This window comes from Desmodus rotundus, chromosome 5, assembly GCF_022682495.2.
Source record: "Desmodus rotundus isolate HL8 chromosome 5, HLdesRot8A.1, whole genome shotgun sequence".
Classification (NCBI taxonomy): domain Eukaryota; kingdom Metazoa; phylum Chordata; class Mammalia; order Chiroptera; family Phyllostomidae; genus Desmodus; species Desmodus rotundus.
In genome coordinates this window covers 144,091,208-144,235,386 of record NC_071391.1, presented here as the reverse complement: position 1 = coordinate 144,235,386, position 144,179 = coordinate 144,091,208, and the positions used below count along the sequence as shown (strand labels likewise).

The 144,179-nt window shown below is 36.5% G+C and overlaps 1 protein-coding gene across 3 annotated transcripts; it reads left to right on the top strand.

Annotated features, from left to right (window-relative positions):
• The first annotated feature begins 69,144 nt into the window (after nucleotides 1-69,144).
• Nucleotides 69,145-143,812, top strand: ZNF638 (zinc finger protein 638). 3 transcript variants are annotated; one of them, XM_024552687.3, is made up of 28 exons: nucleotides 69,145-69,284; nucleotides 85,570-87,082; nucleotides 91,522-91,583; nucleotides 96,760-96,798; nucleotides 98,083-98,375; nucleotides 99,766-100,034; nucleotides 101,640-101,786; nucleotides 102,698-102,820; nucleotides 109,710-109,768; nucleotides 109,971-110,023; nucleotides 113,645-113,695; nucleotides 115,214-115,285; nucleotides 116,230-116,316; nucleotides 116,583-116,651; nucleotides 117,018-117,058; nucleotides 118,384-118,515; nucleotides 120,550-120,678; nucleotides 121,988-122,029; nucleotides 122,542-122,676; nucleotides 124,059-124,184; nucleotides 127,599-127,636; nucleotides 131,911-133,123; nucleotides 134,010-134,075; nucleotides 135,411-136,362; nucleotides 137,200-137,304; nucleotides 141,214-141,315; nucleotides 142,067-142,185; nucleotides 143,493-143,812. In XM_024552687.3, the coding sequence occupies exons 2-28, from the start codon at nucleotides 85,772-85,774 to the stop codon at nucleotides 143,556-143,558; spliced, it is 5,901 nt and encodes a 1,966-aa protein (XP_024408455.2). In that variant the 5' UTR covers nucleotides 69,145-69,284; nucleotides 85,570-85,771; the 3' UTR covers nucleotides 143,559-143,812. The 3 variants fall into 3 exon arrangements, with proteins under 3 accessions (XP_024408455.2, XP_053779648.1, XP_024408456.2); XM_053923673.2 differs by having other exon boundaries at nucleotides 69,170-69,294; nucleotides 117,021-117,058; XM_024552688.3 differs by having other exon boundaries at nucleotides 69,170-69,294.
• Nucleotides 143,813-144,179: the final 367 nt, after the last annotated feature.

Below are 144,179 nucleotides of genomic sequence, written 5' to 3'. Positions count from 1 at the left end.
CCCTCCTCCCCCTCCTCATCATTATTCTAATACTCATAAATTTTCTTTTTAAAACTTTTTTTATTGCTGCTGAAGTACAGTTGTCTCCATTTCCCCCCTCTACTCCCCCCCCACACCATCCCCACTCCCCACTGTTGATCCTATCCCTCTTTGGTTTTGTCCATGTGTCCTTTACACATGCTCCTGAAAGCCCTTCCTCCTTTCCCCCCATTATCCCCACCCACTTTCCCTCTGGTTACTGTCAGTTTGTTCTTAATTTCAGTGTCTCTGGCTATATTTTGCTTGCTTGTTTGTTTTGTTGATTAGGTTCCACTTATAGATGAGATCATATGGTATTTGTCTTTCACTGTCTAGCTTATTTCACTTAGCATAATGTATTTTCTGATCTTCACAATAATTCTGCAAGGAATGAGTTATCCTATTGTATTATTTATCTGTTGCTATGTAATAAATTCTTCCCCAAACTTTAAACCACATTTACTATCTCATAGTTTCTGTGGGTCAGGAGTCTGGGCTGGCCTAACTGGGTTCCCGCTTCACAGACTGCAATCAAGATATCAGATGGGGCTGTGGTCACTGCAAACCTCACCTGGGAAGGGTTCTGCTTCCAGGCTGACTCACATGGTGCTGGCAAGATTCAGTTCATTACTGGCTGTTGCCTGGAGGCCTCCTTCAGTTCTCTGCCACGTGGGGCTTCGTAACATGGCAGCTGGTGTCATTACAGCACGTAACCTGAGAAGGCAGTAGAGAAAATCCAGTAAGTCAGTCTTTTGAATCCTAATCATTAGTGACATCCCATCACCTTTTTCATATTCTGTTTGTTAGAAGCAAGTCACTAGGTCTAGCCCACATTTAAGGCAAGAGGATTATACAAGGGCATGAATAGAGGATCCTAGAGGGCCATCCTGAAAGATAAGTGGGGCACTCATTCTCCTAGATGGTGAGAGTGAAAGTCAATGAGGTTCAACAATTTGACCAACGACACTCAGTAAATGGCACACCTGGATTTGAACACGGGTCTTTCTGACCCGAAAGCTTACCTCTAGCACTAGTTTCATATATTCTTACATTGTGTTTGTTACTATCTCCTTTCTTCTACTGCAGCCTCATTAAGGATAGTGGGTACTTATGACCCTTATCAAGGCAAAAGTGTTGGTGAACAGATGGATGGACAAATACCTGAATCAATAAAAATAGTCCATATATTGGAGCTGTGAATATAGAAATTTCTAAACCAAGGTTAAAAATGAAGCAGAAGGGCAAAACAGAGAATGAGTCAAACTGAGAAGAGAGGGTGGAAGTGAGCCAAGGGGCAACCCAGATACACTGTTGACCCTATGGAATTTTTCAGGTTTTTTCCCCTCTGTGTGAAACATAGCCTGCCTGTTTTGGGAAGCAGAGACCAATCCCGCGTATTGCCGGAATGTAGACAGCATAATGGCCAAGAATACTCAAAAAGTATTCTGAATAAAGCCGAATCCTCTTCCCACCCCCACTAGCAATATTTATACATTTATAAATGTTTATAAATATGTATTTTTATATATTTATGTATCTTTAACCCAGAAAGTCCTAACCTATGTCCCTGTGCTGCTTAAAGGGAAAAAATGGCAGCTGCCAAAATATATACGCTGACAGTCTGAAGGAGCAAACATTTTATGCAAATTTGGATGTTCGGGTTATTCCTTCACCTCACAATAATTGGGTTATTAATATAGCAAGAAAATAATATTAGAAATATTATTTCTAATAACCCTGATTTCATCGGTGGATACTTTTGATGTACGTTTTGTCCAGGCAGTACCATTGTTCCTTCTTTTTACGTGGCCCCTGTGAGACACCGATATGATGTTATATTACGAAAAGGGCCTGGCTTCCACCACCCCTATGGGTTAGGTGAGAGCTTGCTGAGGGATAATTACTGGATCTATCACTTTCCGCACATTTTAATTTACTGTTTCTTGTCAGAGTCTTGTTCATAACCCCAGAGAAGGCCCATCTGAGGAAGTGAGCAGAAGCAGCACTTGCGCAGTCTCTTTGGTGAAGGGGAGGAAAGCCGCAGCCAAGAAGTGCACAGGCTGTGACTGTTTGCGGTGTTCCCTGTTAGGGCTGGACGAAAGCTAGCCCACTTTACACAGCAATCGTCACAAAGAACCCTTTCTTGAAAGCGGGAATGGGATTAGCAACACTCCTGAAAACATACATTTTTAAAGCCTTCTGTTGACTGGATCAGTGCAAGGTAAGAATCTACCTTAGAGAACGGTCATTTAATGGTGGTGCTAGCTTTTGTTGTTTTCCTAAAAATATGAACGTAGTAGCTCAGCTATAACACAGCAGCTAGCTCAGCAATCACTCCATGGCCTGGGCACTTCAAGACACACATAAGTTTAGTGGCTAAGCCCTGGGGCTCTAACTATCTGACTATCCCATTCTATTTTCTAGTTCTTTAATTCAGTAAGGCAACTTAGAGAGTTATCGCTGAGGGCCCAAGTCTCCAGAAAATCCTACACTTTTGAAATGTTTAGATACTTCTGCAAGATCCTGTAAGCTTGCTGATATTGGAAGTTTAGTTTTTAGAAATGGAGAGTCAAAGATGACGATCTCTGTGGTTTAAGCATTTCAGAAATGGTGGCTGCATGACAATTGTCAAAGAGGATTTTTTTCTGAAACTTTTGCTTAAGTGCCCAGGATATTACTGTTTATAGGATTAGATAGGTCATTTGTTGTTGTCAAGTAGCATTAGCAATGGTTGAGCAAGACTCCTTTAGTCATAAAACTATGCTAATCTCTCCAGGACATTCATTCCTCAACTCTTTGCTGACAGTACACAAGTTATCATATGGCCTGCATGGGAGTGTGAGGTACAGTTCTATTTTCAGCTCACCCTCCGGCTTGTTCTATAACCTTGGGAAGATCACTTCTAGACCTTGTGCCTCAGACCTGCCACCTGTAAAGTAGAGCTGGTTAGTGACCCTCCTCTGGCTAAGTCAGTGGAACTCATGAATTCTGCAGCTGGGGAATTAAGAACTTCAGCATGGTCACTGAGCATCGTTTACACAGTGATTCTTTTGAACTTTTCTCACAGACCAGCTTTCTTGAACATTTCGTTTCATATTTTTTGCTCTAACAACACTTCAACATAGAACAATATCTCTGTGTTTCTTTCTCTTGCTCTTTCTACCTTTCTCTCTCTCTGCCTTTCTTTCTTTCTTTCTCGATTCTTCTCTCCCTCCCTCTCTTTCTCCTCACCCAAGGATATGTTTATTGATGAGAGAGACAGAGGTGGGGGGGTAGAGAGAGAGAGAGAGAGAGAGAGAGAGAGAGAGAGAGAGAGAGGGAGAGGGAGAGAGAGAGAGAGAGAGAGAGAAACATCTATTGGTTGCCTCCCGTGTACTCCCTGACCAGTATTGAACCTGCAGCCTAGGTATGTGCCCTGGCAGGGAATCAAACCTACAATCTTTTGGTGTACAGGACAATGCTCCAGCCAACTGAACCAGCCAGCCAGGGCTAGAACAATTTTTCTTATTTGGACAGCCTATATTCCTTCCAGCCCTACTGCTACGAGAGAATGGATATAAATTTTTCCATCTTACATATTCAATTCCATTTCCCCCAGCCATTATTGAGGGTGTATATATCTGAACACCACTTCCACTGAATTTTGCCATGGCAGGGGCTTAGCCAGGATCCATTCAGTCAGTGGATGGGGAATCAATATTGTTAGAATAAATGAGAATTTTTTAAAAATCATACATTTAAGCCTCATTTACTTCATATTATCTTCTTATCTTTATGTAAGGCAAATGTCAGCTACAGCCTCCCTTGCCTTCGTAATCTAAGTAAGATTGTCCTGAACATCCAATCTGGATGTTTGGAGCCCTTCCCAAGATTACCAGTAATTTCAAGGGGCTCATTGTCTTCTGTCCTCTCTAAGGCCCCTAAGCCTCTGCATTCATGGGTGGTCTTTTCACTGTTTCAATGGCCTCAAATTCAGCCTCTTCCTCAGTTTTTCAAAAACTCATTCACACAAAGTTTTAGTGAGATTTTAAGATTTGAGAAAAAAACCTTAAAACTTATCTATTAGACACTCCTGTTCTTTAAAAAGTCCATTTTTCCAACCTATCACCCAAGACTTCCCACTAGCTCTTCACTCTATGCAACTCCTCTTCTTGACTCCTCTCTCCCATCTGTTCCTGGCTCGGCCCACCTCTTCTCACCTCTCTCTCCGGAGCAGACAGAAATTCCTCCCACGTTTTCATGCAGATCAGCTTTTCTTGTGTTGCTAGAGCTTCTGCTTACACGCAGGTTTTCAGAGTCTCACCCCATACCTGAAACAGCTTGTCAGGGTATTTTCCCAAACAATGACACTTTTTTCTTTTTTCTCTAAGAGAAATCCTGGTACCATTTAATAATAAATTTTCTACTCATTATACTCAACAATGTACATTTATTGATGTGTGCCCATCAGGTTTTACAAACTAATTTGAATTCTACTGTTCTTATTTTGTACGTACTTTCCCATTTATTAATGCAGTCCATGCTTGATACTTTACTTTAATACTCCAAATTATCAGGTATTTGAGTTATCTCCAGATTTGGTTCTGCATTATGAATCTGCATTCTGCTATAAACATTTAATGAAAATTGATTTTTCTCAGCTGGATTATTTTGAGGGAATATATTCCCAAATACAGATGATGGGAGAAACACAAATAATTTCATAGATCTTGTGTTTTGCCTTAATATTTTCAAAAACAGTTGTCCCAACAAATAATTTCATCAACTTATGCGGTTAGCCATTTTTCTTAGCTCTGCCAATATTCTCCTTTGTAATTTTCACTTAGCCTTGCAGTAACTCGAAACATTTCCCCAAGATTTACTTTTCTGAGTTTCTTCACATGTGAAATATTTGGTCATATACTTTGACCTCTTGTCCAGTTAAGTCTGGGTATTAATGTTGTTTTGACACCTTTACTGAGATATAATCCACATACCATACAATACATCCATTGAAAGTGTACAATTCAATACATTTTAGTATATTCACAGAGCTGTGCAACCATCATTACAATACACTTAAGAACATTTCAAAAAAAAAGAGAACATTTTATCACCCCCAAAGAAGCCCTGTACCCCTAGCCTTTATCCCCCCCATCCTTCCATCCCACCCTCACCCCTAGGCAACCACTAATCTTTTATAGTTTATGTGGATTTGCCTATTTTGGACATTTCATACAAATAGCACATATAACGTGGTCCTTAGTGACTGGCTCCTTTCCTTAGCGTAACGTCTTTAATGTTCCGCCCATTGTAGCATGTGTTAGTCCTTCGTACTTCTTTATTGCCAAGTAATCTTCCATTATACAGATACATCACATTTTGTCATCCGCCCATCAGTTGGTAGGCATGTGGGTTGTTTTAATTTGTTGTCTATCATCAATAATATTGCTATAAATATGGATGTATACGTTTTTCTGTGGACATATGCTTGGGGTATATATGTAGGAGTAGAATTGCTGGGGTCATAGGGTTACTCTATGTTTAATTATTTGAGGATCTACCAGATTGTTTTCCAAAGTGGCCAACACCATACATTCTCATCAGCAGTGTCTGAGGGTTTCAAATTCTCCATATTCTTCTTCTTTTTAAAAAGTTTATTTCATTCTCATTTTTTTAAACAGATTTTATTTATTTATTTTAAACAGAGGGGAAGGGAAGAAGAGAGGGAGAGAAACACCAATGTGTGGTTGCTTTTGCTTCTCACATGCCCCCGCCCAACCCCACTGGGGACCTGACCTGGCCCGCAACCCAGGCATGTGCCCTGACTGGGAATCAAATCGGCGACCCTTTGGTTCACCAGCCGGTGCTCAATCCACTGAGCCACACCAGCCAGGGCTTTCATTTTCATTTGAGGGAAAGAGGGGAAGGGGGGAAAGAGAGAGAGAGAAAGAAAGAGAGACAGACAGACAGACAGACATTGATCTGAGAGAGAAACACCAATTGATTGGCTGCCTCCTCAGCACAAGCCCCAACTGGGGATTAAGCCTGCAACCTGGGCAGGTTTCTGACTAGGAGTTGAACCAGCAACCTTTCCATTATCGGACAATGCTCCAATTACAGAGAGAGACACATCAGCCAGCAGCCAGGGCTATTTTCTCCATATTCTTGCTGCATTGGTTTGCTAGGACTGCCAAAACGGACAGGGTGGTTTAAACAACAGAGGTTTATTCTCTCACAGTTGTAGAGGGTGGAAGTCCCAGGTCAAAATGTCACCAGGTTTGGTTTCTTCTGAGGTTACTCTCCTTAGCTTGCAGATGGGCATATTCTCACTGTGTCTTTACATAACCTTTTCTATGTGCGTGCATATCCATGGTGTCTCTTTTTATAAGGACACCAGTTAGATTAGGGTGTCACCCTTATGACCTCATTTCACCTCATTACCTCTCTAAAAGCCCTGTCTCCAAATATAGTCACATTCAGGGCTTCAGTACATGAACTTGGGGAGACACAATTCAGTTCATAACACTTGCCAACTGCTACAGACTAAAATTCATATGTTGAAACCTCACCCACAATGTGATTATATTTGGAGGTGGGACCTCTGGGAAATGATTAGATCATAAAGGCAGAGCCCTCATAAGCGAGATTAGTGCCCTTTAAAAGAGACTGTAGACTTCTGGTCACGATGGTGGCACAGGCAGACATGGCTTGCCTCTTTGCACAACAACATCAAAATTACAACTAAAATATAGAATAATCACTCAGAACCATCAGAAATCAAGTTGAATGGAAGTCTGACAGCTAAGGAATTAAAGAAACCACATCCATCCAGACTGGTAGGAGGAGTACAAAAGCAGAACGGCTGGTCTCTTACCCATATGAGGTGGATAAAAATTTGGGAGGGTTATCTTGGGACCAAGGAGTCCCAGCCCCACACCAGGCCCCCCAGCCAAGGATTCCAGGGCCAAGCAGATAAGTCCCCACAACTTCTGGCTGCAAAAACCAGTTCAGATTCAGTTGGTGGAAGAAACTGCTGGAGCCCCAAGCAGTTCCTCTTAAAGCACACACACATGGACTCACCTACTCAGACTCACTCCCTCTGAACTCCAACACTGTGGTAGCAGCTTGAAAGACACCAGTGGTACATAGGGAAGAACTGCAGTGTCTGGCATCAAGGTGAGCAGAGGCCACAGTCCCTTTTCTAAACCCTCCCCCCACAGAGCCAGCAAGCTGGTGCCATATCTGAGACTCCATCAACCCAGCTAACACTGTTTGACCTGCCTCAGAGATCCCCAGAAACTCTACCCCACCCAAATTACAGGCCAACCAAAGCTACTTTTGCATATGAATGGCTGGTCTTGGCTCATGCTTCACAACTTCCTTAATCCTCTCAGACAAGCAACAGCTAGTCTCAGTAAGCCCTAGGCCTGGCACTAGCAGCAGCCAGCCTAGATTGACAGCACGGTTTCACTTGGGTATTTTCAAGCCTAACACAAGTAGCAGCCATCTCAGCTGGCTTTATAGCTCAGGCAGGGTGGCCACTGGGAAAACATAGGTGGGGACTGAGCTTGGTCTGCATCACCAGGGAAAACCCAGAGCTCAGCACCCAGTGGACAGCTACAGACCACACTGGAGCACCACCACCCTGCGCCTGCACAGCTGACCCTCCTAGAGGGCAGATGTTGGTGGTCAATGGTCACAGCCAGTCCTTTCAGCTGACCATCCTAGGTAAATCCCTCCCATTGACTTGACAATAGCAATCAAGGTTCAAATACAAGAACCTGGGTGTACTCAGCCCACACAAAGGGCACACCTCAAGTGTGGGTGATAGGGGAGGTTGTGCCACTGGACCCTACAGGACACATACTACATTAGACACAGAGTGAAAGCAGCTCTATCTAATACATAGAAACAAACACAGGGAGGCTGTCAAAACGAGGAGACAAAGAAACATGGCCCAAATGAAAGAACAGATCAAAACTCCAGAAAAAGAGCTAAATGAAATGGAGATAAGCAATCTATCAGATGGAGAGTTCAAAACACTGGTTATAAGAATGCTCAAGGAACTTAGTGAGGACCTCAACTGCATAAAAAAAATCCAGAAGTGAAGAATAGACTCATTGAAATAAAGAACAATTTACAGGGAAACAAGAGTAGACTGGATGAAGCCCAGAATCAAATCAATGATTTGGAATATAAGGATGCAAAAACAACCAATCAGAACAAGAAGAAAAAAGAATCCAAAAAAATGAAGATAGTATATGCAGCCTCTGGGACAACTTCAAGAGGTCCAACATTCACATCACAGGGGTGTCAGAAGAAGAGAAAGAGCAAGAAATTGGAAATTTATTTGCAAAAATAATGAAAGAAAACTTTCCTAATTTGCTGAAGGAAATAGACATGCGAGTCCAGGAAGCACAGAGAGTCCCAAACAAGATGGATGTAAAGAGGCCCACCCCAAGACACATCATATTTAAAATCCTAATGGTTAAAGACAGAGAGTCTTAAAAGCAGCAAGAGAAAAGTTAGTTACCTACAGGGAGTTCCCATAAGACTGTCAGCTGATTTCTCAAAAGAAACTTTGCAGGCAAGAAGGGATTGGCAAGAAATATTCAAAGTCATGAACAGTAGGGACCTACAGCAAAGATTGCTCTACGCAGCAAAGCTATTATTTAGAATTGAAGGGCAGATAAAGAGCTTCCCAGACAAGAAAAAACTAAAGGAGTTCATCATCACCAAACCATTATTACATGTAATGTTAAACAGACCTATTTAAGAGAAAGAAGATCAAAATTATAAACAATAAAATGACAATAAATTCATATCCATCAACAATTGAATTAAAAAACAAACTAAGCAAACAAGAGGAACAGAGGGAGAATCATGGATATGGGGAGTGTTTTGATGATTGCCAGGTGGGAAGGCAGTATGGGGGAATGGATGAAGATGTGAAGGGATTAAAAAGGACAAATAGGTAGTTACAGAATAGCCCTGGGGATATACAGTACAGTAAAAGAAATGGAGAAGCCAAAGAACTTATACATATGACCCATGGACATGAGCAATGGTGGGGGAATTACCTGAGGGAGTAGGGGTGCTGGGTGGAGGGGGAAAAAGGGGGGAAATCAGGACAACTGTAACAGCATAATCAATAAAGTATAATAAAAAATAAAAATTAAAAAAGAGAACTCAGAGAACTTCCTCAATCGTTTCACCATATGGGGAAAAGACAGCCATTTTTGAACCAGGAAGCAGATCCTCATCAGGCATTGAATCTGTCCAATGCCTTGACCTTCCCAGCCTCCAGAACTGTAAGAAATAAATGTTTATAGTTAAGCCATCCAGATTTGACATTTTTGCTATAGCAACCTGAAGGGATTAAGACGCCAATACTTGCTATTATCTGTCTTTTTGATTACAGCCATTCTAGTGGACACATCCCAGTACCCAGTGTGGTCTCGATTTTCACGTCCTTGATGGCTGCTGACACTGAACACCTTTTCATGTGCTTATTGGTCATTCGTATACATTTTCTGGAGACCTGTCTCTACAAATCCTTTGCCCTGATTTCTTTCTTTACTATAATATATATTACTTTTATTGTGGATTATGTGCATACAGATTAATCATGTAGATAGTATTAAACACACTAGCAGCAAACATGGGAGGAAGTTGGCAGTAGTGACAGCCTTTCTAAGATTTAAAAAAGAGAATTCTAGAAACAAATAAAAATCAATTAATGTGGCTATATGAAAATAAATAATTCATTGAAAAAAATACAATTAACAAAGCCAAAAGACAATGTGGGTAAAAGATACGTAATTATTCTCAATGGACTAATTTTGTGTATATATATACTCTCAAAAAGGATATGCAAGAAATTAGTTAACAGTGGTAGCCTAAAAGGAAAGAAAACTGGGGCAGTAAATGATGGAGACTTTGTTTTCATTGTATATCATATATTTTTTGATGTTACTGAAAATTTTAACTATGTCACATGTATTATCTTGTCTTTAAGCAAAAAATAAAAAACGAGACTTGCGGTCAAGATGGAGGTGTAGGTAAACACGCTTCACCTCCTCTTGCAACCACAGAAAGAATTACAGCTAGACCTCAAAACAAATAACACCCAGAACCCCATCAGAGAATGGAGCTGTATGGAAGTCTGACAAGCAAGGATTTAAAGAAACCACATTCATGCAGATGGGTTGGAGGGGCAGAGACAGGCGGTGTGGCAATAGAGAGGCAGCAGTGGGGAACAGGCCAGGTAGTCCCGCATTCACATGTGCTGGATAAAAATCAGGAGAGATGCCTTGGGAGTGAGTGATCTAAGCCCCAGGCCAGATCACACAGTCCAGGATTCCAGGGCCAGGAAGATAATTTCCCATAACTTCAGGCTGTAAAAACCAGTCTGGGTTGGAGCAGTGGAAGAAACTGTTGAATTTTCAGGAAGACATATGCAGACCCATCCCCTCTGGGATTTAATACCAGGGCAATAGCTGGAAGGGTGCCGTTGCACAGGGTGAGTGTCACAAAGCAGTAAAGTGGGTTGCTCTGCCCTGGTGAATACCTAAGGCTCCCCCCACACAATTTACAGGTACCTTTTCTACAGTAGCTTATGCTACTAAAACATGGAGTCAAAGCAGCTCTACCTAATACACAGAAACAAACACAGGGAAGCTGCCAATTGAGGAGACAAAGAAATATGGCCCAGATGAAAGAAGAGAATAAAACTCCAGAAAAAGAACTAAATGAAACAGAGATAACTAACCTATGAGATGCAGAGTTCAAAACACTTGTGATCAGGATGTTCAAAGAACTCATTCAGTACAGCAACAAAATAAAAAAGACCCAGGACAAAATGAAGGTTACACTAACTGAAATAAAGAAAAATCTACAGAGAACCAATAGTGGAGGGGATGAAACCGGGATTCAAATTAACGATTTGGAATATAAGGAAGAAATAAGCATTCAACCAGAACAGCAAAAAGAAAAAAGAATTAAAAAAAACAAGGATAGTATAAGGTGTTTCTGGGACCTCTCCAAATGTACCAACTTCTAATTCATAGGGATGCCAGAAGGAGAAGAGAAAGAGCTAGAAATTGAAAACTTATTTGAAAATATAATGAAAGAAAATTTCCCTAATTTGGTGACGGTAACATACAAGTCCAGGAAGCAGGAAGAGTCCCCAACGAGATGGATGCAAAGAGGCCCACACCAAGACAGATCATAATTAAAATGTGAAAGGTTAAAGATAGAGAGAATCTTAAAAGCAACAAGAGAAAAGCAGAGTTACCTGCAAAAAAAATTCCCATAAAACTGTCAGCTGATTTTTCAAAAGAAACTTTGCAGGCAAGAAGAGATTGGCAAGAAGTATTTAAAGTGATGAAAAGCAAGGACCTACAACTGCATTACCATACTCTATCCAGCAAAGCTATTATTTAGAATCAAAGGGCAGATAAAGTGCTTTCCAAACAAGGTAAAACTAAAGGAGTTCATCAGCACCCAGCCATTATTACATAAAATGTTAAAGGGACTTATTTAAGAAAAAGAAGATCAAAACTAGGAACATTAAAATGGCAACAAATTCACAACTATCAAAAACTGAATCTAAAAAAAACAAACTAAGCAAACAAGCAGAACGGGAACAGAACGGTAGATCCGGAGATCATTTGGAGGGTCATCAGCTGTGAGGGGGAAGGAGGACAATGGGGGAAAAGGTGCAGGGATTAAGAAGCATAAATGATAGGTAGAAAATAGACAGGGCAATGTTAAGAATAGTATAGCAAATGGAGAAGCCAAAGAACTTACATGCATGACCCATGGACATGAAATAAGGGGGGGGATTGCTGGAGGGAATGGGGGGTACTAGGCAGAGGAGGGCAAAAGGGGGAAATTGGATCAACTGCAATAGCATAATCAATACAATATATCTATTTTTTAAAATGACGTCTGTGCTGTTCTCTACTGTGAATCATGGTAACCAGAATTCCAGGGTAACAAGCCTTTTAGTTCTCCCCTGGCTGAAATCTACTCCGCCCCTCCATCACCCTCCCGCCCCCGCCCCCCGCAATCCTCCATCCCCGTTGCAAAACGCATAACTTTTGATATTCGAATGTGCCTTATGTGGGCCCCCCTAGTTACTTGTTTTTCATCAGCCACAGAGAAATATTTGCATTAAAAAGAAAAAAGAGAGAGGTCCCGAAAAATCAGAACTGCCCGGAATGTTTTAGACTCTCCCAAGATCTTTACTTGCAAAATGGGATTTCCCGCCCGCCTCCTCGCCCACCTTAAAGAGGTTTTCAAGCTTTTCAAGCCTGGCGACAGGTCAGCCAGGGCTGCTCACCCTGGCGGGCGAGGACTGCGGAGCCTGCAGCGTCGCTGTGCAGCGGTACCCGCTCCCGCCCCGCCTCGCCCCCGGTTTCCCGCGCTCCGCGCCCACTGACCGCCCGCGGGAGTGGGCAGGGCCGGAGGAGCGCAGCCTGGCTCCCTGGGGCGCAATCCGCGACCTACGCGGAGCGCGGGGAGTTGCGCTCTTGCAGTGCGTGCGCCGCCGGCGATGCCCGGGGACCGCGTTCCTGGCGGGGCCACGACCCCGGCGGCAGACGCGGCCGCGGCGCCGAGCTCTGCGTCCGGGACGCCCGCGGTGGCGCCAGCTACTGACCTGCTGAAACGGTGAGCTCTTTCTGCCCCGCCGGTGCTCAGGGACAATTGGCAGTGGGTGGGCAGGCGGGGCGGTCGAGGCCGCAGCGTCCGCGCCCGGTCATCGTCGCATCTTGGCGTTCAAGTCCACATCACTACCCCCGCCGCTCGTGATTACCTCTCCTCCGTCTTTAGCGCTAAGCAAGCTGAGTGTGCCGAAGCGCCGGCTGGTCGGCGAATCGCAGTTTAATGCCTGACAGGCACTTGTTGCTCGGCTTCGCAGTGCTGGCAACACTTCTCGGGTCTGGACAGGCTCCGTGGACGCGGCGCGGTGCGGGCAGATCTTGGGAAACCATGATTGAGTAAACGATCATTTATACTGCAGGGGTATTGGGACGTGGCGTGGGGGTGATGAAGGGTCGTCAAATGGCCTCGTGTTCTCTTTTAAGTCAGTGAAATAGCTCCGACGAACACGAGCTCTTTTTAAAGATTGCTCTTAAAAAAAAAAACATTGTAGAATTGCATAATATGCTGTATCTCATCCAAAAATAATTTTTGATGTCACGGTAGTCATTGTGACTGCAACATTGACACGTTTGTTTCCTAAACAAGTTTTGGGCATTATTATTTTAAGAGTAATAGATTTTTCATCAAAGGAATTTCTCCAAGTACAGAAAAATAAGAGAAAGAAACCATGCATAGTGCCTTGAGTCAACAGTTTTGAGGGATTCCCCGTACTCCCCCCCACACCCCGTTTACTTAGGCTTGTTTTCACAACTGCATACACAGGTTCCGGATTTTGGAATGGTGTAAATAGCGAGTGCGCCCCCGCCTCCGCCCCCATCCCGCTGGACTGCAGAGGGAAAATCGGCCATTCCATGGAGCCCTGCTGGGCCTGCAGACTGAGAAGTGTCCCAAGTTCATTGCAGAGATTTGCGTGTTCCAGGAGTCACCAGGAAACTGAGCCGCATACTTAACACACTGCTCACGTTTCAGCTTGGCTGGCCCTTTGTGGTCGCAATAACTTTCTTTTCACCCCTGTGGCCTGGGTCCTTTCGCTGGAGCAGGTTGAACAGGCATTTGGAGTTTAAGTTAATTGCTCTGACAACCCAGTAGCAGCACTGTACTGTCCTCTCCCAGTGTTTGTGGCTTTTTTTTTTTTTGCGAGTTCATGGGAGAGGAGAGAATGATAGACATTTTGCAAAACAGAACGCTCTAGTGTTGTTATGCTTCTTGGCGCTGGTTTCCAGGTCCAAGTTCTGGAGACGTTGATTCAGCCAGCTTTGCCCTTTCCCAAGTTTCCGTGGGTTAGTTTGAATCAAAAAGCAGTGCTTTTGGTCCTGGCCCTGTAGCTCGATTGGTTAGAGCATCATCCGTGTATGCCAAGGTTGAAAGTTCTATCCCAAGTCAGGGCACATACAAGAAAGAACCAGTGAATGTATAAATAAGAGTGGAACAACAGATCAGATGTTTATTTCTCTCTCCCTTCCTCTTTCTCAAAAGAGTGCCCATTTCTTATTCCAGTGAGGATTAGTAAAAGATTGCTGCCCGGAGAAAAAGGTGCTGGAATTTAGAGTGCCACCTTCTGAGGATCAGAAGATTATGGATTTTTTTTTTTGAGGGCCTATTGGAGACTGTAGAATACTGTAATTGTTCTTATTAGGAGGTTGGAAAATACAAATGCCACTCTTTAATTCAGTAATTAGGAAAAGTGTAAGTACTTTAAATGCACCCTTTAAAATTGCCAATGCTGCTGTGAATTCTCTTGTAAAGCCAAAAAACACCCTTAATTTATCTTTTCTGTAAATATATGTTTGCATAAGCTTACAGAACTTCGGTAGTGTTTTGCTGTCCTTGCTGTCAGGATTCTTAGTGACTTCTTATTCGAACTTCAAGTGTATTTTATGGAGGGGGGTAGGAGAAAAAGCTATAAAATGTAGCAATTCTTTTCCTTTTGCCTCTGGGAACCTTTTGTGGTGGCCAAGAAAACTTATTTAGTACTTATTTATGAGAATAGAATAGTTTAAAGAATTTGGGGGAGGGTTGCTCTTTTTTGTAAAATGTTACATTTTGTTCATTATGATTTTTAGAATTGTATATTGTGCTGTCTCTGAGCCCTAAATAGTTTTTGAACGCAATAAGGACACCTCTGTTTCTTAAATAATACATTGTGAGCTTTCTTATGTTATGGTAATAACTTTTTTATTAAATACATTTTGAAAAATACAGAAAAATTAAAAAAGCATATTGTTTGAATCATCAGTTTTTAAAGATTGTTTTTTCCCCAATACACTTAGGCGTGCTTTTACCCACAACTACATTTTCCAATTTCAAATTTGGACTGGCGTTAGTAGTGTGGAATGTACAGTTTCCGGGAGTGGGAGGCTCATAGGTTGTATTAAATTTTTTAGTTTTCTTCATTGAAAGGTTAGCACCAGCCCAGACTATTATGGCATTTTCTTCTCCAAGAAAGGGATGTGATGATAAAATGCTTTAATAATTTTGACTATTGTAAGTGATACCATTAAATGCTATTATTTTTTAATGACATTAAGTTGGAAGGTTTTGAGAACTTGGGTCTTTCATCTCTCAGTGACACATCACTGCTAAAAGAGCTATTTTTCTTCTTTCTCTGAGACCTCTACATTTGTCTTGAAGTTGTTTTGATATCAAAGTTCATTACCCTCTTTTATGACTTTGACATATTACATGTGCAACACTTTGCATTTTGAGAATCGGGGATTCACTGGGGTATCTGAAGACTCATATTGAATCAGTAAAGCATCCTCTAAGTACTTTCTCCTTATATTTACTTCCTCATTAACAGTTAATTAAGTCTTTGGAGGGCATTTTGTCCATACTCATTAAAATTCTTGAATGGTTAGATACATTTTTACCCAGCAATTCCACTTCTAGGAATTTATTCTAAGGAAATAATAATTGATATGTGCTAGGGTTAGTTACTGGGATGTTTGTTTTAATGTTATTTATGATGATGGAACTTTGAAAACAATGTATCTAAATAGAAAATGGTAAAATTGATAAAACAAATTAAATTCTAGAATATATGCTATAATAATTCATCTTATATATTTATATATTACTCCATTTTGTAATACAGTATAAACTTATGCAGCCTTTACAAATCATGTTGTAGAAGAAAGCTGACAAAAATCAAAAGATGGTCATAATACAATATCAGGGTAAAAAGAATAAGTTCTTTAAAAATATGAATATTTTTCCATTTCGATTGAAAGAAGTATAAAAAGATTCCAAAGTAAAGATTATACTTGATCTAATATTCAGCCTTGACACTTTGAGGGAAATTCTTCTGCATAGTAAAGTTTAAAAACCCTACATGAAAGAAGAAAAAAAGGAAAGGCTATAGTTGCATATCTAGGCGTTGAAACCATTCTGCTTTTGAAATAATCCTCAAATCCTACAGATGAATGGAGGGTTTTCAATGTCCCTGCTTATCTACAAGGCTCACTGCTTTCTAGTTTATTTGAGCCTTTATAATCTTAATATAGGTTAATAGGTTTATTGTCGTGAGGATTACAGACTGCCAGCTAGGCTCTCAAATTGACATGTAAGAGTAGAAGTTCAATATGAGTGATATGATTGCACTGTAGGTATAGCAAAAAGTTAGAAGTAGTTATCTTGCCCTGGCGGTGTGGCTTGGTTGGTTGGAGCGTCAGCCCATAGACTGAAGGGTCGCACGTTTGATTCCCTATCAGGACACAAACTCAGGTTATGGGTTCGATCCCCAGTGAGGACCTGTTTGAGAAGGAAGCCAATGTTTCTCTCTCACATCATTGTTTCTCTTTCTCTCTCTCCCTTCCTCTCTCTCTGAAAGCAATGAAAAAAAATTTCCCTGGGTAAGGATAAAAAAATAAAAATAAATAAAGTAGTTAGTTACCTCTGCAGAGATGAGATTTGGGGTTATTGTTTATTTTCATTATATTTCTCAAAGTTTTAAAAATAATAATATTTTAATTTTGTACTAAAATGAAGAACTATGACTTAAAATTTAAAAAAACTTTTTTGAGTGGGTAATAATTTCACAGTGTTAAAGATCAAGAAGGAAAAAAAGTATACAATGAAAAACTTCCTCTTCACCCTGTTCCTCATCTCCTCAAATTGGTCTAATTTGACAGTCCTGGTTAATCATTATTACTGTTTTATTGCTTATCCTTCTACAGATATTTTACACATATCTGAGCCAAAACGGATTTATATTTTTCCCTTCTTGGCCGTATTTGCAGTTTTCTTCCATTGCTTTTTCCATGTGACAGTGTATTGTAGAGATTTTTTTCATATCCGTACATAGAGAGCATCCTTAGTAGAAGGTTTTTCCCCTAAAAAGTGATTAGCATAGAAAGAGAATATACACAGAAGAGAGAACACTTGATCAAAACACTGAAGAGATGATTAAAAGAAGAGTTTTCTTTGTGGTTGGGGTGTCGAGTACAAAGCTCTCTTGCTGAGTGAAGAGGAAATGACTTGGAGTATTTGAACAATATGTAAAGAGAAGTAAAACCTTCCAGTTTAATTAGCCATTCAATTATCTTCTTAAAATTTCACTTTAAAATCCAAATACTAATATATGCCATTGAAAAACATAAAGCAGTTCTTAAAAATTTACCAAAATTGTGAGACATGTTCATTCCTCTTTAGTTCTGTTTCTCTCCTTGGAAGCAACTACTTTCAACTTTTTTTCCATCTAGTATTTATCTCTTTCTAAAAAGTAAACTTTATGTAACTACTTCTTGACTTTAATGATTTAGATATTATTTATTGACCTATTTTTACAAATTGAGAATTGATAAATTAAGGTCAAGATTCAAGTCTTTTACTTCCTCTCTCTCCTACTTCTTCCATATTGAGACAAAGTTGAGATTTTTGTCTCAATATTTAGTTAAATCAGTAGTTAGGTTTTTTTTTTTTATAACTAGGTATATATGATTATCCTTTGAGCCAAATGGTAAACTAAGATTGTTTCTTTTACTTACCTGATTTTCTATCAGCAAATGGTTCATTTTTTTCAAAGGTCAAATGCTGTTAAACGTTCAAACAAATACATAAATCTATCAAGTTCCTTTTTTTCCTTAAGACTTTGTTCCTGTAGATCTCATTCTTCATACTCTAATCTGTTGTTTCTAGATTTGCACTGATCTAAAGATTAATATCTTTAATGAGATAAAAAAAGATTAAACCCATAAAATAAGAATTGGACACTATGGAAAGAAACAATCAGAAAAAGAAAGTACTCTGTGAAATGAAAGTTCTTTAATTTTGTGCATAGCTATTTTCCTTGGACTTTCAGCTGAGTCTTGGTTTGGATCCTGTTAGCTAGATCCTGGTTTGTAGACCCTGAGAAAGAAGATACCTGTCTAGAAGGGTTCCTGGTGGCTAATTGGACTCAAATTTAAAAGTGGAACTTAGCAGCCATTTTTAAAGGGGGGCCTCTCATGCTAACTGCACTTCAAGTAGAAGTCTGCCTCCCACACTTGTCTGCACTGTTTCCGACATCTAAGTCAGCCCTTATAAAGCAGTTCCTGGAACTGTATTTAAACCAATAGCACTGAGGTTTTCCCCATTCCATTGGAGCTATGCAGCTATATACCAATCAGCATCTTCACCGACCAATCACAATGGCTCCATTAGGACCAATCAGAACAGTGCTTTTTTGGACCAATCAGCCTTTGAGAATTTGGAGTCCTTATTTACATGAGGGCAGACCAGTCAGGGCCTCCTAATAGCAGTGCTGTTCTCACAGTTGTGCTGTATCACAATTGAGGTCTTTGGGTGGAATAAAGTTTTCTTCTTCACCACACTCCAAATTGCGGATTCCTGTTGGCTTTGAATTGGCATGGCCCACTGGTTGACAGTTTATTCAGTCATTTTGGTGAAGCAGTTAGTCCAATTAATTTCTAAGAAAAGATAAAACTTCAAAGTTCTGCATGTCTCAGAAATGTCTTTATTTTACTTTTATACTTGTCTGAGTATAGAAGTCTAGGTTTTTCCTCAGAATTTTTAAAATATAATTTTAGTGTGTCTGTGTCAGTATTTCTGTTAAGAAATGATGTTATTAAGTTTCATATGCCTTTGCTTATGGGATTGTTGTTCCTTTCTGAAAGCATTTAGAATCAGTGGTATTCTGAAATTTTATAATTATATGACTGAATGTGATTCTTTTTTTAATTCACTCTGCTCTATCTGCACGTGGTGAGCCCTTTGGCTTCTTTCAACCTGAGGCCTCTTTTTTTTTCTAGTTTGGTGAAATTTACTTTAATATTTCTTCCTTTCAATTTATTCTGGTCTCTCTTTTTCTTCAGTTGGATTTTGGATATCCTGGATTGATCCTTTAATTTTCTTGTCTCCTGTCTTCTGTTTTTTTATCTCTTTATCTCTTTTTTCCCACAACCCCTCTGGGCAAGTTTTTCAACTCTAACTTCTAGCCCTTCTATTCTGAATTTATTTTGATTATCATATTTTTAATTTTATAGAGCTCTTATTCTCTTATTGCTTCTTTTCATAGCACCCTCTTATTTTATAAATGCAATGTATGTTCTTATATTTTTTAAGATATTAATTTTACTTTTATTTGTCGACTTTCCTTTGACTTTTTTCATTGTTTCTGTCTTTTGCAGTCCTCTTTTCTCTTTGGCTTTTTAATATCTTCAGGGAGAAGCCTCCAGTCCTTTGCAGTGTGGGATGTAATCCTGGGTGTCGACATTCTGGGAGCAGAGCCAATGAAATAGAATATGCTGAGAGTCCGCAAGACTACCCTCAGGTTGAGTGATTTTACTAGGAGGACTCATAGGACTCAGCATATAGTCATACTCACAGCTATGATTTATTGCAGTGAAATGCTACAAAGCAAAGCCTGCAGAAGGAAAATGTACATGGGGCAAAGTCCAAAGGAAACCAGATACAAATTTCCAAGTGTTCTGTGTAGAGTCACACAGGATGCACTAAATTCCTCCAGCTTTGAATTGTGACAATGTGTGTGAAGTCGTGTGCCGAGGAAGGTTATTAGAGATTCAGTGCCCAAGGTTTTTATTGGAAATTGCTCACATAGGCACCCTCTACTTACCATGTACCATACTCCCAGAAGGAAAGCAAGTGTTCAGCACAATCCACATTGTTTGTGCAAACTATGTCAAACCACTCTTGTGAGTTAGGGAGTGATGGGAACTGTCCTGAAGTCAAAGTTAATAGGCAATAGCCAAGAGCTAAACTTGCAAGTGGACCTTTCAAAGGATAGGAGTCTTAGGCCTGCATATGAATTCTTTTCTGCACAGGGACTGAGGGTCTCACCGTTTAATACATAGGCTTTCACTTAACCTCCGTAACTTCTGCCAGTGCCTTATCCTTCCCTTCTATTGGTAACCTGGAGGCCAGAGACTCTCAACCTGCTGTGGAACTGACAGAGTCACCTGTCTGCAACAAGGTGGGAGACTGGCCCAGTGAAGGTGGTATTCAAACATTTTTTATAGTAAACCATTGCTGTTTACTTATCCCATAACTAGAGGAGGGGTTCACAAAGTGTGGTCTTAGGAACCTCCTGAGACCCTTTTCATAATGACACTGATAAAATATTTGCTTTAAAACACTGTCTTGCACTTGAAGAGCATCAAAATAAGTAGGCCTCTGTCCTGTATTCTCTTTGGAGATACAGCTTCATATATAGTGAACCATTGTACACTGTGGTAGGAATAGTGTGATACAGAATCACAAAGGACAAGCAGTGAATTCTGACCAGGGAGTTAACATTTCATCAGGTTTGTTGATGTAAGACTGTCCAAACGTGTAGAAAAATTTTATAAAAATGTATTTGAGGCAAACAGAGGATGTGCCTGGAAACAAGATCTCAACAGACTGAGAAAAATACTTCTCAGAACGGCAGGGAGAAAGAGAGGGAGAAAAGCATCGATGTGAGAGAGAAACATTGCTCAGTTGCCTCTTGTAGGTACTCCGGCTCAGGACCTCACCCACCACCCCGGCACATGTCCTGACGGGGAGTTAAACCAGTGACCTTTCGCTTTGCAAGACGATGCCAAACCAACTGAGCCATACCAGTCAGGTTCATTTTTTTTTTTAAGAAAAAAGATATTTTTGTGTGTGGGAGTATTTTGTGTATGTGTGGAAGTAAAGAATATTTCTATGTTTTTAAAAAAAGATTTTATTTATTTTAGATAGAGGGGAAGGAAGGGAGAAAGAGAGGGAGAGAAGCAACAATATGTGGTTGCCTCTCTTGCGCCCCCTACCGGGAACCCTGCCCCGGGGCATGTGCCCTGACTGGGAATCGAACAAGTGTCCCTTTGTTTCCCAGGCCAGTGCTCAATCCACTGAGCCACAGCCTCTATGTTTTAATGCAAACAAAGTATATCTGTCAAAAAAATGCAAATGAAGATGCCTTCTTAAAACCAACCATTCATAGTAAGTACCATAACTAGTAACAGAAAAGATACAATTGTGTTGTTTTTGAATAGGAATTAAATAAGGGATGCTTCTATGATATGTAGTTATTTATTTGGTAAATAAAATTCCTGGGCATCTATACCTTATATAGTTGGTAAGGTAAATTTCTAAGCAGTGCCTTTTGATTAAAGCAGAAATTATGTACCTCAAACATAAATAATATGTAACTGAATGTTAATATAATTGGAAACCACTAGTTCATAGCATATTGAAGATATGCCTAAGAATTTAAAAGATGGGTCATATTACAAATTTAAGTTATTTATGGCATTTTTGATTTTAGTTCATGAAAACACATATATAGAATATCACCCAGTCAGCAATATTTGTGGTACCCGAAAATTTTAGTGAGTTGAAAACCTTTTGGATTTATTGCCCATGAAAGGGCCAGTATCAAACAACTGATTTATGTGTGTTAGAAAAACCTGTCAAGAACTTCCAGTCAAGATGGAGGTGTAGGTAAACATAGTTTGCCTCCTCACACAACCACATAAAAATTATGACTAAACTACAGAACAACCGTCACTCAGAACCATCAGGAATTGAGTTGAATGGAAGTCCGACCACTGCAGAGTTAAAGACACCATATCCATCCAGACTGGTAGGAGAGGCGGAGATGCAGAGACACAGAACAGGCTGGTCCCACACCCACGTTTGATGGGTAAAAATTCGGGAGGGATATCTCCACAGCAAGGGGTCCCAGTCCCACATCAGGGCCCAGGCCAGGGTTCCAGTGCCAGGAAGATAAATCCCCATAATTTCTGGCTGCAAAAATCAGTGGGGATGGAGTTGGTGGAAGAAGCTTCTGGATTCCCAAGCAGTTTCCCTTAAAGAACCCACATTCGGACTTATTCAGGCTCACCCCCTGTGAGCTCTAAAACCAGGGTGGCAGCTTGAAAGGCACCACTGGCATACAGGGAGGAGCTGAAGGGCCTGGTAACAAGGCAAGGGCTGGGGGACAGCTTTCTCAGAGAGAAATATGGGCAGAGGCCATTGTTCCTCTTCTGAATTGTCCTACAACAGAGCCACAGAGCAGCAGACAGGGGCCATATCTGAGACTCCATCCACCTGGCTAAAACTGTTTGCCCCTTCTTGGTGATTCTCTGAGGCTCCACCCCACACAACTTATGGGCCCACCCAAGCTGTTAATGGTGGCTTTTCCATATGAAAAGCTGGTCTTGGCTCCTGCTTCACAACTTCCTAAATCCTTTCAAACAGACAACAGCGAGCCACCAGCCCCATTACCTCTTGCTAAGCAGCAGCCAGCCTAGGTTTACAGGTTGGCTTCACCTGGGAATTTCCAAGCCCAACACAAGTAGCAGCCATCTGCAGATTGCTTTGTAGCTTATGCAGGGTGGCCCCAGGCAGAACACAGGTTGGGGCTGACCTTAGTCTGCACCACCCAGGAAACCCCAGAGCCTGCACACCCAGTGGACAGCTGCAGACCATGCCAGAGCACCACCACCCTGCCCCTGCACCGCTGATCCTCCATGGAAGGTGGAGGCTGGTGGTCAGTGATCATAGCCAGTCCTTGCAGCTGACTGTTCTAAGTAAATCCCTCTCATTGACCTGCCAACAGCAATCAAGGCTCAAGTACAAGTGGACTTAGTGTACTAAGCCCACACAAAGGGCACACCTCGAGTACCCAGTTTGGCTGATGGGCAGGCTGTGTCACTGGACCCTATAGGACATCAACTATATTAGGCCATGCTGCAAGACAGTGAATCATAAAGCTCTCCCTAACACATAGAAACAAACACAGGGGGTCTGCCAAAATAAAGAGACAAAGAAACATGGCCCAAATGAAAGAACAGATCAAAACTCCAAAAAAAGGAAGAAACAAAATGAAGATAGCAATCTATCAGGTGCAGAGTTCAAAACACTGGTTATGAGGATGCTCAAGGAAATTAGAGAGAACCTCAACAGCGTAAAAAAAGATCCAGCCAGAAATGAAGGATACACTAATTGAAATAACAATTTATAAGGAAACAAGTAGAGAGGATGAAGCCCAGAATCAAATCAATGATTTGGAACATCATCACCTAATTATTATTATATGAAATGTTAAAGGTACTTATTTAAGAGAAAGATCAAAACTATGAGCAATAAAATGGAAAAAAAAACCCAAACAAACTTATCTATCAATAATTAAATCTAAAAAACAAACTAAGCAAACAAGAACAGAGACAGAATCATGGATATGGAGAGCGTTTTGATAGTTGTCAGATGGAAGGAGGGTGTGGGGAAATGGGTGAAGAGGTGAAGGAATTAAGAAGTACGAAATGGTAGTTACAGAATAGCCATGGGGATGTAAAGTACAGGAAATGGAGCAGCCAAAGAACCTACACTCATGACCCATGAACGTGAACAATAGTGGGGGGATTGCCTGAGGGAGTGGGGGATGCTGGGTGGAGGGGAGCAAAGGAGGGAAAATTGGGACAACTGTAATAGCATAATCAATAAAATATAATTTAAAAAAAGAAAAAGAAAAATGTGTCCAAATTTAATGAAAACGGGTAAAAATATATCAGCTTGATTATAGGTAGTGCTCCTGAAATAGTGAAAAGTTAACATTGGATATTGATAACATGTTGAAAAGATAAGACATGGATTTAATAATTTGTTATAGATTTTACTAGGAATAATTTTAGGTCAAAAACTTTAAAATAGTCATTATCACCATAAACTGGATACTGATTCTTGAACTTCAGCTGACTGTCTCAGGATTTTCAGGATTCATGGTATACACAAGCCTAGTCTTCTATATGTAGTTTAGGCTGAAAATGCTTTTTAACTGTTAAGAGGAATCAGTCAGTACTTGTCATTCAAGGAGAAATCTTTGTCTCAGTTTACCAGCAAAGAATGTCAAAGATTTGACTCTTTTGGTTGACCTTATAGCTCATCTAAATACTGCAAACATTTCTTTCCAGGGACATTCACAGGACTGCCACATTTGTATGACTCAGTTCTCCCATTGGCAGTAAAGACATCTTTTTGACACACTTTTTTTTGGTAAGGAACAATGTGGATCGCTTCCATTAGGAATGATCTGGATGGCTCTCATATGCCGAAGCTGGTTTCTAGCAATGAAAATTACGGCCTTGTCCCTGGCTGGTGTGGCTCGATTGAGTGCTGGCCTGTGAACCAAAGGGTCACTGGTTCGATTCCCAGTCAGGGCACATGTCTGAGTTGCAGGAAGGGCTCCCGGGTGGGGGCATGTGAGAGGCAATCACACATTGATGTTTCTCTTCCTTCTGTCCCTCCCTCCTCCTCTCTCTAAAAACAAATAAATAAAATCTTTTAAAAAAAGAAAAGAAAATTACTGCCTTAACTTCATTCCCCAAATTATGGAGTTTAAGACTGAATTCCAAAGTATGTTCTTTGATTGTATACTTTATTAAAGTGTACTAACATTTTCAGTTAAGAACAATAATGGGAAATGGATAGCTACAAGTGAAAGTATTAAAAACTAAGTATAACATCAGAGCACTAGGATTTTGCAAATACCTTTGAATTACCGTAAGTTCGAAACTCATTACACAAAAACTTCATCTTTGTTTGCAAGTGTCTGTGTTTAAAAGGAGTTGGTATTGCTTATGAAACTCAATTAAAAAAAAATTACTGCTCTTAATCCAAGGATTCAGGTCTGAATTTTCTATCTCGTTTTGCATGCAACTGTTTGACATCTTGGTGCAGGGAAAAGAGTGACAAGTTCTTGGCTATGGACCAAAGGAGTTATGAGCTACAAGAAATATTTAATAAATATTACTGTTTATTTAAATAAATTTTAAATTTACTGTTTATTTAATAAATATTTAATATTTAAGTGTCCCTTTTTTAATTTGTATTTTTTCAGTTTCAAATTTATAATCTTTAACATCATAAATGCTTGTTTGTTACATGTCTAAATCATAGTTCATTAAATATAATGTTTGATTTTATTTCTCATATTTGAATTTTCTTTTATCTTGAGATCACTTCAATTATTTATGTTATCAGCTTCTCCCCTATAGGTATTTGGGTTTGTGACTCCTGTCATAAGTGAAAGGCAAAATCTTAGTTATATCCTTAGGGAACCTGCTTATGAACATATCATGTTCACATCTTTCTAATTGATTTTATGCTGTTGCCATTTTTTATTAACTTAATAAGCACTAAACATATTTTAATGTTGGCTTGTTTCATGATAGCAGTTTTAGGAAATGAAAAATAAAGATTCTTGCTTATTTATTCCAACATTGTGGGTACATATTAGATAGCCACACATCATGTAATAAGACTTATAAGACTTTTTTCCCCTTCACCCTTCTGTCACCTTCTGTAGAATCTTTACTGAGAATTCCCTGTGAAAGCTTCAGGGCAAACCATTAAAAAATAATACCCATTAGATTTAATAGGATCAGAGGGCCCACACAGACTCTATTTAGGCAGGTAATTCTGTTCAGGTGAGAGGAATCAGAAGCTGTGCTGTAGTAAGTGCTGAGTTTCTCTTGTTGCCTCATTGAGATTCTTTGGTTTGGGAGCAGCTGCCTGCCGGCTGTGAGAAGCTGCCTGGTACTCCCCGCTCCCTGGCAGCGCTATCCTCACCCTGGCTCGGATGCAGCCATGGCTCTGCCTTCTCAATCGCTTGCTGTGTATTGCATTTTCATAGCATTGTAGGCCTTAAACAGTCTGTAGTAAAGCTTTAGACCACAGAAGAAAAGGTATTTTAATTTCCCAAACTCTAGCCTAAGGAAAACAGAGAAAAACAGGACGATGACAAACATTTTTTAAAACATATGTTTTTCTAAATCTTAAATAATTTGTAAGCACTGAATTGTCCAGGGTAATATATACCAAAGTTCAGTTGGCATATGGGTAAACATTTGGGTCGTTTCCACCTTTTGGCTGCTGCGAGTAATGCTGCAACAAACATTGGTATACAAATATCTGTTCAAGTCCCTGCTTTCAGTTCTTTTGAGTATAAATCTAGAAGTGGAATTGCTAGGCCATGTAGTAATTCTACATTTTGTTTTTTGAGGAACAGCCGTATTGTTTTCCGCAATGACTGTATCATTTTATATTCCTACCAGCAAGGAATTGCACAAAGATTCCTTATCCTCACCAACACTTGTTATTTTTTGTTTTTCTTTTATAATGGCAATCTTAATGTGTGTGAAGTGGTGTCTTGTTGTTTTGGTTCGCATTTTCCTAATGATTGGTGATGGTGAGCATCTATTTATGCACTTGCTTATTGGTTATCTGCATATCATCTTTGGACAAATGTTTATTCAAGTCCTTTGCCCATGATTTTAATTGGGTTGCTTACAGTATTTTTGTTTTTGAGTTGTAGTAGTTCTTTATATATTATGGATATTAATGCCTTATCAGTGATACAATTTGCAAAGGTTTTCCTTCATTCTGTGGGTTACCTTTTTACTTTGCTGATACTGATGCAGGAGATAGCATAGGAAGTACTCTGAGACTGTGCTGGTGGTGCTGGCCAGTGTCTAGCGTCCTGGTAGCCAGGCAACACATTTTAGCACTTAGGTAGAAAAGAGGGTAAACCAAGGCAGGGAGGAGGTCAACATGTCTCACCTATTGACTCAGCAGTCCTGAGTCCGGTTTGATAAGATTGCCAGGCATTCCGAACAACACAAGCAAAACTGTGATAGCTCAGGATGGGGAGAGCCCTTGAAAGTCTATGTATTTCATCTCTGCTAACTGGGAAAAGGAAAACCTTGAGACTGTGTGTTCATCCCAAGGCCTGGAAGAGGGGAGGGGAGAGGAACCACAGTGCCCAAAGAAAAAGTCCATAAAACAACTTTGCTTAATTGCCTGCCTCCTGTCACATATACAAAATGAACAAATGGAGTCTGGAGCAAGATAAGGATTCAGGCTAACAGATCTCCACACATACCTATGTTTGAGTAGTCACACCTCCCCTGGGGAAAGCGGACACCACCTTTACCTGCCAATCAATATGTAAACTCCTTCATCCCCATCCAGCCAGCTATATAAGTCCGCAGAACAAAGGACTCACTTTCTTATCTCTCTTGCCACACAAGGGGCCCCTGGCCAGCCCACCTCTGACCACCCAGGTGCTGGCCACCCTTGCTCTTGTCACTCTTGCTTTTGCTCTCCCATTAGAACTTAGCACTAATAAACTTTGCCTGCATGCTAATAGGCTTGCTGATCTGTAATCATTCACTGTGTTGGCAAGAAGAACCAGGTTTCTCCTGTTAACAATACTATTCTTTTTTTAAAAGATATTTATTTATTTAGTTTTAGAGAGAGATGAAGGGAGGGAAAAAGAGAGGGAGAGAAACATCAATGTGTGGTTGCTCTCACACGCCCCCTACTGGGATCCTGGCTGGCAACCCAGGTGTGTGCCGGAACTGGGAGTCGAGCCAGTGACCCTTTGGTTCTCAGGCTGGCACTCAATCTGGTGAGCCACACCAGCCAGGGCAACAATACTATTCTTTTATGCATAAAAGTTTTTAATTTTGATGAAGTCCAATTTTTATGTTTTTTTTCTTTTGTTGCCTATGGGTTGATTGTGTAGATCACTCTGGGAATTACTGACATTTTAATAATTTTAAACTTTTCAGCCCGTTTATTTGTGAGTGTTTTCATTATGAAAGGGTGTTAAATTTTGTCAAGTACATTTTCTGTGTCAATTAAGATAATCATGTGTGTTTCTCTTTTAATTCATTTTATGAAGCAGTATTACCCTGATACCAAAACTAGACGAAGAGTACCAAAAAGATAAGTACCTACTGACAACCCTCATGAATATATATGCAAAATTCTGTTTTTAAGATTTTTATTTATTTATTTATTTATTTTGAGAGAGGAGAAGGGAGGGAGAAAGAGAGGGAGAGAAACATCAATGTGTGGCTGCCTCTCGTGTGCCCCCTACAGGGGACCCAGCCCAAAATCCAGGCATGTGCCCTGACCGGGAATTGAACCAGTGACTCCTTGGTTTGCAGGCCAGCACTCAATCTACTGAGCCACACCAGCTGGGGCTATATGCAAATTCTTAACAAAATATTAGCAAATAGAATTCAGATAGATATAAAAAGAATTATACACAAGACAAAGTAGGATTTATTCTGGGTACACTAGGCTGGTTTAATATCTCAAAATTAACATAATCACCATATTGGGTAAAGAAGAAAAATCACATGGTTATATTAATTGATGTAGAAAAAGCATTTGATAAAATTTAACATTTCATTCCTAATAAAAAAAAAAACTCTCAAAAATAAGAAGAGAAGAGAGCTTTCTCAACTTGATAAAGAGCATCTACAAAAAACCTATAGCTAAAACCATAATGGTGGAAGACTGAATGATTTCTCTTTAAGGTTGGGAACAAGAACAGTGCTGGAAGTTGTAACAGAGAATAAAAGGCATTCAGGTCAGAGAGGAAGAAATAAAACCATCCCTATTTGCAGATAACATAATTGTCTTCATAAAAAATCCTGAGGAACCAACAGAAAAACGCCTGACACTAATTTATGAGTGCAGCAAGGTTGCAGGATACAAGAAAAATATATAAAACTCAATTGTATTTTTAAGTGCTAGTAATGAACATACAAATGCCATCATTAAAAATACAATACTCTAAAAAGTAAATATTTAGATGTAAATCTAACAAAAACGTATAGGACTTATACGCTGAAAACTATGCAATACAGATGAAAGAAATCAAAGATGATCTAAGTGCTTTTTTAAAAGAAAAATACTGTAGATTGGAAGACTGCATAGTGAAGATATTGATCCTCTCAAAAATGTTACATAAGTTTAATGTAATTCCTATTAAAATCTCAACACTAACTTTTGTAGATATAGACAAGGTTAGTCTAAAGTTTATATGGAAAAGCAAAGTAATAAGAATAGCTACAAAAATTTTGAAAAAGAAGACTAATATGGAAGAATTCAGGCTACCTGACTTCATGACTTACTGTAAATAGCTGCAGTAATCGAGACTGTTGGTATTAGGGAAAAAGTAGACAGAAAGATTAATGGGGCAGAATAGAGAACCCAGATAGACCTACGCAAATATGCCGAACTGATTCTTTTTCTTTTTTCTAATCCTCACCCGACTATATTTTTTCTCACTGATTTTTAGAGAGAAAGGAAGGGAGAGAGAGAGAAACATCAATTGGTTGCATTCAGTATATACTGACCCAGGATGGAACCTGCAACCTTTAAAGGTACAGGTCGATGTTCCAGCAAACTGAGCCACCAGACAGGGCTGCCCAGCTGACTCTTAACAAAGATGCAAAGCAATTCAATGAAGGAAAGACACTTCTTTCAACAAATGGTCCTAGAGCAATTGGATACCCACTGGCAAAAAAAATAAACTTGGGCTCAAATAAATCTCACATTTTATACAAAACTTAACTCAAAATGGATCACAGATTTAAATGTAAAATGTAAAACTATTAAACTTTTAATACTTGTTATCCTCACCCGAAGACATTTTTCATTGCTTTTAGTGAGAGAGGAAGGGAGAGAGAGAAACATCGATGTGAAAGAGAAGCATCAGTTGATTGCCTCCCATATGTACCTGGACCAGGAATTGAACCCACAACCTAGGTATGCGCCCTGAATGGGAATTGAACACACAACCTTTCAGTAGGAGATGATGCTCGAACCAACTGAGCCATGCCACACAAGGCCTATTAAACTTTTAGAAAAAATAGGAGGAAATGTTTAGGATTTAGGGCTAGACTAAAAGTTCTTAGAATTAATACCAAAAGCACAATTCATAAAAGGAAACATTGATTAATTAGAGTTCATCAAAGTTAAAGATTTCTGGTCTGCAAAAGACCTTGTTAAGAGGAAGAAAAGACATGCTACAGAGTGGGAGAAAACATTTGCAAAGCACATGTCTGACAAAGGTCTATATAAAGAATTCCAAAGGTAGAAAATGGGCAAAAGACATAAGGAAACATTTCAACCAAAAGGATATACAGATGGCAAGTAATCACATGAAAAAGATGTTGGACATCATTAACCATTAGGGTAGCCCAAATTAAAACCCCAATGAGATATCATTATACAATTATTAGTATGGCTAAAATAGAAAATAGCTACAAATACCAATACTGGAAAGGATGCCAAGAAACTGGATCACTTATATTTTGCTGGTGGGAATGTAGAATGGTACAGTCACTCCGGAAAACAATTTGGAAGTTTCTTTTCTTTTTTTAAGATTTTATTTATTTTTAGAGAGAGGGGAAGAGAGTGAGAAAGAGAGGGAGAGAAACATTGATTGGTTGTCCCTCATATGTGCCCTAACCAGGAACTGAACCCGCAGCCTAGATATGTGCCCTGAACGGAAATGGAACCTGTGACCTTTTGCTTTGCAGGACAATGCCCAACCAACTGAGCCACATAGGTTAGGGCAATTTTGGCAGTTTTTTAAAAAATCAACCATGCAATTACTGTACAACCCAGCAATAATATTTGGGCATTTATTTATCCTAGAGAAATTAAAACTTGGTTTATGCAAAAATCTATATACCATGTTCCTAGCACCTGTATTCATAATAGCCAAAGACCCAAAACAGCCTAGATGTTCTTCCACAGTTATTTAAACTGTAGTACACCCATATGGTAGAACACTATTCAGCAATGAAAAGAACTGAATTATTGACACATGCAACAACCTAGGTGGATCTCTAGACTATTGTGCTAAATGAAAAAAGCCAATTCCAAAAGGTTGCATAACAGATGATTCCACTAATATAACATTCTTGAACTGACAAAATATAGACTTGGTGAACAAATTAATGCCCCAAGTTATGGAAGGAGATAAGTACAAGAGGGAAGTAAAAGGGCAACACAAGGGATCCTTTGGGTAAAGGGAATGCTCTGTATCTGGACTGTATCAATATCAGTATCTTGGTTGTGATATTTTACTATAGCTCTGAAAGATGTTACAAAGAGGGAAAAGTAGATAAAGGATACAAGGAGTCTCTCAGTATTTTTTCTTACAACTACATGACTCTACAATTATGAAAAGTTTAATTTAAAAAATTTCTGCAAATGAATTCAGCAAAGTATCAGGATACAAAGTCAACACACAAAGATCAGTTGCATTTCTATACACAATGCACATCTGAAAAGGAAATTACAAAAGCAATTCCATTTACAATAGCATCCAAAAGAAAAAAATACTTCGTAATTAAGTGAAAATTTGTATAATGAAAACTACAAAACATTACTGAAAGGAATTAAAGAAGACATAAAAAATGAATACATATTCATGTTCATGGCTTGCAAGACTTACCATTGTTAAAATGTCAATACTGCTCAAAGGGTCTGTATATTCAATACAGTCTCTCTTAAAATGTCAATGATGTTCTTTGTAGATATAGAAAAACATATCTTAAAATTCATGTGGAATCTCAAGGGATCCTGAATAGCCAAAAAAATGTTGAAAATAAAGAACAAAACTTGAGGATTCATACTTTCTAATTTCAAATTTTATTACAAAGCTACAGCAATTAAAACAGTGTGGTTTTGGCATAAAAACAAGGGTTTCATCTCCAAAATATATAAAGAACTCACATGACTCCATACCAGGAAGGCAAGCAATCCAATTAAAAAATTGGCAAAGGACCTGAACTTCTCCAAGGAGGACATACAGAGGGCCCAAATCACATGAAAAAATGCTCAACATCACTAGCCATTAGAGATATGCAAATTAAAACCACAATGAGATACCACTTCACACTGGCCACAATGGCCATCATTAATAAATCAATAAACAACAAGTGGTGGCGAGGTTGTGGAGAGAAGGGAACCCTAGTACACTGTTGGTGGTAATGCAGACTGGTGCAGCCACTGTGGAAGACAGTATGGAATTTCCTCAAAAACTAAAGATGGAACTGCCTTTCCATCCAGCGATTCCATTGCTGGTACTATACCCTAAGAAATCTGTAACACCAATTCAAAAGAACCTATGCGCACTAATGTTCATAGCAGCATTATTTACAATAACCAAGTGCTGGAAACAGCCTAAGTGCCCATCAGTAACTGAGTGGACCAAAAAACAGTGGTACATTTACACAATGGAATACTACAGAGCGGAAAGAAAGAAGGAACTCCTACTCTTCACAACAGCATGGATGGAACTGGAGATTATTATGCTAAGTGAAATAAGCCAGGCGGTGAAAGACAAATACCATATGATCTCACCTTAAGTGGAACCTAATCAACAAAACAAACAAATGGGCAAAACAGAACAAGAGACTTGGAAATAAAGAACGAGCTGACAGTGACCAGCGGGGAGGTGGGTAACGGGAAGAAAAGGGAAGGGGCAAGAAAAGGAACACAAATAGAGGACTCATGGGCACGGACAATGGGGGAGGGATTGGGTGTGGAAGTGTGGGGGAGACAGGGTAGGGGTAAGCAATGGGGAAAAGGTGGGACAACTGTAGCTGAACAAAAATTTAAAAATGTATTTAAAAAAACATGGCAGAAAAAAAGACAAACATAAAAACATTCTGTATACCAATAGAATAGAATGCAGAACCCGGAAACAAACATTTGCATATATAGTCAAATGATTTTTAAATAATCCCCACCCAAGGAAATGGTTTTTTTTGGTTTTAGAAAGAGGAATGGACAGAGAGAGAAGGGTGTGGGGGGAGAGAGAGAGAGAGAAACATCAATGAGAGAGAGATGTTGATGAGAGATAAACATTGATCCGTCACCTCCTGTATTTGCCCCAGCCGGGGATTGAACCCATAACCTTTTTGGTCTACAGGAACATGCTCCAACCAACTGAGCCACCCAGCCAGGGCTATGGTCAAATGATTTTTGACAATGGTGCCTTCTCAAAAGGGAAAGGACAATCTTTTCAACAAATGGTGCAGGGGAAACTGGATATTCATGATGCAAAAGAATGAAGTTGGACCTCTACCTCACAATATTTACAACATTTAACTCATAATATATCAAGGACGTAAATGTAAGACCTAAACATACAGGCCCTGGCTGTAGCTCAGTTGGTTAGAGCGTTGTTCCAAAACACCAATGTTGTGGGTTCGATCCCTGGTAAAGGCACATACGTTTTTCTCTCCTCTGCAAAAATCATCAATAAAATAAAATTTTTTTTACAAAGAAAGCATTGTTTCAGGCAAGGGCACCTTTCTTTGGGAGAAGGGTGACTGGGGTCTTATCAGGCAGATTACATCATTAGTGTTGACCAGGAAATTCAAAACTGATTGGTTAAAGTACATTCCTGAGCAGTACTGAAACTGTAAGTCTTAATTTCTTGTCCTGGGGCAAACAAATCCACGTTGGGCCTAGTGTTTCTTTCTTTTCTTTTTTTAAAGGCTATAAAAATGAACTTTATATTGACAAAATTGACCCTAAAGAGAAGAGGGGAAAGAACTAATTTTGTCAGCAAATGGTGCTGAAACAATTAGGTATTATTATTTTAAAAAAGAAAGATAAACAATTTTTTAAAAACCAAAACTTGGCCCAAACTCACACTATAACATAAAATTAATTTCTGATTGATTGTAGTTTTGAATGTGAAGCAAAAGGATAAAGTTCTTGGGTGATAGATAATATAGGAGATATATTTATAACCTTTGTATTGTAAAAGACTTTTAAAAATAAGATCCAAATGATACTAACTATAAAGAGAAAGATAGATAAATTGGACTACATTAAAATCAAAATATTCTGTTCATCAAAATGCACCATTAAGCCAGTATAAAAAGACAAGGCATAGCGAGGGAGGTATTAATATTTGGAAGACTCAAATGAATAATACTGTTAGTATATAGGATACAGAAAGAATGCCTGCAAGTCTAAGAAAAAGGTAAACAACCCAAAAGAAAAATAGGCAACAGTCTTAAACAGGGCTCCACAAAAGAAGCTATCCAAATAGGTAGTAAGTAGGGACATGAAAATTAAAACCTCAGTGAGATATCAATATACATTCACCAGAGTGGCTAAAATAAAAGACTTAGAACTCCAAGTGTTGGTAAGAATGTGGAGAAACAGAACTATCTTAAGCTACTGGTGGAGGGCGGAGGGGAAGGAAATAATTTTCCCTCTACCCTCCTAGGTTCTTGACTGAGTCCCCCAGTAACAAAAGGCAGAATTAAAATAGAAAAACAATGTTAATTATGTTTATACATAGTTACTATCAGGAGGCCCACAAAAATATGAGTCTCAAAGAAGAGATCAGAGCAGGAAGCTTCATACTTTTTAGACAAAGAAACATAAATTTGTGAAGAATTAACAAGGCAGACGTGTTTGGACTAAGGGTACTAAATGGTGAAGAAATAACAAGGTTTGTTTATGCAGCCTTCTGGCCCTTATATTCTCTGACTCTGGTGATAATGCCTCCCTTTCTTCTGGTACAGGGAGGTCACCTTTCACGTGGGAAATTTATCTCTTGCTTTGAGGGAACAAAGGATGGGGCAGGGGTAGGTCAGAGTGACTTCAAACTCCTTCACTTAAGAGCCATATTTCGAGGGTAGCATATTCTGAACACCATCATCTGTAAAAGTGTAGAAAGCACTTTGGAAAAATGACTTGGCATTATCTGCACAAGTTAAAGATATTCATACTCTGTGACCCAGCATTTTTTACTCCTTTGGTTTATATTAGGAAATCAACCATCAGTTTTCTCAGGACCTTCTTTCTTTCTTTCTTTTTTTCTTTTTTACATTTGACATACAGTATTTTATTAGTTTCAGGTGTTCAACCCAGTGATTCACACAACTTACAAAGTGATCACTTCAGTAAATCTAGTACTCATCTAGCACTACAATGTTATTGACTGTATTTCCTATGTTATGTTTTATATCCTGTGACTATTTTGTAGCTACCAATTTGTGCTCCTTAATTCCTTCACCATTTTCACCCATCCCCTCAATCCCCTTGCACCACTGGAAACCATCAAAATGTATTTTGTTCTTTAGATTCTGCATATAATTGCAGTTATATGTTTGTCTCTGGCTGACTTATTTCACTCAGCACAGTACCCTCTAGGTCCACCCATGTTGTTGCAAATGGCAAGATTTCATTCTTTTTATGGCCAAATCATATTCCATTGTATATATGTACCAACTCTTCTTTATCCATTTATCTATTGATGGGGACTTAGGTTGATTCTATATCTTGGCCATTGTGAATAATATTGCAATGAACATATCGATTCATATGTCTTTTTGAATTATTGTTTTGAGTTTCTTCAGATAAATACTCAGAAGTAGAATTGCTAGATCCTTTGTCTCTTGTTATACCCTTTGTTTTAAAGTCCATTTTGTCTGGTGTAAGTTTTGCTACCTCAGCTCTTTTGTTTATTCTCATTTTCATGAAATATTTTTTTCACCTCTTTACTTTTGGTCTGTATGTGTCTTTCAATCTGAAGTGAGTCTCTTGTAGACAGCATATGTAATGGTCTTATTTTCTTATCCATTGTGCCACCCGTGTCTTTTGATTGGAGCATTCATTTCATTTGCATTTAAAGTAATTGTTGATAGATATGTATTTATTGCCATTTTATTGTTCATATTTTTTATGTTCTTTCTTCTTTTCCTTACAGAAGACCCTTTAACATTTCTTTAAACACTGGTTAGGGGTTGTGAATTCCATCAGCTTTTTTTTTTTTTTTTTTTGGTCTGGGAAGCTCTTTATCTTTCAATTCTAAATGATAGCTTTGCTGGGTAGGGTAATTTTGGTTGTAGGCCTTTGCTTTTCATCACTTTGAATATTTTGTGCCAATCTTTGCTGGTCTGCAAAGTTTCTGTTGAGAAATCAGCAAAGAGTCTTATGGGACTTCCCTTATGAGTAACTAACTGCTTTTCTCTTGCTGCTTTTATGATTCTTTAATTGTCTTTAACCTTTGGCATTTTAATTATGATGTGTCTTGGTGTGGCTCTCTTTCAGTTCATCTTGTTTGGAACTCTCTGCGCTTCTTGGACTTGTGTGTCTATTTTCTTTGCCAAGTTAGGGAAGTTTTCTGTCATTATTTTTTCAAATAGGTTTCCAATTTCTTCTGTCTTCTCCTTCCAGTACTCCCATAATGTGAAAGTTGGTACACTTGAAGTTGTCCCAGAGTCCTCTTATATGATCCTCATTTTTATTCTATTTTTTTCTTTTTGCTGTTCCGATTTAGTGTTTTCTGCTATCTTACTTTCCAAATTGCTGATTTGATCCTCTGCTTTATTTAATGTACTGTTGATTCCTTCTCATGTGTTCTTCATTTCAGTTATTGTATTATTTATTTCTAACTGGTTCTTTTTAATGCTTTCTATTTCTATTTTATGTTTCCCATCTCTTTGTTGAAATTCTCACCAAGTTGATCTACTTTTTCCCTTAAGTTCCTTGAGCACCCTAATATCCACTGTTATGAACTCTGCATCTGATAGATTGCTTATCTCCATTTTCTTTAGTTGTTTTTCCTGGAGGTTTGTTCTGTGCTTTTGTTTGGGCCATATTTCTTTGTCTCCTCATTTTGGCAGCCTCCCTGTGTTTGTTTCTATGTATTAGGTAGAGCTACTTTAACTCGCTGTCTTAGTAGCAAGGCCTAAAATAGAAAAGCCACTGTTAACTGCTTGGGTGGGCCCATACGTTGGATGGGTTGGAGACTTAGGTAATTACCAGGGTAGGGCAACTTGTGTGAACCAGGTTGACCGGAGTCTCAGACATGGTGCCACCACACTGTGTGTCTCTGTGTTGGGGAGAGTTCAGAAAAGGACCTATGGCTGCTGCCTGGCCTGTGGAGTTTTGTCTGGGAGGAAGCTGTCCCCCAGCATGTACCCTGATGCCAGACACTTCAGTTTCTCCCTCATGCCACTGGTGCCCTTCAAACTGCTGCCTCATTGCTGGAGCCCAGAGGGAGTGAGCCTAAGTAAGTCCTAAGTCTGTTGTGGGCCCTTTAAGAGGAGAATCCCACCTAAGAATCCCACAGTTCCTTCTGCCACTCCAACCCCACTGGTTTTTACAGCCAGAAATTATGGAGACTTATCTTCCTGTCTCTGGAACCCTGGGCTATGTGGTCTGGTATGGGGCTGGCATCCCTCACTCCCAAGATATCCCTCTCAATTTTTATCCATCACACATGAGTACAGGGTTGGACCATTCCTCCTCTTCACTTCTCCACATCCACATCTCTTTGTCACTGCATCTCCATGTCTCTGCCCCTCCTGCCCATCTGAATGAATGTGACTTCCTTAATTCCTTGGTTGTTGGACTTCCATATGGCCTGATTTTCTGACAGTTTTGAGTAAAAATTGTTTTGTAGTTTAGTTGCCATTTTTGGTGTGGTTGTGTGAGTAGGTGAGCCTTGTTTACCTAAGCTTTCATCTTGACTGGAAGTCCTGATTAACCCTTTCCAAACCCCTTACCTACCCTTTTCTTCTCATTATAAAAAGGTTGGCTTAAGATGAGATGTCAAGATGGTTTTGGGGGTACATAACCCACCATCTTCTCAGATCGTCTGCCTCTGAATAAGGCTCCCATAAAGATTCAATCCTTGTCTCTGCTTATTGATTCTGGTAGTGATAGGCAGCGTGAATGCCGACTTTTCCAGTCTCAGCCCTTTAAGAGGAATGCCTGGGACTCCAGAAGCCCTCCATTTCATTTAGCCACAATATCCCCTCGTTTTAACATCCAGAAGTTATTGGAACTTCTCGGCACTGGAACCCCTTGCTAAGGAGCCTGGTATGGGGCTGAAACTCCTTGTTCCTCAAGTGGGACCTCTGCAACTGAGATATCCATCCCTCTTGATTTTTAACTTCCACATGTGGGTGTGGTATCTGCTCATTCATCATCTCCACTCTTTCTATCAGTCTTGACATAGCTTTTTCTGTTTATCCTTAGTTATGGGACTTCTGTTCAGCTAGACTTTAGGCAGTTCTCAGTGATGGTTCTGTAGTTTAGTTGTAATTTTGATGTGGTCATGGGAGGTTGCGAGTACTGCTTTTACCAACTCTGCCATCCTGACAGGAAGCTGTGGCCATGGGATTTTAAATGCTAAAATTGGGAGAGTTTTAGGCCACCTGGGACATTTGGTCTCCTAGTGTGTACTCAACAGAAACATGTACATGTGTACCAGGAAGTGTGCATGAGAATGTTCATAGTATAATTATTTATAATAGTTCCAAACTGGAAACAACCTAAATGTCCTCCAACAATAGAGCAGATAAATTATAGTATGTTCAAACAATGGAATATTATACACCAACAAAAATGAACAATGAAAATATAACCATATAGGTGAATTTCACAAACATAATATTGAATGAAAGAAGCTATATACAAGAAAATACAAGCTATAGGATTCTATTTATATAAAGTTCAAGGAGAGAGAAACTATGCCCTGGCTGGTGTCACTCAGTGGATTGAGTGCCTGCCTTCGAACCAAAGGGTCGCTGGTTCAATTCTCACTCAGGGCACATGCCTGTGTTGTGGGCCAGGTCCCCAGTAGGGGGCATGCGAGAGGCAACCACACATTGATGTTTCTCTCCCTCTCTTTATCTATCCCTTCCCCTCTCTCTAATAATAAATAAATAAAATCCTAAAAAAAAGAATGAGGTAGAGTTCTTTGTACGAATATAGAATAATCTCAAAGAATTATTATTACTAGTACTAAACAAGTACTAGTAATAAACAAGTTTTATTGAGTCAAAACAGCATTTTTAAAATGGGTAGAGGAAAAAATAAAGAAAAAAAACCCAACCAAAACAGAGAGAGGAAAAAAAAGAAAAAATAGGTAGAGGAGGTAGAGGGTTGGGAAGATGAGTGAAAAAAGGTAAAAAAGATTAAGACAGAACTTGCCAATTTTAAAAATAATCACAGGCAGGTAAAGTACAGCATAGGGAATATAGTCAATAATGCTGTAATAACTGTGTGTGGTGCCAGGTGGGTGCTACACTTACTGGCTTATTGGGGTGATCCCTTTTAAGGTATAAAATGTCTCATCACTGTGTTGAAACTAATATTGTGTCAACTGTAATTGAAAAATGAATTTTTAAAAATGGGTAGAGGAATCGATACAGTGGAATTTCATCAATATTCATTTAAGTTAGTAAAAATCAACTAATTAATGTAGGTAAAAAGAAGAGAAATATATGTTATTAAACAGGAGCAGGGCCTGGCACTGTCCTTTTCCCCACTTTGTGGGTCTATAATCCATCCTATAAGAGTCTGTGGATATCATGTACGAATAATTTCTAGGGTTTTACTGACCATTTATAAAGAAGAGTTATGTGTAATTCAGGAGGCCAGACAAGTGACCAGAAGTGGTTTTCTTACCAACTGTGCAGGACTATTTGTTTTAAGAGAGTGTCTCACACGCTGCAGGATGTTTTAGTATATTGGCTCTCAACCACTAAATGCCAGTAGTTCCTGAATTATTGGGCCAACCATAGACTCACCCCTACAGATCTTCAAACATTGGTAGGTGGAGCAGTGGTTAGGAGAAACTGTCTCGGGTTGAGAACATTGAGGAAAAAAAGAAGAAATAATAAAAGGTCACAGAGAATGCTGAGTAAAGAATTAGAGAAACTGGCAACTTGGTCTTTTGGACTGGTTGAACAGAACTGTGCATGCTGTATTTGAATAAAGATTTTAACGACTTTACAAAGATTATTTTGAGCATAAGCAAGGCATAAAGCCAGGCAAAGTGGTTGCACTTAAGTTCTATCTGGTATTTAAGTTGGTCTTGCAGTTCCCAACACCAGGGAGTGGACTTGCGAGGAAGTGGACTTGGCTTAAGGGACTCACCTGTCTTCCCCTCTGACTCTCACCCTGAAGTGTTTCCCGGGGACCTGCACTTATGTCTCCAGTGCCAGCATTTTCTTCCTCCCTCCCAGAGGACGGGAAGGAGAAATACCTTTGAGAGGGGAGACCAACTCTGAGCTGAGGGTGTGGGTGAGCTGAGGTGAGGAAATTGGATAGTGACTAAGGAATTCTGATTTGGTGTGACGTGTGACTGTGTTAGACTAAGGAAACCCAGAATGAATTCAGCATAAAGCACTGTATTCAGAGTGTTCCAGCTGTGAAAAGGCACACAGACTTCCCCTGAACAGGGCTTGGGGGAATAGCTTGCCTTGGAAAGGTTTTAGGTATGGCCAGCCTTGCCCTAGTGCTTCAGTAATAGACTGGATTGTGCCCAATGTTAGTCATCACGATCTAAAAAAGGATGTAGATCAATTCAGCAACCCATAGAGGGGCTATCAAATGATTTAAAAGCAGGCGAAATATCAGCCCTAAAACTGGCATTGAAATTTATTTTGGAGCCCAGGCCAGAGGCATTTCAAGTTTTCAGCAGCAATACTACACACCACCACAAGATGGCAAAAGAACTCTAAAATACCTTTTATTTCTATTTTAAATCTTGATTTGGGAGAGATCAGATGTTTCCTGATAAAACAAGGAAAAGAAAGTTTAAGAATGTCTATATTTCAAAACTTATGGAATGATTAAAATACTTGCTTTGGCAAATTTTTGCAGTCCTTGCTTATTGTTTAGGCAAAGGATTTCATGCATGTTAAAGAGCAATATTGTGGTATCACTTATATATGGATAAAAAAAACCTCCTCAAACCCATAGAAACAGAGTAGAAAAGTGGTTGTCAGGGCTGAGAGTTTGAGGAATCAGGGAAAAGTTGGTAAAAAAGGTCCACACTTTCTGCTCTCGGATAGATAAGGTGGGGGGAGAGAATGTAAAAAATGGTGATAGAGAGGATAGCCCAGTATTATAGAATTGAAGTTTTCTAAATTTAACCATAATACTTCAAGTGTCCAAAAGATATTGGATATGTTTGTATATTTGTATGATAAAATCATAAGTATGAAATTAATGCCATGCACTTACCACTCAAAGTAAGAAAACGTTAATAATACTTTTGAAGCCCCTTGTACTCCACTTATCCCATGCCACTCCCAGAACTTCCCATTCTGACTTTTTGATTTCTTAATCTCTAACATTAAAAAATATTTTCCCCTTTATGGACATATTTGTACACAGTGTATCGCTTAGATTTGCATGTTTGAAAACTTTACATTAACAGAATCATAACATAGATATTCTTCAGCAGCTTGATTTTTTTAAGTCAACATATTTCTACGTTCATCCATGTAGATATATTTAGTTGGAGTTCACTTATTGTAATCACTCTATAGTAGTCTACTGTGTAATATGCCATTTATTTTGCCTTTCTCCTGTCAATGAAAAATGGTATTAAAATCAAGGAGATTTTAATGTTGCTATTAAAAAGTCAGTGCTGCTGTGAACATTTTCATAGTCCTGGTGCACAGGCCCAAGAATAAAGCTTTTAGCCTACATACGTAGGAGAGGGAGTCCTGGAAGCTACGAGTTTTCCAAGGTGATTGTTCATGGGCGTGGAATTATTATCCATGTGCCTTCCCATCAGGAGTATACAAGAGGTAATGTTACTCCGCATCCCCACCAACATTTAGCTTGTTAGGTTTTGCCTGCTCTGTACAAAATGGTCCCTCCTGCAGTTACTCTGGCCTCCTTAGTGTTACTCAGGACCTTCACACTTATTCTTTCCTCTGGAATGTTCTCTCCCTTGATATTCCCATGGTTTGCTCTGTTACCTCCTTCAGGCCTTTACTCCACTGTCAGGTTCTCTCTGAGCCATTCCCAGTCCATCCCTTTTAAAATTTGACATGCCTCTTCTACTCACTATCTGCCCTCACTGCATCATTTGTCTCCAGAGCTCTAAATACACTGCCTTTTCCCCCTGGGACAAACCTACACTCCACAAGAGCAGGGGTTTTCTGTGTCTTGTTCACTGTTGCATCCCTAGAGCTTAGAGCAGTACCTTGCACACACTATACTTTATTATATATATATTTGTCGACTGAAAGGAATGAGTCTCATAGAGGTTTCAATTGCGTTTTTGAAACAATTAGATTGAGCAGATTTCTATGGGTTATTTGTACTTCCCTATCTGTGAATTGCCTTGTCAAATCTTTTCCTAATTTTCCTATCAGCTTGTTTAATACTTTATTGATTTTTCAGGAGTTCTTTATAAATTCAGGCATAAATCTTTCTTAATTACTTATGTGACAAATATTATTCCACTTTGTGATTTAATTTTTTTAAGATTTTATTATTTATTTTCTTAGAAAGAGAGGAAGGAAGAGAGAAAGAGGGAAAGAAACATCAATGTGTGGTTGCCTCTCAAATGCCCCCTACCGGGGACCTGGCCCACAACCCAGGCATGTGCGAGGACTGGGAATCCAACCCTCAACCCTTTGGTTCACAGGCTGGCACGTAATCCACTGAGTCACACCAGCCAGTGCTGTGATTTAATTTTTTACCTTATTTAATGTTGGTCTTTTGATAAAAATTTTTATTGAATTTATTGGATTTATGTTAGTTAATAAAATTATATAGGTTTAAGGTGTACAATTATATAATATGTGGTCTGTATATTGTGTGTTCACCACCCCAAGTCATGTCTCTTTCTATCACCATTTATCCCCCCTTTACCCTCTCCTACCTTTACCCACATTTCCCTAATTTCTTCACCTTTTTCACCCAGGCTCCCCACCTCCTCAACTCCAACAGTTATGCGTCTGTTTTTATATTGTTTGTTAGATTATTTTGTTCATTTGACTCCATATTTAAGTGAAATCATACAGTATTTGTCTTTGTCTGACTGGCTTATTTCACTTAGTAATATACCCTTCAGGTCATCCATGCTGTCATAAAAGGTAAGATTTCCTTCTTTTATGCTGAGTAGTATTCCCTTGTGTAAATATTCCACAGCTTTTTAACTCACCCATCTACTGATGGGCACTTGGGCTGCTTCCAAATCTTGGCTATTGTAAATAACATTGCAATGAACATAAGGGTGAATGTATATTTGTATTCTTTTGAATTAGTGTTTCAGGTTTCTTTGGATAAATTCCCAGAACTGGAATCACTGGGTCATAAGCAATTCCACTTTTGATTTTTTGAGGTAGCTCCATACTGCTTTCCATAGAGGCTGCACCAATATGCATTCCCACAAAATAGTGCACTAGGATTCCCTTTTCTCCACAACCTCGCCAGTACTTGTTTGTTGATTTATTAATGGTAGTCATTCTGACAGGTATGAGGTGATATCTCGCTGTGGTTTTAATTTGGATTTCTCTGACGATTAGTGATGTTGAGAATCTTTTCATATGTCTGTTGGCCATCTGTATGTCCTCTTTGGAGAAGTGTCTATTTAGGTCCTTTGCCTATTTTTTAATTTGATTATTTGGTTTCTGGTGTTTGGGTTTTGTTTCTTTATTTTCATTGTTGACACTATTACAGATGTCTCCGTCACCCCCAACCCCTTTGCTTACCTCCTCCCAGCCCTCACCCCCTACCCTATTCCCTCTGTCCATCACCACCATGTTGTCTGTGTCTTGTGAGTTATGCATGTATGGTCTTTGGCTAATTCCTTCATCTTCTTTTATCCAGCCCCCCAGCCCCCTTCTCTCTGACAGCTGTCATTTTGTTCCATGCTTAAGATTTATAAGTTCTTTATAAATTTTAGATATTAATACCTTATCAGATGAATCAGTGAATATAATCTTTCATTCAGTGGATTGCCTTTTTATTTTGTTGATGGTTTCCTTTGCTGTGCAAAACTTTTTAATTTGATGTAGTCCTATTTGTTTATTTTTCCTTTTATTTCCTTTGCTTGAGGAGATATGTCAGAAATAATATTGCTATAAGAAATATCTGAGATTTTACTGCCTGTAATTTCTTCTAGAATTTTTATGGCTTCAAGTGTAACATTTAAATCTTTAATCCATTTTGAGTTTAATCTTGCATATGGTGTAAGATGATGTAGTTTTATTTTACTTATTTTTTGCACATATCTGTCCAATTCTTTCAACATCATTTATTGAATAGACTGTCTTTACTACACTGTATGTTCTTTGTCAAATACTAATTGACCATAAAGGTGTGAGTTTATTTCTGGACTCTCTATTTTGTTCCATTGGTCTATATGTCCCTTTGTATGCCAGTACCATGCTGTTTTGATGACTATAGCCCTGTAGTATATTTTTATATCAGGTGATGTGATTTCTCCAACTTTGTTTTTCTTTCCCAAGATTGCTGTGGCTATTTGGGATCTTTTGTGATTTCATGTAAATTTTTGAAATATTTGTTCTAGTTCTGTGAAATGTGCCATTGGTATCTTGATAGGAATTACATTGACTCTACATCTTACTTTGGGCAGTATGAACATTTTAATGATATTAATTCTTCCAATCCATGAAAGTGGTATATACTTCCACTTATTTGTATCTTCTTCAATTTCTTTCTTCAGTATTTATATAGTCTTTTCTATTTATATAATCTTATCATTTTTCGAGAAATATAATTGGCCACCCTTTGGTTCGCAGGCTGGCACTCAATCCACTGAGCCACACCAGCCAGGGCAATCAATGGATATTAATTTTACATCCTGCTACTTACTGAATTTATTTGTCAATTCTAGTAGTTTTTTGGTGGAATCATTAGGGTCCTCTGTATATAGTATAATGTCATCTGTAAATAATGACAGTTTTACTTCTTCCTTTTCAGTTTAGATGTCTTTTATTTCTCCTTCTTGTCTGATTGCTGTGGCGAGGACTTCCAGTACTACGTTGAATAAGAGTGGTAAAAGCAGATATTCCTATCTTGTTTCTGACCTTAAGGGAAATGCTTTTAGTCTTTGCCTATTGAGTATGATATTGGCTGTGGGTTTGTCATATAGGGCCTTTATTATGTTGAGGTATGTCCCCTCTATTCCCACTTTTAAATCATAAATAGGTGCTGAATTTTATCAAATGCTTTTCCTGCATCTATTGATGTCATCATGTGATTTTTATTCTTCATTTTGTTTATGTGGTGTATCATGTTCTTTGGTTTGCAGATATTGTACTGACCTTACATGCCTGGAATAAATCCCACCTTATTGTGGTGTATGATTTTTTTAATGTACATGGATCTGACTTGCTAATATTTTCTTGAGGATTTTAGCATCTACGTTCAACGGGGATATTGGCCTATACATTTCTTTCTTTGTAGAGTCTTTATCTGGTTTTGGAATTAGGATAATGCTGGCCTCATAAAATGAGTTTTAGAGTCTTTCTGCATCTTGAATTTTTGGGGGAATAGTTCGAGAAGCATAGGTGTTAGTCCTTTTTTGTATGTTTGGTAAAATTCGCTTGTGAAGCCATCCAGTACAGGACTTCCGTTTGTTGGGAGTTTTTGATTACTGCTTCAATTATACTAGTTGTAATCTGTTTATTCAGATTCTCTGATTCTTCCTGATTCAGTTTTGCAAGATTGTGTGTTTCTAGAAATTTATCCATCTCATTCGAATTGCCCAATTTGTTGGCATATAGTTGTTTGTAATATTTTCTTACAATTCTTTGTATTTCTGTGGCATCTGTTGTTACTTCTCTTTCATTTCTGATTTTATTTATTTTGGTCCTCTCTCTTTTTTTCTTTATGAGTCTGGTTAGAGGTTTGTAAATCTTATCTTTTCAAAGAACCAGGTCTTGATTTCATCAGTCTTCTGTATTGTTTTTTTTTAGACTCTATTTCATTTATTTCTGCTCAGATTCTTTGTTGTTTTTATTTTTTAATTAAATCTTTATTGTATTTTTTCCATTACCATTTAGTCCCTTTATTATTTCCTTCCTTTTACTCACTTTGAGCTGTGTTTGTTGTTCTTTTTAAATTTTTTTAAGTGTAAATTTAGATTGTTTATTTGAGATTTTTCTTGTTTCTTGAGACAGGCTTGTAATGCTATAAATTTCCCTCTCTAGGACTGCTTTTGGAATGTCTTATAGATTTTAGGTTGTTATGTTCTCATTTTCATTTGTTTCAAGGTATTTTTTGATTTCTTCCTTAATCTCATTGTTAATGCATTCATTGCTTAGTAACATGTTATTTAGCCTCCATGTCTTTGTGTGTTATTCAGTAATTTTGTTTCTCGCGATTGATTTTTAGTTTTATACCATTATGGTCACGGAATATACTTGATATGATTTTAATATTCTTAAATTTATCTAGACTTGTTTTGTGCCTTAACATGTGGTTTGCCATAGAAAATATTCCATGTGCACTTGAAAAGAATGTATATTCTGCTGCTTTGGGATGAAATGCTTTGAAGAAATTAATTAAATCCATCTGATCTAGTGTGTTGTTTAAGGTCACCATTTCCTTGCTGATTTTCTGCCTGGAAGATCTATTCATTGATATCAATGGGGTATTAAAATCCCCCACTATGACTGTATTACTGTCAGTCTCTCTCTTTATGTCCATCAAGATCACCTTATATATTTAGGTGCTCCTATGTTGTGTGCATAAATGTTTACAAGGGTTATATCCACTTGTTTGAATGTTCCCTTTATCATTATGTGGTATCCTTTTTTGTCTTTTATTATAGCCTTTGTTTTAAAGTCTATTTTTTCAGATGTAAGTATTGCAACCCCAGCTTTTTTTTTTTTAATTTCCACTTGCATGAATATCTTTTTCATCCCTTTACTTTTTGTCTGTTTGCATCTTTCCTTCTGAGGTGGGTCTCTTGTAGACAGCATATATATGGGTCTTATTTTCTTATCCATTTAAGTACCCTATGCCTTTGATTGGAGCATTTATTGACGCAGATCCCAGCCCACGGGATCCTGTGTTGTGGCGGCGAGATACAAATACACATGGACTACAGAAATCCTGTGGAGGAAAAGGGATGGCATGGCCACTCTCTCAAGAGGAGAGCGCCTTTGAGTGCCTTGGCCACTCCCTCAAGAGGAGAGCACCCTGACCCTTGCCTTGACAGGCTTTTATTGTTTTTCTAGGCCCTTCCATCAAAGATGGTCCTCATTTACTATGCATAGGTTTGTTTTAGGTGGTTATCTTTTACAGACAACAAAGGAGAGGATGTCACTAAATACATCAAAGAAGGATATTGTAAATATCCTTCTTTGTACATTGCATATTGTACATGCAATGTAAAGGGAGAAATGGTCAAACCGGTTATGCTCCATACCTGGAAGGTCTAGCTCAGATTTTGGGAAGATAAAGATACTCAGTAAACATTTGCTGCCTCAGGGTGAGGGAGTTTTAGCAACAGCAAGTCTCATAGCAGTCTAGGTACAATGCAGGCCTGACTTCCCACGGGAGAACCTATCCATGGACGTGGGTCCTGCCCGCCAACCTCGTTCCCCACTGGCTTTTCTGAGTGGGGGCTGAGCCACATTTCCCACGCTTGGAATGGTTCCCTATAATTTATGCCATTTATATTTAAAGTGATTATTGATAGGTACATGTTTTTTGCTATTTTATTTTTTATAACTATTGTTGTTGTTGTTCTTCTCCTCCTCCTCCTCCTCCTTCTCCTTCTTCCTCTCCTCCTTATCCTTTTTCTTCTTTTTCAAGAAGACCGTTTGACATTTATAATAATACTGGTTTGGTGGTAATAAACTCCTTTAACTTTTTGTTGTCTGGGAAGCTCTTTATTTCTCCTTCAAATTTAAATGATAGCCTTGCTGGGTAAAGTAGTGTTGGCTATAGGTCCTTGCTTTTCATCACTTTGAATATTTCATGCCAATCCCTTCTGGCCTGAAATGTTTCTTTTGAGAAGTTAGCTAACAGTCTAATGTCTAATGGTAGTTCTCTTGTAGGTAATTGACTGCCTTTCTCTTGCTGGTTTTAATGTTTAATTCTCTTTTATCTTTGGAATTTTAACTATGATGTGTCTGGGAGTGGACCTCTTTGGGTTCATCTTGTTTGGTACTTTCTGTTCTTCTTTGACTTGTGTGTCTATTTCTTTCACCAAGTTAGGGAAGTTTTCAGTCATTACTTCAGAGTCTCAAAGACTCTTGGTCCCTTGTTCTCTCTCTTCTTGTTCTGGTACCCCTATGATACAGATGTTTTTATGCTTCATGTTGTCCCAAAGGTCCCTTAAACTATCTTTATTTTTTTAATTCTTTTTTCTCTGTGCTCTTCTGATTGGGTGTTTTCTTCTATGTTGATTCAATCCTCTGCTTTACCAAGCCTACTGTTTATTCCTTCTAATGTATTCTTTATTTCAGATATCGTATTCTTCATTTCTGACTGGTTCTTTTTTATGGTTTCTGTGTCCTTTTTTTTTTAATCCTCACCTGAGGGTATATTTTTATTGATTTTAGAGAAAGAGGAAGTGAGAGAGAGAGAGAGAGAGAGAGAAACATCAGTCAGTTGCCTCTTCTACACGCCCCAACCAGGGACTGAACCTGCAACCTAGGTTTGTACCTTGACCAGGTATTGAACCTGAAACACTTTTGGTGTACAGGATGACACTCCAACCAACTGAACCCCCAGGGCTCTACATCCTTTTATATATTTATTATCTCTTTGGTTAAGTTCTCATTGATTTCATCCATTACTTCCCCTATGTTCCTTAAGCATTTTTATAATCATTGTTTGGAACTCTATATCTGTTAAATTACTTACCTCTATTTTAGTTAGTTCACTTTCTGGAGAATTCTCTTGTTCTTTCATTTGTGCCATGTTTCTTTGTCTCTCCATGTTGGCTGCCACTTTGTGTTTGTTTCTATGTACTGGGTAGATCTGCTATGTCTCCCAGCCTTGGTAGGGGGACCTTATATAGTAGGTGTTGTGTGGGCTCCTGTGGCATAGTCTCCTTGATCACCAGCACTGCGCGCTCCAGGAATGTCCCTTGTATGGGTTATGTTGTAATTTAGTTTTGATTGCTATTGGCCTATTTGTGTGTGGGATCAACCCTCAGGCTGGCTAACTGTGAGAATCAACCCCAACAACAGTGTACAAGGTACTGTGCAGGTACAGAATTTGCCTCCACAGGTTCTGGTGTCTGCTGAGATTTCTCTTTGGATATGTCACTTCTGAAGCTGGTTAGATCCTGCTCTGATGTTGTTTCAAGCTGGCCACTGGGTTCACTAGGTTTGGGGTCACTTGGGAGTGACTCTGGTGCAGGTCTATGTCATATGGTGCCTGTGACTGGCCTTAGGAAACTTATTTGGATCTACAAAGCAATCCACAGTTTGTGGCTGCCTCTTCTGGGCCTGGGTATGTCTGGGAAGGATCAACTGTGCACATAGGTTTGTTTTTTTGCCAGCACTGGACCGGGGTCATGTCAGCAAATGTCCCTGGGAACCTTGAGGTTAGCTTCTTCCTGCCTCTTCCTGCTGGCTGACTGTTAGGCTTAGTCACTGAAAGAGCCTCTGGCGGTACTTGGGTTGCATACATAGGTTCTCAGTGAGTCACCAGGTAGGGGCAAGAGGTGTTCTCCAGATCTATACAGGTTCAAGTCTTGGAGCCAGCGCTGGGTTTGAGGCCACTCAGCTCATGCCCCAGGGTATACTAAGTCTAGCTGCCATACATTGAGTGCTTGCACACATTTGTGGTGCAGCAGGGGTCTAGGGAGTCATCGGGGTAAGGCAAAAGAGTTTGTCAGACCTAAAGAGACTGAGATTAAGCTGTATGAAGCGAGGGCATGGGCTTGCAAGAGAAAAATTTCCTCTGTTTCCTCTGTCGCAACTCTGTCTCTCCTAGGTTCTTCCAGGAGCCAGATCTCAGTAGAAAGGGTCCACTGTGAGTTGAGAGAGGGGGAGGGGCTGTTCAGGCTCGGGGGAAGGTGGAGGGTATGGCCTCATCCCAGAGCTGCACAACTCAGATTGTCCCAGACTCTGTCCAGAACTTGGATGGGTAGAGCCACCAAGAGTTAAGTAGGTGGGGCTGCCCACCAGGAGCTTGGAGAGTGGTGCTATCTCATCTACTGGGAGGGAGAGGAGTCAGTCAGGATCACAGGAAAGTGGGAGGAATGGCCCCTGTCCTACACAGCTTAGTCACTGACACCCCTTGAGTGTGCCCAGACCTCTATACCTTGGGCCAGCCACTGACTCCTTAACAGGGCAGAAGATCCACAGGTTAGGTCGACAGGGAGACGGGAGGGTGGGGCAATTGTTTTGCCACAGGCTGATGTCACATGGGGGGGCATGCTCTACCCAAGAAAGATGGCGTCTGTGGTAGAGTGACTCAGCACAAGCGCAGGGGTTCCTAGTGGCTGTGCCCTGAGCTCTCTTCTCAGATCCACAAACCCCAGTCTCTCCTCGCACTCTAGTCTGTTCCACCCTCCCTTTGCCAGAACCCAGGGTGAGTGGCTGCAGAAGAGTTTTTGTGCATTGACCCTTTAAGAGTATGCCTGAGTTTCTAGTGGACTCCTGTCTCTCTCTGGCAAACAGAAACCCTACTGCTTTTTACAGCCAGATGTTATGTGGCACCTCTTCCAGGCTCTGGTGGTCTGGGCTGGGGAGCCTGGCTTGGGCTTGAGATCCCATGCTTTTCAGGGTGAACCCACGCCCAACGCACAGAGTTGAGGTAGCCCTCCAGAACCTCAGCTGCCACCTGTGGGAGCTGGAGCTAGCTCTTTTTGGGTCTCTGCACGTCCTAACTCTCTCGATGTGGCTTCTTTTGTAAATCCTTGGTTATAAGATTTCGCTTCAGCTAGTTGGTTATTCAGGTTGATTGCTCTATATTTTAGTCCTGGGAGAAAGTGGGTGTGGCTGTCACCTACTCCACCATCACCTTGGATCCCCCCGATAAAAGATTTTTAATTCTTTCTTTTTTAGAGGAAAAGGATGCATAAACATTTCTAATTCTAAGTTAAGTTCTTTAATATTCACCTTCAGAGTTTGTGTCGTTTGAGTGTTGTGTAAGGAATTTATTCCTATCCTGAGGTCATAAAGATACTTATCTATATCTTTTCATAAAAGTTTTAAAGTTTTGCCTTTCATTTTCAAGGATCTTCTGGAATGGATTTGGGAGTATGCTATGAGATTTCTTAGGTCTTTCTCTGAGCTCTCTTTTTTGTTCCACTAGTGCTTATTTATTTCTGCATAATGCCATACTTTCTTAGATATTATAATTTTCAATGCCTTTTGATATCTGGCAGGGCAATTCTCTTCTTATATCTTTTCCATAGGAAAGGCTCGCTATTCTTGGCCCATTATTCTTCCATAGCTTTTAGAATTAGCTTATCAAATTCTAAAAAATTTGCAGTTAAGTTTCTGATTGAAGTTCAAGTGAGTTTATACATGTATTTGGGGGATACGTGCTATATATGTGCATATGTTATTTTAACTGTTACTTCCTGTAAACATGGTACATAGCTCACATTTACTTAGATATTCTTTAATATCTTTCAAAAAAGTTTTATAATTTTCTCCACACAGAATCTTCCATATCATTTCAAAGATTCACTCTTGGTGGGCCCTGGCTGGGTAGCTCAGTTGGTTAGAGCATCATCCTGGTACACCAAGGTTATGGGTTCGATCTCTGATCAGGGCACAAACAACCCATAAATGCATGAATAAGTAGAACAACAAATCGGTCTCTTTCTCAAATCAATCAATAAAAAAATTTAAAGATTCATCTCTGGTACCTTAATTTTATCATTACCATAAATAGTTATTATTAAATTACGCTTTCTGACTTTTTTTATTGATGTATAGGCATGTGGTTGATTTTGTAATTTGATCCTCTATTGTTACTTTGTTAAATATCTTATTAATTCTAGTTATTTTTTAAAATTCTATTTACTTATTTGTTGATTCTTTGGAGTTTTCTATATATACAATCGTATCTTCAAAGAGTGATAATTCTATTTCTTTTTAATACTTATAGCATTTTTTCTTGTCTTTCCTAATTAACTAGACCCTCTAATATAATGCCAAAAGAAAGCAGGGATAATGGGTATAGTGTGTTAAATAGTGTCCCTCAAAATTTACACCTTCCTGGAACCTTAGAATGTGATAGAATGTGACCTTAGGTGGAAATTGGATCATTGCATTTGAAAGTCAGAATTAAGATGAGATCAAACAGGATTAGGGTGGGCCCCAAATCCAATGACAGCGTCCTTAGAAGAAGCAGAAAAGGATACCACAGACACAAAGAGAAGAAGGTGGTGTGAAGATGGAGTTATAAATTGTGGTGATTTATCTACAAGCCAAGGAATGCCAAGGACTGTCAGCAACCACTGGTAGTTCGGAGAGAGGCATGTCACAGTTTCTCTGTTAGAGCTTTCAGAAGGAACCAGCTCTACTAACACCCTGCTTTAGGACTTTTGGCCACCAGAAATGTGAGAATAAATTTCTGTTGTTTTAAGCCACCTAGTTTTTGTGGTTTGTTGTTACATGCCTAGGAAACTAATGCAATGGACATCTTTATCTTTTTTGACATTATTGCCTTATTTATTTAATCTCCCTCCCTTAGCTTTAAATATGAAAGAATCTTATTTTTATAATATTCTTGTTAAAAGTTATTTTGAGTAGGCAACATATTCACATGATTCAAATTTAAAAGGTATAAAAGTCAACTGAGTAAATTTGAAGATCTAATTGGCTTATTAAGCTATTCATGAATTGGACAGCATCCTATCTAGCAACAGAAGTATTGTAGAAAATGGAAGGTTATCATTAGCAAAAGAAAAGAAAGGATTATTTTTAGTCCAGGTCATCTTTTAAGGCAAAGGGAATAGCAAAAGTTTTACTTTGCAGATTGCCTCTTCTTCCTTAGAAGGGGGAGGAGTGGATGAGAGCCCACATGCTAGATCACCTTAGTGGTGCTTGAGCAGAAATTTCCAGGTGGGTTGGTTAGCATTACGTTTTTGGTGGAGATCAAAGCTGTAATTAGTTGAGGTATTAAGTCTAGGTTTGATATCATGGGCTTTTAGCACAGGTAATGCCATTTTGGTTCTGTAATTCTCTCTTTAACAAAAGATATACTCCAGCCACCTACTGTACACGGTGTTCTGCCTTTTATTTTCACTAAATATAGTTCACTGACCATTCCTGATCATTATACAAATACATTCCTTGCTCATTTCTATAACTTTATAGTATATTATTGGATGAATGTACCATAGTTTAACTGATTTTTTTATTAGTGAACATTTAGGATGTTTTCAATGTTTTGCAATAACAAATAGTGCTCAATGAATAGTCTTGGATGTTAGTACAATTATGAGTATATCTGCTGGATAAATTCCTGGTAGTGGAAATGTTGTTTCAAAGAACATGTGCTTTTGAAATTCTGATAGATATTGCCAAATTGCCTTTCATAGAGATCACAACAATTTATACTCCAAATAGAAATCCATGGGCGTGCTGATTACTCACACTCTAACCAACATAGTCATGTTTTTAAATCTTTGCTAATATGGTAAGGGAGGTATCTTCATGTAATTTCAACTTACATTTTCTTATAAGTGAAGTTGAGCATCTTTTCATGTGCTTTTTTTCTTTCTTCGTCATATCCTTTGCCCATTTTACTATTGCGTTGTTTTTTTTCTTACTGATTTATAGGTGTTATATAGGGGAACTAGTCTTTTGTAATAGGTGTTTCAAATACTTCCCTAGATACATTTCCTCTTTAATAATGTTTTCACACTTTCTGACTATGTGAATTTTTTGGCAAGTTATTTCTTTCCATGGTATTAGTATGTAGTTGTGATAGATTCCCAACCAGAGAGGAAATACAAATTTAATATGCCTGAGAGATTGTATTTTAAGAGTCCTTATGTGACTTTGGCAATCTTTAGTCAAAATTTGGGGTCTCTTATTTTATATATTGGGTTCGCCAAAAGGCCTGTTCGGTTTTTTCCATAAAATAAAAGACATGTTTTTCATTTTCACCAATAACTTTATTGATTTAGCTATTTTGAGTATGTCAGCTATCTCCCACTATTGGCTTCTAGTGGGTAGAGGCCAGGGGTGCTGCTAACCACATCTTCCAATGCATGACAGCCCCACGGCAAGGAATTTGACCAAAATGTCAATAGTACCAAGAAACTTCACAAACCACTTTTGACATGTTCAATCAGTCATAGAAAATTCACCACACACTGCCCAAATCTTTTTTTTGCATTTCAGTTGTGTTTTTACCTTTCTTGAAATAATAAAGCATAATATGCTGAAAATATTGCATATTCTTCTTCTATCTTCAGTATTAAAATGGCTGCACAAAAATTCACTAATTTTGATGTTTTTTTAAATGCATGCTGATAGGACAGCTGTCACAATATACAATCCAACAAAATTGTTTTGAATGAAGTTAAAAGCAACTAAGCGCTACTAGAGCCATTGCACAGAAAAAATGTAACGGGCTTTTTGGCCAACCCATTATGTTCTGTGTTTCAGGTAAAATTTTAAGCCTGAGAACTGTATCCTGAAATACACATAAATTTTTAAAAGTTTTCTTTGGCACAAGGAAAAAACTGTGGTCATTGTAAAAAAAATTAAAAAATAGACATACAAATGAAAATAAGCAGGAAGAACACCCCTCAATCTCTCTCACTGTTAACATCAAGCTTTTTATGACACGCAAGTATACTTTTGGATATATGATTACATATATTATTTTCCAATGGATACTTTAAACTTTTTCAGTTAATCTTAAAATTCAAAAAATTTATTTGTTGAATAATATTCTATTATACAGATATAAAACAATTGTGTGGTCTGTCCTCAGTTATTTCTGTGAGCTCATTCTTTTATTTTATTTTTATTTTTAAAAACCAGAACATTTATTGTGGGGCCAATCATAGAAATCCTTAAGAGGAACTGGATGCTGCAACAGCTGTCCTCTTGGGTTTAGGTGTTGTTCCTTCACGAATCCATGCCTGAATGTGCGGTATGCAATTTTTAGGTGCCTCATGCAACCAGTCCCTGTGGTGTTTCCTCGTTTAGCCTTGGCGCTCCAGTTGTGATGCGGACACCGGTCCGCAGTGTCTGTGGCGTTATGGATGAGATGAGACAGATTCACACGAATTACAGAAATCCTGTGGAGAAAAAGGGGTGACACAGCAGCTCTCTTTATGAAAGAGAGGGCTGGCCCCATCCCTTGCCTGGACAGGCTTTTATTGCTTTTCTGGGCACATTACATTGAGGATGGTCCTCATTTACTATGCACAGGTTTGCTTTAGGTGGTTACCTTTTACAGAAAACAAAGGAGAGGATGTTTCTAATTACATCAAAAAAGAAGGATATTTGCAAATGCAAAGGGAAAAGTGGTTGAACTGGTTACATTCATCCTTGGGAGGTTTAGCATGGTTTTTAGGAAGTTACTTTAAAGATATGCAGTGAACATTTGCTGTCTTGATTCAGGGTGAGGGAGTTTTAGCAAAAAGCATGTCTCAAAGCAGCCTAGGTACAATGCAGGCCTGATTCTCCACAGGAGAGCCTCTGTGTGGGTCCTGTGTGCCAGACCTAGCTCCCCACTGGCCTTTCCGAGTGGGGGCTGGACTACATTTCCCATATCACATGGATGGGTTCCCTATGCAGTTGTACTTCCTTTTCTGCTTGATGGTAGTTACGCTTGCTGCAGGTGGACTTCCTTTTTTTTTTTAAATAGTTTACTTATTTATTTTTATAGAGAGGGCAAGGGAGGGAGAAGGAGAGAGAGGGAAACATCCTTGTGTGAGAGAAACATCTATTGGTTACCTCCCCCACATCCCCAACTTTGGACTTGGTGCGCAACACAGGCATAATCAAACTGGTGACCTGCAGGCTGGTGCTCAACCCACTGAGCCACACCAACCAGGGTGCTGCAGGTGGATTTCTGAAGGAGGTAGGCCTTGGAGCCACAGCCACGGCACAGTGTGCACGTCTTACTACGCTGCATTATCTTGCTTCTGCAGCCAAGACCAAAGAGCTCATTCTTTTAATATACTTATTAAATATCTATCCTCAACACTTGGCCTTGCCCATCTTTTCTCACTCAGTATTATCACCCAGGTAATCTCATTGATGGCTCACAGCATCAATTGTTAGGTACATGCCAGTGACTTCCAAATTTACAACTTAACTTACAAGCCTCTTCTGAGTCCCAGCCTAGGCATCTAACTAGTTATTTAGCATTTCTACTTGTGTCAAAGACACCTCAAACTCCACATGTCCATCCTAGACAGAACTAATTAAAACCCCTCCCCCTAACCTGGCAATCTTTCAGTGTTTCATATCTAAGAGAATGGAAAGATCACCTTGTTCCACTGATGGAACAAGGAATAAACCATAAACTTAGGAATCACCACTGATGCATTCTTCACTTCTCCCCATATCTACTGTATTACCAAATAATACAATTTTTATTCTCCTAAGTATCTCAAGTCCTTTAATTTCTTAGTGTCTTCAAAGCCAACATCTTAGTCCATGCCACAGGTGGTAAACACAAGGCCCGTGGGCCGAATCTGGCCCTCCACCTTGTTTTATCTGACAGCACATTGTTTCTACCTGGCCGCAGCGCCAAGCTCTTGCTTAACTGTTAAGGAGTAGTTACATTTATACAGTCCTAAAATTACATTTGGCCCTTTGAAGACAACCAAGAGGCTGATGTGGCCCCCAGTGAAAATGAGTTTGACACCCTATGCTATGATCTTTGGCTAGATCAACTGGTTTCTTGCACCTAGTCAGGCCCCCATCTTATACATTTTCTACATCATTGCTTCACAAAGTATCTGTGGTGAAGGACCAGCTTTAAAAAACTTCCAGTCTGTCACAAAGCATTATCTTTGTAAAATACAATAAAAATAAATTACTGGTAAAATGAAATTAAAAACAAAGATGTACAAAATAAAAGCTTTGTATTCTTATTGGATTTAACAAACATAAAATTGCTGTCAAATTGGTATAAAAGTTTCTGAACACTCAATTTTTGCATTTAACTTGATGTGTACTGTTGCATCTCCAGTGCTTAGCGTAACGCCTAGCATATAGAAGACACACATGAAATGAAAGATATAAATTTGGTAATTTGGGGCCACTCAGGTTGTTTCCAATGATTGGCCACTATAAATACCACATGAACATATATCTATAGTTATGTTTTCATCTGTTTAGGATCAGTTCCTAAATACAGAATTTCTATATGCAGGGTAGAGATATATCATTTAAAAGGTTTTTATTAAGCTAAATTGCCTTCCAGAAAAACTACATCCTGTCCACATCAACACTGAATGGGAATGGGAATGGGAATGAGCCTCTTTCTCTGTTAAGCTGCTTCACTCAATTTAACTACTTGTCTTGGCCTCTGTATTGGGGCATCTTTGAGGTGGGGGAGCACAGCTTATCTTCCCCTTATCTCCAGTCCGCATTCCAGAGAAGGGTTCCTTATCCTTGTGATACTAACCTTTGTCCCAACTAGACTAGTTTGAGTGGTGGGTGGAGGAGGCAAAAGGGACCTTGGTTCTTCTGGCTGCCCAGGTTCTTTGGTCTTCCCTGACCCTGATCAGATCTCCCATTGTGTTTCATTTAGCTTGGCAGAAATTTTGACTAAGCTGTTGTAGAAAGCCACTTTGGGATTGCTAACTGTAGGCAATAAAGATATCTCTTGGCAAGGCTCGATGGTTTCCAATTTGCTTTCCAACCGACCGATTTGACTGAAGCTTGTTCTTTCTTGCAAGAATGAGATGCCAGAGATAGCCAATTACATGACTTTGGATATTTTTTGACTTTGAGATACAGAAAACATGGATTCAAGCAAATAGATTTATTGTCTTACATAACTAGAGTCCAGAAGTAGGATGGGCTTCCAATTGGTAAAGATCATCAGTGACTCCTTTATGTCATTATGGACCCAGGTTTATTCCTCTCTTCCTTTGTGATTCTCAGTGGAGGCTTTATCCTAACACTGGCTTCCTGTGGTGGCGAGGGAGCTTCCAGTAACTATAGAGGACAGAGACTTCCTTAGTGATGTCTTAGAGTAGAGGCAGGTAAGGGCTCTCCACGAAAATGGAAAATCTTTTCTCTCAGTCTGATTGGACCAATGTAGATCACATCTAAAATGTTTCTAAGAGCCTTTTTAAGCTTTAGATTTGATAGGCACAAAGTCATTCTTTCAAGTTACAGCAGTTTACCAGGTCCTTTGAAACCACAGAATGAGGATTGTGACTTCCCAGGGATCCTCATGACATTACTTATTTTGAAGTCTATCATTGCCGCCTCACCCCTTTTCTGTTATCAATTTACATAGTATCCGGGACTCTGGTTTTCAAGTGATAAATACCCAACTCAAACTGGCTTAAGGAAAATGGGAATTTATTGATACATGGAAGTGAAAAGGCTGTGGAATAGTCTGGCTTTGGGCAGGGCTAGATATAAGGGCTCAAGTGATGTCTTCTATATCCTCCTTTTCTCTCTAACAGATTTTCTCCATTTCGTAGTCGTGAGGGACACTGGAAACCCAAGACTCACATCTTATCAAGCTTAGCCATTTCGGTAGACGAAACATCATCGCTGATAACTCTGGAAGAAAAATTCCAGGGAAGATTCTATTTGGTCACATTCTATTCCTGAATCCATTACTGTGGCCATGGGAATGGAATACTTTGATCGGTCAGGTCTGGATCATGTGTCTACTATGATCAGGAAAACAGATCGGCCACACCTAAACTACTTACAAGTGGTTCCTCTCTGGACAAGGGTTTAGTTACTATAAGGAGGGAAGATGAATGCTGGAAAGACAAAAATAACAGCGGCTCACTATAATAGAATTTTAGTAATTCAAAGGAGGCAGTTTTACTAGAGCAGTAAAACACAACTTGTGGTCTCCAGCCTTACTGAATCAGACACTTTGGGGGTGGGGCCAGCAATGTGTCTTAATAAACCCATCAGGTGATTATGATGCAGAATAAAGCTCGAGAACCACTAAAAAATGGTTTCCTTCAGGGGCTGTGGAAGTGCAATGGAACTGACAATTAATTCTGGGTATGGCGGGGCAGGGCAACGTTTCTCAGGTGAGATGGAATCGAATTTGGGCCCTAAAGGAGGAGGCAGACCTCACCATGTGAAGTTTTCATTTCTTGCTCTCCAACTTCCTACTCTTCTTTTTCATTGAAGCCTGTCTGATGCCCATTTATCATATTGTCTGTTGAGCCATATTCTGTCTCAGCTCTTCCTTGTCCTAGAGAATCTTTTTCTTTTTTTCTTCACTGATGAAAACCTTAGACATCCTTGAAAATTCATCTCAAACTTTCCTCTCTTCCAGGAAACCAACCTTGCTCGGTAAGCTCAACTTTCACTAATATGTATCTACTCTGTATGCCTTGTACTTTCATCCCTTTAGTACACTTATTGATTGCTTATATACCAGGTACTATGTACTGGAATTGCGTAAGTGAATTATACTATCTGGTTTAAAGGATCTGCATATTCTTTAAGAAGAGATCAGAAAGCCCTCTAAAAAAAAAAGGCTCTACCTACTCACCAGCATATGAGACTGCATAGTCCTGCGCATCCTCACCACTAATAATACTGTCAGTCTTTCTCATTTTTGCCAGTCTGGTAAGCGAACAATATCTGATGCTGTTGTAATTCACAATCCTTTGATTACTAATAAATTTGAACATCTTTTCTTTATGGGCTATTTGCATTTATACTTCTACAACCTGCTTGTTAATATCTATCTTTGTTCAGCTGATGTAACAGAATATCATGCTTTGGGTGGCTTATAAAAAAACGAAAATTTATTTTTCACAGTTCTGGAGGATGGAATTGTAAGATTAGGGTGCCAGCATGGTCAGATTCTGGTGAGCACCCTCTTCCAGGTTGGAGAGCGACACCATCTTGTATCCGTACACGGCAGAAGGAAGGCTGCAGAGCTCTCTGGGGTCTCTCTTGTAAAGACACTCATTCCACTCGTGAGGGTTACACCCTCATGACTTACCCTGTATTTTGCCATATATAATGCACACTTTTTTGCTCAAATTTTTGAGAGAAAAATGGGGATGCACATTATACATGGCTATAATGGTTACATGCCATGGCTATAATAATCCTGTGTATAATGTGCACAGAAACCATGGACGCGCATTATACAGGGTCAAATACGGTACCTCCCAAAGGCCCCACCTGCTAATACCATTGCATTAGGCATTAGGATTCGAATTTATGGATTTTTTAAGGAGCGTGGGACACAAACATTTAGTCCATAACAATATTCTAGGCTTTTTAGTTTTTATTTTTTAGATTATCATACAGAAAAATAGATTTTTTCTTTTGGTGTGCAGTTCTTTGCATTTTAATGCATGTGTAGGTTTGTGTAATCACCATTATAATCAGGGTAAAGTACAGTTTCATCACTCAGAAATTCTCCGTTGTGCTAACCCTTTGTAGTCACACTCTCCCTCCATCCACAAACCCTGGCAGCTACTGATGTACACTTAATTATTAGTTTTGTGTTTTCAAGAATCTAATATAAATGGAATCATGTACTATGTAACCTCATGAGATTGGACTCTTTCACTGAGCATGCCTTAGATTCATCCAGATTATTGCATATATCAGTAATTTGTTCCTTTTCATTGCTGAGTAGTGTTCGATTGTATGGATGTACCAAAGTTTGATTATCCATTCACCCATTGCAGGACATTTGGGTGGTTGCCAATTTGGGGCTATTACATATAAACCTGATACAGATATTTGTGTATAGGTATTTGTGTAAATATAACTTATATTTCTCTAGGGGAGATACGCAGGAGTGGAATAGTAGTCCTCCTCCCCTTACTCCCAGGGGATACTTTCAAAGACTGCCTAGTGGATGCCTGAAACCATGGATAGTACCAAACCCCTATACAAGGGGGGACCCCCAAAATGGCATTGTCTTCTGGAGGGTGGGCCCCTTGTAGTACAGGCTTCCCCTGCTAGGTGAGTGTTTTAGAAAACCGTCTGTATCAGTGTACCAACTGGCGTTGTTGTAAGAGGTTGCGTTCAGCTTCAGTCAGTTTTTTTGAAGACTCTTTCAATGAGTTTGTGCATTTCACGATGGTTGATTTACAAGTCCACCTTCCCACACCACACTGAGTTTTCACCCGTTCTTGACCAAAAATGGCATGACCCACCCCTCCCCTATGTCCCACCCTCCCTATTCACCTGATCTCACTCTGAGCAACTTAATTTTTTTGTTTCCTGGGATGAAAAATGTCCTCAAAGGGAAATGTTTTGCTGATGTGGAAGAGGTGAAACAAAACATGACAGAGGCACGAAAAGGCACCAAAATCAATGAGTTCAAACACTGTTTTGAACAGTGGGGGAAAAAATCTTAATAGGTGTACTGCATCAAATGTAGAGTACTTTGAAGGTGACTGAAGTTTAAACATGTAAAAATAAACACATAATTTTTTATAAATAAATTGCAGGGGTTTGGGGTCCTCCTTCGCATATACTATGTCTTTTCCTACATGTACCTACCTATGATAAAGTTTATTTATATATAAGGCACAGTAAGAAATTAACAATAACTAATAAAATGAAACAATTATAACAATATACTGTATTAAAAGTAATATGAATTTTGTCAATGTCTTTCTCAAAGTATCTTATTGAACTGTACTCACCTTTTCACTTACAGAAATCATATAATGGCTTCTCTTTGGCATATTCAAATTGCCAGCATCACTATTCCTGCACTCTGGGGCCATTATTAAGTAAAATAACAGTAAATGGGACACAAGCACTATGATACCATGACAATCAGTCAAATAACCAATGGCTACTAAGTGACCAAGTGGCCAGCAGCATGTACAGATGGAGACGCTAGACAAAAGGATGTTTCACATCTCAGGCAGAATGGCCCAGGATGGCATTTCATCACGCTACTCAGAACGGCATGCAATGTAACACTTATGAATTGTTTATTTCCGGAATTTTTTTTATTTAATATTTTTGGACCAGGGTTGACTGTGGGTAAGTGAAACCACAGAAAGTTAAACTACATATGAGGGAAGACTAATGTACAATAAATGTCTGTTTAACTTCCTAAGGAAATGCCAAACCATTTTCTAGAGTGTCTTCTATTTTGCATTCCCACCAGCAATATCGGAGAGTGCCGTGTGCTCCGTTTCCTATAAGCATGTGATATTGTCAAGTTTTAGCCATTCCAATGTGTGTAATAGTATCTCGCTGTGGTTTTAATTTGCATTCTCTAATCGCTAATGATGTTGAACATTTTTTCATGTCCTTGTTAGTGAAATGTCTGTTCAAGTCCTTTGTCCGTTTTTTAATTGGATTGTTTTCTTATTCTTTAGTTTTAAGAGTTCTTTTTCTATTCTCAGTACAAGTCCTTGTCAAATATGTGACTTACACATATTTTCTCCTGGTTGGTAGCTTGTCTTTTTATATTTTTAAGGGTCTTTTAAAGAACAAAACTTTATTTTGGCGAAATTCAATTAATCAAATTTTTTCTCTTTTTAGATTACGGTTTTGGTGTCATGTCTACCATGTCATGAATTCTTACTCATCTATCCTCAGGTCATGAAGATTTTCCACTATATTTTCTTCTAAAAAATTTATGGCTTTATGCTGTACATTTAAATTTATGGTTCATTTGAGGGTATTCCTTCATCTTCTATTTTCTAGAAGAGATTGGGTAGAATTAGTGTTATTTTTTTCTTTTTAATGATGAGTAGAATTTACCTCTATAACCGTCTGGGCCTGGAGATTTTTTTTTCTTAGAATGTTTTTAACTACAAATTCAATTTATTTGACAGTTACAAGATTATTTTGTCACCCATTCCATATTGGGTTAGTTTTGGTAGTTCAAAGAATTAAACTACCTGTCATGAAAAGAATTGGTCCCTATCATGAAAATTGTAGAATATTGACATAAAATTGTTTGTAATATTCCTTTATTTGTTCCTTTCAATATTTATCTCATGTCACCTCTCTCACATCTGATATTGATCATTTCCTTCTTTTTTTTTTACTGGCCAATCTCACTAGAGATTTATGAATTATACTGATCTTCCCAAAGAACCACTGATTTTCACTGATTGCTCTATTGTTTTCTCATTTTCTATTCCATTGATTTCTGCTCTTATTTTTATCATTTCCTTCCTTCCACTATCAGGGGTGTCCAACCTGCAGCCCACGGGCCACATGTGTCCCAGAATGGCTATGAAAGCGGCCTGACACAAAATTGTAAATTTACTTAAAACATTATGAGATATTTTTTTGTGATTATGTGTTGCAATTTTTTTTAAAGATTTTTTAATTACTTTTAGAGAGAGGAGAAGGGAGGGAGAAAGAGAGGAGAGAAACATCAATGTGCGAGAGATACATTGATCAATTGTATCTCATACACCGCCGACTGGGGACCTGGCCCAGAACCCAGGCTTGTGCCCTGACTGGGAATCGAACCAGCAACCTTTTGGTTTGCAGGCTGGTGCTCAATCCACTGAGCCACACCAGCCAGGGCAACATGTCATAAAGATTTAATGTGTGGCCCAAGACAACTTCTTCCAGTGTGGTCCAGAGATGCCAAAAGGTTGGACACCCCTGTTTGTTTTGGATTTATTTTGCTTTTCTTTTGTTTTAGTTTCTTAAGGAGGAAGATTATTAGATTATTGATTTGATACCTATCTTCTTCTAATATAAGCTCTTAATGCTAAAAATTTCCCTCTGAATTTTGGTAGGATGTATTTTTATTTTCATTCTGTTCAAAATATATTTCTTTTGAGACATTTTCTTAGACTTGTGGATTACTTAGAAGTATATGCTTTAATTTCCCAGTATTTGGAGATTTTGTTACCTCTCTGTTATTGATTTCTAGTTTAACTGCACTGTAATCTGAGAACATTCTTAGTGCAATTTTAATTGTTTTACCTTTGTTAATTTGTTTTATGACTGAGGACATGGCCTATCTTGTGAATGTCCCTCATGCACCTGAAAAGCATCTGCATTCTTGTGTTGTTGTATGTCATGTTCTATAAGTGACAGTTAGATCCAGTTGGTTAATAATGTTATTCAGTTCTTTATTTTTGCTGTTTTTCTGCCTGCTAATTTTTTTTAATAAGGCAATAGGCTGTGTTCCTTTTCTTTAAAAGATTTTATTTATTTCCAGAGAGAGGAGGAGGGAGGAAGAAAGAGAGGAAGAGAAACATCAATGTGTGGCTGCCTCTTGTGCTTCTCCAACTGGGGACCTGGCCTGCAACCCAGGCCCTGACTGGGAACCAAACCAACAACTCTTTGGTTCGCAGGCTGGCACTCAATCCACTGAGCCACACCAGCCAGGGCAACTGTCCACTAATTTTATCTGCACTGAGAAAGGAGTTTTGAAGTCTTCAGCTGTAAGGCTTCATGTATTGTTTTTTAAAAAATTTTTATTGTTATTCAATTACAGTTGTATGCCTTTTCTCCCCATCCCTGCACCCCACCCCAGCTGAACCCACCTCCCTCCCCCACCTCCACCCTCCCCCTTGATTTTGTCCGTGTGTCCTTTATAGTAGTTCCTGTGCTTCATGTATTTTTAAGCTCTCTTAGGTGCATACATATATAGAGTTTTTATGTCTTCTTGATGACTAGACCCTTTTTATAATATGAAATGTCCTTCTTTTTTTTTGCATTCTAATTTTCTTTGGCTTGATGATTACTTTGTCCAGTATTAGTACAGCCACTTTGGTTTTTTTTAAGTGTCATTTATGTGGTATATATTTGTGTTCTTTTATTCTTAACTTACCCATGTCATTATATTTGAAGTAAATCCTTTGTAGACAACATATACCTGCTGTTTTGCTTTCCACAGTTTCAGTTAGCTGCAGTCAACCATGATCCAAAACTATTAAATGGAAAATTCCAGAACTAAACAAGAAATAAGTTTTAAATTGAGCAGAGTTCTGAGCAGTGTGATGAAGTCTTATGCCATCCCTCTCTGTCCCTCGTGGGGCATGAAACATTCCTCTGTCTAGTAGACCCATGCTATCCCCAGTTGCTTAGTAGCTATCTCTGAAACCAAATCAACTGTGGTGGAATCACAGTGCTTGTGTTCAGTAACCCTCACAGGGCTTGTGTTTTCACCTCGCTTTACCTCTTCACGTAGACATTAATCGTGTCATGTCATCGTAAGAAGGAAGCACAGTACAATCAGATATTTTGAGAGAAAGACCATCCTCACATTTTTACTATGGTACATTGCTATAATTGTTCTATTTTATTGTGTTACTGTTGTTAATCTCTTATTGGTCTAATTTATAAGTTACACTTTATCATAGGTATGTATGTAGAGGAAAAAACAGTGTATAAAGGTTTCAGTACTGTCTGTGGTTTCAGGCATCCACTGGGATCTTGGAACGTATTCCTTGCGGATAAGCGCCGGCAGGGAGAGCTGTGTTTTATCCGCTTTGATAATCTGTGCCTTTAGTTGGTTTGATTAGACCATTTATATTTAATGTAATTATTAATATGTTTGGATTTAGGAATATTATTTTTATTGTCCCCTCTATTTTTGACTCCTTTTTCACTTTTTTTACCTTTTGAAATATTTGAACATTTTTAGTATTTTGTTCTAATTTTTTAGTGTGATTTTTGAGTGCATCAGTTTGTATAGAGTCTATTTCTCTTTTTATAATGTTTTTCTTCTAGGAATTAAAAAGTACATACTAAGCTGTTCAGAGTCTACTTATAATCAGTATTTTATCCCGTTACCTGGAATGTAGCAACATTCCACATCACATGTAGGTCTATTTTTCTTTCCTCTATGTGCTATAGTTGACTTATATACATCTAAGTATGTCAGAACTCCCAGAAGGCAATAATTTTTGCATTCAGACATCAGATATATTTAAGGAACTACAGTGGAGAAGAATAGGACATTACGTTTACCCTGATGTTTGCTTTTGGGGGGTTCCTCTCTTATTCTTGATTTTTGTGTATATTATTGACACTGAGTTGATACAAAATCAGTTTTGTCTAATATTGGTATAGCTACTTCAAATTTATTTTTTAAATAGTTTATTTACTTCAGGTCTTTTGAAAGAGTCAAGATGTGTGTTGGAAGTGTAAGCAGGGTAGAAGATGGCTGTTGCTTGTAGAAGTGTAGTTTAGAAAGAGTTAGAAGAGAAGAGGAGAGGAATTTTCTGGCCCAGGCTATTGCCTAATGGTTTAAAAGAGATCATCTCCCAAGAAAAAATATGTAAGGCCCAAGAAAGACCAAGGTCTTCTCTACAGAGGTATGAATTTAACTCTTTTTACAGAAAGGAATTTATAACAAAGAGTAGTATAAAATACGTCATTCAGCTTTTTATTATTGGTGTTTGCTTGATATATGTTTCCATTCTTCTTCTATCAACCTATTTGTATCTCAAAGTCTAAAGCATGTGTCTTACAGACACATATAGTTGGATGTATGTTTTTATGTTTTTATTGAACCTGACAATCTCTGCCTTTTGATTAAATACTTTAACGCGTTTTCATTTAGTGTTATTGATCGGTTTGCCATTTTACTTTTCATTTTATGTTCACCCCATGACTTTACCCCTCAGTTCATCCTGTATTGTTTTCTTTTGCTTTGTGAATACTTTTGTAGTGTATCATCTTAATTCTTTTAATGATTTTCCCCATATGTTGATATTTTTAAAATTATTTTCTTAGTTATTGCTCTAGGGTTAAGCATATACCTCTTAACTTCAGAATCCATTCAGAAAATAAAGTTAGATCTCTATTTTAGATAACAAAAATGTTAAGTTTTAGATTAATTAAACATCTAACTATAAAAAGAAAATTATGAAGTTGCAAACAAGAATTTAAAAAGCGTAGGAGAATTTTTGTATAATTTGTGGGTGTGTATGCTTCTGGGGATGGGGCAAGGCTTCTTAGCCAAAAAGAATACTCAGAGGTCATAAAAAGATTGATTACATTTGATTACATTTAAATTTTATAATAACAAAAGACAGAGACAAAATATTATTGGAAGAAATCAATTGCAACATATTTGACAAAAAGTTAATATTCCTATATCCTAAGAATTATCTCCTGATTTAAAAAAAGAGACAGTCCTCCTTGGAAATATGAGCAAGGAATATTAAAAGGTTTTTTTAAGGAGGAAATGCACATGGCTAGTAGATCTGAAAGGATGCTCAGAAAAAAAGAGTTAAAGGATGCTCAACGACACACACACATGCACAAAATGCACAAAATTTTTTACCCATCAGGCTCATTCATTCATTCTTAAATAAACGCTGAATTTTTACTGTGTGCCAAGTATCCTTCTAGGTATTGGAAATAAAGCAGTGAAGAAAACAGAGAAATACTAGAGCTCATGTTCTAGTGGAGAGAGCGAAATAAGAAACAATATGAAATAAACTATATGGCATGTTAGAAGGTGATAAGTGCCATATAGAAATAAAGAAAACTTTGTAAGGGGGCAACATAAATGAAAGGAATTTAAGAGGTTACTGTACCTAACTCTAGGGAAGTAAGTTTGAAAACCTAGATGACGTGGATGCTTTTTAGGAAGAATATAAATTACAAAAGTGATTGTGGAGGACAAAGAGAAGTTCTAATCAAATTAGATATCATAAAATATCTAGACAAAGTTGTTCAAGAGCAGCCCCTAGAAAAAGCACCCGAAGAGAGATTTCAGAGGTGAATTCTACCAAACTAAAGAACCGACAAGTCCAATGATATTTAAGTTTTTTCAGAGTTCAGGGGGAAAAGTGAGGTTGTGGAGAAATGGTCATTTTCCTATGTATGTAATGGAAGTGGGAATTCATACAGTGTAAACTCTTTTGAAAGTATTCTAACAAATCTATTAAAATTATATACATATATAAGTCTTCTAGCAAAGTCTCACTACTGAGATTCTAGCCTTAAGAAATAAAAATACTAGTTCATAAGGCTGTTTGTTTATAGCAATATTTGCAGTATAAAAAAGACTCAAAACAACTTCAGTGTTTAATAACAAGTTGAATAATTCATGATGGAGCCATACTATGAATATTATGCCACAATTTAAAAAGAGAGAGGATTATATAAGTTTATGTGGGAAAATGCCTGGCTGATATGTAAATTTTTGGAAAGAAGAATAAAGAATAGTTCCCAATACATGCAGATAACATATTTGTGTATATATGCATGACTGCAATGTATGGACAAAAACACATTAAAATTTAACATTGGTTATTTGGAGTTTGGGGAGAGCTTTTTGGTCATTTCTTTGTTGTCATTTGGCTTGTTGCCTTAGGCCGGATTTTTAGTTTGAAAGGAAAATCTGATAAGATATATTTTGTAAGAGATTTTTCTTCCTGACTTTTCTAATGGGCATAAAACAAATACATCAACTTGGGTGCTGGGTAAAACTGGTGCATGCGACTCAGGGCAGGTGATATGGTTTCTTTGGTATCAGTAAGGCAGGACGTGTGAGCTTTCCCAGATTTTTCCCAGTGATTGAGTTTTTATGTTGTTGTAGTAAGTAGAGTAACCTTGAGAAGTTACTCAAGTTCCCTCAAAACAAGGTTTTTCATTGGTAAAATAAGGGTTAAAAATACCACACGTTTTCATTATGAAATGGTATATGAAAGGATTTTGAGTGTTAAGGTTTTAACTCGTTATTTTTTAAAATTTATTGATTTGAGAGAGAGAGAGATTTTGTTGTTCCACTTACTCATGCATTCATTGGTTGACTCTTATGTGTGCCCTGACCAGCATCAAACTGCAACCTTGGCAAAATGGAACAATGCTCTAACCCAGCTGAGTATCCCGCCAGGACCAATTCAACATTTTAATTGAATTCTCACTTCCTGACATTTTGAGTCGCTATGAGATATACCATATACCATATCTCATATATTACATATGTCATAGACATGCATATATGTCTTATATCATATATGATAGATCTCATATATATATATATCCCTACATGATTGCTGTAGGGATTGGAAAAAATGCAAGGCGAGAGGGTAAAGGTAGGTAAAATCTTAACCATGCAAAGCATTATGATATCAAGTGCCAGATGAATATTACCTAACTTAATGTATTAGTGAAGGCAAAAACGATCGGGGAAGACTTCACGGAGGAGGTGAGACAATACAGGTTAGCGATGAGCTTGATTTGGATAAGACAGGTATTGATACTGCCTGGCGCTTGGGTTTTCCAAGACGCCCTTGCAGGTGCGAGAGCGACCCCTTCCGGAACCAAGCTTCCCCGGCCCCTTTTTCCGTGCCTCCGGGCGAGCCCGGCGCGGGTGGTACGCAGGCGCCGGGAGCTGAGGAGAAATCGCGAAAGCTTGATATGCGCGCATGCGTGCAGCTCTCTGGAGGCGGTGGCTTCTTCGGTGTCGAGACTGGAGGCTGAGCGCTAAACTGTGTGGGGCGCAAATGGGATCCGGCTGTTAGTCGGGTAGGCATAGGTAGGACCGCGGCTTCGTGGGGAGCAGGGAGCTGGAAGGCGGGAGCCCATAGCGTTGGGGTCCTGAGCCTTTCGTGTGAGATCCGGGCCGACTATTGTATTTGTGTCGCAGCGGCTGCGTACAAAATGGCGGCGGGCAGACGGCGGGGGCGGGAGGGGGTTGGGGGACCCCCGGGATGGGAAGGGAAGCTTAGCTTCTCTGCTCCCTCGTCGGCTCACCTCACTGCCCGGGAGGCCCGGGTCGGGCACCGGTGCTAGGACCGTGCTTCCGAAAGAGTCGCCTGACGCCGTTGCACTGGGCCAAGGAACAAACATCCCTTTGGCAAAGGCAGCGGCGGCCCCTTCCCCTTAGGCGCCGGGCCTGCCTGTACCGCGCCAGGCCTGACAGCCGGAGCCGGCGGTGGGGAGGAAGCCCGGCGGAGGGGGTAACCATTCCCACTGGGCCTTGGAGAGAGGCGGTGGAGCTGGAGCTCGCCCTGCGGCTAGCGACGCCGTGCAGGAAACGGGGAGAGAAGAGCGTGTTTGGGCCCGGGGCACTCGGGATGCAGGGGGAGTGCTACGACTCGCGGCTTCTGCTGATCGTGTTTCTTCCGCCTGCCTGGTGCGAGTATGCGAAAGATTGTCACCTCGGTGAGGGACGTGGAGGGCTCACAAACGGCCCTGATGGGTGTTTCCCGGTCTCTCCGAGGGGTCTTGGGTGCGGATCACTTGTGATGTGTCTCTGTCTGAGTCCTAGCCCCGGGCCCCGTTCTGTTAAAGGTGGGGGGAGGATGTGGCCGCCAGCGGGAATGCTGGAGGGCGTTTGACTCACAGCTCCTGGCGTCGGAGGTAAATGCGAATGGAGGAGACGTATTCCTGCAAGATCTTCAGTGGCACTAGATAATGAAGGGTGCCTCGAGCTAATTTTTGTTAATCTTAAATTTTACTTTTAGGCGAAATTTGGGGGGAAATCTGTTTTAATCTGAAGGAGTTCTGAAGAAAAACGTGTTACCAGGATCCGACGACTTATTTGCATTCGAATTCTTTTTGCTAATGAGCTTCGGAATTATGCACAAAAATTTGTCTTTGTTTTTTTCTTTATTTTATGTAAAGAGTTATTTTTCAGGGATGTTTGCTGGTCCGTATTTGCAGTTAAAATTGATAGCCTGGAAAAAGATTTACAGAGAAGATGAATTTAATGAAGTTTATACACAAAAATAAACGCATAATTTTTATTATTTCAACATAACTTTAAATTCTGTTGATATTTAGGTATTCTAGACTTAGTGGGGTTACGTAGCATTTTTAAAAAATTTGACAGCGTTTCATTACACTTTATTTTGTATTAGCACACACTGTAATAGGCATTTTTAAATTCTTATGTGGACTCTATATTGATACCATAAACTATGCTGGGCCATTCCCTCCTTGGTTGTGTTGAAGCAAATAAGGGTAGAGATCAAACAGTTGGAAGAAATCACAAAATCTCATTTCATTTTATTTTTATTTTATTAGAATCTCATTCATTTTATTAGCTAATTCATATCACAACATATTACCTTGAATGTTGGTTATATTTTAGTTTTGTAATCTCTTGCATGTAATCTTTTGTTATGGAGGGTGTATATAGCAGATGCTTTTGGTTTAAAAAAATGCTTCTTTGGTTAGTGATTATTTCATGGCTGTCTTAAAGATTTTTCTCTTGGGTGCTTTTAAGAAGGTGATTTCTGGAAATTTTGTTTTTATGTAGTGAAAGAAAATGAGGGAAATAGTTTAATGGAAAGAGAATAGGCTTTGGAATCCGAAGATCTGGACTTGAATCCTTGTTTTTCCCTCTTGCTGTATGTGTGAGGTTTGGGGTAAGTTATTTTAGTCTTTCTGAACTTGTACTTTCTTATCTGTAAAATGGTGATAATACCTGCTTGGGGATGTTGTGAGGATTGAGTGAGACAGTATGTGAACACACTAGGTGCTTAATAGATATCAGCTGTTACTTTTATTACAACCTGTGGATACTCTCTTGTAATGAAAAAGACAGGCCTTAAAAGAATTTAGGTTAAATTGATAAAATTTTGGAGCTGAAAGATTACCTAATATTTCATTAAAATACTTTGTGCATCTGTAAGCGTTATAGATACCTGTCTTGTAGCATTTATCAAAACATAGTGCAACCATTTATTTATATGATTAGGTTCACTTTCGTATCTGTCACAGTGCCTGGTAAGTGTTAGTTAGATGCTCACAATTAGAGTGAATGAACTCAGCTGGTAATTGTCAGAGCCAGGATAAGAGCACAGAACAGACCCTTGGAGTCCAGATTTTACTATAGCTAAATATTTACTGGTCAAGGTTTGGATAAATCTTTCCAAAATCTTAATAAAATACTACATACTAAGAAACAGTATTTCCAGTATAGGTTCCCAGTAATATAATTTGGGCTGTTTTGTGTAGAAACAGGATTTGTTGAGTGTTGGAATGTGGTTAAGAGATCCTCCAAAACTGAAACGAATTATATTTGTGGAATGCTAGTAAGCCCCCTTTGTATCCATCTTTACCGATTATTTCATTGCTTTAACTTTATTGACTGTAGTCTATTTGTGTAGTCTATTTCAAAGTCTATTTGAAATTAAAATGAAAGGAAATAGATAAATGGAAGATAAAAAGCGTAACAAAAAGGAAGAGGGTGAGGAAAAGGTGAGGTATAGAAATAAAACATAGCTCTAATGATCAGTGAAGTTCTTGTCCTGGCCGGGTGGCTCCGTTGGTTGGAACGTCCTTCTGTACCCAAAAGGTTGTGGGTTCGATCCCTCATCAAGGCACGTACCTAGGTTGTGATTTTGATCCCCCATTGGGGCATGTTCCAGAGGCAGCCAGTTAATATTTCTCACGTTGATGTTTCTCATTCTCTCTTCTTTCTCTCCACTGCCCCCACCCGCCTCTACCTTTTTTGTTTTCCTTTCTCCCTCTCTCCCTTCCTTGGGTGAGCATTTTACTTTAAAAAAAAAAAAAAAGTAAGAAAGGTTTTGCTTTGAAATAAAAAGTTTTAAGGTACACATTTTGATGTTTTCTTATTGGGTACTTATATTTTAGGTTGTTTTTCAACTTTGAATCCCTTAAACACCAAAATGTTTCTATTGTTCCAGTCTTTTTAAGGTTTTTATACTTTTTTCCTGCCGTCCTTTGCTTCACAGCCCACGCTCAATCCACTGAGCTACACCAGCCAGGGCTGCAGTCCTAATTTTATCAAATTTTAAACTAATTTCTTTATTGTCCCTGCTAATGAGCGAATATTGCCAACTGTTGTTTTAAATTTCTTCTTTAAAAAACATTTTAGTTTTAAACATGTACAAAAGCAGAGAATATAATACAATGATTCACTACCCATGTACCTATCATCAGCTTTAACAATTACAAGCTAATGGTCAATCTTGTCTCTACCCTCCACCCTTTTTTTTTTTTAAAGCAAATCCCATATCATTCATCAGTTTATAGTTCAAAAGTTTCCTTCTAAATATTTAGAGGAAAACATGCTTGACACACCTAAAATAATAATTCCTTAATGTTATATATTTAGTTGGTGGTCAAATTTGCCCAGTGTATTTCATATACTACACACATGTATACATGTGTTAATTTCTGTTTCTACTACCATATTGAAAATTTCAGAAATTATCCAAGTTAATCAAAGGAGCAAATACCTTACCTGCTTCTTAAATACCGTATTGTTTACTGTCTACCATTTTTTGAGCACTTATGGCATGTCAGGAGGTGTAATTTAATTATTTTCATATAACATTGTTAAGTGGGTATTGTTTTTCCATTTTTTCACATGATCAAACTGAGTCTGGGGCTAACTAGCTTGAGTGGGGTGACATTTTTAGCAAGCAGCAGGGCCAGAATTAAAACACTGAATCTAGGGTCAAGTTCTTAAAAAACACTATGCTACATTAGTGTTAAATATTTATGGGAGTTAACCAATTTTGCATGAAGTCATTTAGTGGCAACCCTCCTACAGGGTGGGTGTCTTCAGATCAGTGGAAATTTCCCCAAAGATTAGATTATGATGCATTGCATAATGGGCTGACTAGCAGCCAGTAGTTAGGGAGCGAGCATGATGCAGAAAAAGAGGGGCCAAATTCGGGCATTTGCTTAGTGCTGATGTTTTTTACCATGTTGCAGGTTTTCTGCCTGTTGCCATACTTGCTTATAGTCCAGTCCTTTTTTGACTTAATATATAATATGTAATAAGTTAGATATTCCAGCATTGGACATACTTTGAGTCATTAACTGGTTTTGAGTGAGTGAAGCCCTTGCTGACAGGAATTCCCTATCTCTCCTCTCTTCTCTGTCTTCCTACACCCCCTCACACAACTATCCCCCCCCTAAACTATTTGAGCATAAGTTGCCTACATTGCATGCTCCTTTACCCTAGTTTATTTTATAAGAATAGATATTTTCTTTCATAGTCACAGTATAGTTACCAACTCAGTACATTTAACATTGATAAAAATCTTTGATTACCATTTTTTGATTCTGTTGATTGACCCAATAATGTTCTGATCCTGTCCCTCTTCCTCAGGACAGGATCAGTCTAGGATTAGATAATGGCAGTTAGTTGTCCCGTCTCTTCGGTCTTCTTTACTCTGGAACATTTCCATAACCTTCTTTAGCTTTGTGAAATTGACATTTTTGAAGAATACAATCTACTTAAAAAAAATAGAACATTTCTCATTTTGGATTTTTGATATTTCCTCTTAATTAGATTCACACTATGCATCCTTGGCCAGAAAAATCATCTAAGTGATGCTATGTCCCCACCATATCACATCTGGAGGTGCATGGTGTCCATCTGCCCTTCATATTTGATGTGTTTGGTCACATATTTGGTCAAAATGTTTGATCTCCCCACACCACCCCTTGAACTAACTGGCCTGTAGAGAGACATTTGAGGATTTAACATGCACAGATGATTCTTGCCTGAGCCAGTCTTTCCTACAATGATTACAAAAATGATGATTTTCCAGCTAAGCAATCCCTCTACATTTACATAGTTCTATTGGTATGTAGTTATGGACTCCTGGTTTTTTCTGTGGTTTATAATTTGTTACTATCCAGTTCTTTTTTACTTCCATTTTGTATTTATATGTTTTGTCTTCCACAGTGAGAACCCTGGCTTCCAGCACTATCAAAACACTTATTTGCTCTTAACTTTACCCATACTGCTACAAAAAACAGCAAACCCCCCAAAAGAAAGTACTAAAAAGAATAAGAATTTATTTGTAGTTCTCCTTTTTTTCCTAGCTACCCCAAAACTGAGGGTATATAAATCAAACAGTGGGCTCATAACTAACTTGCATTTGCCCTTCAGTGGGTTATAGTATACATTTGAAAAATTATTGAGTCAGTTTACTTTTAATTTTATATTTTTCCCTCCTTCCCATCCTTGTTTTATTTTTTTTTTAATGTAGATTGTTAACATGCCTTTAAAAGTCAAAACTATGTAATATGATGAACTTCATGAAATATCATTTCCATTTCCTTTTAAGACTTACTTCTTGCAGGGTTGTCCAACCCCCTGGCCGTGTATGGCCCAGGATGGCTGTGAATGCAGCCCAACACAAAATTATAAATTTACTTAAAACATTATGAGATTTTTTTTGTTTTCATTAGTGTTTGTGTATTTAATGTGTGGCCCAAGACAACTTTTCTTCTTCCACTGTCACCCAGAGATGCCAAAAGGTTGGACACCCTTGCAGGTAACCAGCTTCATTGTTTTCTGTGTTACCCTACCTATGTTTCTTTTTATAGCCATAAACAGATATTTGTTTCTTATTTTCATTTTTTACACATAAAAGTAAGATACTATATATATTCTTTGTACCTTGTAAAGACTTTAAGGCATTTGGCATTTTAGGCATTTGGTAAGATAGTTTAGGTATACTTAAATTGAAGATTTTGGAAACCTATTTTAGGCAGATGGGAACATTTTTTTTGCTCACATGCTTCATGAAAGAAGGGAACAACCAAATGGAGGGGAGGGCAAGAATGCAGGCAGGTGTCAGGCACAGTTGAAACTAAGTAGTGAATGTCTTCAGCACTGTATTTACGTACCTTTTGGTCCTGCTTACCTCTGTTATATACTGGCTGTTTTGTTTTAGTGTTTGTGCTTTCTCACTGAAGTAATAATAATGCTGTCAACAACATTTGAGTTTTATCAGCATCCATCACTTTTCTCATTCCTGGTTTAAAAAAAAGAAAAAAACCCAGGAAAGATTTCTTTATTCCACATTGGATCAGGTGGTTTCTCTTGGACTATGCATTATATTTGTTGAGGGTAGCAAAGTAAGCAGGACCACCAGTGCACATCTCCGGGGCAGCACTTACTATGAGTACAATATTATGTTACTATGAATACCATTGTGTATGCAGTGGACATGATCGTAAAATATTAAAAGCACCTCTAATTATACTCACATACCCTGTTTTATCATAAAGCTGTTTTCCCAGAAATAATAACTTAAATCATTGCTGTGGGATTATTACTGTGTGGTTCTCATGGTGATTTGTTCCTGTCGTCAGCAAGTTGATCTTCCATTTTTTTCCTAATCTGAAGTCATGTTTATCAATCCTTCCAGGTAGCAGTGCAGTTTGTGATTTCCTTGATGTTACCAGATAATGTTTCTAATTGCTTATTGTGTCTTTCACAATTTCCTTGAGGTACCACACTTTGGCATTTTAACATACAGCATGATACTCTCTATCCACCCTTATGGCACCTTTAGAATTAATGACTTGTATACCTTTTGTGAGATCGGAGGTTACAAAACTAATGGTGGAAAAGAGTTGGCTGGGTGGATCTACCCATATTCCAGAAGAAAGTAGTATATGGAGTGCCAGTTAAACTAAGGAAAGCACAAATGATACATATTTACTCTTGTATTATTAATTCAATGTAATACCTGCATTCTTAGGTGTGAACGTGGATTTCTATATCCTGAGGTAAACAGTCACTAACAAAGCAGTACCAAAGGAGGTATGTGGGTATCTACCTAGAAAAGTAATGTGAAAGGTTTCTCTTTGTGGTAAGATTATACAGAAACGGTTTTTATTCTTTTCTGTTTGTCATGTGGGTGGTTTTTCTTTCTTTTGGGGTGGTCATGCACATGTTACTTTTTTACAATTAGAAAAACAAAGCTATAAAATAAGTTTAAATTTTACATATCTAGAATACAACATGGAAAGAACACCGAGAGTTAAGGTTCTAGCTGTGATCTTAGCACTTGGTTCCAAGGCCTTACTTAATTTGTAAACTGCAATTCTCTTGCTCCAGGCTTGGGAGACTCAGATGAGATAATGAATATTAAAGTGCTTTGTAAACCGTGAAGTGCTATAAAGTTCAAGAATGGGACGTGATACACATCTTTTTGCAAATCTGATAGAGCCATTATGACTGGGCTGATGACACTTTTAGATTTTTAGATTTCAGATTTCTTTTTCTTTTTTAAGATTTTATTTTATTTTGATAATGTGTGGTCACCACTTGCGTGCCCCCAGCTGGGGACGCAGTCCTAACCCAGGCCTGTGCCCTGACTGGGTATCGAACTGGCGACCCTTTGCTTCCCAGTCTGGTGCTCAGTCCACTGAGCCACGTCAGCCAGGGCAGATTTCAGACTTCTTTACCAACGCTTGAAGAAAATTAAGGTTTCCTGAAAGACTGCATCAAAATAACAGGCAGTTTGAGATTGTGTCTCAGAAATACTTTATAGCACCTGGTGATATCTTTTTAGTCCATCAAGCCTTCTATTTCATGTCTGCCTCAGCAACTCAGTTTCTATTAGGTGCTTTGGAAAGAACTTTTATGGTTGACATTTTATTGGAATATTTCTTATTTCAGAGTGGTATGTTCTTAAAAGGATATATAAAAGAGTTTTTAACTGTTACTCGTCAAAATTTTTTTCAGGGGTCCACAATGTTTTGTGACTATTAAGTGTCCTCTTTTGAAAAATATTAAATACAGGAAAATAGAATGTTGATTGAAAATAGCAAATAGTATAGTTCTAATTTCATACAACAAAGTTTGGTGTACCCTCCTTCCCTTACCATGTGCACATGCGTGCATGTACACAAAACTAGAAGAAATGCCAAAATATTTGTTCACTGTACGTGATGGTTTTATTGGTAAGGATTTCAGTTGCTACTTTTTATTGTTTTCTGTAGTAAACATACGTTACTTACCAGGAGTAAAAATTTATTTTAAAGGGATAATACTATTGCATTCAAAGGAGTTGTTAATTAAGAACTCAGATATCAACCCAGATTTTTCCAAGTTAGTTTAATGATTTCATAAGTTGACCATCCATAAGTTTCTCTATCTACATAAACCTCTTTATGGCCAGAGCTTCTGGAGTTAAATGAAAAAAGCTTTATAGTGAATGGCTCTTTATTTGTCCATTTGTTTTCCAGATGTTAATGCCAAGTTTACCTTTGTCTTACTGGTTCCTGTTTTTTAATCACATTGTTTTTAGGTTATATCAGGATGATTTTCAAAAGACACAGGTTTATTTTCTTGGGTGTGGCAAACCTAATTCTTAATCAGATATCAAGAACCCTTTGCTTGTTGCTTAATTTTATGTTCTTCATTTCACAAATTAGTTTTGTTCACCAAAAAGGTATAGATAAAACAAAAAGGGTAGAATATGAAAGTGTTTAATAACTGATAAGTCAGTTAAGTCAGGTGGGAAAGACCAGTGTATGGAATAATGCACTAAAATGACATTTTTGACTTAAATCTGCATTTGTTTTTTCATACATTGCTTGTTAATCATAACAAGTCAGATGATTTTGGCTTTTTTTAGACCTTGTGATAATGTTAGATTGAGAAGTATGAATTGTGTTGATTTTATACTCCTGTTTTTTTTTTGTTGTTGTTATCTGGTAATAATGTCATACTGATTATTTAAGCACTTCAACTTCTTATTTTGGAAATGCTCAAACATTAAAAAAAGTAGAGAGGAAAGGTAATAAATCCTTATGAAATTGTCATTCAGCTTCCACAGCAAATGCTTGCCAATCCTGCTTCATCAAACTTTCTCACCCACCACCTATCCCTATCCCCCACTCAGACACATACCCCTTTTTTTCCTAGATTATTTTAAAGAAAATCACAAATCGTCATTTTACTTAAGTACTTGAGTCTGTAACACTTGATTTTTATGCCAGTTTATTAGCAAATCTACGTGGATAACTAGATTTTCAGTTCATAATAGCCAAGGAAAATGGGTAACTTTAGACTGGAGCATACTATGGTGCACTTTTGGAGGAGCTTGCTTTTTTCTGGTGTCTTTGCATTTTGAGCCTTTTTTTCTCTGAAAAGTTACATTATTAGGAATTACTGCTTCAAAACACTTTTATAAAGAGCAGCTGACTTTTTGGATTGCTTAAAGAGATTCTTCTGGGGTGATATTTAGAAAAAATCTTGAATGGTTTTGATTCTGAAAAGTAGCAGTATTCTAGGTAGTGGAATATGAATGGAAGTATGGAAGCAAGAATGTGTTGGAAGTGGTCAGGAGATAGCGAATAGACCAATTTAGCTGTAGCAGAAGGTCTTACGTGTCATTAGCTCGGAGAGGTATAAAAGGTAGACTAGGATCAGGTTATAATACTGAATGCCAGATTGAGTTTGGATACTATCTTACAGGCAGCGGTGAATGGTGAAGATTTTCATGTAGAGGAGTGGTACTAAAGGAAGTATTTGTAGGATATTAATCAGTTAGTGACTGAATTGGGATGCAGGCTAGCTGCAGTGTAGAGTGATGATGAGGGCTTGTAATAAGGTGGTTATGGTAGTGAAAGGAAAAAAAACCTAGAGGTATTGGTAGGAATATATACAATTTTATGATTAGTTAGAAATGGAGAATAAAATTAGAACCTTGTCAACTGAGGGAATTGGTGTAGAGAGCAGAGGGTTGAAATTTGATAGTTTTTAGAGAAAATTAAAAAGTCAATATAAACCGGCTAATAATTGGCATAAGAGGTAGGTTCCTATCAAATACTTTTTTCTGTGTTCATAGATGATTTTATCAAATAGTCCCTGAGGTTACCAAAGATTTGAATGTTTTAACTGAAGCTATATTTTTTTTGTCTTGGAACAGAATTTGTAGCCTTGTCAGAAATATGCAGTTAATAAGCTTGCTTATTTATAATTTTTAAAATCATTCCCACACAGCTGTCTCATTAGAGTATTTAATGAAGAAGCTTTAACCCATGCTATTATAAATTTTCTAAAAGTTGATATATACATGTTTAGTTAGACTTTGTTATCTGAAGTCTCATTTCCAGTTTCCTCAGAACTTTTAAGTTAACTCATCCCGCAAAACTCAACTAAAACATTCATTATCTCTTCCAGAAATAAATTCTTTTCTGATACTTAAGCCTTGTACTAATACTGACATACTGTACTGCAGTTGGTTTACTTTGTTTTTCTTGTTAGGTTGCTTGCACTTTGGCTTTAGGAATCATGTTTTATTTGGCTTTAAAACTCCAGAGACTAACATGACCATCATTATTAAACTCTCAAAAAATGTTTAATAAATTTAATGAATGATTCTGAATTTATCCCTTTCCATTAAAATCAAAAAAAAGGGGAAAGAGATCTGTGGTGGTAAAGAAACAGCCTCTGAGAACTTACTGACCACAGCAAGTGAATATATATCCTCCTCACCCTATCCCCCAATAGCATGCAGTATATGGACATTTCCAAAGAAATTTTCAGAGTTTTCTAAACTACTGAGTTGCCTCTTGAATGCTCCCCTCTGCTGAAAAATCAAAACAACAACAAAAAACAAAGATGAGATGTACACAAGTGGTAATAGCAACAAAAATCGATAGATATGTGGCAGTGTAGGAGAGCCTGTGGATATGGGGAGAGAAGTGCATAGGGAGTTGTCACAGCCACCTAAATTTAGGCCTTGAAGTCCTAGATTCTGCAACCCCTAAGTAGGACTTGTTAACCGTTTTGGGTTATAGGCCTTTAAAAAAATTGAATGATAGATTCTCTCATTTAGAATTTATTGCTTGCCTCCCAACAAAACAACATTTTTCTAGAGTATTGTTCCCCTCCTAGTTTCAACATTTACAACTTGTCTTATGTCTCCAAATTCTGACGCTCCTTTCTAACATAAAAAGAGGTTTCCTGTTTTCTGTGTGGTTCCCAACCCTAGCCATTAAAAGCCTTTCAAGCCCGGGCTGGCATGGCTCAGTGGATTGAGTGCCAGCCTATGAACCGAAGGGTCACTGGTTTGACTCCCAGTCAGGGCACATGCCTGGGTTGTGCCATTTTGAAATGATGTCTTGAATGATCTGATAGTTGATTTTAGAATTTTATTCCCATGGATTGATTGAGAAAGCCTGTGTTTTCTATCACAGCCTAAGTTCCTGTGTTTCTATCAGGTGTTCTTATTTGCTTAGTTTTGCTCTTGGACATCATTGATAGGGCTGAAGTTTTTAAGCATGAGAAAGGGGAGAGAAAAGTGACAACAGGATGCTGATGGTGTGGGGCTTACCCATCCTTAAATTGGATTTGAAGAAATAAGGCTACAGAATTAGATAATTGAAAAGTGAAGTTTATAATGCCTTATAAATAAAGCTTGAAATATAAATACAAACTTCTGCTTAATTAAAACATTTTATTTGGAGTGAATGTGAATGATAACACTAAGAGAAGATTAAACAGTAATTTACCTAGGGTGGGGTGGAGGGATGGGGAAAAAATGCAGACAACTGTAATTGAATAACAATAAAAAAATTAATTAAAAAATACCAAAATAAAAGTAACTTACCTAAATGATTAAAAAATGTGCTTATACTTTAAAAATTATGCAATTGAAATATGAATATACTTAAACTTCATTCACAGAGAAATACAAGATTTTTAAAAATGTTTAACCATTGAAGTCACGTTATTTGGAATACAGATTGTAGGCAAAGTTTTTATTATAGTTTCAAAAATGAATTTGTCACTTCTTGCCAACACCCAACATTGTGTTTCATGCATCTGATTTAAAATTCACATCATTGTAGTGAGAATAGAAATGTAGACAACTAAACACATGTATAGTAAAGCAATTTATCATAATTTCTCTTTTATCGATGCTTTCGTGCACTAACTACATTGTCAAACTTTTCCTACCAGGATTAGAATCTACAGGATTAGAAAGAATATGGGCCCTGGCTGGTGTGGCTCAGTGGATTGAGTGCTGGCCTGCAAATGAACCAAAGGGTTGCTGGTTCTATTCCCAGTCAGGGTACATGCCTGCATTGCAGGCCAGGTCCCCATTTGGGGGTGCACAAGAGGCAACCACACATTGTTGTTTCTCTCCCTCTCTTTCTTCCTCCCTTTCTCTAAAAATAAAAAAATTAAAATTAAAAAAAATAGAAAGGGTATGGTAGTGTGAAGTGTTTGGTGATTCTATATTAGTGGACTATTTCTGAAAATGTTATTAAATACAAACTAAAAGGAAATAAAATATGCTAGACTTAAAAGTGAAATTAGGAAGGAGTCTTGGGATAAAGGTTAGAAGACGTGTTGGCTTAAAGCACAGAAGGAATAAAGAAACTTATTCTCAGAAAGGAAGTTGGCAGAGAAGACCATTGAAAGTGACAATTGCTTGTAATGATGGATAGTCAAGGATATGCATGCCAGGAGAGAAATGACCTTATCTCTAGCTAGCAGGTTCTGGAATCAGAATGCTTAATAAAAAGCTATGGCTGAACAGGCCTTTAACTTGTCTTACTGAGAGAGGGGGGAAAGATCTCTTTGGGAGAGCTAGAGCTATTGATTTTGTCCTCATTATATTAGATTTCACAGTGGACTAATGATAATATAGGAAATCTAGTGTAATTTTTAAGGCTCCCACAAAATGCAAACAAGCCAAAACTCTGTTTATTGGTAGTTGAAATTCTTTAGTTAGGAAAAGGCCTTTTAATTCTTCTCTTCATGTATATTTTAGACTGTTGGCATGAAACACTGGTGTCTTTTTCAGGAGTGCTATTCAATGCTATAGATATGTTAGGTGTTAAAATTTTGAAATAATTTTGCCCTGTTGCCCTGAAGGTGGGCTTCTACTTCCCTCACTCTTAACTTCCATCCTGAGGACTGCCTTGCCATCAATCTGTGCACAGCAGCTAAAAATGGAAGTGGAGGAAGAAGGGGATAAGGACCCTCCTTACACACTGTCAAGCACAAGTTACTGTTGATTGATCATTGTTTGTGCTTTACCAATCACTAAATACTTCAAATATTATTCCTGGGTTATACATGAAGGAAAAGTCAAGGTTGGGAAGTGCAAAATGAAAAGGTTTTTAATAAACTACAAGGCACTTCAGAGCCTTTAATATACAATGATTACTGTGCCCCTCTCAGAAGGGTAGCATGAGCCCTGGCTGTTGTGGCTTGGTTGGGTATCGTCCCACAGAGGAAAAGGTCGTAGTTTGATTCCCAATCAGGACACATGCCTAGGTTGTGGGTTTGGTCCCTGGTAAGGGCGTGTATGAAGGATAGCCAATCAATGTTTCTCTCCCTTTCTCCCCTCACCTTTCTCTAAAATTAATAAGCATGTCTTGGGGTGAGGACCAAAAAAATGAGGGTAGCACACAAATGCATTTCAAACTTTCTTGCCCAGAGAACTTTGTAGAACACCTACAATCTTACAGGCTACTAGTTTCTGCAGGATAGGGTATGTTGAAGGGCTGCTTTCTTGCAACCTATAAATGTATAATTGTATCAGTGTGAGGTAGTGCTAGGCTCACTAGGAAGTAGGTTTTTGCCTCTAAAGAACTTAAAATGTAGGTACTTTCATGATACTTGTTCACAATTCCATGTGATTATTAGATGACTGATTGAAATCTGTTCCTTTTTGGTTTATTATGGGGGAGAAATAATACTTGGAAGAGATTGTACTTTTGAAGTTGTGAGAGGAGTCTTCACCAATTAAGGAAAATAGTGCAGAAAGAGTGTAGATGACAGACTGCTTGCACAAGCAGTGATTGTTTTTAAGGGGTGGATAAAGACAGTGTTGTTCTTGGAAGTATTTTTATTTTGTAGAAAGTACGTACAATTTCATTTGATTCATGATTGTTTAAAAGACCTGGAGTTTGTTATAAAAGAACATTATTTGCAGAGAATTTGGGTATCATTCAGTAAGCTTGTGTCTGCTGCTTGTATCTGGTGAATTAGATGCCTGTGTAATTTTTATTGTATTTTTGTATTTCTAATTTGAAAATTAATAATCTCTGTCAATTATGAAGATTTTGAATGTTGTCATTCAAATAGTTTAACAAATATTTGAGGGTATTTTGAGTAGTAGAGTTACATACTTGGTAGATACAACAACAATGAATATGCCTTCAATTGACACTAGGTGGTTGAAAGAGATTGCACATATGAACACAAAAATAAGGTAGTAAAAGGTACAAGTTCCAAAATGGTGTAAGCAATAAATATGAAAGTTTGTTGGAAGACTCACTCTGGGCCTTGGTGGTCAAGGAAGTTTTAACAGATTGACCTTGAAGGATGAGTAAAATCAAATCAGTTGAGGGCAAGGTTGTTTTGTTCATGTGTTTTGATTGGAAGAGATGAAGGGAGGTAGAAAGGAATAGGAGCAAAGGCCTAGCTGGAATAAGTGGTAAAATTAGAAGGGTAGAGATTGGCTAGATTGGTTGTACCTTAAACATAAAACTATAGTAAGTAAAGGGAATGAGATTCTCTTTGAGTTTTGAACAGGGAATGATCTGATAATAATGTCCTTTTGTATAGATTAAATGTGGTGACACATTGCAAGATGGTTGGGAGAGTGTTGTCAGATAAAGCCCATTTCCCAGGAAAATCACCATTTCACTAATACTATGTATAAAGAAGAAAGTGTATAGTAGAGTTGTAGATGAAATTGTAGTTTGAACCAGAAAGTTATCGTCATCAAATAGGATTAATAGTGTGGGTTTTCATAGTGAGCATAAATGACAGAAGATATCGTGTTTCTCACCCTGCACTTCCATTGGGTATAAAAGTGGGAACTTCATAGAAAGCATAGGCATGGTCTGTGTCTTTTTTTTTAAAATTGAGAGGGAAGACAAATTCTGTGACTGCTGACCATGGTCCTGAATGATAGCCAAAGTACTGTTTCTCTGAGAAGTGGGTTGGAATGAGTTGTGCTGTATTCCAACAGGCTGGGCAACAGCCAGTTTTAACTAATACAATGTAGGGGAACTAGAAGACATTATCTCTCACATCTATTGGTAGATAAGAGCATGGATTATATGGGGTGAAATTAACTGAAGTGCAGATCTCAGCCTGGTCACTTACTATGTATGTAAGTTACTTAACTTGTGTGTACCTTAGTATCCTCCTCATAAAACTGTACATATCTCAAGGGTCTGTAAGAAATGAATCAGTCCAAGTAAAGTACATGTACAGTACGCTATAAAGTTAATGATTGTTATCCATGCACACAGAGGTGGGCAAAAGTAGGTTTACAGTTGTGAGTACATGAAGGTTTGTTCTTTTATAATTATTAATTATTGTAGTATTTATTCATACTACAACTTTTCCCCACCCCTATATTTGTCTATACTTTTACTTTGGAGGGAATTCAAGAGAATAGTAACTGGTTTTGCTACATATTTTTTGTATGTTATAATTAATTCTGTGCTACTGTACACTCTTGTCAGACTCTGTAGTCAAGTTATTGTTGACAAGTATTCATCCTAAAAGAAACAGCTGTCTAACAGCAGAACCTTAAGCATAGTCTAATTGCTATATGGAATTTATTAGATGTAATTCCAAGGAAGCTGTGGCTTAGAGAAATGGGTCTTGTAAAATTTTTGGCTTATATTCCTACTTTCATTGTTTGTACATCTGATGATATAAATATTAAGTGTATGCGCATTTCGAAGTATTTTTAATGCCTTCGTCTTTTTTTCCAGTATTAAAGTGTGCAGTCCTCAGTTTTTCAAGATTATTTAGAAGTTGTAAATGTCTCTCAGCACCTAGGACAGCACCCAGTGCCACACAGTATACATGAACTCTGGCTTAAGGTTTCGGGTTTGTGTTCTGGATTCGGGAAAGAAAAGAAGAGAAAGTTTTTGAAAAAGTTTAAAATCCTTGTATGCACTTATTCTAAAAGTGTATGAAATGCAGAATGTTTTCATGGCTTTGTTTCAAAATGTTTTACACAGGCTATAGAACCCACTTCATGAAGTAGTTTGAGTTAAAATGATCTAATATTTGTGTTTTAACTTTCAGCTTTGTGTTATTCTTGGAAAATTTCGCACCACTTGTGAATTCCTTGAACCTGGGCATTGCAAACCCACTTCTGTTGGGCCCATCTCCTTTGCACTTTGCTCAGATTAAGACTCAGTTGGCGCTTCAGCAGCTGAATGCCGTTGCCTCACATAGTTCAACACCACCTTATACTCTATTAAATCAGGCTGTCTTGAAAATAGCCATGTCGAGACCCAGGTTTAATCCTCGAGGGAACTTTCCACTTCAGAGGCCACGAGCACCTAACCCTTCAGGGATGAGGCCTCCAGGACCATTTATGAGGCCTGGACCTATGGGTCTTCCAAGATTTTACCCAGCAGGGAGAGCCCGTGGAATTCCACACAGATTTGCTGGCCATGAAACTTATCAAAACATGGGACCACAGAGAATGAATGTTCAGGTGACTCAACACCGAACTGATCCAAGATTGACCAAAGAAAAATTGGATTTTCATGAAGCACAACAAAAGAAGGGGAAGCCTCATGGTAGCCGGTGGGATGATGAGCCTCAGATACCTGCATCAGTGGGAGTGAAACAGAGCTCTGTAACACAGGTTACAGAGCAGAGTCCTAAAGTGCAGAGCCGCTATACAAAAGAGAGTGCCTCAAGCATCTTAGCAAGTTTTGGATTATCTAATGAAGATTTAGAAGAACTCAGTCGTTACCCTGATGAACAGCTAACTCCTGAAAATATGCCATTAATTTTGAGGGATATAAGAATGCGAAAAATGGGGCGCCGATTACCTAATTTACCTTCTCAGAGCAGAAATAAGGAAACGCTTGTTAGCGAGGCAGTTTCAAGTAATGTGATTGATTATGGGCATGCAAGCAAATATGGCTACACAGAAGATCCACTTGAAGTACGTATTTATGATCCTGAAATTCCTACTGATGAGGTCAAGAATGAATTTCGGTCACAGAGCATTTCTGCATCTGTTCCCGCACCAAATGTTATATGTAATTCTATGTTTCCTGTTGAAGATGTGTTTCGACAGATGGACTTCCCGAGTGAGTCCTCCAATAATCAGTCCTTTTTCCCAGTTGAGAGTGGAACCAAGATGTCAGGCTTACACATTTCAGGAAGACAGTCAGTCTTTGAACCTATAAAATCTGTCAGCCAGTCCATTAGTCAACCAGTTAACCAGACAATGAGTAGGTCTCTGATTCCTCCATCTATGAACCAGCAACCTTTTTCATCAGAACTAGTTTCAGCTGTAAGCCATCAAGAGCGGATCCCCCGTGAGCCTGTGATTAATTCATCTAATGTACATGGATCAGGAGGAAGTAAAAAGAATTACCAGCCAGAGGCTGACATTCCCATTCAGTCTCCCTTTGGGATTGTGAAAGCATCCTGGCTACCGAAGTTTTCACATACTGATGCCCAGAAGATGAAGAGACTTCCAACTCCTTCTATGATGAATGATTATTATGCAGCATCTCCAAGAATATTTCCACATTTCTGTTCTCTGTGTAACGTAGAATGTAGTCATTTGAAGGTGAGTGTTTTTAAACGTCACTGTATAATGATACTCAGCGCCCAAGTTTCCTCTGAATTCTCATGTATGCTGGTGTTAACTAGGCGTTAAGAAAATGGCAGAAGTTAATTTCGATTGCAGCATCAACACTTAGTTGTAATCTTAGATTACATCCTAAGTACTGAATTGAGTGTTAGGCTTTCTGAATTCCTGTGACTGGGCATACCACATGGTTCTTCCATGTATTTTAAACTTTTGATTAGTTATCTCAAATTCATGCAACAAAAAATATACATAATATAAACTGTATACTTATAAGACAATGTCAAATGAGTCAGTTTAAATAAGAGAATAAAAAGAAAAAGTTGGAATAAAACAATTGTATTACACACTTTGTAGAGATAATAGTATATTGTAGCCCCGTCTGTATCTATGTGTCTTGGGCTAAAGACAGTTAATGTCAATTTAAATATTTTTCTCACTTTGTCTAGACTACGATTTTTAGTGTTTCACAGGAAGGAGTTTCCTAAAATAACTTAATCATAGCAAAACTGAATCAAAATCAGTTATTTGGATACTACCTGTGGGCTCAGCAAATAGAGTATAAAAATAATATAAGTTTAGAGAAAAATCTTTTAAAAATAAAGAAGCTTTAGGTATCTATCTTCGTGGTTAGAACAACTAAAAGGGTATCTTTTCAGAGGTGCTAAGGAGTAATGTAAAATATATTTTGATAGTAGACATTGGTGGATTTGAGTGGGAATTTCCAAGTAGTGTTTTATTTATTTATATATGTTTGAAAACCCTTGTTTCTTCCATTTAGTGATGTGATTTGTAGATTTATATCGTAAATGGTCAGGAAGAAATGTCCTTCTCCTGAGAACAAGCTTTGATTCAAGGCCATAGCATTGGTTGTATACTTTGAATAGTCTTAAAAACCTGCAGGTATTAATTCTCTTGTTTTTTCTCCTTCCAGTGTTGCCCTTTTGCCTTTCTATTACACACTCATCAGGTTTCAGCCAACAAGAATCTGATACCTAGTGCTGATGCTTTTGTGTTAAGATTAACAACAGCAAAGGAAAGCAGCATTTTACCTTATTTTAGCCAGATTTGCTGAGTTCTGATAAAAGTAATGGTTGCCTTACCATGTCAAAGGGGATAGCAAAGTCTTGAAAAATCTCAGAGTAATTTATAGTACTTAGTTATAATCTGTAAGTAGCCCTGGCCTAAGTTCTGAATTTAGTGTTAAGCTTTCTGTGTTTCATTTATTTTGAACTTTCAGTTAGTCATAATGAATCAAAGAAAAATGCCTTAAAATTTAGAACTTAAACATTTTAATCTTCATTCTGTAGAATAGAAAAGGTATTTATTCACTTTGTATTTACTGATTAGTAGTTTTATACATAACTGTCTTAAGTGCCTAGGGCAGAAATGAAGAACATATAAAATTTAGATGTTCCTAAACAGTTTAGAGCATCTTATTGTCTCCTAATTATGCACCTAAGGAATTAAAAAAGATAGAGAACAACAAATGGTTTGATGATTGTCTTTAACTTGTCTAGGTGTGCTGCAGGAGAGAGAGATTTCATATTTAACCTTGATTTCAGGTTTATATCAGTTCAGGCCAGCATTATCAATTTACCAACACCTATTAGTGCATTTAGCAGTATGTAATTAAAAAGAAGTATAAATATACTCAGACATCAAGAAACTTGTCTAGTTAGATAAGACTAATTGAGGGATGGTGACTAACTGCACTAAGTCTTTCTAGACTTAAATGATTTGGGAGTGAAGTCTTAATGGAGTAGGTTGAAAGTGGGTATTGAATGTAGGCTTCACTATGCCTACAGTAGGAGGAATTACATTTCAGATGTGAGCAGCAAATATAAATATGAAGGGCCTTTAAGTTAGCCTAAGAAGTTTAAACTTGAGGCAAGGGGCATTAAGAAGCTCATTAAAATTCTTGATATGTGACATAACATGTAAAAAGTATTTTTAGGGAGATAGATGTGGTTGACATGCACGGGGTGAATAGGAATGAGAAGTGATCATTATAGAGTTCACAGAGATTGATTGCCATTTAAAACAAACACCTTTTAACAGAACAACATAATAGAGCTAACCAATGAATGCTTTGCTATCAGATTGCTAAATGATAGGGATTTTTGAACATGGGCTTTCATGATACAAACTACCTCTCTTGTCTGTGATACATTTTTTTTGCCTTCTAAGTGTGTATATATATATAATATTATAAATATGTGGCAAATAAATGTAAATTACCAATTGCAAATTTTTTTCTTGCTAAATGATGTCTGACAATATAGACTCCCCACCTCTGGAGTCTAAAAATATAGCCTGAAAAAGGTACTATAGAATTGAAATGTATTTTTATTTCTAAATTGGGATTTAGATGTTAGATGAGGAGCTATCCTGAATTTAGAAGTTATGTCTTTTATGCCCTTGGTTCAGAAGGCTGTGCTTGGTTTAAGAGCTGTCTTTCTGGCTGAAATAATTCAGTTTGAGAAAGTACTGACTGACAAAAATTTTTGAGGTAGTTGGAGGGGATAAAGAATGAACTCTGTGATAGGGTTGGTATTTTTACAGTTTTATTCTGGGCCCTGTCAACTCTGTAGTCCTTGCAGCATCTTCTGCTTGGTTAGGTAATTATCATTTTTTTCTCTGGAGAGGCAATACTGCTTTGGTATCTTTTTAAAATTTTCATACTGTTTTTAGAGAGTCTTGAAACTGGGGTGGCACAGATATATTTACTGAGCTTAAAGTAAGTGAAGTAGACCTATTAAAAGACAGTGGGTTTGTGTGTGCGTGTGTGTGAATAGAACTGGAGAGGGATATGCCTTAAATAAGGCAGTTATCAGCATCAGCTGATAGTTTCTATATGGAATACATGTCCAGAATTTTGTCTTTATATTTTTTCAAGAAAAACTGAAAATCTGAATTTGGGGGTAAATATCCCTGGATTTTTAAATGTTGGCAACTTACTCAAGTAAAACTCTTTATGGTCCAAATAAATCATGCCCAATCCACTACCTGTCACTGTGTCTGTTTCATGTAAACAGTGTCCAGTTACTGTCAAAGACATGGGTTTAGCAGTACTAGAGACTCGGTAATTGCCAGTGTCTACTAGCTTTCTGATTGTATCGCTGAGCAGGATGTGCAAACATTTCTTTTTTGCGATCCACAATTGTTTCCATGGCTTAATGAAATACTTCAGCCGTCAGGGATGTCCACCTATGTGCCGTGGGCCACATGCAGCACATGATGGCCATGAATGCAGCCCAACAGAAGATATTAAATTTATTTAAAACTTTTTTTTTGCTCATCAGTTTTCATTAGTGATGGTGTATTTAATGTGTGGCCCAGGACAACTCTTCTTCCAGTGTGGCCCAGAGACGCCAAAAGGTTGGACACCCCTGGTTAGGGTTTTTCATAACTCGTTGCTGAGTATTGCAAGTATCTTTCACTTATTTTCAGGTAGTTCTTGAAAAAGCAGGTTCCATAATGTCACCTATGGTTTTAAGTGGAAACTTCTAGTTCGTCTTTAGCAATAACAAAATTAACCATTTTGAAATGGAAATGAGTAATATTTTTCTCAAGGAAAGTTTTAAAATACAGAACTGTTTAGTAAGTTTTCTGCCTATCCAAATGCTGGGGAAACAATGAAACACTGACTACATGTTGCTTTCAAATGTTTCACTTGGGGGACTATCTGTGAAAACTGTATGGCGCTTTTTTTTTTTTATCAGATATATCTTCTAGGAGCTATTTATGGGTACAGAGTGTAATTTTAGCACAGATTTGTAAATAAAGTAATGTATAAGAAAGCATTTTGTTTATTGTAAAGCTCTACATGAAGGGATGTTGTGTCTTTGAAATGGTGTTACTTTCCCTTAAATCTTAAAAATAAATTAGATTTTGTCAACAGCTTTTCATATTTTACTAATCTTATGCTTTGCCAATATAGTTTGGAATGGCACTGGCCTGTGAGGTAGGATCTTTTTATTGTTAATGTTATTAGCTTGAATTTTAGAGGTAAAAGTCATTGAAATCTTAAATGTTGAAGATGCCATTTGAGATACCATTTTATTTATAGAGTTTTTGGTGTTCTTTGGTGTGTTATTTTTATATGAGATGAATTATTTCTCATCCATGGTTTTATTTTCTCCAAGTTTAAATGTATATTTGATTTCAAAATGAGTATACAAAGGTATGATTTTCTTAATTGCTTTCTACACTAAAATGATTTAAAGTGGCATCAGTGAGGTACGGCATTAATAAGTGCCTTTGTTTATAAAAGATTTTATTGAGTAGCCAAATGCTATCTGTAACTAGGTTTGTTTAATTTGGGGGGAATGTCAACTTAAAAAGCCTAATTTCATAATTCAGCAGTTCAACATGAGAACTATTCTAATTTCATCACTTTTCTCCTTTTACAATAGGATTGGATTCAGCATCAAAATACATCTACTCATATTGAAAGCTGCCGACAGTTACGTCAACAGTAAGAACAATTTTTTCTTTTTATAGGTAGCAAATTTATAAAATAGTTAATACTTAGGTATGAGTGTGTAATATCTCAATGTGGTACTTTGGAGAAAAATATTTCTAGAAAGCTATTGCCTATTCGAAGTATTCATTTTATAGACATACATTTAATTTCTTTTCCAAAAGGAAAGAAGTGTGATAATTTCTTCTGACTTCTTCCTAATTTAATCTCAGGTAGATTTTTTTTTAAGTCATTGGTTTATTCCTTGCTGGCTTGTGTTCCTTGGGATGGTTTATCTGTTTTAGAGTAGAGAGTCTTCCCTTCTATCTCTCACCCTCCCCCCCCCCCCCCCCCCCCGGCCAAAAAAAAACCATGATACATAACTAAAAACTACCCAATCCAAACACCAGTGTTTAATTTCAAGTCTAAAGCACTCCTCTGGCTTACAACCTGTTTTCAGAATAAACCTTATGTAGTAGATGTACAAGCTAGATGTGCTGGTTCCTCAAATTGGTTCTTTTAATTCTTCTACCTTTTCCTTCTTTAAGACAGGGTACCTATGCAATAGGTGAAAAGCATGATTTTAACAGTATTCTGTTTTCTCCCTTGGAGTAACACAAAATTAAATTGGATTTTCCCTAGCATCATTTTAAACATGCTGATAAGTAGATAACAAATTACTGGTCAGTAGACTTATAATACCGTGTTCTTGGGCAAATGGAGCTGTGGCAGCTGTTTTGGTTTTTTTATTTTGTTCCTTTTTTTTTAATCGGTTTTTAGAGAAGAGGAGATGGAGGGGAGAGAGACATCAGTTTGTTGTTCCACTTATTTATGCATTCAATGGTTGATTCTTTTATGTTTCTTGACCAGGGATTGAACCAACAGCCTTCGGTATTGGGCCAGTGCTCTAACCAACTGAGCTACCCAGCTAAGGCTTTATTTTGTTCTTTATGAAAATATCACCAAAATTTTTTTGAGATTACTTAAGGCTCTAGTTGTACATGATAAACCTAACTCTTGTTCTTAAAGTAAGATGATATATTAGCTTATTTAACTGGGAAGCTTAAAGAGTGGTTACAGTTTCAGAACAGCTGAATTGGATGCTCAACAAAAATCACAGTGTGAGAAATATTTTGGTTTTTTGGTTGTTCTCTTTTGCTTTGGCACACTTTTCTCCACAGACCAAAATGACCCCCATAGTTCTGGACTTAAGTGATCTGTACAGCTAGTCATTTCAGGAGTTAAGAAAAAGTAAGCACCTCTTTCCTCATAACTGCTGCAGAAATCCTTGGTTGGACTCTTTTGGGGTTAGTTGTCATATCTAAATAAATTAAAATGGTTGTGGGAATAGGATATTCTACCTCAGTTGTCCTGTGCCTCTTCCTGGTGTTGGTGTGTGATATGAGCCCTACCTGAATCATATACACTAAGAATAGAGATTGGAGTTGCTTTCTAGTATAGATGCTGTGCAGAAAAACATAGGTTATCATGTAGAGAAAATTGTTACCTGGATTGGATAGGCCTACAGCCACTGTAAATAGAAAATCTCTAAGCCACAGACTTTCCCACAAAGCCTTATGGAGTGTCTGATTTTTATGAAGGTAAGAGATTTATGGGGCGGGAATTAGTTATTTACTCAGGGATTTAGGTAGGAGTGAGTTACTTGCTGTAGGTAGGCATTAATGCTGGTAAGAGGATTCTAGTTATATGAACTGTCATTAACTTACTGGAGCAAATGGCATGGATACCTATTAAAGCCTTTTCTGGAGGTAATCTTACTTTTTTTTCCATGCACATTTTTTCAAGGGTGTACTTTCCATGCCTGCCACTTTAATACTCTGTCCTACATTTTTACCTTTTCAGGTTGTATGATTTTGAATAATTCCTTCATGGCTTTCTCTCCACTGCAAAAATTAAAAGTAAATAATAATAATTAACAGATAAACTAGATTTGATTAGGTATGTGGGATCCTTCCATGGCCAAATAGTATATGGTACTCTCTATTCTTTGTTTTTTTAAACTGCCTTGTGTTCCATTGTGTTTTTGTGCCTTAATCTGTTTAGTCCTTCTTCTACTAATGTATATTTGGGTTCTTACTTCTTTTCTTAAGGCTTATTACCTCTTTATTCTGTTTGTCTTTGTTGGATCTTTCTGGACACAAGAGTTGTTGGTTAACTTGAAAAAAGATATAGTGTATCAGAGTTTTAATATTAAAAATAATAAATAATACCTATATGCTTATTGAATGCTGGGCGTTATTCTAAGTGCTTTATATAATTTATTTACAAAGCAACGCTAGGTGATGTACGTATAATGATTATTTATGATTTTACCAGTGAGGAAACTGAGGCACAGAGAGGCAGATTTCATATCACAACAAATAATGGGCACTACTAGTGCCATGGATCTTTGCTTCCCCTCTCCCTCAGTATTTTGTTCTGAAAAATTTCTAAGCTACAGAAAATTTGAAAGGATAGTAAGCATATATTCTTCATCTTACTCACCAATTGTTAATATTTGCCACATCTATTTTATATCTTTATATATACATTTTTTGAACTATTTGAAGATAAATTGCAAACAGTATGATAATTCACTCTTCAATTCGTCATGTCTTCCACTTATTTCCCAAATGCCTTTTATAGCTTCTTGCCTACCCCTCCCCCATCCATACTTGTAATACAGGATTCAATCAAGATTCATGTATTCCATTCTCTTAATTAGAATGGTCCATCCTGTGGCCTTTATTTTTGAGGAGGATATTTTTTCATGAGGTTGACTTATTTTGAAACATCCAAGAAAATTGTCTTGCAGAATATATCACATTCTCTACAATTTCTATCAGGTTGAACATTTGTGTCACAAGTTTATAGGTGATGTATATGCTTGTTGCATCATATTGGGGCACAGATGTCAATTGCTTCGGTCCTTGTTCTTAGCCATTATATTATGTATCATATGTAAAGAATATCATGCTTCTGAAACACATTTTAAACTAGTTAGGCAATATATAGACAGTCCAAGCTCGCAGAATAGTATATATGCATTATCTTTCTGCTCTGGGCAGCAGAGATAAGACAACTTGCAATCTGGCTGTCAGCGTAGTGAAGGATGAACATTATTACCAATTCTTGAATAATAGCCCTCAAGTTTTTGTGAAAACATGAACTGGGAAAGTCTGGAAATTCAATAACTTGCATGTGTTGACAGCCAGCTATATTTTGAGCATTGTACATACAAGAAAGCAAGGCTTACTCATGTTAAGTAACTGGCTTTCAAATACACAGCCATATACAGCCATACAATGGCAGGACTTACACTTAGATCCAGCTTTGTTTGATTCCACAGGTGTTACATTAAAGCACTTTACCATAAAATTAGAAATTGGTCTTCTTACATGGTACAGAGTAATGAAAGTTTTAAAAGGTGTGGGAGTAGATGAAACAAAATTATCCATGTTTTGATAATTGTTAATGCTAGGTGATGGACACATTGGATTAAAGTTAACTTTCTTTTTATCTTCATAATTTGTCACTTCCAGGAAGAAGGGAGCAAAAGTTTTCTCAAAAGTCTGACAGTGGTTTTGTACCTATGTCTCATTGGTTAGAATCTATCACTGGTTATTTTCTAAGGAGTCTGGGAAAGCAAGTAACTTAGTTTTGTTAGCCTTTATAGTAGAGGCAGGGAAGGGAAAAAGACGTTGAGAACTGCTGTCAAGTTAACCTATTAACAATGTCTGAGACAAATAGCAATAAATAAAAACCACTTTATATTTATTAAGGTTTTGACCTAACTTAATTTTCCTGCCAGGTGACTGCTGAAAAAGTCTGCTGCTTCCACTTTCTACCTGGCTCTCTTCTTGGTTTCTAAAATTCTTGAATATTGGTGGTTTCTAATGGTTTAATTTAATAATCATTTCCAATTAGAGTCCAGATTCTCTAGAAAGGTTAAGGATGAATATGTCTTTTTCTTAGGCTTCTACAATGTTACTGTTGCTCCTTTCTTTTCTGTGATTACCCCTAAATCTCTTTCTTTGGGTTACCTTTGTCTGTCGCACTCTTAAGTGTTGGTGTACCTGAGAGTCTGTCCTCAGCCCTCTCTTTTTTCACAGACTGCCATTTTGTGTTAGTCTTTCACTTTAGTACTGTAGGTACGGCTTCTACATGCCTGATTTCTAAATATCTCAACTCTTGTCTTTTCCCCTCATTCCAGATATTTCTGATTATTCTGAAAATACTCCTCTATGTTCTCTTCAGAAATGTATTTGTCTCCCATTGCCTTTTATTTATGTGCAACCTCTTTACCTGATTTCAAGGACCTTCACAGTTTATTTCTGAGATACCTTTCCAGGTTTTCTCCTTATAACTCCTTTTCGTCATTTTCATGCTTCAGCCAGAGTGGTTTCCAGAATAGGACACATATTTTGCCTCCACTCCTTCTTTTCTGTGTTGCCTGATCCATGCCTATTCTTAGACCTTTTTAAGGGCTACCTGAAAAGCAACATTTTCTGTGCATTCTCTTCTGATTCCTTCCAACTAATGTATCTCTCTGAGGACCACTTAGTACAATGTAAGGGGTACCATTCATGTCATATTCTGTAGAATAGTGTCTCCTGGAGTTCTGCAAAATATGGGAAATATCTTCCCTTTTTTAACCCCTACCTGAGCTTGTATCTTGTACCTCTTCTTTACCTTTTATGTGTACTCCTTGTTTTGCTTAAAAATTTTTGAAGTGTTTCAAGTATGGGGAATCTGTTTCTTTTCCCTGAAATGACTGCTAGCATAATACTTTATTGACTTAGACTAGCGATTTTTAACCTTTTCCATTTCATGGTACACATAAACTAATTATTGAAATTCAGCGGCACACCAAAAAGTATATTTTTGCTGACCTGACAAAAAATTAGGTGTTGGCTGTTGCCATTTTTTAATTTGAGAGTTTAAGGGAAAAGAGGTCAGTGCCCCTGACTAAATAATCAGGTATTACATGTTTCAAATGTTCTTGCATAGCACACTGGTTGAAAAATCACAGAATTAAACAATCAAAATATATTATTCCCAAGAAGATTTTTGTATTATAATAAATCACTATGTAAACATAGGTTTTGAACAGATATATTGCAGGGAAAGATCAATTGAGCCTTACAGTCTTATTTTAACTATTAATTAATATTGTTTATTCTCAAAATAGATATCCTGATTGGAATCCTGAGATCCTCCCATCAAGAAGGTAATTATTTTTTTAAGCACTGAAACTCGATTTTCTTTTTAAAAGTAAACAATTACTTTTTTTTAAAGGCATCATTTTGAATTGAGTCCTGTTTTGACTCTTTCTACGTTTAAACAGCAGGCAAATGCAAAACCTCCATGAATCTTTCTTTAGTTGCTCTAGCTTAAATATAGTTCTCCTCTGTGAATACCTACTTGTTTAGTCTATTCTCAAAATACTTTATACTTTTTTTTATTAATTTATATTTGTCGAATCTTAGAATATCCATGCTTTGAAGACTGGGAATGGGTATTTTTTTTTGTTTATTGATTTTAAAGAGAGAGAAACATCAATGTGAGAAACATTGATTGGCTGCCTTCCATATGCACCTTGACTGGGGATTGGACCTGCAACTCAGGCATGTGCCCTGAACAGTAATTGAACCCCCAACCTCCTGGTGTAGGGGATGATGTTCTAACCAACTGACCCAAACCACCCGGGGCTGGGAATAGTTTTATTAAGCTTTGTATCCCTTAGGGGGGCTTCCTATTCAACATGCATATATAGAAGTGCAGCAGGTCAAAGAAACATTTGTAGATGGCATACTCTCTTAGGAAAAAAATGTTGAAAAGCATTTTTTATATACTGTATTTTGCTATACATAATGTGCACTTTTCTGCCTAAATTTTTGAGGGAAAAATAAGGGTGCACATTATACATAGGTAGTACTAATTCTGTATCTATATAAATATTTTTAATCCTTTTATCTATGCTTATATGTTAAAAATGTAACTCTAGAAAGCAATAACAATATCTGTATGCAAAATAATACCCTGGAATATGATAATTGGTTTTGTTTCTAAATAAAAATAAATAAATAATTGAATTTAAAAATGAATGAAATGAAAGATTTTTTTCTCCTAAAAGTTTGCGCCAAAAATGTGGGTGTACATTATACACAGCAGAATATGGTAAATTATTTCATAAATTCTTTATATGACTTAATACTTTCAAAACATATTTGGATATAATAGTGGCACAGAAAAAACCCAGGAAATTGATGATTATATTCTTCTGTAAATTAGAAAAACAGATTTAAGCAGTTAAGAGGCCTGATCATCTGTTCTAATTTCTTATTTCTCTCAAGGCTGAATTACATCATAATAAAGTTTTATTTTTAATAAATATGTAGTATCAGATTTTGGTACTGTTAATAATCTGTTTAAAGAAGGTACTTCTGTCATTTAAATAGCTTAAATTTACACTAAATTGCTGAATCTTGTGTTTCTTTTTTGTACTTTGTAGAAATGAAGGCAATAGAAAAGAAAATGAAACTCCAAGAAGACGTTCTCATTCCCCCAGTCCTAGACATTCTAGGAGATCAAGTTCAAGTCACAGATTCCGTCGCTCTCGAAGCCCAACACGTTACATGTATAGACCAAGAAGTCGAAGTCCAAGAATTTGCCATCGTTTCATTCCTAGATACAGATCCAGGTCCCGTTCACCATATCGAATGAGAATTCCATTTAGAGGTAGCCCAAAAAGCTATCGATCAGTTAGCCCTGAAAGGATATCAAGGAGATCAGTGAGATCATCAGGTACACTTATGATCATGAATAAAGCTACTTATTTTGACTACATTTTTTAAGATTTTTTGTTTGAATTTTTATATGTATATTTTTAGTAAGCTTGAAATGGTGACTTATCTACTACTATCAAGATTTAACAAAAGTTGACATTTGAGCTATTCACCTCAGCTCTTTTTAAACTTTTTAAGAAACAAAACATTCTATTAAATTTTAGAATTGCTATATGAAATGTGACTTACATCCCAACCTACTATATTTTTCTTCCCTTTATTAACTATTAGAAGAAAGGTGCAAGACTATATATATCTACCCAACATTAATTTTAAAAATCAAGGATATATAGACATCTTAGTTTGCCTTAATAATTGATTATAGACTTGTCTTCTGTGAATTAATTTAAAGCTTTATTTTCATCTTGGATATTAATTGGTTGTGACTTTTCCAGAAATAGTTCTATTATATATTATATATATTCTTGGAGATCTTTTTAGAGGTCTGAGAGGTCTTCCCTATTCTAACTACATGTCTCCGTGAAGCTGGATTTTCTTTATATATTTCAACCAGAATAACGTATCCAGCAGAATGCATGCATAAGGAGATAGGAGAATTTAGGTATCCTCTCTTAAGCCCAACATTAAAGTGTTTGGGGAAATGTACAACAGTGCTACTCATCTAATTTCTTTTGTTTTGGGAATTCAGGTTTTTCATAAAAACATGTTATTTTTGTCAGCACAGGAGTTTATAATCAATAAATATTTTAAAAATATTATTTTAGTTTCTTAACACAATAAATATGGATAAATATAACACAAAAAGTTTCTGGAGTTCTCAAGTTTTAAGAGTGTAGAGGGATACGGAAACCAAGATTTGGAGACCACTGGTGTAAGAGAAGCTCCCTGAATAAAGGAATTTCATGTAAAAGCCTTTGGAGTGAAGAATTAAAGACTAAGAATTTGTTCTGTATATATACTTCCTGTTTGGCCTGACAGTGGTTCTATGTGATAAATATTTGGGCAGTTGAAGGATTATTATTATTATTATTATTTTTATTATTATTATTATTATTTTAATAATATAACAAGCTCTGGCCAGTGTGGTTCATTTGGTTGGAGTGTCACCCATAGACAAAAGGTTGCAGGTTCGATTCCTGGCCAGGGCACATAATGTAGGTTGTGGCTTTGTTCCCAATCCAGGTGCATTTGATCCGCATCTGGGCACATGGAAGATGGAGATCAAACACATCTCTCCCTCTTTCCCTTCTGCTCTCCCTTTCTGCCTCTAAAAGGCAATTAAAAAATATCCTGTGGTGAGGATAAAAGAAAAATAATAATAATGTTATGAGATGGTTCCTACCTTAAGTTCTTTTCAATTGAAGTAGTATTTACATCCTTTTTACTAGAAAGAAAAAGAGCATTAGAAGATGTAGCACAACGATCTGGACATGTGTCAGAATTCAGTAAACAGAAGCATTTTGAAGCAGTTGAAGCAGGACAGTCACCAGCACAAAAGCCTAAAACTGGCAGTGGATCAAAGCCATCAGTTAAATCTACAAAGAATGATTCAAGTTTAGGAGGATGTTCTACTCGCTACAAATCGAAGAATCTTGAAGATGGCACCTTATCAGAATGTAAACAGGTGTCTGATAAAGCTGTTTCTCTCCAGCGTAAGGTCAGTAGTTCTTTACTTTGTTAATGCAATTCTGTGCATGCATGTGCTATTATGACAGAGAAAACAGAGTTCTCTGATTTTTTTTTTTTTTTTTTTTTTTTTTTTTTTTTTTTTGGTCAAAAGTTTGAAATCATGATTTGTTAAATTCTGTTGGTATGGAATATTTTATTGGTTTTTCTTATGAGTATAAGAAAAAATGCTGTAATTCAAAATCTTACTGTTTACAGATCCTAGTGGTTTTGCATTTGATCTGTCAAAAATGACATTTTGGCAGTTTGCTGTTTTTGAGTGTTCACATAAGCAGATTATGAAGAGTTTTTGCTATCTAGGGGAAAGTGAATATAATCATCAGTAGCATTAATGAATTTTTGTAATTTTGTTAGTAAGCTATACAAGTTAGTCTCTACTGAGAATAGATCATTTTCAAACTGTTTTATACATTTTGCAGCACAGCTACAAGTCAAATGCTTTGAGTGTAGAATAATCTCTTTTCTGGGTACTATTTTTTTGTGTGTTTTGTGACTTTTAACCTGCTAGTTACGATACTGAGATACTATTTTATTGTCTGTTAGTTAAATTAATATTATAGTAAATAATATATAAAACATCTTGAGATTATTAGAATAACTCCTAATAGACGAGATTATTAAATGTTTGTTGTAATATTAAAAAGTTTTGCCCTGGCTGGTGTGGCTCAATGGATTGAGTGCCAGCCTGTGAACCAAAGGGTCACTGGTTCCATTCCTAGTCAGGGCACATGGCTGGGTTGCAGGCCAGGTCCCCAGTAGGGGGCGCATGAGAGGCAACCACCCAATGTTTCTCTCCCTCTCTTTCTCCTTCCCTTCCCCTCTCTCTAAAAATAAAATCTTTTTATAAAAAAAGCTTTTAAGTATTTAGGTGCACATTTTTAACACTGAGTACTTTAAACAACTACAGTTCCCTGCCCCAAAGACCTTATATTTGGAAGGATAAACTTGAAATTACCAATCCGTAATTATATTATTTTAAAGAGCATTGGGAAGAAATGTTGGAAATTTTGAAAAAGCTGAATTAGTGTGTAACATTTTTTTTTCTTCAAGTTTTCTAGGTGGTGGCAGTGGGAGTTTTTAAATTTTCTTTTTAAGTTAGTTTTTTACCACAGGTGGTAAATTTGATAAAAATGTATTCAAATTGTATGTATCATATATGAGCCATTTAAAATATAGCTATTAAGATATTTTCAATTGTTAGAACACAGTGAACACAGCTGTAATTTCAGCTTTATTGGTGATGGACCATGCAGATTCATGTAGAAAAATATTCATAGTTTTGGACCATTCCACAGGTCTTGTTTGTTATATAATGCTTCTAAACAGAAAAGAGCATCTGTGATTGGTTACCTATAAACTCATTATGACTGATGGGTTTGAGTGGTAAAATACAAGACATCTTTCTTACCACTTTTCTTTAGCATTTAAAAAAGATTTTTAAATTGTGGTAAAATATTTAGAAAGGACTGTTTAAAGGACTAAGATTAATGGTTGAAGAATTTATATTGAGAATTATTATTAATGTCTTCGTGAATTAATTTGGTTTATTTTTAATTTTCTTTCATCCCAAAAATAGCTTCGGAAAGACCAGCCTTTGTATTATGGTTCAGTTCTTCTTATATCTGAATTACCAGAGGATGGCTATACTGAAGAAGATATTATAAAAATATTTCAACCATTTGGAAAAGTTAATGATGTCCTGATTGTTCCATATAGAAAGGAGGTGAGTCATTTAGTCTGTTCTGAAAATATATACATAGTTACAGCTTTACGAAGACCATTTTTAGATCTTTTAGTTGTTTTGGCTACTTATATGCATAAACTAAACTGTTAATTGATAGTTACATAAATATTTGGACTCAAATGAAGAAGTTCCAACATACTGTTTTATATCCTTTAGAACAGGGTTTAGCAGACTTTTTCTGTAAAGGGCCACATAGTAGAAGTTTAGGCTTTGCATGCCATAGGATTGCAACTGCTAACCTCTGTCATTGTAGTACAAAAGCAGCCATAAGTAATACATAAATGAATGAGCATGGCTGTGTTTAAAAAAAAAAAAATTTATAAAAACAGGTGATAGGACTTGATTTGCCAACTGTTAATTTTAATATACCAGTAAGCTTATACTAAAACAAGTGATTTTGTTAGTATGGTAATTTTTATGTGTGGGTTGTATTCCTGTAACTCAAAAAATAAAATTCACCAAAACTCTGAACAGCCCTAGACTAAGCAGAGCATGAAGTTTTGAGATAAGACAAGGGAACATAGTGGATATTGTTTTGTTGTGGAAAACCCTAAAAATGTCAGACTTACAGCAGCTAGATGGGATTCTGCCTTATCACTGATTGTCCACTGAGTCCTGCCTTCCTATTTCTTACTGTTCTGTGAGCCTGCCACGGATCCGTTTCCCTCTTGATAATAGTATAGAAATTCTATGAGGTTAAAGGTCCATTTCATGTGTGAAAACATCCTGAAGATCAAGTTACATCCTGAAGATTGAAACCAAAAGAGAGGTACAATCAGGACTTGAGATAATTTCATAGTTCTTTGTTCCACAAAGTAGTATTAAGTCACGAAGAGAATTTTAAGCAAGATTTTTGTTTGTTTGTTTACTAATAATACATTTTGTTTTAGGCTTACTTGAAAATGGAATTTAAGGAGGCAGTTAATGCAGTCATGAAGTACATTGAAACAACACCTCTTTTAGTAAAAGGGAAAAATGTGAAAGTATGTGTTCCAGGAAAGAAAAAAACACAGGTAAACTGGATTTAGACCTGTTTCATCATTGTTGTTGATTAGTTTTAAGGTTTTTTGCTTAAGTGTGGCAAATGCATAAAACAGGTGTTTTCACAACAGATTATATGTGTATAGATTCAAATACATTGAACTTAACAAGTTGTTTGTGTGTACATACAGACAAGTACATGTACAAACAGTCATGTTTTGCCAAACAGTGGGGATATCTTCTGAGAAATGTGTCAGGTGATTTTGTCATTGTAGGAACATCACAGAGTACACTTACACAAAATGACATAGCCTGCTACACACCTAGGCTGTATGATGATAGCCTATTGCTTCTGGGCTACAAATCTGTATAGTATGTTACTGTATTGAGTACTGCCAGCAATTATAACACAATGGTAAATATTTGTATATTTAAACATATCTAAACATAGAAAAGGCACAGTAAAAATACAGTGTGAAAGAGAAAATGGTGCATCTGTATAGGGCACTTACTGTAAAATGAAGCTTCTAGGACTGGAAGTTGCTCAGGGTGAGTGAGTGGGGAGTGACTGTGAAGGCTTAGGACATTACACTACTGTAGACTATAAATACTGTATACTCAAGCTACACTAATTTTATGAAAAAATATTTTTCTTCAGTAATAAGTTAACTTTAGCTTACTATAACATTTTTACTTGATAAACTTTAAAATGTTTCAAAACTTTGACTCCTTTGTAATAAATACTTAGCTTCTTCTGAATTACCTCCAGAAGGACCTGCCTGACACTCTTCTGAAGGAACTGTCCCTCGTTTCAGAAATACGTCCATGGTGGTTTGCTCAGTTGTTTCTTTTTTCATCATAGTTTTGCCTGTAAGCAGATAATGCACCATGAACATTTCTTTCTGTTAATGAAAACCTTTCATTGTTAGGGTCCATGTTTTCAAACCTTTTTAAGGAGCTTGTCGAAGTCTACAAAAGCTAAACCATTACTGTGAATTTCTTTGATGCTGCTTCTTATGGGACCACCATAATATATGTGGTTTGTCATTGGTAGTTATGCGGTTCATGACTGTATAACTTATACACAGTATTAAATGGCAAACATTAGACTAGGAGAAAATACTTTACAAAATTAAGAAATGTCTGTGAAAGAAACCTCTACCTAGGTTACAACATTCTGGAAGCCCCTTGCATACTTCTAAATCCTTACAGCCTTTCTTTCTGCCCAGAAGTAGCCCCTAACTTGATTTCTTATACCATAGTTGAGTGTGCCTGTTTTGAACTTTATATAAATACAATTGTGAAGTATGTATTCTTTTGGGCCTTATCTATAGTGGAATTTGCTGGGTTATAGGATATACAGTAAGAGGTAATACCAGATTGCCCATTAACTAGCTATAATAATTTACAGTGATGATCTATGAACATACTGGTGTTTCTATATTATCAGTAGTATTTTAATGTTTTCAATTTTAAAATATAGTATGTAAAAAATGGTATCCTTGGATTTTCCAGAGTTGTATTGAACTTCAGCATCTTTTAATTATTGGCTATTTCTATTACTGTTTTAGTGAGTTGTATATATTTTTTCCATTTTCCTACTAGGTTGTCTTTTTTTAAAATTTCATCTGAAGGTGTTCATTATTCTAGATACTCATTTCATATTTTATGGTAGAAGCATTTTCTTCTAGTCTGTTGGTTGTATGTATACACATACAACGTTTTTATTTTCCATGTAGTCAAGTTTATTGGTTTTTTTCTCTTTGTCTTGTTTTGGAAGATCTCTTGTACCATTGCCAAAAAGACATGCTTTCTTAAATCTATAATATATGGTATAATGTGTGATTGGGATCAATATTGTTTCCAAAATGTGTAGCCAAATAGCCCAACAATGACTTATGCCTAATTTGTTTTTTTCTTGTTTATCTGAAAGCTGTCTTCATGTCTGTAAGTTACCCTATATACACAAATGTATTTCAGGACCGTTCTGTTACATCAGTCTGTTTGTTTCTGTGCCAGTGCTGTGTGATTTTATTTGTTATAACTATAAAATTTATAATATTTGCCTGTTTTTCTAGTGGAATTCTTTTTCTTTGTTCTTTCTTAAATTCATTTTTTTTAATCCTGAACATTCCCACTAATACTAGTTTTAGAATTAGCTCTGAAAAATTTTACTGGGAGTTTAATTGATACTTATTGAATTTGTATTGATGTTTTTATCATGCTGTCTTTCTATCCAAAAAGATGGCTCTCTTTCCATTTTTTAATTTTATTTAGTGGTGTTCTATTTTTTTTTCCATAACATTCTTGTACTTTTTGGAGGGGATGTTGAGTTTATTTTTTATTTATATTCACTTGTATGTACCATAAATATTTAAATTGCTATTAGAGAAAGGATTTTTATTTCTCTTTTTTTAATAGACTAACCCATCATCCTAGTTTACACCTGCTACTTGCCAGTTATTTAGTTCCATTGTCCTGATTTGAATAATGAATTCTATAGTAACCTAGTCATTACCAATTTGGTCATTTGGAATTTCTTTTTTTATCAGGCAATGTTGAACAAGTAAGAGGGGTTTTTTTGTTTTGTTTTCGTTTTTTACCCATAACAGGAAATCTACAGATAGGCTGTTTACGTCTTATACCTCAGCTCCATATCTTTAGGATCCCAGTCTTTTTGTTTATGTGTTACATGATCTTTGGCATGCATTTTTCATCCTCACTTGGCATCAGTTCTATCTTCTAAGCAGAAAGAAAGGAATAAAAATCAAGAGCTAAATGGGTTTTGATTTTTTTTTCCCCTCTTTTCTGGGAAGGATGAGCGACTTTCGCCCATATTTGACTTAGGAGAATTGTGATACATAGCCACCTGTAGTTGCAGAGGAGGTTAAGGGGAGGCAAAAATTGAACTGAATGCATCATTTAAGAACTTAAACTTTATCCTATAGACATTTAAATGTTATTTGAGTAAGAGTATAACAATGAAATGAACGGACTAGGAAGATTCATCTGGAACAGTGAATTAGTGGGGCTGTGACTCTGAAGGCAAGGAAAGCTTAGCTGATTGATTAAAGGGGAGAAGAGAAAAGATCACTCAAGTCCAGATCATGAATATAGTCATCAGCCTATTGTGATAATAGAACAGTTTTTAGTAGATTAGAAACCTTGAGAATAGAAAAGAGGAACAGATTATACCAATGATTCTTAAGCAAGATCTGGCTGATAACTAAATTTGGAGAACTGAGTAAAAAGGTCAGTCCTCATTCTGAAAAATTCATTCTGGGAAAACAGGTGTGTAAGGATACATTTAGGGTATTAGAGTGTTTCAAATAGATTAAAATAATTTTCTTGGGTGACCTTTTGATGAGGTTGGTAGAGTAATAATATAAGTCCAAGAGCCCTACCATATTTACTGTCCTGATACTCATAAAAATGCATAGTGGAAAGTGTCAGCATTGGAGACTAGAAAACCATCCACCTTTCAAAAACATTAATGTTCTTCAACTAAATATGATTTGGATGGTGTTGATTTGAAGGAGGTTTAGAAGACTAATTTAAGATTCCTCATTGTGACAGAGCACCAGGCTTAGGGATTAACTGAAGGAGGATCCCAGTAGAACTCTGGTTATTCTTCAGGTTGGAAGTATATCTTTACAGCCTGTTGCCCTGAGGGACAACATCAAGTTTTTCTGCCACAGCAAGTCCAAAAGAGGCTGGAAGCTTGCACTAGGAAAAAGAGGGGCAGTGCTATAGCTTTCTTGGTCCAGATCATAATTTTGACATAAGTAGTCAAAAATCAAGAAAAAACTTTTCTGCCTACATTTGATGTTTCATGTTAGGGCTGCGTTTGACTCTGGCAGTGATTCACACATTCTCTCCATTTTGCTGCTTCTTGGAATCAATAAAGAAATGTTACAGAAAAGGTAAAAATTTCCTACATACCTGTATTTAAACTCGAAGGATAAAAGTATGGTCTGTACACTCTGACAGGAAATCAGTTACCTTGTTCTTTAATTATAAGCTAGCTTAGACACCAGTTTTTTGTTTTGTTTTCGTTTTTTTGATTTTATTTATTTATTTTTAGAGGCGGGGGGAAGGGATGGAGAAAGAGAGAGAGAAAAACATTGATTGGTTATGCACACCCCCAGTCAGGGAACTGGCCTGCAACCCAGGCATGTGCCTTGACCAGGAATCAAACTGGCCACCTTTTGGTTTGCAGTTTGTGGGATGATGCCCAACCCACTGAGCCACAACTGTCAAGGCTAGACATCAGTTCTTAACAACCTTTTTTCCTTTTTTTTTTTTTGAGCTACTCTCTTTACTCTCACTACCAGTAATGTGATGAAAGCAAGCATTCTTTTTTCCAGAGAAATGGACACATGGCCATACTTAAAAAATTTTCCTTCAAGAAGCAGGGGCCCTGGATCTAGGGGGAAAAAATGATAAAATTTTTCAACAAACAAATCGTATCAGCTGGGAAATAGTGCTGCAGCTGAGTCCTCTGCAAAAACAAACAAAAGCCCCTAGATTTTTAAAATTCCAATTTAGTCTATTCAGCAAGATTCATGGGGACATTATATCAAACTTAGAACAAGCAGTCAACTAAGATCCAAGATTTCATGGAAATGAAAAACAGTTCTGGAAAGCAGTACACACTGGTTTGAGCATTATGGAAAATATAATGAGTAACAAGGAGATAAAACCAGAAAACTACAATCAGAATTCAGATGAGAGTTTAATTTCATTTGAATTCAAAAACTATTTTTAAACATCTGTTAAGTGTCAGGCATTGTGGTGTCTGCAGATGATGCAGTGGTGAATGAAACAGATGTGCTTCCTACCTTCTTGGAGGTTAGTCTATTTACCGTATTTTGCCATGTATAATGCGCTCCTCTGTATACTGCACACCCACATTTTTGGCCCAAATTTTGGGGGGGGGATCTTTTTGTTTTAATTAATTAATTAGTTTGTTTGTTAGACACCTGTGTTTTGTATTATAAAGGAATTTTAGCATTTGTTTTGGAACATTTTGTACAATAAGTTTTATGTAACAAATAATTATAAAACACAAGAACAGATACAAGGTATTTCAGGCACTACCCATTTATAATGTCTATCCTTATTTTTCTCTCAAAAATTTGGGCAGAAAAGTACACTTTATACACAGCAAAATATGGTAGAAGATTAAGATCCTAAAATGAAGAAGAGGAAAGATGTAGTGGATACATCTAGGAGATCCAAAGTGCATTTAACTGGAATTAGAGAAGGAGGATGCCACTTGAATACTAGTGAAGATTTTAAATTGCATAGTTATGGAGGGGCAACCTACAGTGGTCCCGGCAGAAACAGTGTAACTGTAAAAAGTAATAGTCTAGCCCTAGGTAGCAGAGCAACACGTTTTCAAGGTCGAGTGGGAAGAAGATTGATTCATTGCAGTTAAGTATAGCTATATCAAGTCAGATACTAAATTGTGTGCTAGGACGGTGTTCTCAGACATGTAAGGGGTCATAAAGTACTTTATTATCTTTCCTAAAATATTAAAGTTATGTAAAATTATTGGTAATGAGCAATGAAATCATTTAAACAGTAAAATCTAAGTAATGCAAAAAGTGTTTACTAAAAATGACCAAAAAATAACTTTTGTCTCAAATATATTATCAGTAATTGGTAGGTAGCCAAGCGGTAAGTACTGAACTTTTACATTTATACAAAGGAACTCAATATTATCAATATTTTTTAAATTGAAAATAACCACTAGTAGAATAAAAAGGTAGGAGGATGAATATTTTCTAACTCATTGGTGTATGGGGGAGGTAATTTGGCATAAAGTCCTATATAGTGCAAAAGGAAATAGCAAGGATGCCTGAAAATGGAAAATGAAAAGTAATATGACAGTTACTGTGAAGTTCAGATGAATTTAACATGTATTTACTGAATGTTCATTAATTGCCAAGCATAATTTTAGCCACTGGAGATAGTAAAACAAAGTCTCTCATGTCACCAAGTTTCACTTCAAGGGGTAGGGAGAGAAAGACCACAGGAAATTAAAAATTTATACATATTATGTGTGTTAGCAAGTGCTGTGGAGAAAAATAACAGAAGAAGGAAATAGAAGTGCTGTTACTGGGGAACGAGGCTCTACCCAGTTTTCAATAAGGCAGTTATGAAAGAGCAAACACCTGAAAGAGATGAGGGACCAAGCCATTCTTTGGGTTCAGAACATTTCAGACAGAAAGAAGAGCAACTGCAAAAGATTTGAGAACGTGTGGACGTATATAGCTTGTTTGAGGAGGATAAAGGATACTTGGGGTTGGAAGTAAATAAATATAGGAAGAGGTGCGTGGTGATTTGGGCTAGAGGGTGGATGGAATGTGTGGTGTGAACTCTTATAGGCCATTGTAAGTATTGACTCTATGAGGGTGATGAAAGGTCTTGAGTCTTAGGAATGGCAAGATTTATACTGAGAATAGAATGGAGGTGAGTAAAAGGGCAAAGACAGAAGCAGAGATACTATTACATGTTTATTATAGTATTCAAAGCAAAAGATAGTGGTAGATTGGATCAGCGTGATAGTAGTTAGACATCTGAAATGTCATAGTGCTAGTGTCTACAACCATACCACCCTGAACACGCCTGAGCTCATTTGAGATGTCATAGTGCCATTTGAAATAATGTTTCTAAAAGTGTTAAGAAAATGTAGATGAGTGGTAAAAGGTAGACTATAGAATTATGCCATATGTGATCACAGTTTGAAGAAAATATTTTTATGTCTAAACAGAAATGGGTAATATGCATTCTTTAAGGTAGGAAGATTTTTTTTTTTTTTTTTTTTTTTTGGTGTTATGCTTTTCTGTATTTTCTAAAGCTTTTTATAACCGGGGAAGAAGCTAAATTTTTCTTCAAAATATTTTTTCTTCATAGAACAAAGAAGTGAAGAAAAAGACAGCAGATTCAAAGAAAACATCAGCATCGACTTTAAAGTAAGTGATTCCATGATTTCATATGTGAGAATGAATGTGCATATGAAACAATTTCATTTTTACAACTGCATTTTTAATGTCTTATCACTGATTCCAGTTTAAATGGTACAATGTTCAAATATTTTAAACTTTTAGATTTAAGCTTTGCATCTTCAGAAGGTTTAGAACTTAGAATTTGCTAAATTTTTGTTCTTTTAAATAGAAAAGATACAGATGCCTCCAAAGCTGTTGAAACTGTGACTTCAGCTTCTGCCAGTAAGTTGTTGCTTTTGACACCTCTCCAAATGAGTATATTTTGTCAATTTACTAGAAACTTCTTGCAAGATGATGCTAGGAAACTTTATTTATTGTGCTTTAGTAGTAGGGGCCCAAATTGGCCCCTGTATCAAGTTATTTACTACTATGTAGTTAAGAGACCTCTTCTGGAGTACCTGCTACAGTTCTACAGTTAATAGCTGTTTCCATTAGTTTTGCAGTACCTCCCTTCATTCCTTCCCAATAAACCCTCAAGACAAAACATAAAGTATGTTAGGATTGCTTTTCTGTTCCCCTTTGTTTTTGAAAGAGCTGAAATAAACAAAAAAGACTAAACAGAAATACTGGTGCACTCAAATGACAAAAGTTGTTTCTTTACACACAGGAAAGCACTCAGGCCTTTATTATGAATCTGACTAAATGAATTGTTCATACAATTTTAATAAACTGGGTTACATTTTTTCTTATTTGTTTTAGGATTGGAAACGTATAGACAAAGAAGTTACTGCCAAAGTATACACTCTAGAGTAGTGGGAATAAACAGCTTGGTTGTACAGGACAAGACAGAAAAGCTAAAGTGAAGTAGACATAAAATATATTCAGAAAGTTGTGTTTTATGTTCTCTTTTGGAAAGGAAGTTGTATAGTATGTTCTGTGTCTCTATTCAGAATAGATTGAGGGTTTTGGGTACTAAAACTAATATTCAGGTGACTGGAAAATTGGATTTCATAGGGTATCATTTTTCATAATGTTCAGTATACTAAAGTTATTGGCAGTTAGTGAAGGTGACTGTGGATGGCTTCTTGGAGGGCAGTAAATTTTGACTGAAGTTTTAAATGTGAATGTGTAAACAGATAATTATATAGAGGCAGACGATACTTCATTTAGGTAACAGAAATGAGAAATCACTTTATGGGGGGGTCTTTGAAGATTTATGCTAGGAGGTTTTTGGGGAGGGTTTTTGTTTGTTTGTTCGTTTTGTTTTATTTATTTATTTTTAGAGAGGGGAAAAGAAGGAGAAACATCAATGTGTGGTTGCCTCTCATGCGCCCCCTACTGAGGAACTGGCCTGCAACCTCGGCATATGCCCTGACTGGGAATCATACCCGCAACCCTTTGGTTTGCAGGCTGTTGCTCAATCCACTGAGCTGTACCAGCCAAGGCATGCTAGGAAGTTTTTTTAATTTGATGCCATTAATATTGTAAGTTACCATTTATTTAACATCCTTGAAATGATAAAATTTTAGAGATAGAGAACAGATTAGTGGTTGTCAAAGGTTGGTGGAGGGGGGAGGGAGGGAGGTGGCCATTGATGTAAATGGTTAATAGGAAAGACCCTTGCGATGGAAATGTTCTGTGTCTTGACTGCTGGTCACAGTAATCTAGACATATAGGATAACATTTCATAAAACTAAATATACATTAATTAATGCATATAAAACCAGGGAAATCTGAATAATGGTAGATTGTGTTAATATCAGTTTCTTGTTTGTGATATTATACTACGGTTATATGCACAGTATTAGCATTAGAATGAAACTGGGTGAAGGGTATATAGGATCTCTCCCAATTATTCTTTCGTTTGTTTTTTAAGATTTTTTAAGTTTATTTTTAGAGAGAGGGGAAGGCGAGGAGAAAGAGGGAGAGAAACATCAATGTGTGGTATGTGGTTGTCTCTTGCATGCCCCCTACTGGGGACCTGTCCTGCAACCCAGGCTTGTGCCCTGACTGGGAATCCAACTGGCGACCCTTTAGTTTGCAGGCTGGCACTCAATCCACTGAGCCGCACCAGCCAGGGCTCACTTATGAACATATTGATGTAACATTTAAGTAAAATATTAGCATGTAGTGACTGGGAGCACATTAAAGGAATAATATACTGTGCTCAAGAGGGGATCATATCAGAATTATAAGGATGTTTCAAAATGAGGTGATACATTCATTCAGTTTACTGTATTAAAGAAAGATAAATGCTGCAAAAGATAAAGTTTAACATTCATTCCTAGCATTAAAAAACTTCTTAGACAACTATCTTCTTAATGTGATAGTGTGTTTGTGCATCCATACTTTTATTCATATACATAGAAACATAGACGTATCAAGTCAAAGCCAGTATATGCTTAATAATGAAACAGTAGAAGCGTTCTCATTAAGATTGGCAACAAAACAAGGAATATTCATCACTTTTATGAGTTTACATAAATATTCTAAATGTAATAGCCACTAGCCAGTGTACCATGTCAAGAGGCATAAAATTGGAAAGTGGGATACAACATTAACATTTGCAAATAATGTATGTATGTATGGTAGTAAACTCATATGTACGGAAAATCCAAAAGAATATTGAAATGTTAAATATAATTAGCCATCTTAATTATCTAAATTAATATAAGGTTTCAGTTACTTTATGTAATAAGAATAAATGCTTATGTGTAATTTTAAATATTCCATTTACAATAATAAAAAAGATAAAAGCTATGAAAAGAAAGCTTTACTACTAAGAGGCATAAGATAAATGAGAAAACAGTTCATTTTTGGATAGAAAGCCTCACTATTAAAATACGCCTTTTTTTGTATATGAAAATATAAATATTATGAACGTAGTAAAATACCAGTAAGATTTTTAAAAACATGTAAGCTGATTATAAGCTGATATTTTATACATAAAAAATATAGAGTAGGCAGGGAAATTCTGCAAAGGAAGAGTAATTAGGATGGGCTAGCACTAACAGATGTTAAAATACATTATAAAGTTAAAGATTCAGAATAGTTTCATAAAGTTGGATAAGTAAACAGAAGACCAGTAGGACAAAAGAAATATTCTCCAAACATGAAATATCAGCAGATCTTTATGGAAATGTTTCATATTAGTGGGGAAAAGATCAGTTGTTCATTAAATTAATTATCCACTTTGTAAAACTAGAGAACTTAAACTCCAGGTGGATTAAGGATTAAATGTTATACATAAACTGCTAAAGTATCGAAAGAAAAACGTGGGTTTTTTTCTGTTTTAAAATTCAGAGGAGGAAGTCTTTCCTCTTCAGAAAGACATCTGATTGTATAAAAGTATTTTTTTATAAGTATTTTGTATTACTTTTAAAAAGAAATTGTTATTTGTGTGATATAGACTAATTTTCCTAATATAGAAAGTTCTAATAAATAATAACAAAAACCTCAACAACTCAAAAGATAAATTGGCAAATATAGGCAAATCAGAGATGAATTACACATGAACATTGACAGAACTTTACTAATACTTAAAGCAACAAAAGTTGTAACAGTTTCTGTCTCCGATTGGAATGATTAATGAAGTACATACTGTGTTTGTGTGGAAATGGGAAAGCCCTATCCTTATGTACTATTAATGGGAATATTAATTGGCATAATCTTTGTGGAGGACGATTTAATGTTAATTGTTAAAATGTAAATCAATGCTGTTGTGTCAGCAAGTCCACATCTAAGAATTTACCTATAGTTACAGTTCCATGAGTATACAAAAATGAGTACAGGGATGTTTCTTACAGTGTTTTTTTTCACAGTCATTGCCAGGTTAGCTCTTTTTGTAAGTCTGAATGACATTATTTGTAATGTGTTATTGATACATTTTTCTTATTATTGTAGCCAAAACTGGACAAGCCAAGACATCTGTAGCCAAAGTGAATAAATCTTCAGGTATGGTTTTTATTAGGATTCTAGACATTAGTTAACTTTAAATTATTTAAGTATATAGCAGTAGTGTTGGATTTAATTTGACATAACAGGTGCTGAGTGTATACTGATCTTTGAAATTTATAGTCATCTAGAAATTTTGAGGAAGGAGATTCAGAAGATAATGCTGTTTCTTTGCAGTAATTGTCCAAATAAGATAATTTGGCTAGGCAGTTATTTCTCATGATGGATATCAGAGATATTTCCCTCTTTCTCTTTTATTTCTGTTTACTTTCTTTTATAAAATAGTCCAGATAAATTTACTGCAAATTGTGTTCTCTGTAGTTTTTAAGGGTCATACTGGGTATTAAGTTAATTTTAATTTTTTCTCTTTCCTTAGCATTATCTTCCTATTTTTTCCTTCCATTTCTGATAAATGCCAGTTAATTAAATAGATAGAGATCAGTCTGTTAAATTCTTCCCTATAATGGTAGAAAGGAAAAGAAGCATCCTTGAACTGGCAGATACCACATGTGGCAGAGGCAGAACATTCATATAATATCTGAGGGGGCCAGGGCTGGCTAGAAAGCTTATTTTGCAGATGTATTTATTTAGCAAACAGGTTGATACTACTTTTATGGTAAGTTTATGTGAGTTATTGGTGGAGATTTGGGTGAGTGGATACTAAAGCCACTGGCTGCCCTTTCAAGTGTTGGAAATTAATTTTAGGTATTTGTGGTAGTAACAGAGATAAGTGAAAGAAATAATTTAAGGGCTCATTAGGGCTTAGGTTACTGCAGTGTGACAAAACATTTTAATGACTAGTTAAACTTGGACCTACTAACTTCTGATCTGGGCTTTTCCTCATACTACCTTGCTAGTTGTTAGAAATCCTTATTTCCGGAGCTAAGTTTCCTGTTCTCTAAATGGAAAGAGTTTTGGCTCAGTGATGACATTTTCAGTGACACTTTGATGATCACAGTCTTAAAAACATCATCTTTGAAAATAAGCAACAGCAATAGATACATATATATAAAGAAAGGTCAGAGCAATATAAGTAGTCCCGTTCAGATAGAGCCCACTAGGAATGAGTCCAGTAAGCTTTATGTGGCCTGACCATGATGTAGGTGTTCTTTAATGCTTTTCAGTTAACTGGGAGCCAAGGAAGCACGGGGCCAGGAGGCCCTAAATGTGGTTGCTTTTGGAACCATTAAAAGCTGCACGGGACTATTTTTATATCCTTACACTTAGTAATTTTGCTTCAAGTTGATCCACATATTCAGAAATTTAACTTGCCTGAATGCTACTTTGGTGTACCCAAATTGAAAGTTGAATTCTTACCTCAGTGATGTTTTTCTTCCTAAAGACATTATATCATCATTGCTACATTTTAAAAATGGTCTGCGCACCCAAAGATGATAGCATTTCATGTTTCGAATAAAACATAGCCTGTAGCTCTTATATTCTTTCTTTGTGAGGTTCCTTGGGGATTGTTGATACTAACTAAATAAACCAATTTTGACTACAACTTTTGTGATTTAGGGAAATCAGCGGGTTCTGTAAAATCTGTGGTAACAGTTGCTGCTAAAGGTAATAAAGCATCAATGAAAACAGGTAAGACTTTCGGAAGGAGAGGTTTTATTATTTTCTTAATCTGCCTTAAAGAATATAATAAAATGTAATCAAAAACAAGTTTTAAATTTATATAATTTGTAGTACCTAATAGCATCTTGAAAAGTTTAATAGATACTTTGATATTTAAAACCTAAAATACATAGTACTTTAAATTTGTGGTACTTAGATCTTTGACATTATCTACCATCGTAGATGTATTTTTGTATTGAAACATTTTTGACAGGTATACAGGGTGGGGCAAAAATAGGTTTACTGTTGTAAGCATGAGAAACATAGTTTATTCTTGTATTATTATTTATTATTATTTTCCATATGAATAACTGTAAACCTACTTTTGTTTCACCCTGTATAATCACAGTTAGCTCTGCCCCCTATAAATTGTTTAATCTTTGTTTTCCTCATTTTTTTAGAGTTGTCATTTTGTATACCTTCCCTAGCTGTACAGTTTCGATGTTTGTTACTGTAAAGATTTTTCTTTCCATGTTATGTGTGTATTTTCTATATATAAAAAAATGGAACACTATTTTAAATAAATGGAACACTGTTTTAAATAAATGGAACACGTTTAAACTAACATGATTTGTTTGATATTACTATTAGTATTTTTCTAATAGACTAATGTAATTTTAAAGAACCTTTGTAGCAATTAGAAAATGTGATTTTTGTTTGTGCGTGTGATTAGAATATGCTCTGTCATAAGGGTTAAATTTGTGGCTCATTAATGCCGTCAATAAAAATTACATCTCAGTTTAAATTTGTTTTTAGTCTTTTTAAACAAATACTGAAAATAAATGGACATAAATATGTAGAAGAAAACTGCTTTTATAATAAATTTGAACTAGTCATTTACTAACATATTACTATGAAACGTAGCAAATGACCAAACAGACCCTTAGAATAATGTTCAATTTTGCTTTCGACAGCAAAATCCAGTGGAAAGAAGTCTCTAGAAGTCAAAAAACCTGGCAGTGTCAAAAACAAGGATGCCATTAAACCTGTGACTGTACCAGGTAACCTTGAAATGCTGCCATTTAATGCTTTTTTCCTTTAGATCCTCTTGGTGTACATTCAAGGATATTTTGAAATTATTGCTTAAATATCTCCCAAGAGATAGTTTTATTTTCAAAGAGAAACTTGTATTACTTTGACTTAAATCAGATTATCCTAAGGAGACTTAAAGTCACAAAATAAATTAGCATAAGTTTTTGTTTAGATGTGTTAGTTTAATTAAATTAGTGTGGTTTTTTAGACTATTAAAGCAGACTATTTCATGCAGAAAACTCTGAAATAAAGACCAGTATGGAAGTTAAAGCCACTGAAAACAATGCTAAAGAAGCTATTTCAGGTAGGCCAATAGAAATTTTATTTTGTTCTCTTATGTCAAAGATAGAAAATTAAATTTTAAGAAAAATAAAGTGTTAATTTTGTGTGTCATGTGTATATGTATATATTTAAATACCGGGGTCATACCTAGGTGAAATTAAGACTATTAATGATTCAGATCTTTACCCTGTCTCTAGATGATTCTGAAATTTTGTTCTTCAAATAAAACTAAATATTTAAAAGCCATTGTACTTCTGTAGCTGTTTCTTACTTAAATTCTCTACTCGTTTGTCAGTTGTGTACATTTTCATCTGGTTACTATATTAATACATTGTGAGATCTTGATAAATATATCTGTATAAATTCTTATTTTATTTTGTACCTTAAGAAGCTGCTTTGGTGGTCACAGAAAATGAAACAGTTAACAAGGTCAGTTTTTATATTTTACTAATTTTTTAAAGCTTGAGAAATTTGATACAACTTGTTTTTACTATAATCCCACTTAAAACATGTACAGGGTTTGGCATGGTGAAAAAATCCCCATTATTTTTGACTTTCAAAATATGGTTTGAGTTCAAAAACCTTGAGCTGCAGAGTAAGTCTCAAAAACTCAGGGACAGAATATCAGTAAATGTACATGATTATGAGGATTACTATTCACTGAGAGCAAAACATTAGGCCAAAATAGTTTTTTGAATAGAACCAATTGAATTTTGTGAAATCCCTAGAGGCAAATAGGAGATGTGTTAATATTTAGAATATCAGTTGTTCTTTGTGTTTTTAGAGAAGGAAGTGGGGTTTGCAGTTTTATTTGAAGAGCATAAAGTTCAACTTATAGTTTTCCTGTGGTTACATGTGTCATTACAAATGTAGTAAAATCTCATTAATTTAGGTTTTATTGGTTAAGATTTTAAGGTGCTAAGCATAAGTTTACTTTTGACTAGTAGATCCATTCAAGTAGTAAGTAGTATGTCTTTCTATTTTGTTTTAGGAAGAATATTTTAAAGTACTAATAGAGTATTTTAGATTCACTTAAAGCACTTTAGAAGGAACCATTTATGAACATAGTTTGATGTACTGGTGAAAATCATTCTCAGTTGGTTTATGACAATCATAACTTCCCACATTTTTATTTTTCCAGAAGAAAAGTCAAAAGTTGCCAAAATTACTATTGTATACCTCTGGGGATGGCCCCAATATCCATTTAAGGGAAAAAATGGAATTGATGAGTCATCTTGAAGAATAGAGTAGATCTGAGAAAAGAGAATGTAGAAAAGAAAGTACTTACTTTGTAGTGGGGGTTGGGTTACAGGGTGAGAATACTAAGAGACTAGGTAAGGTTTTTTTATATTGCCTAAAAGTGGTTATTTTATTCAGTAAGATAAGAGGATATGTACTAATTTGTAACTGATATGTTAGCATCTCAAGACACACAGAAATGGCAACAGTAACTAAAAGTAAGAAGCTGTAGTCAGAGACAGGCAAACTTGTGTTTTTAAATCCTTGAAAAAGAGAATTAAAGGCCTTGACTTAATGGCAGTTGGTGTGGCTGAAATTACTCCCTGTACTTGAAGAGAGGACATTTGTATTTTGTCTTGTTTTTAGTTTGAGGTTCAGACCAGCCTTCCGAATTGATCAATTTTGGTATTAAATGCAATTTAAATACCAACATAACATGGTCTGCAGTGTAAGCTTGGGTAAATATAAAAGCAGTTAAAGAAATTTTAATGTTAATTCTTAAATTTGTTTTGAAGGAAACAGAGGAAATGTGTGTGGTCCTTATTTCTAATTTACCAAGTAAAGGATATTCTATAGAAGAAGTTTACAACCTAGTAAAACCATTTGGTGATACAAAGGATATTTTGATTTTATCATCTCATAAAAAGGTAAGAGTTGATAATAGCTGTTCTTCTCTGTAAGCACATTTTGAATAATATTAAGTTCACAAAATAAAGCTTTAAAATCAGTACCTCAAAATAATTCCGCTGTTTTAAGCTAAGGAATTTAAAAAATATAAAACAGATATATCTTATTTTGAATTATTCTGATGAGACATAGTTGTAATGATGGGGAGGAATGGCTTACTAATGCATCAAAGGTTTGCTCAAATTTTTAGTTTAGTAGAAAATTTTCCATTTTTCTAGGTTAATACAGGTTTTTAAATGATTCATAAAATTTTATGAGCACTTTTTTACTAGTATTTCTATTTTACTAATGATACTCAAATGAGAGTATCATTACTCAGACTAATGATGTTATCAGTACTTAGAGCAACCTAGGTTTATTTGTATATTTTAAGTGTTCTTTGATACTTATATACTGCTTTTGTAATTTTAAAATAAAAACACTTATTGTTAATAAGGAACTAATGAAATATTTTATAGAAGGTAAGATAGACTTCAGGAATGTTTAAATAATGGAAATGACACCATTAGAATGGTGTTTTTACAATACAAAAGAGTTGATGATCATTAATGATCTTTGAGAATAGTGTAGGATATATGTTTGATGGGAACCTAAGCCAATGTGCTTGAGAAAACAGCAGGAGAGGAGGGTTAGTACAAGTGAGTTATATGCCATTTCATATTAAAAGTAGATTATTTGTGTGGTTGCATAACCTTGTAAATATACTAAAAACCATTGAATTGTATACTTAAACAGGTGAACTTTATGATATGTATATTATATTTCAGTAAAGCTATTAAAAAAGATTATTTACAGTGTTTAGAGATAAGAATAAAAAGGTCATATTTTAATGTAAAATTTTTTCTGTGACAGTACATTGAAATTGGAGAAAATTGTGGAATCTAGGAACAACTAATGCATATTCATACTTTCTTTATATCATATGCCAAATATATATATATATATATATATGTAGATAGATTATTAAGTATAAGATAAAAATATAGAAAGTCTGGATTATAGTAAGTCCAATTTTGATTAGAGTTGAGCAGGATTTTTAACTATTTAGAGATTTCATACTTTCCTAGGTATTTGGGAAAGTATTAGAGACAATTATATAAACATTTAAATATTTGTGAAATTAACATAATAAAAGCAAAATGGAAATAAATATTTGTGTAAAATGGAAAAGGGTTCATGTCTACATTATGCTAAAAAATACAGGATCTAGCTCAAATAATGCCTTTTTATTACAAAATCTTTTATGGCAAATCATAAGCATATAATCTGTAACATAACAATAATCACACTTAAGCATACCATATGACATTTTAGGTGAAATGTTCAAATTAAAACTATAAATTATTACATCCATATTATTATCCTGCCAACCACACTCAAGCAGGCATTACTTCTGCTGGACTTTGTATTTAAAATTTCAATAAATAGGCAAATGACATAAAGACAATTTGTTTTTTAAAAGTTAAAACTATAAACAAATATTATATATAGAAGATTTTTTACCTCATTAACTTCTTTGCTTACCCAGGTATGAAAATTAAATCCAAAATGTATGAAGCTACAGTTTTATACCTATGAAAACAAACAAAATTAAAAATAACTTGGCAATCATTGACACATTTCTTTGGTTCTGTCATTTCTCATATTTTTCATATTTTATGGATCATTAAATTTATTAACAAATTGTCATTAAATGCTAAATGCTAGACACTGCTGTAGGTACTAAGGATACAGTGATAAGTAAGATTTTTCTTAATGTCATTTACTAGAATGTCCTCTATTTTTTCTTTAGTGTTGCCTTAATGACTTCATTCATTCATTAATTTTTGCTTATGGTTGTAATATTCTGAGTTTACTGGCCTTGTGTTTCTGAGGAATACATATTTTATCTTTAAAATATTTACTTTATTCACTTTCTTTGATTCCTAAGTATTAAATTTTTTCAAGAAAAAGTAACAAGATCTTTTTCATTCTTGTAATTTCTGTTTTAAAAGGCAATTTTAGAAATAAATAGGAAATCTGCCGATTCTATGGTAAAATTTTATACCTGCTTCCCAATATCAGTGGATGGAAATCAACTCTCGATAAGTATGGCTCCTGAAAACATGAGTGTAAAAGATGAGGTAAATAGTATATACCATCATTTTAATTAATTTTATTAGATTTAGTCTATTGGTTTTTAGGGGGGGGGGGTTCTTTTTAACATTTTCTCTCAGACACCTAGAGAGCTTTTTTCTGTCCTTCCATGGTCTGCCATCTCACTGTTTTAGAGTTTCATTTTGAGGGAATTCTATCCCTTATGTACGCTCAATTGGAATAAAAGTTAACTCTCATCTGTAGAGTACTGTCTCTACTGTTTGTACTCTTTATATTTCTGCCATTATGTGTCATACACACCAGAATCCCACAGGTTATCTTTATTTTTTTTTTCTCTCATTTCTCCCAGTTGGTCACTAGGTCTTTTCTTTTAAATCCTAAATACTTCTGAAATGTGTTCCCTGTTCAGCCCATTCACCCTTGTTTCACCTCTTAAAACCTCCTATTGAAGTAGTTCTTTGTATCCTCTACCATCATTTTTGTCTCCCTGAACATCTTTTTCCACAAAGTCATGAGCCTGACATAAAATTCAAATCTTTTCAAATTTAACTGATTTAGAAACCCTTCATTGTTTCTTTTTTCCCCCCCTTCATTGTTTCTGTATGGCATACTAACTGCTAAAAAGCAGGAGGCAGATATTAGAATCTCTACAGCAGGTGTGTCCAGCCTGCGGGCTGCACCCAAAGTAGAAATGCATGTAATTTGAAAAAGCCTTCTATTGAGAATCAGTGTGATGCAATTGCTGAGATTGTTTTACTCATGTCAGTAATATTGAAGAGAGAAAAAGTTTAAGAATTGTAATGTCATAAGATAAGTTCCTTTCTTGTACATGTAAGCTTTGACATTCCATTAGCTTTGACATTCTTGTCTTATGCCACTTTTGGCCTCTATAATTTAACAGCACCAAAATGCTATACACTTAACCTTTTGCTATTCTTTACTAGCCTACATCTTTGTTCTTCCTCATTCCCTACTTTGCTTAGTTAACTTTTTGTTTTATAATTTGAATTTTCTTACTGTCTACTAAATTAAATCTCTTATTCTTGTATGTGAATTTGAGTGTCCTCCCCTAAATTTTTACCATGGCATTAATCTTTAATGTACTTAGGGGAGTAGAATAAATTAAGGCATATGGGCAGGGTGGAACTTGTATAACTTATACCTTGTTTAGGAAGAAGGAAAGATTGTGGAAGGAACAGAACTTGCTGACTTCATTTTATGAAACAGTGCTTACTGATTATACATAAAAATTATTTTATTATAAAACTTGACTAATTAAATACATGAGTGAAGAAGAGCTGACACCTTCAGCCTTGTTCCGTTTTGGTTTTCTAGGAAGCTGTATTTACAGCCTTGATTAAAGAAAATGATCCAGAGGTGAGTTTTGCATTAAGTGCTTTCTACACTTTAATTGATAGGAACATTGCTTGTTTATGTGTTCACCTGCTGGAAATTAAAGGAAATCTTAGTAATAATTTTAAAATATTGAGGTGATAGAGATGTCGGATGGGTCTTCTGTTGGTAAAATAAGAAATCAAGGGTGATGGTAATCTCTGATATGAAATATTTTCCAGATATTAGAGCCATATTAAGGGCCAAATAGGTTAGTACCTATCTGAGAGTGTTTTGGGGAAATATTATGTTGATAGACACTTATACTTCCTGTTTAATGTATTGATTCATTGATAACGTAAATCTAAAACTATGACTTTGTTATTTTCACCCATATAGTCATTTTTTTTTTTTTTAGTCTTGAGAGAGGACATCACTTGACCTCTAAAAAATTAAATTACGGTTAATCTATGTTCTACATTTGATACCTAAGCTGTGTGTGTGACTTTTTTTTCTATGCTGTCTCTTAAAAAAAAAAAAAAAAAAAAAAACTACAGGCAAATACAGATAAAATACACAGTCAATTTGTACATCTTGATAACTTACCAGAAGATGGACTTCAGTGTGTACTTTGTGTTGGACTTCAGTTTGGGAAAGTGGATCACCATCTATACTTGAGTAATAAAAACAAGGTAACAAGTTCCCTCCTATTTTAGCTCTATGTTCAGAGAGAATATAAAAGTGGACCCTATATTCTTATGGCCTGCAGCTTTTAATTTAGCTTCTGAACTAAAGCATCTATAAGCATTATTCAGCCTCTTAGCAGAATTATGCTAGACAAGTGTATTTTCTTTGGGCTATGACAAGGAAGAGATGATCTTTCTCTCTCCTGAGAACTTCTAGTTTTAAGGGGAAATAAAACTTGCACAAAAGAGAAAGGTGATATAGTGCAAAGAGCATTATCTTGTGGGGTAAGTTTTAACATGAGTTTATCTGGCTTTAACTACATTTGTACCTTGGCTAAGTTCGTTTACACTTTCAGTCCTCATTTGTAATATGAAAAGGTATTACCACTTACTTTCTAAAGTCCCTTCCAACCATAAAACACAGAGAGAGTTAGGTCTCTTTGTTAGGTATATGGAAAGAAGTATAAAATGATCATTCCTTAATTCTATGCTTTGGCTTTTTTCCTTAAAAGAAATTATTAACTTCTTTACATTAGCTATGTCCTCTGTGTTTAATATGTAATTCTCATACACACACACACACACACATATCCATTAAAAGTAGATTTTGATCAACCTTCTATTACCTAGAAAAGTAGGATTTGGTATGAATGTTGGAAATACTTTATAAAAAGTACCTAACTGATCAATAACTAATTATTAATTTCTTTGACATGTTTCTAACTGATGCATAGAACATGTTTGGTACTTTAGAAATAGTGGTATAGGATGGAAGGGAGATGACAGTTTTTATTGTAAAATATATATAACAATTTACCATTTATCTATGTTTAAGTGTCAGTTCAGTTGGCATTGTATACTCACATTGTTGTGCAGTCATTACCACACTCCATCTTAAGAACTTTCTTCATCTTCCAAAACTGAAAAATTTTGTTCATTAAACAGTAACTCCCCATTCTCCCTCTTCCTAGGCCCTGGCAACCACCATTCTACCATTCCCCTTTCTGTCTCTAGGAATTTGATTACTCTTGGTACTTCCTATAAGTGGAATCAATCATACAGTATTTGTTCTTTTGTGACTGGCTCATTTCACTTAGCATACTGTTTTCCACTATGTGTTGTAGCATATATCAAAATTTCCTTTTTTAAGGCTGAATAATATTCTGTTGTATGCATATACCACACTTTGTAGATGGACACTTGAGTTACTGTTAACTTTTGGCTATTGTGAATAATGCTGGTATGAACATGGATGTACACATATCTGTGTAATTCCCTGCTTTCAATCCTTTTGGGTATATATCAAGTAGTGGAATTACTGGATCATAGGATAATTCTATTTTTAATTTTTTAGGAGCTATTCATACTTTTTTTTATCTTCTCCAAAGGCAATTCTTCAGCTAGATAGTCCTGAATCTGCCCAGTCAATGTACAGCTTTCTAAAACAAAATCCACAGAACATTGGTGACCATGTATTGACCTGCACATTATCTCCAAAGGTAGATTCACTGGAGGTAAGATTTCTTTCTATCAATTTTTGTGCTACTAGAAAATGAAGAAAGCATAAAGATCATTCTCCCAAAGCTAGATGATATACACTGAAACTAATTTCAAGTATTATTTTTGTGCAATAATCAAACTGATTCAGAGTTTAGATTTCCTTCATTTAAAAATTTGTTTCACAATCACTATTCCAATTTTTATGTTTTATGGAACAGCATAAATTTGAGAATAAATTTAGGTAATTTTGATAAATACAGCATAAAACTTATTTTGGACATATGTATAGAGTGATTCCATATATGCAATAGGGTTATTTCCAAATACAGAGACTACTTGGAATTCATTTCGGCTCTGTCCCGGTAGTTTGTTCATTCTTTATTCTTTTATTTGTTTAAATTATATTTATTATAATCTCTTCTTGTATAAGGAATAAGATTTTACGAGTTCTTGGCTTATACAGTAATAATACATGTATGGAAACTGTGGATAGTCCACTTTTGAAAGAATGGAATTCAAACTCATGTTTTCTCTTTCTAATAGCTTCATTTTATCTCAGTAGCAGCAGGTAAACAATAGGGCTTAAATTTGGTGACTGTATGTTTTTTGTTTGTTAATCTGCCAAAAATCTGTGCTAGCTCAAGAAAATGAAAATTCACTTTAAAACCAAATTAAATAGAGCACCTGAAAGTAAATGCATTGTGATGTATACTGATACTGATACAAACACAACATGAGGGAGTTGTGTAAACTGATAATTTCAGGAAAAAATTTTAGAAGTTTTTATTCCTTTTTTCTCAATAGAACATTGTATTTTTTAAATTTTGTTTTTGATTTTTAAGGTTTTGCTTTGTTCAGCTAAGTTCAGAATTAAAATAAACACTGACATACAGAAATTTTTCTTCCAGAAATACAGTCTTAAATTCTTAAGAGTTAAAATGAAACAAGTGAAAATTGCAGAAAACCTCTGCCTGACTTGATGCTTTACTTCCTCAACCTTACTCAGAATCTTATTCTTACAACTTATTAAATTGGAGATCCCATTTGGCTTATTGTGAAAGTATTAGCTGCAGAATTCAGTAGTAAAGAGAGTGGTTCTATAAAGAAGAAAATTTTATGTCTATAATTTGTACACTTGGAGGTGACTTTCTTATGTTCCCAATCATTTCTCAAAATGATGCTGTTTTTATTTTCAACAGTATTTAGATTATTGCTTTCCTATACAGTTTAGGAGTTGTTTTTTGTTTAAAAAAGAAGACTGTCTTCATGTTATTTAAGTCATATAACTTACTATTTGTTAAATAGAATCTATTTTCTTCTTAGAGCTGTTCTTGATTCCCTGTTCTAAACTTACTGTCATTTTCTTTGTAAAGCAGCCATACATCTTTGACTTTCTTTTTATTGCTCTTCTGAGTTATTTTTGTTATTTCTTGGATTCTCTGTCTCCTACACTCTTGGATTACTTTTCTGTTTGCTAGAGTACCTTGTCAAAAAAATGTCCCCAGCGAATGTGTGTGGACAGTTAACTTTCAAATATGAATCCGTGCATATTTGAAAATGACTTTATTTTATCTTTATGTGTTTCATTGATGATTTATCTACGTGGAGAATTTTGTGCTCAGATTTTTTTTGTTTTTCCTAACCAGTATTGTTAAGAAGGCTGATTCCAGTCATACCTTCATGTATTCTACTTTTTTCCTCTCTTAAAGCTTTTAGCATTTATTCATTAAACAAATACCTAATTCTTTTTCTATGTTAGCCCTGTTTTAGATATCGGAGTACATGATGAACAGATCAGTCAATGTCCTAATCTTCAAGGAGCTTTTTTAGTGGAGGAAATGAACTGTAAATAGATAAATACATATAATGTCATGTGGTAAAAAGTGCTGTGGAGAGTGATGATGGATGGGGATATGTGTATCTTAGAGTGGTCAGGGATAGACCCTCTGATGTAGAGTTATTTGAGAGATTTGAAGGAAGTAAGAGAGGAATAGCTCTATGAATATATCAAGGAGGTTTATTTTAGAAGAGGTTTATTTTAGAAGAGCAAAGGCCTTAAGGACATTTGGTAATTCAGGAATCTTCTAGGAGGATTATAGGGCTACTGCAGTGAACAAGGTTTTATCTTGATTTGGGACTTAACTGCCTATTTCCTGCTTAGAATGTATACTCAGGGAATTTATAAAATCTTAAAGATTAGTGTGTTAATGCACCTGAGGAAAGTTTTCCTCATTTCTGTCATTATTTCTTGTCTTCAATTTTAATGTTCTGTTTTTCTGGAAATAAACCAATTCTGTGGATGCTATATCCTGTCGCGTTTTTCTTTAGAAAAATTCTTTAATGATCTTTTTAGAACTCTTTGGTTCTCTGCAATACTTTCAGCCGTTTTTGTATGCTTATCTTGTTCATTTTTGTGCATTTATTTTTTTCTTCATTTTTGAAGAAGCAAGTAAGCTAATAAAGGCATCTGGTATAGATTTCCTCTATTATCATATAGAGCCCCCCTCCACTTAAAATGTTTTCCCATGAGTGGGAAAACTGCTTGGAAACACTGTGGATGTGGGGTTTATCAGCTGCCATCTTTAATTTTAGTTATAAATCAATACACTATAAACTCGATCCCCCCCCCCCCCTCCAGATACTCCAGTAAAGGAGGCCTTCACTCTGAGACTCCAATACCCACACCAGGAATCGTCTCTGGGCACATAATTCAATTTTTTTTTTAAGTATAATTCTCAGTTTTTAATTTGACAAAATATAAAGATAATTCTCAATTCAGAGCACACAATTCCTACAGAAAAAGGAGCTAGCATGTGTAAGCTGTAGAGGGCATATATTTTTGCTGTTTTGTTCACTGATATGTCCTAAGTGCCTGGACCTGTGTTGGATACATAAAAACTGAATTTTAATTCCTGCTTCCATTTTGGCCCCAAAACATTGCTTTCTTAGTGGTTCAGATGTGTTTAAAAGGATCATTCTCAAGTTTTGTCCATTTGTAGATGTTTTGAGAGAAAGCTTTTTAGGTCAGCTAGTTTCCCTTACAGGTTTTTTTTTTAGTAATAATTACACAATGAAGATGTTGATATTTCAGGTTGAATATTTTTATTCTTAGCAAAAGATGGCATTTCCATGCTTTTAAAATTAGAAATTTGTTTTTTATTTGTATCAATACTAAGGAAACTTAACTTTTCTCATTAATTGCTGTGTGTCAGTTATTCTCTGTAACCTAACTTTAATGAGAAAAAAATTCTAGGACCTGATAGTTATAGGGACATTGAAAACTTAACTTTTAATATATTTTTAAGGTATAGTTTGTATTTTTTTTTTTTAGCTTAGATTTTTTACGAGCTAAAAATCATTGCATTGATGGGTTAAATATTTAGAGTGCAGTAGAATAGCCTCTGATAAAATGTGGAATTGTGTTACAGGCTCAAGCTGAGAAAGACCAAGAACTAGGAAAAGAAAGGTAAGTTTGCTAACATATTTGTGTGGTATTTAGTTAATTGGTGCATTTCATTTTTGTGTTTTGTAGTAATTGTTCACATGTAGCAAAAATTTCATATTTTACATGTTCTTTGTGTGTGTGTGTGTGTGTGTGTGTGTGTGTGTGTGTTTTCTTTTGTTTTTGACCAAAAGGTGGTTTTTCTGTTTGTTTGTTTTTGTCTCCCAGTATTTACTGATTTTTTTAGAAACTATATAAACACAGTTTGAATTAAATATATAAATATGACTTATGAAATGCTTTAAGATTCTCAAACAACTCAGCTGTGTGATCAGTATTATATTCTTGTTAGATTTTTTTCTATTCCAAAACAGTTACACACATTCGTAAAATTTTTAACTTTTGCATAATCTTTTAGAATTTTATTGACACCAAAAAAATATTGTTCTCTCTATATTTTGATTCTTTGTTAAAACAACTAAGGTGGGGAAAGGGTATTTGTAAAACAAAGTAATATGTACGCTGCTTTATATTTTCAGAGGATAAAAGCTTGTTCTTCAGTCTACACAAACTAGTGACTCACAACTTTGTTTTGACCACATTGTCTTCTTAGTTACTTTCTCATCCTGATGAATCCACCCTTACCACCATCTTTGCCCCACCAATGAATAACTTCTCTTTTACTACTCTGCACTGGAGTTTACTGATTAAGACTTCTTTTTCCTTCTTTATATACTATGTAATATACCCCTATTTGTTAGAATCAATGTACTAAGAGCTTATAAGTATAAAAGAGCATTTTGAAAGTGTTTAAAATATGGAGAGTTTAATTATTTTATTTGATGCACTAATTTTAAGATGCCAGGAAAACAGGATGTCTTACCAATTTTTCTTCTCAGTAATTAATTTTTATAAAGTGAGACTTTTAAATGATAAAGATGGTTATGCGTACATTTAAATACATTGGTAACTTTAAGAAATAGGTTTAATGTATGTGTCAGCACATACTTTTTTAAGTTGCACATTATCATACCAATTATATTCACATGTCTAAGAAGTAATACCAACAGCAATGTTTGATATAAAAGCCCATAAAGGGTTTAATAAGTAACAATGCCATATGTGGTGTTAAAGATAGACCTGCAGTTTGGCCACAGTAACTTTGGCTGGTAAGTAAGTGGCTCTTTGAAAAATCTACTTTATATATTTCATCTGACAAGAGTTTCTTTCAGGTATGCAAGAATAGGTATCATCTGTGTTTGGGTCATTTTTTCTCCTCTATTCTTTTGAGTTACCTTTTAAAATCAAATATATTTCTTAATAAATTCAGAGATAGTTGTCTAATCTTAAGTTAATTTTAAAATTTCTAGCACTAGAACTTTAATTCCCACTTTGTACTTTTTTCTGACTTATGTGACGTTAGAGAAAGAGATGTGGGGTTTAGCCCAAATATTTCACATCTATTTATTGGAGTTTAATTGGATTTGTTGGATTTATTCGATCTTGAGAAAATACTGATTTATTTTTAAGTACTTATGGGTACTAATTCATAATGAGTGTGATCCTTTGTTTATAATTAAAGTATTTAAATATATTTTTTTACTTAAAGGAAATCTCACATGGGTATATTAATAATTGAATAATAATTCTACATCTTTCCTGTTCTCATCTCCCTTTTCCCCCTTCATGTAAACATTATTTATCATATGATTAAGGCTACTAATAAAGATGCAGGATAAAATTTTCACCAGTTCATTAATAATGTTGGGAAGTATGCAGTGGCCCTCTGAAATAAATACTAATCTTCAGTATTGTTAAGTCTCAGTCTAAAGTTTCTCATCAAGTGTATGGTAGTGTGTTAACATTTATTCTCATGCCCAGCTTTTATTGTATGCCTTTTCTAAAGATTTCGAAACTGGTATTGTGGGGTGGGACAAAGGGTGGGAGGTTAATACCTGTATCCTGAATGCCTTCCTGGAATCTTTTTTTGTGCCATTTCTTAGAATATGATTGTGTTTTATTTTATTTTCTGAGGGACTGGTTGTTTCACTCTAGAACTAATAATTTTTCATTTATTTGAAATTTCAAACTGATGTTCCAAACTCCCTGGATGAACACTGAGGCTTTTACAAAACCATATTAGCCAGAAAACTAGATACTAACTTTTGCTAAATGAATTCTATGAAGAAAGCACTATAATTTTTTTAAAAACGGCACACAAGAACAAATACAGAATTGAGCCATTTTTCCAAGTAGGTGTGTGCTCTCAAGTGGGTTTGATTTTGGAACTGCTGTGTAACGATTCGTCTTATAAAAGGATAATAGCTTCTTTTTTTAATTGACAGACTTTAAATATGGTAAAAGGGGAAGGACTTGATATATCCTCGAGCCAGGAATCAAACTCTTTATTGCTGTTCTTGCCCAATATATTGGAATTTTTGTATAGCCCTAATTTGTAGAGGCTTTAGGGTTAATGTGCAATTCTCTAATGAGGCAGGAATTTGAATTTAATCTTTATTATTAGAAATGAGTCTTGTAATTTAAAAACAAAAGCCCATGTTTTGAAAAATATTTACATAACTGCTGTAACTGAATGTCACAACTTTCTTTTGTCTTTGTCATATTTGTGCTTGGCCACAAGTTTTATTTTGATCAGTCTTAAGAATCTGGAACAGTTAAAATCAGCCATTGGTATTTTTTAATATAAGGAATGTGACTTATTTCAAATAACTTTTATACCCTTTCAGCATACAAAGGGTAGCTTATACAAATTAATAGAATATATATTGATTAAGGCCTATGGTTACTGGCTGTTTAACTTAAATTCCTCAACCTCTTTGCCTTTACATTTTTCAAGATGTGTTTTTCTGATCTCTTAGAAAAGTTTTCTCCTTTGGAAGTTTAAACTTACCAACTTTAGGGGGAGGACTACTTTGTTGGCCCAAATTTGTAGACCTTCATGTGGTAGCACTTACTTTTTCCAAACTTCTAAAATTTTAACATGTCAGGACACAGATATACATTGTCTTGTATTAAATAAAGGTTATATGGCTACCCCTTGAGAAGCGTATCATAAGGGTTGTTTCATTTCCTCCTTTTTTTAAAAGGAGAAAAGTCAGTACTCTTTACTATGAGGTGCTGATGTGGCATGATCACTTTCTGGTGTCTTCCTCTAACGTGCTGCTTCTGATGTAATTAAGTGAATGTATTTGTTGAACTTCAATTCTGTTGATAACATGCTGGATGGTCACTCTCTTCGGAAGCTTCAATTTTCCTTGTTACTCTTCAAGACTACATCTGATCTTTGGAGCATTAATATAGTCTATTGTGTCTCTGTCTCAGTGAAAGTAGTTGAATCACAGAAACGCACTTTTGTTTACTTTGGATTTGGGAAGACCATGATGAAATAAGATCAATTACATATACTTGAATTGTACTCCCTCCATTTCTTATGAATAATTTTACTTAACATTTTTAAGTTATGTATTGGAATTTTTAATTATTCTCTGTAACTATTGTAACTATTATGAGAAGTAGTCCCTCTCATAATATAGCCAAAGGCACATATTTTATAATAAGACTACATATTTATATTAGGGTGATTCTATCAGTTTCACCTCTAACTTTAAATCTCCAAGAGAGGATTTAAAAGATACTTCCAATGAAAGTTTTAAATAGTAGTTATAAGTACAGTTCTAAATTAAAAACAAATGTTTCTTATCCAAAAAAAAAGAAAACAAATAAAGAAGTGCCTTGGTTAATAGTATGGCCTTTTCTTTCTACCAGTTTCTACTCATATTCCTTTTAGATAAGGTTGACTTAATATTTTAAATCTCAATGCATGGATTATTATTTTTATTATAGAACTATACACATATTTTATTATTTCAATTACCACTGTTGGAAAGATAGGACCTAATAATAATTTGAGATGTTCACATTCAGCCTTTCAATGTCAGATGCAAACTTAACCCAGGGGAAGAAATTGGTTGTAACTTAGATGAGTGCAAGGATCCTACCAATGGTTATAATTTTGTCATTTCCTTTGTACTAAAAAGAAATCTTCAATGCAGTGGAGGATTTCTTTAAAATTTTTATATTGTTTACCTTATTTACATCAAAACATCTTAACCGTTTTAATGCTGATTGGCTGGATTTCCCAATGCTTATTATTAATGCATCAGGAAGTCTTAACAATTGGCTTCAACAGGATTATTTTTGATGATTGAATTCTCATCATAGTTTGATTTTTGTTTGTGTTTTTGTGTTCTTTTTTGTTTGTTTTTAAATACTTTTAGCCCTGACTTGAAAAACAATCCAGTTGATGAAAGTGAGGTGCAAACAGCAACTGATAGTCGCTCTGTTAGACCTAGTGAGGTTGAAGAAGAAACTATTCCCAACATTCAAACAGGAACTTCTGTACAACAGGAAGAGTCTTGTGAGGAAGAACCTGAAAAAACACTATGTGACTCTGACTTTGGTATTGAAACATTGGAAGTTGAGACACAAGGAGCGGAGGTCAAAGTGGAAATTCCTCTTGTAGCATCCATTCCAACCACTATTGAATTGTTCACTGAAAATGTAGAGGAGTCCGTCTTAAATCAGCAGGTGTACACCAGTGACTTTGGGAAGGAAGAGGCAGAAATGATTAATCCTGAAACAGAATTAGCAACATCTGACAGTGCATTTATAGAAGAAAGGAACATCCAAGGAATTCTAGAAGAATCTCCATCTGAAGCAGAAGACTTCTTTTCTGGGATTACACAGGCTATGATAGAAGCTATAGCTGAAGTGGACAAACATGAAACTGATTCAGAAATAGTGCCATCTACTTGTGTTGTGGCCTTGGCACCAGGAATTTCAGCTGGGGATGAGAAGACAATGAGCAAAAAGGGAATTTCTGAAAAAAGTAACATGGAGGAAAGGGAGGAGAATGAATTTAATACTAAGGAAACCAAAACAGATCTACAAATAGGAACAGAGAAGGCTGAAAAGAATGATGCTAGGATGATTACAGAGAAGTTGGAAAAAGTTGTAGCAGTGAAAGAAAAGCCTGCAGAAAACACTGTGATCAAGGTATACCCAAATAAAGGAGTGGGTCAGGCCAATAAGCTTGATGAAACTAGTAAAACTAATGTGCTGGCTGTATCTAGTTCACCTAGCAGTAAATCAAGCATCAAGGCTGGTGTGGTCTCTTCTCCAAAGGCAAAAACTACAGCTTCAAAATCTGAAAACCAGAAAAGTTTTCTAAAATCTGTACTCAGAGATCAAATAAATGCTGAAAAGAAACTTTCAGTCAAGGAATCGGGTCTTAAACCTACAAGTGCCAGGTTGGCTGAAAGCATCAGTAAATTCAAACCTACTCAGAGCGGTATTACCAGAGGAGGCAGTGGAAGGATCTCAGCCCTCCAAGACAAGGATTCTAAACTGGATTACAGGGATATTACAAAACAGTCTCAGGAAACAGAGGCTAGACCTTCCATCATGAAACGGGATGACAGCAACAATAAGGTGAGGAGGGTAGGAAGAATGGCTCAGTGTATTTTTGAAGTGATTAGCTTTCCTATTATAGCTATGGAGTAGGAGATGTAATCTTGTTTTGTACTTTTGTCTCCTCACTTCACTCCCAAGCTCCCATTTATTTTCCTTTCTGATTCCATTGATCTAAACCAATAGACATTTAGAATAATAAGCTCAAGTTCATAATTAACAGGTTTGAAAAGCATTATTTGAATAAAATGTGGTTAGAAACATAACTTTGTAGTTGAAAAATAAAGTCTGCAGTAGGGTCTCCAGAGGTGATGTAGCACTCTGCTTCTGAATGGGAAATTATTTTCTCTGTTAAGTTAAAGCTTCATTTATCAACTTACTGATTGCCCACCTTAGACATTGTTGGGAAAGGTCAGTAAAACAATTTAACCACAACTTACAGACTATGCCTATACTGTTAAATAACTGCTGACTTAGTTTGGTATACCTGTTACATATTAGCATAACTCAGCGATTTTCAACCTTTTTTATCTTACGGCACTGATCACAAACTAATTGCTAAATTCTGCATGCAGCACACAAAAAAATACATGTTTTGCCAATTGACAAAACAAAAATAGGTATAATTTTTGATTCATCCACACCAGATGGCTATTGTGTTGGCTGTTGTCCTTTTTTTAATTTTTAATTTGACAATCTAAAGGAAGGAGATCAGTGACCCTGACTAAGTAGTCTGGTGTCTGGTGTTGCATGTTTTACAAATTCTTGCAGCACACCAGTTGAAAATCGCTGGCATAACTGAATGTGTTTGGATAATGTTTGAATTATCTCTCCCTCTTTTGTAAGAACATTAATAACCTAGTTGTAAATTCTTTTTTTTCCTGTATTTTTTTACTTAATATTTCAGACTTTGGTTGGGCAAAACACTAAGAATCCTAAAAGCACCACTGGTAGAAGTTCCAAATCTAAAGAGGTGAGAAACAGTTTATTAACACAAACCGTTCTGTTTCATCCATCCGTAGAAGATTTCATCTACCTTGTAACTTGTGTCTCTCATAATAATTAGATTGCTATAGAGCAAAGGATAGGAATGAGATGTTTTATTTCCTTCGGACCCTACCACCAGTTTGTTTTTTATCTTAAACTAGGCTTGTTGTGTTCTTAGTGTGGGTCAAAAAGTTACCCAGGGACAGAAAGAGAATTAGAATAGGAAAATACCTTCAATCTCATATTGGCAAGAAAGGTTATAAACACAATAAAATCATAAGTGAGAAGGAGATTGGCATTTGACTGGAGGCTTTCTCCCTCATTTTGCAGTACTTCCAAAAATGTGGTCATTTTGATAAATGGATGAGCTCCAAGATCTAATTTTCTGGAACTCAGTTACACTGCCAAACATACACCTTACATTTGATATTTGGTTTTTTACTATTTTAGATTTCCACCATTCACAGAATATTTTTTTCAGTAGTTTTAATTACCTCCCCTTTTAGGGGAGGAATTTGAGCCTATATATTATTGGGGCAAGGGGAAATGGTAGTATTAAGAAGCAGAAGTAAGGATATGGTTAGCTCCATCGGCTTACTAAGTTGGTAGTACAGTTGCTTACAGAATCTCCCCCCCTAAATTACTGGGTATATATTTGAGTGTCTTTATCATATGTACCAGAAATTGATCATTGATAGCCTACTAAATATATAGGAAGCCTATTGGGAATTTATTTTCTTTAGTTATTGACATTTTTCAAATTATAAATACTATTTTTTTGAAGTGTAGTAATACTTGGTATTAGTCTTAGTAATTTTCCATGTAACTTTATCAATATGTAAACTTGGTGTCTTAAAATGTGTAATATATACATATATATATATATATATATATGTCAATGGAACAGTCTAGGTAGCTACTTCCTAGCTACATTGAAATATTTAGCATATTGAACAGTAAATTCTTTACATTATATTAATTGTTTTGGTAAATGCTTTAAATGTAGCTTTTTGTGCATCATATTTTAAAACTTGTATGACATTTAGGAAATAATTCTAGTCTTACTGAAATTAAGTTAAGGTGGAATTAGATTGTTATTACTAGGATTTTACCCTTGGCATTATTTACTTTGTGAATTATAGCTAATTCATTTGGGGGGCTTTTAAAAATAACTAATTTTAGCCTTTAGGAAACTTCTCTGCACCGAAATTCTCACAAATGATACTTCATGCGTATTTACTGGGACAATTTGAAACCTAGCCACTTAATCCGTAGTTGTTCACAATTCTGTGATTTTTTTTTTTAAATACCTTTCCAACAGGAACCACTATTTCCATTTAATTTGGATGAATTTGTTACTGTGGATGAGGTTATAGAAGAAGTGAATCCTTTACAAGCCAAGCAGAATCCACTAAAGGGAAAAAGGAAAGAAGCTTTCAAAAATATCCCTTCCTCTGAACTTAATTTAAAGAAGAAGAAGGGGAAAACTTCTGTCCCTCATGTTGTTGAGGGAGAATTATCTTTTGTAACATTAGATGAGATTGGGGAAGAGGAAGATGCAGCTGCACATCTAGCACAAGCTCTAGTCACTGTAGATGAAGTAATTGATGAAGAAGAAATAAATATGGAAGAAATGGTAAAGAATTCAAATTCACTTCTTACGTTAGATGAATTAATAGATCAAGATGATTGCATTTCCCACAGTGAACCTAAAGATGTTACTGTATTGTCAGTGGCTGAAGAGCAAGATCTTCTCAAACAGGAACGCTTGGTAACTGTGGATGAAATTGGAGAAGTAGAAGAGCTACCTTTAAATGAGTCAGCAGACTTCAGTTTTGCCACTTTAAATACTAAAGGGAACGAGGGAAATACTGGAAGGGATTCCATTGGATTTATTTCTTCTCAGATGCCTGAAGACCCTTCTACTTTAGTTACTGTAGATGAAATACAGGATGACAGCAGTGATCTGCACTTAGTGACTTTGGATGAAGTAACTGAAGAGGACGAAGACTCTCTGGCAGACTTTAACAACCTTAAAGAAGAGCTCAATTTTGTTACTGTAGATGAAGTTGGAGAGGAGGAAGATGGAGATGATTTAAAAGTTGAGTTAGCACAAAGCAAAAATGACCATCCCGCAGATAAAAGAGGGGATAGGAAAAAGAGAGCTGTGGACACGAGGAAGACAAAATTTGAAGCCTTGGCCCAAGGGGGTCCAATAAGTGAGAATGTTTTGGAAGAAGATCTGAAAACCATGATTGAAAGGCACTTAGCAGGTAGATACTTAGAAGTAATGTTTTTTCTTTTTTTATGAGGGTATTACATTTGAAATTTTTTTAATGTTTTATATTTTAATTTAAAATATTTTATATAAATATGTACGATATTACTAATACTTTCACTGTGTTGATACAAGAAGCTAACAGATAGTTATGGCCAGTGATATTTTCCAAAGAAATGTATACAATTTTCACAAATTTCTCTTAGTTACAGAGTCGACCTTGCCCTAAGTTACTGTACCTCAAGAAAAGATGACAAAACCAAAAACCAAACTAGAATACCAAATTAGAATTGGAATGAAAATGGTACATTTGCATTATTGGGAAAACCAGCTTTGGTTAAGAAGGATGTTTATACCAGACTGCCTCCCAGTTTTTTGCTTAGATTTCAGATTTAGAAAAAATCATGAAGGTACTATTTTCATTTTTAAGTAATATTTTGAGGGTATAGAATAAGAAGCCAGCTCACTTTCAAGACTTGAGGGAGATCAAAATAATTTCCAATAAGGAAATCTTGAAAAAGTTAACCAAACTAAGAATAAGAAATACAAGGGAAGGTCCCACCAGTTTGTGAAACAAAGTAGAAAAATATGTATAGGCTTCTTAGGGAAAGGCAGGAAGTCATAGTTTGGAACAAGATAAATCAGAAACTAAAAGGAGACTGTGTAGACTAATGCTGAATTTTTTTTAATAGAATTATTTTATATCAGAAATACGTTTCCTTCCTGAATTTGAGTATTCTCTTGTTTGCAAAAAAGGTATTAAAATTGTCATTCAGAGTTAAAAGCAATTTAAATACTTACTGTAGCAATAACTTAGACTTTCTTTTTAAAGCTAAAGTGCCAACCAAGAGAGTTAGAATTGGGAAAACACCACCACTGGAAAAAGCTGTTGAGACAGAACCAGAGCCAGATGAAGAGGCCTACCAAATTAGTGACGGTAAAGTAGGATTGATGGAAGGGGGGTCAGAAAACAGTGAAATACAAGGGGGCGTTAGGGGAGTCAGTCTTAATAATGATTAGATCTGTATCAAGATTGTTACCTTTTTAATTTAGAGAGATAATAGAATAGAACATAATGAAATGGGATAATAGAATGATAGACAATCCTGTTACAATAGAAGGTGACAAATTTGTGGAAATGATCCACAAAAGGTTATTCTGAGCATGTTGCAGTATGGAGTGGAAATCACTTACCAACTATCTCTTATTTGTAGAGCAGATCTGTTGCTTTTGTGGATGCTGCCAAGCAGCCAGCCAGTGAATTAAGATGTCTTAATAACATTAATAATATTATGTTGGAACAAATAGGGAATATTGTCTAAGTGAAGGAGAGTTCTCTAGTCATGCAGCAACTATTTGTCGTTGTGTCCATTATATTCATAGAAAAATGCTAAAAGGGGTAGGTAATAAAGCACACTGTTCCAGATCTCAAGTTTATTGATTCAGAGAGGTAAAGCAAACAACTACCCAAATAACTTAAACAGCTCTTGTACCATTCTCTTTGCAGCAGCACCTTTTTTGCCCTCTTGCTTTTCTGTCTTCTCTAAGGAAAAATTACCAACTGTGATTCAGTCAGAGTTCACTGAAGCTGATCTTACCTGGGTCTTCAGTGCTGCTCCACAGTCTGTTATAGCCCTCTTTCCTTTCCCATTTCCTGACTAGCTGTAATATAAGCCTTTTTCCCCTCTCTGCATCACCTAGCCTATTGTTCCCTGGATAACCTTGCTTTCATTTCATATTTACCAGAGCAAATATGCCGTCTCCCATCAGCTAGCTTGTATTTCACCTATATAGACTCTCCACACATAAACTATGCCCAAGTCTTTCCTATTTGAAAAACCATGCCCTTAATTTTGGAATCCCTTGTAACTCATCTTTTCTCATTTCTTTTAGAGCAAAGCACTTAGAAAGAACACCTATTTTTACTTCTTCATCTCCCATTAAACTTTATATTTTGTCTTTCTGAATGACCTTTCTGAATTGGTGTTGATAGAGAACCTCCATTGGGTTGTTGTGAAACTTGCTTTAAGGTTTTTTCTTCTTAAGATAGTTTTGATTTTTCTCCATTATTTGTTACATTGATCATGTCCTCTCTCTTGAAGCTGTCTCTCAGATGGGTACTCCTCTGTCTTTGCCTCTTGTCTATAACCTCTCTTCAATACCAGGCCATAGTTAGTGGTTTAATTGAAGAATGAACAATAGAGCCCTGATCAATGGGTTTTGGTTGGGTGTTGCCCCACAAAGCAGAAGGTGGCTTGTTCAGTAACAATTTATTCCCATTAACAGAGACACAGTATATTTGACGATGTGTTTTCTAGCTTAAGATCATTTTAAAACTTAAAATACTTGTTTTACTCTATCTAAATTATAATTTATTTATTTAGTTGATTTGAGAGAGAGCTAGTAAGCGACATTGATTTTGTTGTTCCACTTACCTCTGCATTCATTGGTTGCCTTCTGTATGTGCTCTGACTGGGGATTGAACCCACAACCTTGGCATATTGGGACAATGCTCCAACCAACTGAGCTACCCAGTTGGGGTTCTATCTAAATTATTATATAATTATTGATATTATTATGAGATAAATGTGTCTGGTGTGTTTGAAAAAGTTTATTACTTTGATGAGAGAATAAAGCTTCCTGGGGAAGATACTGGAGGCTCTTTTAACCATCAAGTCAAGAAAAGGGAGATGGCCTTTTTTTATTGACTCTTAAGGGGTTTATGACCAGTAAAATGCTAGGAGCAGGAGAATAAGTAATGACACCATAATTCCTAGCAATCTCAGATTTGGTAAAGGAAGCCTAATCGCCTAGAGAGAGCGCTGAACCTGAAGTCACAAGTCTTGGTTCTAGCCTCTTTCACTTGCTGGCCGTGCCATATCAGTGAAACCTTGGGCATACCAGTTTCTTCCTCTCTCGGTTTTGCTGTCTCCATCTATGAAGAAATGGGGATAATAATGATTTGACTTAATCTCACACGAGATAGATGCTAAATGAATGATATTTATGTGAAAGGGTTTGCCAAGTACATTGCAGCAGGGTAAGGTGTTTCAGCTACTGAGGAGTAACCAAGATGCTTAGAACCACTTTCTGTTTTTGTCTTCCCCCAAGATCATATTATACAGTGTCTGGAGTGCTTCCTCATTCTTTTGGGCTTTAAACTCTGTATCTCCTTTTCTTTTTTTAGACAATTTATTTCTTTTTAGGCAATATCTTTTATTTTTATTATTGTTCAATTACAGTCGTTCCACTTTTTCCTATTGCTCTCCTGTGCCCCGCCTGCCCTCACCTCCAACTACATTCCCACACTCAATCCTCACCCCATTGTCCATGCCCATGGATTCTTTATACATGTTTCTTGACTTGCCCCTTCCCCTTCTTTCCTCCATTTTCCTCCTCCCACTTCCCCTCTGTCACTGGCAGTCTGTTCTTTATTTCCATGTCTCTGATTCTATTTTGCTCATTTGTTTTGTTGATTAGGTTCCACTTATAGGTGAGATCATGAGGTATTTGTCTTTCACCACTTGGCTTATTTTACTTAGCATAATACTCTCCAGTTCCATCCATGCTGTTGCAAAGGATAGGAGTTCCTTCTTTCTTTCTGCTGTGTAGTATTCTACTGTGTAAATGTTCCATTTACTGATGGGCACTTAGGCTGTTTCCAGCACTTGGCTATTGTAAATAATGCTGCTATGAACATAGAGGTGCATGGGTTCTTTTGAATTGGTGTTTCAGGTTCTTAGGGTATAATCCCAGCAGTGGGATTGCTGGTTCGAAAGGCAGGCAGTTCCATCTTTAGTTTTTTTGAGGAAATTCCATATTGTTTGCCACAGTGGCTGTACCAGTCTGCATTCCCACCAGCAGTGTACTAGGGTTCCCTTCTCTCCATGATCTCGCCAGCACTTGTTGTTTTATTGATTTGTTTATGATGGCCATTCTGACTGGTGTGAAGTGGTATCTCCCTGTGGTTTTAATTTGCATCTCTCTGATGGCTAGTGATGTTGAACATTCTTTCATATGTCTATGGGCCCCCTGTATGTCCTCCTTGGAGAAGTGTCTGTTCATGTCCTTTGCCCATTTTTTAACTGGATTGTTTGTCTTCTGGTGGGAGTGTGAGTTCTTTATACATTTTGGAGATTAAACCTTTGCCTGAGGTATCGTTGGCAAATATGTTTTCCCATACAGTTGGTTCCCTTTTCATTCTGTTGGTGTTTTCTTTAGCCATGCAGGAGCTTTTTAATTTGATGTAGTCTCATTTATTTATTCTTTCCCCTTATATCCCTTGCACTAGGGGACATATTGATGAAGACATTGTTGTGTGGGATATCTGAAATTTTCCTGGCTTATGTTCTCATTCTGTCTAACAAGGGTCTTAGTCCATCAGTTTAGGTTCAGTTTGGGTTTTTTGGTTGTTTTTAATTTTTGTTTGTTTGATTTTGGGGTTTGGTTGGTGCAGGGCATCAGAATTACTCTCTGCTTGTGTCCTTTTCTCCTTAATACCCACTCCCCAACCCAACACTGCACACACAAGTTAACTCCTGATGGTAATAATTGAACAACTTTCATTACCCTTTAAATTCTTTCTAGAACAACTTATAAATACAATCAGCTGTTAGCTTTAGTCCTTTTCCTTTAAATCTATTCAGTAAGGTTAACTATCTACCCATTTATTGCTTACATCAAAGAATCTTAGAAGAGTGGTCAAGTGAGGTTAACCAGGGAAGGTTTACTTAGAGAGGTGAGCCACACATTAATCTTTGAAGGAAGGGACTAGCTAATGTTAACTTTAAAAAGTCTGAATCTATTTTGAATAACCTTTTTTCCTTAAAAAAACTAATAACTTTAGTTGATGAAGAATCTGGCTTTAAGGATTCAGAACCAGAACGAAAACGCAAGAAGATTGAGGACTCTTCTTTAGGGAAATCAGCAGCAGCTGATGTCTCTGAAGGTAAAGTAACAATGACATGTTTTTCCTTACCCATATGAAATATAAATTCAGTACCATAATAAAGGTTCTGTTGATTAGATGAGTAATGGAATAACCTTGCTTAGATGATTATTTTAGAGTGGAAATTACCGATTTTACACACTGGCATTTCTGTAAAATTTAATAAGCTGTGTTTTCACCTAGCAAGGATATTTTTTTTATTGATTGCACTCTTGAAGTCTGGGATATGTCTTTTTATTTCTGGTACTTTCGTTGTTGCTCTCATAATAATTGAATTAATACTTGGCCAGGAAGAAATTTCATTTAAGTAGAACACACTGAAAAGCTTGGCTAACAAACTTTGTTCATGGCTAGCTGCAATGATCTGAGGGGCTCCTCCTTAGTTGTCAGAATATTCCTCAGTCAGGTAGTTGCCCATCATTCTGCCTCTTTCCTGTTTTATTTCAGTCGGAGATTCCAAAGAGGTTTATTTCAAAGGGTCCCTAGGAGTTTCTTTTCCAATGAATTGAAGTTCTGAAGGAATTCCATGTGTTCCTGGAGGATCTGGAATATTATAGAATTTGTTTAAAAATAAAGACCTTATTTTTGTGATCAAAAGCTTAATTGTTATTGGTTCCTAGATATATAGTAGTGTATATCATGTTTGTATGTAAATATATACTGTGCTTAGTTAAGATAAATTAACATGGCTACAGATAAATTATTGTACATTTTCCTCCTTTCTCTTTGCCCTCTCTCTTCCTGCCTATAGATTTAGACTTTCTTGTACCGAAGCCTGGATTCTTCTGTCCAATTTGTTCCCTCTTCTACTCAGGTGAAAAAGCAATGACGAATCACTGCAAGAGTACCCGTCATAAGCAAAATACAGAGGTAAGTTTTGTTTTATTCTTAACTCATGAAGTCTTCAGGTGTGGTGGTATTTTACTCAAACTATCTAAGTGTCCAACCAAAATGTACATTCTTTCCCTTTAGGAGAACTTTTGAAGGTTTGTGCCAGTTGATTTCTCTTAAATTCAGAATCCTATTCCTTTCTTTTATTGTACCTTTCTGGTAACTTCTAGTCTTTCTCTCCTCTGGCAGCATTTGCCAGAGTAGATTCTGCAGATCACTAACCCCATGTGGTACTTCAGTAAGTGTGGTAAACTATTCTGATGTGTTCTTGCAGAGTCATGGACACATAGCATATTAAAGTTCCTGATTTTTCTAGTCAGAAAGAACCACCTAGCTGTTTAACCCATTTTCTAGACTGATTGATTCACAAGCCCTCCCTTTTTTTCAAGTTGTACACATCTTCAGGGAGTGCTACTCTAGAGAGTCGTCATCAGTTACAGTTCTGATGCCTCCTGTTTGAAACAAAGTTGTTTTACACATTGTCCATGTTGAATTTATTGAGGTCTTATTTGCTGGAAACATATTCAATCCCTCCTCCCCACCATCAACTTTATTAGGTAGATTCTGTCATTCCAATTTTAAAGATGAGGATACAGGCTTAAAGAGTACCTAAGCCCAGTATCTAATCCCAAAGTCACATAGCTGGCTAACGGCAGGCCTAGCATTTGAACCTAGCTCTGTTTTATTCTAGGCTCAAGCCCTTAATTGCTGTGCTCCAATTTTTCTAGCTTTCTTTGTTTATTTTTCATACACAAAAGCCTTGTTGCTCTCTTTGCACCTTTATATTTCTGTTCCTTTGCCCTCTCCTAGTCCCCCCTTTATAGCTGGTTGTTCCTCAGCTTTTAGGTTTCTACTTAAATATCAGCTTCTCAGAAAGGCTTTTGCCTAAGAAAGACTTCTCCCCCAAAAAGGAGTCAACTCGATTAATTACTTTGTTAATTTTTCCTTTATAGGGCTTCCCGCCACCCAAAGTTACCTTATTTTTTTTTATTGTGTCTCTCTTCTCCCACTACAATGTAAGCTTCGTGAGGTAAAGGGCCTCGCCTATCTTTTTGACCAAAGTCCCCAAGCACAAAGCCCAGTGCCTGGTATATCATTAATAATAGATGACTGACGATGATGGGTGGAAGGGAAGAATGTTAATGTAAGGCACTGTATTTCTAATCTTTATTGTATAGGCTCAGGCTCTTTTTATTTGTAAATATAATGAAATATATTACATTTGTTTGTATACACAGCAAAGCAACATCTAATAAATATTTTGTATTGCAAATTGATTTTAACAGAAGTTCATGGCCAAGCAAAGAAAGGAAAAGGAGCAGAATGAGGTTGAAGAAAGAAGCTCTAGGTGATTGGGGGAAAGGGGAAAAAAACTGTTAGAAATTTGTTTAGGGTCCAGTTGATTTGTGTATTTTTGTTATCACTTAATTTGTAATTTTTGTTTCAGAAGCAAATATTCATGTTGTACAAATTTCTGATTGCCCTTGATGTAGAGGCTGATGGGGAAAGTATGATGGGTTTGATTTTTATATCAAATCATCAGGCATGGAGAAATATCTTTTAGAAGTGTTCAAATAAATGTTCCTACTGTATATTTAAAATATCACCTTGTGTTTGTGGCTGATTTATTAAAGACTCGTTTGCCTCTGGTTGCAGACAGGCTTCTTCTCGACCACCACACCATGATGGCTCGGGATGTTCAGGGACTCTTTCTGTATTACAGCGTGACCGTGCTTTACTCTTCTTCAGTTGTCCATGTATAAGTCAAAGATTTCTTAAAACTCCCTTTTTTTTTCTGGCTAAAATTAGTTTGTGGCATATTTGGCCCAGGTACATTTGAGTAAAATTCTACTTGATTTTTTTTTTTTTTATTGTTTTGGGAAGATACCTTTTTCTGCTTCTAGATATATCTACAATTTCTGCCAGACATATTTAAGGTAGCTCCTTACAAGTCATTTAGTATTAGCCTGAAA

What these genes read in the sequence shown, in the direction of transcription:
- ZNF638 (XM_024552687.3), top strand. Translation starts at nt 85,772, where the DNA reads ATGTCGAGACCCAGGTTTAATCCTCGAGGGAACTTTCCACTTCAGAGG. An exon ending in CTGTTTCTCTCCAGCGTAAG is followed by an intron (nt 100,035 to 101,639) that starts GTCAGTAGTTCT and finishes TCCCAAAAATAG; the next exon opens with CTTCGGAAAGACCAGCCTTT. An exon ending in ACATCAGCATCGACTTTAAA is followed by an intron (nt 109,769 to 109,970) that starts GTAAGTGATTCC and finishes TCTTTTAAATAG; the next exon opens with AAAAGATACAGATGCCTCCA.